The 127,147-nt window shown below is 43.7% G+C and overlaps 1 protein-coding gene across 7 annotated transcripts; it reads left to right on the forward strand.

Moving 5' to 3' along the window:
- The first annotated feature begins 42,617 nt into the window (after nt 1-42,617).
- Nucleotides 42,618-119,088, forward strand: LOC123377063 (calcium-activated potassium channel subunit beta-2). 7 transcript variants are annotated; one of them, XM_045029479.1, is made up of 7 exons: nt 42,961-42,987; nt 47,858-47,916; nt 64,394-64,454; nt 88,378-88,497; nt 102,561-102,731; nt 105,596-105,791; nt 117,055-119,088. In XM_045029479.1, exons 4-7 carry the CDS (start codon nt 88,442-88,444, stop codon nt 117,337-117,339), a joined length of 708 nt encoding a protein of 235 aa, XP_044885414.1. In that variant the 5' UTR covers nt 42,961-42,987; nt 47,858-47,916; nt 64,394-64,454; nt 88,378-88,441; the 3' UTR covers nt 117,340-119,088. The 7 variants fall into 7 exon arrangements, with proteins under 7 accessions (XP_044885412.1, XP_044885415.1, XP_044885414.1 ...); XM_045029480.1 differs by lacking the exon at nt 64,394-64,454 and having other exon boundaries at nt 42,784-42,987; XM_045029475.1 differs by lacking the exons at nt 42,961-42,987; nt 64,394-64,454 and adding an exon at nt 43,381-43,515.
- The last annotated feature ends 8,059 nt before the right edge of the window (nt 119,089-127,147 follow it).

Below are 127,147 nucleotides of genomic sequence, written 5' to 3' on the forward strand. Positions count from 1 at the left end.
AGGAGAGGTAGATACGCTGGAGGGTAGGGATAGGATACAGAGGGACCTAGACGATTGGGCCAAAAGAAATCTAATGAGGTTCAACAAGGACAAGTGTAGAGTCCTGCATTTGGGACGGAAGAATCCCATGCACTGCTACAGACTAGGGATTGAATGGCTAGACAGCAGTTCTGCAGAAAAGGACCTAGGAGTTACAGTGGACGAGAAGCTGGATATGACTTGACAGTGTGCCCTTGTTGCCAAGAAGGCTAATGAAATTTGGGGCTGTATAAGTAGGAGCATTGCCAGCAGATTGAGAGACGTGATCATTCCCCTCTATTCGACATTGGTGAGTCCTCATTTGGAGTACTGTGTCCAGTTTTGGGCCGCATATTACAAGAAGGATGTGGAAAAATTGGAAAGAGTCCAGCAGAGGGCAACAAAAATTATTAGGGGGCTGGAGCACATGACTCATGAGGAAAGGCTGAGGGAACTAGGACTGTTTAGTCTGCAGAAGAGAAGAATGAGGGGGGATTTGATAGCTGCTTTCAATTACCTGAAAGGGGGTTCCAAAGAGGATGGATCTAGACTGTTCTCAGTGGTACCAGGTAACAGAACAAGGAGCAATGGTCTCAAGTTGCAGTGGGGGAGGTTTAGGTTGGCTATTAGGAAAAACTTTTTCACCAGGAGGGAGGTGAAGCACTGGAATGGGTTACCTAGGGATGTGGTGGAATCTCCTTCCTTAGAGTTTTTTAAGGTCAGGCTTGACAAAGCCCTGGCTGGGCTGATTTAGTTGGGGATTGGTCCTGCTTTGAGCAGGGGGTTGGACTAGATGACCTCCTGAGGTCCCTTCCAACCCTGATATTCTATGATTCTAATATTCTCATTCAGATTCAGGACTTTTGTCATGGAACTAATAGGGCTAAATATGAACTGCAAGGGGAAAGAGAGTGAGGACAGCAGCAGAATCCTCAGACGGGAGGGGAACTGGGAACATATTAATATAAATATTAGACTTAGAGTTCTGGAAGCCCATTCCCATCATTAAACAGTCATGGCAGCATAGGCCGAGACATACAGGGTGAGCAGGTATTAGCAGCAACCAAATGAGATTAGCTGGAAGATGGACAGAAGCATCACAAGAACCGACATATATGTGTATCAGAGAATATCATCTCATTAAGAGCTTCTTTCTCTCTGTCCCCAAATTCTCAGACACCAGAACTGCACTGTGTTTCGAGCCCTGGCTGTTTCCTTGTGTGCTACCCTCCAACTCCTCTTCCAGGGCCACAACACATAAGAATGTTTATAGAAGAATTTCTATAGAGAAATTTGACACTAGTGAGCACCTTTGTCTCCAGGAGAAGGAAAGGGCTCCCAGCCACTTCCAAATGAATGAAGAATGATTGCATCTCCTACAGCATGGGATATCAGTCACTGATTGGCTGACATACTCTTTTAGGATTGAAAATATCCTTCTAACCCCTAATTTCATTTTGTCACTCCTGAATGTCTGGCTGCTGTGTGTTATCCTGTTGTCATTCAGAAACGTTTGGCTCAACCACAGAGGGCTGATATTTACACTGTCTGGCAATTAATACTTTGTGCTTACACAGTGCCTTCCATGAAAGGATCGAAACGTGCTTTGTTGTAAAAGCATCCAGCCTCATACAAAATACCTGCACAGCAAGTAGCAGTATCTTCATTTTGTAGATGGGGAAATTGAAGTGCAAAGAGATTAAAGTGGCTTCCACGCTGTCACAGAGGGAGCCCATGGCTGAGCCTGGAACAAAAAGAACAGCTCTCCTGATTCCCAGCTCTGCCCTTTCCTCTCTATTTATTACTCAATTTACTGATGTACTCTTGGGAGGCACTCAGGTAGTAGAGAGGTAAGCACCAGAATAAGAATATAGAGAGAGCCCTAGCTGCCACCCTGTGGTACCCACAGGAATCTGGGAAATGAAATACCCATGTATTTCAATGTCTGTACTACTTGTTAATGTGGTGGGGTGGAAAATAGCCACTATCTTTTGGTAGTTACAGGGTTCAATCCATGGTTAATACCAGTGAAACTACACTGAAGCCAAGGGGCGTGCATAGATATAACTGGAGGTCAAGTTTGCCCTTCAGAGTCAGAGTATGGTCAACCCTGGAATGCAGTCCCCTCTGATAAAGGACCTCCTTGCCCTTCACTCTGAATGTTTTTTCCTTCAGGGCTTTCTAGGGAAAGGGTAGTTACAAACTATTACTGCTGATGGTGAATCTCAGTTACAATATCTCAGATTAGGTGAAATCCCAGAAGATTCCTCTTTACATAAGGCAAGTCGAAGGAATGCACCATGTATCCAGAAAACATCCACTTCAACATAGAGGTCCCGAAAAGTCAATCCCTATGAACATCCATTCAAATCAAAACAAGTGTAGATGGAGCAATTCCTCAGGTTAATGCTTCCAAACAAATCCAGTTCCCTTGAATGCCTGGGGATTGATTTCTTAGAACTGCACTTTAACCCTTAGGTCCCTAAAGATTATTATAATCAGCCATGTGGATATAATGGGAGGGAGTGAGGTCAGATTAGTTTACCTCCCTTCTCTCTTCTCCACCGTTGGCCTACCCCTGGAATTATCCTCCCCTCCCCTCTGCTCCTTCTCCCTTCCACCTCCATCATATTTTGCTCACGTCTCCCAGCACAGCAGGCAAAGAGCCACCTTCTCCTTCTCCCTCCAGCACAAAGCTGCTTTGACTATGTGTCAGGAAGCTCCAACCCCTGGTAACTGCCACCTCTGTAAACTGCAGGTATTTTGCAGAGGGCAAGACCCACAGTATGGGGAGGTTGGACCGTGCAGGAATGGGAGGTTGCTGACAGTGGGAATGGAGAGTGGATGGGAGTGGCTCCATCTTGGAATCTTAAGCTGGCCTGTTCTGACCCTTAGCCACAGATACTCCTTCTTCCCTAACCTAATGTAGTTACCACCACCACTCAAACCAAGGCACTGGCCAGTCCCTATGGTGTCAATATGCCTCCAGGACACATCAGTATCCTAAGGGTTAAGACAGAGGCAATAAAGAAGATAGTAAAAAATTTCCAAGCCTGGACTTGATTTCCAGATGTGCAAAAAGAATAATTCCCCATCCAGATGTAGCATAGCTCTGCATATGCACCTGATTATGTCATCTGAGCCTACACAGTGTCATGGAAATAGCTTGTGGAGAGAACACAACCTCCTCCCGTGTTTATTGGATCTATCCTCATTATGCCTTTCACTGATAACATATTTTTATCACGTCTTGAAAGGGCTCTTCTGCCAGTTAGAACATCATTGTCTCGCTGATTCATTATAATTGTGGGGCAGCTTAACAGTGTAATGTTGATTATGTTGTTAATGGGTGCAAAGACACTCAGTGTACAGTTCAATAACCATTACATGAATGTCTAGTTAAAGTTTACCTCCAATGCCATCACTATCAAAGGAGAATATGGTCCAGAGAACACAGCAATGAAGAAAAATAAAGCAGCTTTACATATGGGTGTTGGGGTGGTGGTTGTTTTTTTAAAGTGACTTTACAGCCTTGACACTTTTTTCAGGTGAAATTGGAAAGTCAAATACCTCATGACGAGCAGAGAAATCACAGGAAAGGGTTCTTTCATAGTGCAGTTGACATGCAAAGCAACCTGGAGAGAGAATTGTGATCTTCCTTCACTTATATAGTGATACAGCAAACAAAGAACCCCCCAGCCGTGAAACACATTAGGGCCCCTGAAGCAGAAAACAATGTAGGTGCTGGAATGCCATTTCTGACAGTGATTTCTAACAAATATGCTCTGGTCACTCTCCTGTCAGGGCCTTTCACATTTTAGGGGTGCCCCTTCTTACTGTAACTGACAAACATCCTGGATCTTATTCTGCCTTTGGATGCATCCAGGCAACTCCCAAATGCTTCAGTGGATAGAAGTGGACCCTCTTTGGCTAATGTTTTATTCTACCTAGGGATACAAGCCTCATTTCAGTATGATCTTTGCCACTATCCTCTTTTATTTGGTACCAGGAACCTATACATTGAGATTCTTTCAGTCTGGTGATCTCCTGTTTGAAGTACGAAATGTAACTAGAAAAAGCAACAAATGAATGATGACCCTGCAAACGAGGGTTCGTTCAAGTAACAAGGCAAAGTAACACTCCATCATGTGCAGCATGATACTTGCAGTTGATCTCCCCTGTTTCTGGTCCTTAGCATCCAAGATCAGATAGGTTTGTGACACTAGTCTCATGGACCAGGGTAACTGTGTGTGGAAAAAGAATTTTACTGTCAGTAGAATTAATGGTGCTAATCTACTGATGCTAATCCACTGGTTCCACTCTTAGAAGTCTATGGGCCTGCAGTGGTAGAAAGTACACCCAGGTTGTGCAAGATGCCTGGAACTCCTGGCTGGCCAATAGCCAGCACAACACCGTATGTGGGCAGCACTGGTCAGGGGAGGGGCATAGCCATGGCATTCAGGATGCACTGAATCAGCAGGCTCCACCAGTGGGCATAGGGTTACCAGATAGCAACTGTGAAAAATCAAGACACTTTATTTTGGCGGGCCTGGGGGGGGTATTAATAATTGCCTATATAAGACAAAGCCCCTAATATCGGGATATCAGTCCTTATAACATCAGGACATCTGGTCACCCTAAGTGGGAGCCTGTGGAGCCCAGACATACGGTAAAGTTGTCCTCTTCTAGTGGAACCCCTGAGGAAGGTAAACATGCCAATATCCCTCCCCTCCCCAAGAGTGAATAGCCCTGGGGTGCAACTCCACCATCTGGCACAGGGAGGAGCAATTTTCACACACAACTGTGCACTAGTCTCATCTGCAAACTCTGCAGACTTTACTGCAGTGTCTATAGATAAGGCTGTAGTCACGATCAAGCTGGCATTCTTTGTTTTATGTATATTATGTTAGCGGTTTCACAGTAGTCAAGTCTAACATAGCTGGGCCCTGCACTATGGCTTTCCAGGCAACTAGTCCCACATTCCTAGGTGCCAAACTTTCTCTGTGATGATATCAAAATTATAACCATGGAACAGTCACAGTTTTGCCCAGGGTCAGAATTTGACTGGTCCCCCTGCAAAGGTAGAACTTGTCAGCGAGAGTAATGACATTTTGCCTAAGCATGATTTTGTGACTATTCACAGAGCAAAACACATTGGATGTTGATCACAGCTCTAGACTCTTGTCAGCTCTTTCTAGCCATTAGATTTTCTATTTGCCTGTGATTGTTCCTGGAGGGTCTGGATTGTAATCACAGGGAAGCAAATCTTTAGCTAATTGTAGAGCATTTTATAGCCATCTCAGAACAGATGCTTTTCACTTCCGAAGTGTCCTTATAATGTTTTCTACAAATGGACCCAAAGGATTCTCTAAATTTCCTGCTGAAATGAAAATCTGTGATGAAATTCCAACCACCAGTGATGAAATTCCAACCTTTTTCAGGAACAGCCTAGAAGAGGAGAGTTGGAATCATTTGTAGCCCAAACGCCTCACAGACTCCCAGTATTCCTTTGTACAAAATGCACAACTGCACTCACTTTGACCATAATGGGACTACTTATTACTGAGCGAGGCTTTGGGGATCAGATCCTTATTCAGAATAACTTTTAGCACATTAATTCTCAGAAATTCTTAACAGTCTAGTTCAAAATCTCAGAAGGAGTTTAGTTATATTATTCTTCCTAACAATTACAACATATGTGTTTATGTGTATGTGTGTATTATGTGTATATAGAGAGAGATACACACATGCATGCATATAGATACACGCATAAATATTCTGGGGTATGATTTAGGCCATAATCCTTCTAAGATTTATGAACACGCTTACTGTTGCATCAATGGGACTACTCGCATGTCTGAAATGAAGTACATGCATAAGTCTTTGCAGGATCAAGACTATAGTGGTGCAAGCATCTTGTTTAGAAACTTCCAAGCATTCTGGGGCTTCACGTTCAGATCTCATCAGGGGCTACTCAACCTTCCTTCTTCCAAGGTAGATAAACTGAGAACTATGGTAGGAGAGAGGGTTGTCTTTTGCATAAAACATTCAAAACTGAAGATCTGGTTGGACATTAAAGATCCCAATTGCAGCAGAAATTTGCATTCTCCCACAACTGCTGCTCACTGATTGGTTGTCACAATGTGGAAAGTAATGCATATTGGAAAACATAGTCCCAAGTATCCATACAAAACGATGAGGTCTAAATTAGCTGATCCCGTTCAAGAAAGAGATCCTGGAGTCATCGTGAATAGGGCTCTGCAAACATCTGCTCAATGTGCAGCAGCAGCCAAAAAAGCTAATAGAATATCAGGAACCATTAGGAAAGGGATAGATAAGAAGTTAGAAAACATCATAATGCCACTATATAAGTTAATTGTACATACACACTTTGAATACTGCATGCAATTCTGGTCACCCTCTCTCAAAAAAAGATATATTAGAGTTGGAGGAACGCAATCCCATGCTTTGGGTGTCCCCAAACTTCTGATTGCCAGAAGCTGGGACTGGGATGGACAGGGAATGGATCACTCAATAATTGCCCTGTTCTGTGTATTCTCTCTGAAACATCTGGCACTGGCCACTGTTGAAAGACAGGAAACTGGGCTAAATGGGCCATTGGTCTGACCCAGTATGGCCATTCTTACGTTCTTTTCTTCTGCTCTCCAGAGGCAGCTACACCTCAGGGGTGTTTTATGTTTATAGTGGTGAAATGATTTGGGATGAAAGGCACTGTAGAAATACAAAATATTATTAAGTAACATTCATGGTAATTGCAGACATAAGTGCCATAGGCAGGCAGTATAGTGTGCTGAAAAAAAATAAGTGTGGAGCGTATTTTAGAACACTGAGCATACTACTAAAATTGGGGGTAGGAAATAGTTTCCTATTTTCTTCCCTTTACCTTAAGGCATTTTCTTATTTATCTTTGCCATGGTGACTATCTATCTGATCTCTTCTTATGTGCCGGAAAAAACAGGTGTGTTGCATCTGATCGTACCACTGTATCTTTACCTATATTTTATGGGTTATTTCCACTTTGATTATGCTAATCTGATAAATAATATTTGAACAAGTTGTCACAGCAGAGACCAAGAGCTGTGTAATGGAGGCAGAACCCAGTGTAATAAAATATGCTGCTCTTGTATTTCAGGCATTGATTTGAAAAAAAGGATACAGTTGGTGGGCAAAGGTATGATTTTTTATGGCACCAGAGGGAAAAGTGAAGTCTGAACTTCCAGCAAAATGTTAAAGAGGCAATCTGTAAACATGTGAAATGGGGATTTTGTAAATCTCTCACATGATGCAAAATAGTGTGGAAAAATAACCAATAGAAGATTGTATTAACAGCGTCTTAATTGGCCAGAAGCCTCCTCTTAAAATACACCTCACATCATTTTAAAGAAAGAGGGACTGACTGTCTAACTGTATCTCTTTAAGCTTATTTTCCTTCCTGATACAGACGCTCCTCTGTCATTACAAAGCTAGCTATTAGAACGTTCTGTCTGAGACAAAGAAAGCTATTTTATCTTGGTGACTAATACATTAACCACCGCTTATTACAAACCTCCTCCTTGTTAACAGATTGCATTTTTATACTGCTCAAAAAAACGTTTCAGTCTGCCAGATGGGGTTATAATGGGAGTCGAGTATATTTTGCTTTTTATACGCAGGAGTCTTGCTCTTGCACAAATTAATTTTTTCAAAAAAACATCTTGGAGAGTTAAAGAGTGTCATCTTAGCAAAAAAAAAAAGGAAACTGAGAAAGCCAAGATAATGGCTCAGATATCCTCAACTACAGAGCGTTTAATTTACCATTAAGGTTTCTATAATGCAGAGCATGAACTGTAGCACAGAAGTACTCAGAATGCTGGGCAGTGCAGCTAAGGAAACAGTTTCAGAATACAAAGTGAGCTGTGCTCGTTATGGTCAGGAACACTCTCGCTGAAATGGACGCTAATAATCATAAATGGTTAAACAACTAAAGAAGCTACAGAAAATCATCGGAAGTGCAGTTTGCACCAACAAAAGCAAGGAAATTGAAGGAAATATCCTGCATCAGAATTGCAGCCCATAAGATACACAGAGACCACAAAGTTTGGGCTCTACTCCTCTGGCTTTAATAATTCTATTAAAATAAATGTAATGTCATTATACCTCGGAAACGTCGAACCTTCCTGTCCAAAAAACCTACTGCTGCAGCCCATGCAAATAGATGTGGCTTGTGCGCTTCGAAGGCCAGCAAACTAGGGCTTAGTTTGGGCTTGGGGTGAGTGTTCCAGACCTGAGGAAACCTGGGAGAGAATGGGCCACTCATAGACTCTTTTAAACCAGTCAACCAGAGTGGAAAGGCTCCTTATCCAATTGTTGGACATCTTTAAATTTTACTTCGTGGACAACCATGGTCATCATCTCCAGGGGTAGATTCAGCAATGGCTTGAGTCTGCAGCGTCCCATCGCTTGCTGTGATATTGCATAATGATGTGTATTGGAAAAGCAGCAAAGAATCCTGTGGCACCTTATAGACTAACAGATGTTTTTGCAGCATGAGCTTTCGTGGGTGAATACCCACTACATCGGATGTACTTGCATCCGAAGAAGTGGGTATTCACCCACGAAAGCTCATGCTGCAAAAACATCTGTTAGTCTATAAGGTGCCACAGGATTCTTTGCTGCTTCTACAGAACCAGACTAACACGGCTACCCCTCTGATACTTGTATTGGAAAAGATACACATTTTTACCACTAGATGCTTCAAGGACTGAAAAGGAGCTTGGAATTTCCAACGATAAAGCCAGCCAGAACTCTAAAGGAGCCAGCAAAGCCTCCCATTGTGGGTGCCACGCTTGGCTGCTGACTTGGTACACAAAACAGGCTCAGAAAGAAAAGCAGCTTCTAGAGTTGTGTGGAGAGAGAGGAAATTTCAGCTGAAAACTTGCAATTGTTCTTCTGTATTCTGGCCAGCTGTCATATATAACGCCCCAGATTCAACAAGGCAGGGACCTATGACAGAAATGTGTCATTAACATTATCCAGAGGTAATGCCGAGGCTGTGTGGAAAGCTGATATGAATTGTCCTTTCCACTAGTTACTTTCATTTCCAATGGAAACCAGGACTCCTAGTTGCCATGGAAAGTTTGCACACAGAGCCTTGAAAGACAAGACTGTCACTACAACAGCATGTTGTACTTTGAATGGGTAATGATACTGCTCCATCCTCAACAGGGCCGGTGCAAGGATGTTTCACGCCCTAGGCAAAACTTCCACCTTACCCCCCCACCCGCCGTGCCCGTGCCCTGAGGCGCCCCCTCCGCGGCAGCTCCCCCCCTCCGCCCTGAGGCGCCCCTCTTGTGGCTGCTCACCCTGCTCCACGTACGAGCACCCTGAGCATAATCTGCTTAGGCGCTGCAAGCCTGGGAGGCGGGAGAAGTGAAGCAGCCACAGAGTGCTCGAGTAGGAGGCGGGGCAGGGGTGAGCTGGGGCGGGGAGTTCCCCTGCGTGCCGCCCCCACACACACTTGCTGCAGGTGGCCCTCCCCATGCTCCCCTGCCCCAGCTCCCTCTGCCTAAATGCCGGCGGCGACTGGGGCGGCCAAAGATCCGGCCGCCGCAGTCGCTGCTGAAGAAAATGGTGCCCCCCAAATCCCAGTGCCCTAAGCAACCGCCTAGGTAGCCTAAATGGTTGCACCGGCCCTGATCCTCAACAGAGTACACAGACCCCGAGTGTCCAAATCTGGGGCTTGGTTTTATTGGTAACTCATAAACAGTAATTCAACATAAATCTCAGCCTAAGCTCATCGGTCCTGGGAGATTTCCCTGCATGACCTCCTCTGATCTATCTCCCTAGTTTCCTCTCTGTAGAACTACTCCCATCCCCTTTGTGTCCCAGAGGGCGTCAACAAGACACACTTACCACATTGACTCAGCAGAATCTCAGCAGCTTTATTTAGGTTTCTAAATATCTGTCAGAATATCCCAGCTGAAGGGCTCTGCTGCCCTGCTCTACGGATCTCTTGTTTTCCATGATGCTCTTGGAAAATGAAGTTTTGATTTTTAAAGACGACAAAACCTAAAAGGTTCAGAATCCCTCCCACCGCCAGTGTATTGCTTATGTAAACCTCTGGAAGATGGCAAGTGTGCCGTTCAACTTGTCAGACCAAACTGATTGTAAGAGAAGAGCTTAAAACTGCATTGTAAAGGAGGCATTATAAATGACCTCAGGCAAACTCAGAGGGATAGAAAGAATATGACTTTTTATATTTAAAATCAATTTTTCAGCATAAACTCAATTGTTACTTATCTTCAATAGCAAAATTAACATTCAATTAGATTTGCTAACTAATTCATGAGAATACATTTGATGTGGTAGTGAATTCTGGCAGTGTTTTGTACTCTATCATTGCAACAGCCAGGATTATGAGTAGAGCTAAGTCTCTTCGTTGTTTCCACTGTCGCACCTCGATTATTCTAGGTTTTGAAACGTCACCATCCCCAGTTGCCTAGGGCTGAAACTTAGAGGGATCAGATGCATTCAGATTTTGAGTCTAAAGCAATTTAACAATACATAGTATTTTGAGTTGCTGTTTGTTTTCTGTAGTAATGCAACATGTTCAGAGCTGTTTAAACCTTTTGTAATGACACCATGTGAAATTCCTGTTTAGTCATGGAAATGAAATGAGAGTTAAAGGAAAAACATCCTGGAGACTGTGAACATTTTGCTGAAACTCAAAGAAAGACTTCTGCGGCTTGTAGAAAGGCACAAACTTTTCCGGATTGATTTGTGGGAAGGGGGGAGGGTTGTAGTGATTCCAGATTTACATCAATATAACTATGGAAAGAATGGTTCCCTGTACCTGTAGGTTTAAGAGCTTTCTCTTTTTAATTTAATGCTTTTTACATCGTTTACAACTGTATTTTATTATACAGGAAAACCAGAAACAAATATTATATATAGTAGGTTTGGAAATCAAGAGACCTTTTTTCTGACTGAACCTCTCACTAACTGTATCTTTTTCTATTTTGTTGATTTCTCCATTTGATTTTTCACCCTATATTGCAATGGAGGTGTAATTAAAGCCATCTGGGGATTTTAAATGGCTTTTACTTAAACAGCTAGCTTTTTAGCTCAATGTAAAGTCAATTACTACAATCATGCAGGATAATGTACAGTAACTTCCTCTAACATTAATTTAACAAAAACATGTTTGGCTCAATGTGTTCTCCCCAAAGATATGTGATTTGATAAATGAGTGAGGTACATTAGAGTTCAACCAGTTGCTCTGAAAATATTAAGTGCCTGATACAGCAAAGTTCTGAGCACTCACAACTCCTACTGAGCTACTTAGCTCATGAAGCACTCAGCACCTCGCAGGATCAGACCTGTAAGCCAGTGAGCACGTATATTTAAAGCAACAAGAGAGAGGAACAATAAAGAGGAGACTATAAGGTGGCGAGGAAGGACGGTGACTCTGAGCTGCACATATACAGCACTATAGCCTTCCCACTGCCCTCAGACATTTTAGTTAGAGTTTGCATTGCATATATAAGATTCACAGCTCTTGTTAATATTTAGTACTTCTCAGTAGTCTTCTGAGTTTGCCACACACATTAACTAATTCGTGCCAACATTGATCTCCTTCCTATATATGGGAATTTCTTTGCAAGGAATAACATCAATAAAGAATAGATATTTTAAAAAATCCAGTTGCTGACCTGAGTATCGCATATAGTTACTATGATCTCAGATACGGAAGACAGTCTTTAGACTTTGCTCTGGAAATAGCTGTGGACATGTCAGAAACAGCCGGGGGGAAAAGTCATCACCACAACAAGCAAGGATCACAGATGTGAGCTCAACAAGGCCTATAGGTTTCTTGATAAAACAGTAGGCTGTGATCATGTTTAGAAGATCTATATCTGCCTGGCAATGGCTCAACAAAGAGTGACATCATTGGTAATGAATGAACTGGTGATACTAGTTTATTCACAACATTACAAAGCTTATCTCTAGACTGTAATTTGGCCCAGAGCAACAGCAACCTGGCTGTGAAAGCCAGAAAGGATGTCCGATCTGGAGCCTTTTGAAAAGAGATGGCATCTGTTCTGCGGGTTTAAAGAAAAAAAATCCTACAGCCACTACAAGACCAATGTGCTAATGCCACCTATGGAAAAACTGCTGTTTCTCAAGAAATTCAGTAATCCAGCAGGGTAAACTGGAGTATTTTGATCACGTTTCACAGTGAAAATAGGTAGCATCAATCATACAAAGGTGAGCAGTAGGGGTCAGGGAAGGCACTAGCAGAGGCCCCTCTAACAATATAAAAAGACTTGTGAATTAGTCACAGGCAGATTAACAAAAGACAGGAAAGGTTGGAGAACACTTGCGCATGATGCCAAAAACCACAAGCCATTGAATTAGATCCAGTGCTTAGCAAGCTAAGTGACTATTCATGCTATTAAGACTGAGAGTGACAGCAGTTACAAAATTTATTATAGAACATTTACTCTGGACTCAATCAAAAATTGCTCCAGTATAAACTATGTCAGCCCCGTTGACATATATTATCTTTATTAAAAAGACATCTTTGATAGCAGAATTCATTAGGTGTTATAACAATTAATATCTTTATATAAACTTGCTAATACAAATTCAGTTTAGACAGTTGCAAGGAAGCTTTGGAGAAAAATTATTATATTAAGCTGTGCAGTAATTGCCAATGGGTGTAACAAAGAGGAAGGTATAAAATGTTTATTTTTTGTTCTGCAAAGCCCATTTATAATCCATACGGTATACTACTAACTTAAGGGCTCACTCTGCCTTTGATGAATATGGTTAGCTCTCATTAGCACTAATGAGAATTACACAGGCACATTGTGGGGAGATACACCCTTCAGGCAGATGGCATTAGTTATTCATGTTTCTCTTCATCATTCACATTTTAGTTGCTGGAAATGCATGTAGATTTTCAATTTTGACATTGGAAGAAATTGACGTGAGTAACTTAACTAGCATAGACTGGAGCAGGATTCACCATGGGAGCCACTCCCCTCATTCTTTCTGGAAACAGGGTGAATTTGAATGTTAAAAGCTGAGAAGAGTCAGAGGGGTAGCCTGCTTAATAGCAGGGTTAAAGCTGAATCTCCTTGCTCAACTCTCAAGAGAAACAGATGCCAGCAGAAAACTAGCAACCAAATGAGAGATGCAGCAATGAGTTTCACCTTCATTTCCATCTGTGTGTTAGTTTGAATGAGTGAAAGGAAGACTTTGACCGCCTGTCAACCCTTCAGGGGAGCAGACCTCAAAGAACAAGGCACTGCATGTTTCTCAGCAGAACTTTATTGTAGAACTCTAGGAGAAACTGTACTTAAGGTTGGCAAAGTATTTCCACTCTCAGAACCTGTCTTTACCCACTCATAACTTTCCAATGTTGACCTTGTAAGCCGTTGCTTTCCAGGGTCAGTCTCTGATTGAAGGTGATATTTTTTTCCTGGCAAGTTTGAGCCAAAACAGTTGAGCCACAGAGTGGAGCAAATAGATTTTACTCATTATAACAAAAATCTCCTGTGACCTTGGTGACTGTTGAAAAGATCTATCTGGAAGCATCACAGCGTATTAAGTTGAAACTTGGCAGGGAGATAGTCCTCATTGAGGAAGAAGGACTAAGAGTGTTCTGGTTCAGTTCAGTATTCAGTTTTGATTTGTGCGAGCTACGAGCCTTTGAACCTGCACTGTGAGGATGGGGCAGGGCAGCGTGCAGTATTAAGCAACATGCAGCATGAAGGCAGACTTCATTGCCCTTGGGTGGGAAGTGAGGCTGGAGCCTTAGCTAATTATCTGAACAGCTTGTAAGCGTGCACCACGACAGACATGCTTTATAGTGCATGCATCTTTCCAATTCATTAAAGTGTGCACAGCACAAGGACCTGCGTTACTGAATGTGCATTTTGTATGGTACCCCAGGCCTTGCCTCAATCTCTGAACATCTGGTGTGGTAAACTCTGGCCTGATTCAAAGGAGTGCAGGAGAGAGGTTCCTTCCTGTGGATTTCATATATTGCTTGGAAAATGGAGGTGCGGACTCCTTTGGAATTCTTAGACATAGTCTGAGGATCCCCATGGGTCTGTGGACCACAGATTGAAAATCACTGTTCTATGGAAATGACAACCTTTCGCAGACTCCTTGGTCATTGTCTGAAGATCCTTAAGGGTCCGCAGACCCCAGATTGAAAGCCACTGTTATAGGCTATCACAGGTGCACAGGCTCAGGGCTTTGGAAATAGCTCTGACTCAAACCCAGGCAGGGCTCTCTTCAGTGTGACACTCCCCCAGGGCACACTTTCACTAGGATAAGCCTCCTTGGCTTCAGCGCCTCCTGGGATGGACCTTGGAGCTTTCAGAACCCCTGTTCCATGCTGTGAGCACCCCACAGTGAGTCCAACTGAATGGGACACCTGGGGGAAGGACACACCCAAAGGGGAGTCATGCACCCCCAACTTACCCAGTCAGCAGTGACTCTCAGCCAGCATTGTAAAATAGAAAGGTTTGTTAGTTGTCTGGAACACAGTGTAGGAAAGTTCTTTGTTAGTACAGGAACCAGAAAGTGACAGCTAAGTCCATCTTGGTCAGACCCAGAGCTCAGAGCCCTGGCTCTCCCCCAGAGACCCAAACTCCAGCTTCCAACAGCCCCATCCCAAGTCACACCCATTTTCCCCTCTTCCTTCCTTTGTTGTCTTTCCCGGGCAAACCAGTCACCTGGCCTCCACCTCAACTCTGTTCTCCAATTCGTGGAACCCCCGCTGGCTTCTTGCAGAGGTTAGGCCCCCCCAGTCATCAGTTGCTAGGTGACAAAGTATCCGGCCATTGTCCTGGCCCAGGCAGCCAAGCAACAGTCCAGCCTGTTTCTACAAATATTAAACCACTTTTCCTCCACTGAGGTAAACATGCAGCACATAGGGGAAACTGAGGCACACACAGTACTCGTACAAAATGTTAAGAAAATTCCCACTTCATCACATCAGGCATTCTAGTGATTTCATAGATTTTAAGGCCAGAAGGGAGATCATTATGGCAATCCAGTATGACTTCCTGGTAACAGCGACCATTGAATTTTCTGTCTTTAGCAAACAAACGAGGAAATTCTATCTACACATCTATGCCCAGAGCCTATTAAATTTGCATAACTGAGAACTCAAAAGTCAGGGAATGCCAAAGTTACGGTGGCACACAATTGTAGCGTTAGTCCCTTGTGCGTGTGCATTAAAATACAGTTTTAATGACATGGTCACATACTGTTTCTCGAACAATGCAGTGTAATATTCAGATTTCATACAGCTGTTACCCCTGTGGAGCTCACCCTAGGTCCTGAATGTGTCTGCAGGTAACTCAGGGAAAGGCTTGCTGTCCCTGAAAGAAGCAGGGGGGGGTGGGCAAAGGCAGACTCAGAGTCCAGTTGCTAGGCAACTGATAGGGACAGAGGAGACACACTAGTTTGAGTGATTGGGCCTCTGCTAGCTTAGGGGAGTTAGGTGCACCTGATGGCCACCAGCATGGCCACCTCACAGGAGCAGCCAGTGTCTGAGAGAAAGGGGGGGTTAGAGTTCAAATGACTGATAGGAAAAAAAGCTGGGAGAGTAGCACTAGCCTGATGAATAAGGAAGATCCTCAGTGAGATGCTCAGCCCTGGGAGCACTGTCAGAGGAGAGAAGCCATTTTGGCGGGTGTCCGGAGCGAGCCACTGAGAATACGTCTACATGGCAAAAAAATACCTGCAGAAGGGAGTCTCAGAGCCCAGGTCAACTGCCTCAGGCTCGTGGGGCTCATGCTATGGGACTTAAAATAGCAATGTAGATGATCCCACTCGGGCTGGAGCCTGGGTTCTGGGACTTGGCAAGCGGGGAGAATCTCAGAGCCTGAGTGGGACTGTCTACACTGTGATTTTTTAGTCCCGTAGCACGAGCTTGAGGCAGTTGACCTGGGCTCTGAGACTCACTGTTGCAGGGTTTTTAAGCAATATAGATGTACCCTGAAAGAGTAGCACCCACTGTTTGTGAGTTCGTGAGTCCCAGGCCTGTATGCAGGGTTCCCCCTGGGAACTTGCATCTCAATACATGGAAGCAATATCCCTAAACGGGTTCCTTTCCCTGTTCAAGGTGACTCACAGTTCATAGAATTTTGTTGGGCAAATACCCTCCCCAGTCAGGCTGAGTTAGTCCTTCATCTCCCCAGTAAATTACCACATGTAATTGTGTAGCTCCCCAGTTACCACATGGCAGCTAACTACTCTTGCTGCTAGTTTAGGATTGCCATGCTCAGTTGTGATTGTATCTGAGCACTAAGGTAGGAGATTAGGAGTTAGGACTTTTTAGGATAGTTATTATAATCAGTACCTGATCCCTGCATCCCTTTATGGTGAGGTGTCATCTTGAAAACAGAAGTCATCTGACGTGTATGAAGAGGATGCCTGACAACTGCAGCTGCTGAGGAGTCTGAATTCAGCTCTGAGCCTGAGGATCATTGGTGAAGTTTTGAGTGCACCATCTTTTAGTTAGTCACTCACGGGAATTATCTGTGAGACCTTTATTCCCCGAACTGTGTCCTCAAGCCACGGGGTAAGGATTTGGGAATTTTATTACCTACCGTCTATTAAACCTGTTGGAGGGACTTACCATCTTATCCCATGTGAGAGTCTTTGGGGCTGTACTGAACCGAGTCAGCCAAATTGCTTATTGCTTCTACAGAAGATATAGCTTTCTTACGTTGTCAAGGGTCCCACAGCGTACACGTACCAAAAGGACACTACATTTTATTCCTGCTGCATTCTGTCACATGAATAGGAGTTTGGGGGAAATTCATAATTATCGTCGGTGTGGGGAGGGCATCAGTAACCCTGAAAGTACTGGTTTACCCTCACAACCATGAGTGCCAACCTCAGGGTAGACTGTCAAGAAGCAGGATGCATATGCCAAGTTGGTTGTATGTTCTATAATTAGATTTCACCAACCGAGTACCAAGTGTGAACTCCTCAAACACTATAACAGCCTTAACATGGAGTCACAGACAGTCCCTTTGGGTACTCCAGTCTGTCTCACCACCTAGGCAAACCTGCCTTTGTGACAGAAGGTCCCTTACACCAAAAATCACGTCAATATTCAGGTTACTCCCAGTCCCAAAGGACCAGTCACTTACCCCAGGTAAAGTGCACCCCCGATCTCTCACCAAAGACAACAATTGTAGATAATCCTATAATAAACTAACTAAAGGTTTATTAACTAAGAAAAAGAACAAAAAATATAATTATTGACAAGGTTAAAGGAGGTAAACATTCACTCACAATTGAGATACAGTCTTAGGTTCCAAAAGGTAATAGTAGCTGCTGTAATATGCAAACTCTATATATCCTTTAGGGCTAACCCAAGTCATACAGCTTGCGGATCCCTTTGTCTTTGTCGTTTGATGTTTCACAATGGCTCATTTGGATTCAATGGGCCTTCTTCTTGTGTGCAGGACCAATACTTTACACTAATTAATGCTTCTTTCCTGGTTGGTGAGTTACAGAATTACAGAGGTTTACAGCGCAAACACTCAATATACCATAGGCTACAGATGTTATAATTGAGATCAATACATACAGTATCCTATGTAGTAAGAGGAGGCCCTAAGATATAAACCTTGGTATAAAGGCCCAGTATGAGGCCTGAGGCCTGAACTAAAGTAATGGTCAAGACTTTGCTAACATAAAGCAAAGTTAAGCTGTAAGCCAGGGGTAGGCCCTGCTCACAGAAGCTGGCATGAAAAGGGCTGATGCTGCATAAACATATATTCACCTAGCATAAACACAGCACTAGAACACACTATACTGAAACATTCCATAGATAACAGAAGGACAGGCCGACCGATCCCAATGACAGGGGCAAAAGGGTAAAATGATGGATAGAGTTGTTTTGATCGAACCAACATGTACAAGGTAGAAGGTGGCACCTTAATACGTAGAGGGGTTGTACCTTGCTACATAGAGGGGTTGCACCTCAATACGTCAGGTGTGATGTGTAACTTGTTTGTATCTGTGTATAAGAATGCATCCCAGTGTTGTCAGAGTTGTACCGGTATGGTGCTCTGCTTTCTCCTTGTTGATATCACTCGGCTGCGTGCGTGAGTTCCCTCTGTGTGCTGCCCCAGCTCTGCAGATAGCTGACACAGCAGACCCGACGAGAATCCCCAATAACCACAGAGTCCAGTAAGATGCAAAGCCACGTTGGCTAGGTTTATTGCGACCTCGGACACCCGTGCAGGGTCCCCGTAGATTACTTAGTCTACCGGGCGTACTGCGAGAGAGTGCCTCTTGGCAATGGACCCGGCTTAGTGGCGGGACTTTCCACTCCCCCTACGGCCGGACAACGACACCGCCTCAGGGATGCATTCTTATACACAGATACAAACAAGTTACACATCACACCTGACATATTGAGGTGCAATCCCTCTACGTAGCAAGGTACAACCCCTCTACGTATTAAGGTGCCGCCTTCTACCTTGTACATGTTGGTTCGATCAAAACAACTCTATCCATCATTTTACCCTTTTGCCCCTGTCATTGGGATGGGTCGGCCTGTCCTCCTGTTATCTATGGAATGTTTCAGTATAGTGTGTTCTAGTGCTGTGTTTATGCTAGGTGAATATATGTTTATGCAGCATCAGCCCTTTTCATGCCAGCTTCTGTGAGCAGGGCCTACCCCTGGCTTACAGCTTAACTTTGCTTTATGTTAGCAAAGTCTTGACCATTACTTTAGTTCAGGCTTCAGGCCTCATACTGGGCCTTTATACCAAGGTTTATATCTTAGGGCCTCCTCTTACTACATCCTACAAGCATTCATCATGACTAAACACATTTTTATCAACTAAATATCTATTTTAACAATGCTAACATACTGGTGAGTCAGACTGATTTCCAGCTACGCATGTGCTGGGGCGCTGGCATGAGCTGGAACCTGGTGTGCTTGTGTAATTCCTTGGAAATCTCCAACTATCTGGCAAGTAACTCAGAGTTACCCTGTGATTAGAATTATCCTTCTCAGCTGCCCTGGTGATCCTGTCAGGAAGGAGTGAGGGGCTGGAGGCACTGCCAAGTAAATGTATCCGGAAAGAGAATAAGGACGTTATAGCCTGCTGAGCTGGAGGCAGGATCCAGATGAACCCAGTCTCATCCATCAAAACCCATAAGGAGGAGACTGATGTTAAAAGAAATAGCCAGATGGACTGGGCACTGCTCAACATTTAAAGGTGCTCAGAGAAGGGGCAGGAGCTCTTGCTTTAATCCCTGTGCACTCTTACCTATTAATTAATTTCATGGAACTCCCTTTGTCTGGTATACACGTGCCACACTTGCAAAGGGTGTTTTGTGTCAGCCTTTAGTGCACATAGAGGAAAACAACCTGCTGCCAGCTAACAGAACTACTCCTTTAGTTCTCATGGTAGAGATCTGTGCTTTGTTGCTGAAGGTCCTGGTTTCAACCCCAGCTGGTGACCCATGGCATATGGGGTTGTTAAATACACAGAGTAGTGTGCACTTTTGATAAAATGCCCATTTTTACCTTTAATCAACTGCCTCCCAGGCCTGCACCTCAGGAGTTCCTGGCTTCCAATCTTTGTTCTAACCTCTTCTTTCTCACAGAGGACTGGATAAGTTCTGCTCGAAATTGTGGCCATATATGGAGGCCCTGGACATATAGCAGACCTGCAACTTAGACCAAGTATATTCCCTCTAGGCTTTAAAGAAATGTGTTTTTCCTGATTGATGAAGTCAAGGTGAGCCTCTTAATGCACAGTACAGAGTGACTTGAATGTGAATGCACTATCCTTAGTACCCGGTAGCCAGTTTTGCTAAACAGCATATCTAATTCTCCAGAGGATGTTAGAGCCGTAAAACTTGCAGTAAGTTCTTATTGCAATGGACAGATGCAGAAAAACACCTTACAGATGTTGACTTTCAAAAGCTGCCTGAGGAATAGAATTCCCTCCGATGGTGAGCGGGGAAAACAGAAGTATAAATGTTGGCAAGTGACATGGTGCGTTTAACTAAGACTCTAACTGGAATAAGACAAATGGGGATTGACAGACCTGTTCTTCTAACACAAAGTTTATCATTGTCTCTCTGGAAATGAGGTGTTCTTTCCTATGTAGACTTGCAAACATGAAAAGACAAGAACTGGAATCTCAATTATACAGAGTACAGCAGGACAAGGCACTATGTTTAATGTCTGCCAACGCTTCAAAACCCTCAAGACACAATTTTGACTAAAAATCTAAAATGCAAATTGAACTGTATTTTCGACAACTCAGAGGCTCAAAAAGAATAAAAGAAAAGAGTTTCCCACAATGGTTTCTGAAAGATCAGGCATGTTATTGTTAACGCTAGGTAAGAAGTGGACATTAATTAATGCTAAATTGCAAGGAAATTCCTACAGTGTAACATATTTCACCCTCGCAGCCACACCAAGGAATTCATTATGAACAAAGGAATTAAAAAATATATCAAAAGGCAAAGTTAATGATTTTCCCTTATTCAGTGTGAGCAAATATCCCACTAGACTAAACTGTGAGGATGAGCATATCTCAGTTTTTGTTGTAGGATCAGACCATAGCCCTACCAATGCCTTGTGCTGGGGATAAAAGATTTATCAGGAGATTAATAGGGACAGGCTCTGTGTCCTTGAGCAAATCACTTAAACTCTTTTCTGCTCCTTGGTTTTTCCATCTGCAAAATGGGGATAATAATACTTACCTCACAGAGACCTAGGTTGTAAGCACTTTATGACAGGGACCATCATTTTGTTCTGTGTTTGTACAGTGCCTAGCACGATAGGGTCCGGGTCCAGGGCTGAGGCTCCTAAGCACAACCACAATGCAAAAATAAATAATAAATAATAATAATTATTATTAATAAATTAATAATGTTGTGAGCAATAATTACTTATGTTAGTTAAGCACTTGGAACATGAAGCCCTAAATACTGATAGATACTAAGTAGTATAGGCAGGACTGGTAATGCATATTATAAAGATTGCCTGACACTTACCATTGTAACATCCAATTTTCTGTTGCTTATAACTTTGTCAGATTTTAACTGTTTGGGCTGAAATTTTTCATGCCAATTTTTCTGCCTCAGGATTTTTGGAAAACTTCAGCCCAAATGGTTTGACCATTGCTGAGAATGAGATTAGGGAAAAATATGTTGTTTTGCCCACGTTAAAAACAATCCTGGCAATCTTTCCTTTAAACAGCCCCCTCTCCTCCCATTGTACTTTGGAGCAGGAACTTGACGTGTGCTGGGGGTGTGCCCTTTGCCATCCCTGTGAAAATCCGCCTTTATCTGGCCCAGCTATAAGCCTTTGAAAAACACGGTTCACGCATGCTCAGTAGCCTTCTTAGATTTTATCAGCTAAAATTCCCGAAGATTTCATGTACTCTGAGAATTCTCCAGGCCAGGGCTAAGAAGGATTTTCCCTACAATTGCAGCTCTGCTGTGCTGCGGGCCATGCCAGGTCTGGGTGTCTGAACTGAGAACAGGGAGACTATCTTTCCTGTGCTCTCAGTGACCGCCCCCTGCTGGGCCCAGGCAATGTGGAGGAGGAAGCTGTGTGATTCAAATACAAGGGGACAAGAGTTGGACCTGCAGGGAGAGTAGATTGGGACAAGGACAGAGGAGGTTTGTGGGAGTGGGGGAGAGAAGGAAACTAGGACTGGGAGCTGGAGGAAGATTGGGACCAGTTAGACAAGGCGACTAGGACAGGGAGCTAGTGGTTGAGGGGAAGACTGAGATCAGATTAAGAGCCCAGGGAGACAGTGACTGGGATGATAAGCCTGAGAAGTGCAGACTGTTACTGGCTAGGTGAGGAGAATTGGACTCTGGGAGAAGGAAGCAGGGATGGGAAGAGAAAGGACTAAGATAGGGATGGGTTGGAGGAGATGGGGCAGATGGGGTCACTCTTAGGGACAGAACAGTCTATGCCCACTACAGCACACAACCTTCCAGAGCCTAAAATGGAACCCAAGATTCCCAAGTCTCATCCTTCCTTTGCTGTCAGTAAATATGTGTGAAACCATCTGGCAAAGTGTCCCATCTCCCACTAGTGCCGATCCACATAGAAGATGACGACCTGCTATTGCTATCAGTTACTGTGCTAGCTGATGTGGCAGAGGTCTGTGCAGTGGAGAAAAAGGCTCCAGATCTGCTGTTGAACCTATGGGTGTCAATATGATGTTAGAGAATTTCTAGTTTTTCAATTTTTTTTTTAAACCTAGGAAATTACACACAAAAAACTACCTTAAAAGAACATTATTAAGCTTGCAAAGTCAAGCACTCAGATGTTAAGAAATATCAGAATTAAGGTTGCCTGTGCAATCTTAATTTGTCCCCCTTATTCATTTTTTCCACAGGACCCCTGTTTATTTCAGTGCACAGAAAGGACAGGTTCCCTAAATGAGCAACTCAGGTGCCCCATACTTGTGGGGGCAGGTCTCACATGGGTTCACAACTCAATGATGGGACCAGAGCATGAAGAAATTCCCTGCCTGACCCCTGGGTCCAGTAACAGGAATGGTGGTGCTGCTCATTTGGCAGCTTTGGATCTCAAAAGCTTAAATTAAGGGCAAGCACAATTATAAGACAAGGTGAGAAAATGGTTCAACAAACAACAAAGAAACGATGAGATTGTTGTGGTGAGTTTTTGTGCAGCTGATGTCATTTTGGGGGTGCAGCTTAGATGAATTTTGAATGCTGCTTGTGTGTAATACCTTCATCCCAAACTCATGCTGATTAAACTCATTAACCACACCATGCCATCATATAGCTCTATCTCTTTCTCAGACATCAATATATGTGTGTGCTTATGTATTGACCTAGCTTCTGAGCAATCAGAAATTGTTGGATTCAGGAGTAGTTTTGTTCCTTTAGGAGAGCAATGAGTTGTGACTGACACAGGCTACTCTGTCCGAGTCTAATGGATTTAGTGTGTGTAAACACAGCTTTTGTCTCATAGATGTTACAAACTACTTTCAATCATAGCAGATCTTTGTTCAAATTTGCACATGACTGTTACTGTCACCAACAGTGGCCCAGCTGCTGTCACTCTCTGTATTTAACCTCCACCACACAGACATTAAAGGTGGAATAATCAAAAGCACTCAGTGTTGCTAACTCCATTCCCATTGAAGTCAATGATAAAACTCCCCTTGCCTTCAATGGGAGCGGGATTAGGCCAACACTGAGCACTTTTGGAAATCCTGCTATAAATCCTTTATGCCTGTTGCCCTTTTTTGACCCAAGTGACAAGTCAAAGTGTGGGGCCCTGGGGATGTTGGAGCTGGGAGTAGATATTGATGGAGTCTGGTATTTTTTTTGATGGAATCTTGTGTATTTGCAAGGAATGTACAAAGTCCTGCTTCTCCATATGCCGGATGTGACGCTCTACTCCATAATGCTTTATGGGAATATGACATAACTGGAATAGGTTTTGTGCTGCCTGTGCCATGTAACATATCTCTGTAAAGGTTATAGTCTACTATATCTATTCATCCTATTTTTACACATATATCATTTTGTACTTAAGGTTAAGAATATTGGTTGCATACTTGCTTGATTTCGTAAGCTTTGTGAGGCATTTGGTCAGCTTCTTTAGGAAGGAGTTCGCAAGGTTAAGTACCCGATCAGGAAGCACTTGGGGAACAATGCATCTTGGAATGCTCCAATCCACATAAGAAGTCTTCCTGGAGACATACAAGATACCATGTGGGCAATGGCTTCTGCCTGTAAAGACTGTGAGTCATGCATTGACATGTCTTGCCCAGGTGACTCCAGAACTCCATCTTGGAGCTGACCTTTGCATAAGAGTGAGGAGCGGGTCTCCACCCACAAGAGAAAGTCTGTTTAAACCCCTGGGAGACCCCTCCATTTGAGCTTCAGCTGGCTAAAGAGGGAGCCTCTCCACCCCCCACGATACTTGAAAGAAACTGGAACAAATGACAGTAACTACAGGGGGTGTGAGTGATTGCTGGACCCAGGCTAAAAGGAGATTAGTCCATAAAAGGAACATTCTGGAACTGGTGAGGATCTTATCTGTATTCAGTTTGATTAGACATAGGGATTTGCGCATTTTATTTTATTTTGCTTGGTGACTTACTTTGTTCTGTCTGTTACTACTTGGAAACACTTAAATCCTACTTTCTGTATTTAATAAAATTACTTTTACTTATTAATTAACTCAGAGTATGTATTAATACCTGGGGAGCAAATAACTGTGCATCTCTCTCTATCAGTGTTATAGAGGGTGAACAATTTATGAGTTTACCCTTCATAAGCTTTATACAGGGTAAAACGGATTTATTTGGGTTTAGACCCCATTGGGAGTTGGGCATCTGGGTGTTAAAGACAAGCACACTTCTGTTAGCTGCTTTCAGATAAACCTGCAGTTTGGGGGGAAGTAATTCAGGCCCTGGGTCTGTGTTGGAGCAGACAGGAGTATCTGGCTCAGCAAGACAGGGTGCTGGAGTCCTGCGCTGGCAAGGAAAACAGGAGCAGAGGTAGTCTTGGCACATCAGCTGGCAGCTCCCAGGTGGTTTTCTGTGATCCATTCTGTCACACAGGAGGAACCAAAAACAAACAGAGCAGTTTCTCAGCTTACAGTCCCAAGCCTCTAGTCAACACCAGATGCAAAACCTCACAAACAGGGTCACTCTGTGTTCACAGGCTACAGCTTGGCTTTCTTGCTTTTTGCCTCTGTCTCTCCCTCCATTCTTGCCTGTTCTCAGTTTTTGTGCGTTCTCCCTTCCGTCTCTCAGCACTACTCAGCAAAACCCCTCTGCCCACTCAATCTAAACGCCTGGGTGGGTTCAACCCTTTAGTCCTATATGTGGGGCTTGTGATTAACTAATCCTCAGAGTTATGTTATTTGAGGGGTGCATTCACCTGCAATCTTAAAGAGACCCATGAAGTCACCAATATCTGTCAGCATAACAGTGCCCATGTAGTGATGGATGTCAATCAAAATCGCATTGGTAACGGGATGGAAAAGCATCTGGGTTTGTCCTGGGTTAGGACAGCTGTGTCTCCAGTTGTTTTTCATCACAAAAGGAAGTCTATTAGGATTTCATAATCTTCCTTACACACAAGGGACCAAAACCTCAGTTTCTGTTAATCAGCACAGCTCCATGGACTTCTATGGAGCTACACTAATTTACCCCAGCTGAGGATTCGGTCCAAAGATTAGTGTCTTCCCTTAACCACTTATCATTTTCAAAGATATCCATTGCCCTTGCAAATTAACCCAACCCGACACTCAGCTAGATGTATCTGCAATGGCTGTTGACCTTTTCTGTGGGTTCCCATCTCAGATATTTATTTCAGTAAAGTTCTTTCTTTCAGATCTTTACCACTTCTGCTATTCATGCTTCCATTTGTCTTTGCAGCTTAGATTGAACATATGCCCTCACATTATTTCTGTCATCGCCTTGCATGTACCCTGTGTGTATATCCCTGAAGGTAAAATTCCATGTGACTAAAAGAAACCTATGTTGTCATGTAAATAATAACAGGTAGTTTCCCTGTCCAGAGATGATAATTAGGGGGGAATTAATGTAGCATCAGATGAATTTCCATAGTTACAATTATGCATTGAATTTAAAAAAAAAAAGATGTCATGCAGACAATCTTTATAGTCCTTATGGACAATCAGTACAAAAGAACAAAGAAAAACAATTTCAATAAAACAGTTTGCCCTAAGCAAGAAATATGCTTAATGCATCATACATGAGAAAAGATAGTTCCTTTATGTAAAATGGAATTTGACCTTGCTGCAGGAACGTTCATTACCTAACACCACAGAAACCAAACTAATGGACTTCTGAATGGTGCAAAAAAAAATATCATTCTGCTTCATGGCATTTGTTTGCTGACAGTGAGGTTTGGGAAGGGACATTTTGTGTTACTGGTTATAAAATGGATTGCAAAAGGAATTCGGTATGACCTTTAAGATGTTACAGAAAATGAAGGTAAATACTGGGAGTCAAGCCTTTGGAAATATTTATTGGCTCAGCAGAGGTAGTCCAGGAACAAAACACTCAGGGGCTTAATACAATAATAAATGCTTTATATTGATTGTATGTATGTGTATATATATATGAAAGTAAACCTATCAATTACGCATCTAGCTGTCCTTCTGCATATTCAAATGCCTAAGCTATAAATGTGCAAATTAGTAACAAGGTTTCATGAGCATTTTTGCGTGTGCAATAACTACCTGTTTGCAGATCAGTGTGCTTTTGAAGTAAATGTAATGCCAGTGAAAGGTAGTGAATTCACAACTCTGGAAACTGAAGTCCTTTCTCATTTATACAGTGAACAGAAGGAGCCTGGGCCACAGCAAAGGAAGCTTCTCCTATGCTAATGTATAAAGACTAGCTGAAATGATTCGCTTTTTTCAGTTTCCATGGCCCATTCAGTCCCTGGCTTGTCCTGCTGAGACTGCTTAAAAAAAGGTGCCAGTTGTGGTGCTGGATTTCCTGATAGGCCTGGCAACTTCTCTAGGAGATGGACTGGGACCACCAAATCTTTTTTCAGAGGCTACTGAGCAGTTTTCCGGTAGTAATGACTTTTTGTTTTTAAAGAGTTAGCAGAGTCATGCAGCTGTGGAGGGAACTCTGTCTGGAGAATGACCTCAGGACTTGTGTGCTCTTGGACCTTAATTCCTGCAAGGCACTGCACACTCTCAACTCCCATTTTCTCTGATGGGACGTGAGGATGTTCTAGCACAACGCAAGGGGTTCTTAGAACCTCACAGATGGCCTGATCCTAAGCCTATTGAATCAAGCCCAGGATCAGTAAATAGATAGCCTGGGGCTTGCAGTCAAATTCTTTGCTGGTGTTACTTGGTGCCGCTCCACTGAAGTCAACTGATCTGCACCAGCAGAGGATTTGATCCTTGGGTTTCTGAAGAAGGTAACAGAAAGGAGTTCAAGCTACCTCCATCCTGACCCCCTCCACTAGCCTATCCATGGAAAAACAGAAACAGCCTCTGAGAATTATATTTGTAGCATTTTGGAAGTAGTAGTACTGCGGGGTGGATCCTGTTCCTGAAGGGTATAAATTGATTGTAAAGGAGGTGATGAACTCACAATGATATAGAATGCAATGATCTACTCTCTCACAGCTGGAGGATCTGCTGTCAAAAATTTATATGGGGAAAGACTATAAATATGAGAAGCAACAAAGAGTCCTGTGGCACCTTATAGACTAATAGATGTATTGGAGCATAAGCTCGTCAGACGCATGTGGGTATTCACCCACGAAAGCTTATGAGTACAAGCGTCTGATGAAGTGGGTATTCACCCACGAAAGCTTATGCTCCAATACATCTGTTAGTCTATAAGGTGCCACAGGACTCTTAGTCTGGATCTGTAAAAAGCAATAAACACGGCTACCCCTCTGATACTATAAATGTGAGCTCACCCATCATGTTTTGAGCAGATGTAACTGAGTAATGGCTATAGGTAATCATGGCTCCAATGGAGTAAAAGTGTGCTCTAACAGAGTAAATATTCTTTCTGGAGTTTGTTGTTGTTGTTCTTTTTTAACAAAGATCACACATGGGAGGGTTGTAAAATACCTGTAGGTATCTAAAATGTTAAAGTTATTAGGCAAGTAGGTGCAGTAAAAGAAATATTTCTGCAAATGGAAAACCCAAGGCATCTATGCCTTCAAAATGTTATTGGCATTTTAAACCATGATAATTGCTTCATAATGGAAGCAATTTCATTGTGAATATGAACATTGTAGGCAATGTACAATGCATCAGCTGTAGCTGCTACTTTGACTTTAATAATTTCCCTGAACAAAATAAATTATCATTTCAACATACTTAAATATAATTTATGAGTAACAGATTGTATGTTTTAAAAAATGAGTTCATTTAATGGTCAAACACAGGCTCACTAAAGATATATGGTTATGTCTAGGAATGTCTACGTGTGTAAATGTATATACACTGGGCCAGATTTCAGTCTTGTTTACCTTGGTGAAGTCAATAGAATAACTTCAGTGTGAATCTGATGCAAGTGGGAATAGAATAAAGATCTGACTTCCAGAAACAGTGAAGCAATGGAAGTCAATACAGTAGTGATTAGTTCTTCTGAAAATCAGGCACTCAGTATGTATGTTGGTGTGTGTGTTTTATGGGCAGAGCTGGTAGCATCACCCATAGTTAAGATTACCCAACACTTTCTATTATAAAACCCTATTTTAAGTTGCTTATATCTTTGCCAAATTCACCATTCAGGCTGAAATTGCCCATGCTGATTGTCTGCCTCAGGCTGAACTTTCGGGGAAAGTTTCAGCAAAAATGGTGCAGCTGTTTCCAAGAACAGAATTAGGGGAAAATAAATTGTTTTGTCTGTTTTAAATTCTTACAACCATTTAATTGAATACCTCTAGCATTTCCATGCTTTGGAGCAGGGACAAGGAGACTGGGACTTGGAGCTGATGGAAGGGTGGGGGAATGGGGAGACTGGGACTTGCTAGATAAGGAGACTGGGATTGGGAGTTGGAGGAGAAACTGGATGCGGAAGATTGAGATTTCACAAGGAGCAGTGGAGGAGACTGTAACTGGCTGAGCAAGAAGACTGGGACAAGAAGTGGGGGCAGGGACTGGGAAGATGAGCTGGAAAGGGGCAGGAGACTGGATCTCACACAGGGAGCCCCTAGGAAGGAACAGGCACTGAGATGAGGAGCCAGAGAGGAGAATTCGGGAAGAGACAGGACCAGGGTGGAGGGTTGAGGGGAAGAAGGGAACAGGGGTAAAAGGGTTTGTGATCACTAGAGAACACTCCCTCCAGAACCTGAATCCAAGATTCCTGGGTCTTGCATTCCTCTTTTGTCAGCAGATATCTGTGAAACCCACTGACTACAGAATGTGTGTTTCATCTCCCTCTAGTGGCTGGTCTAACTAGAGGATGACAACCTACTACAGTTATCCATTACTCCAATAGCTCAAGTGGCAGAGGTCTGTGCTGATGAACCATGTGGGTGTCAATACAATGCCATAGGATGGAACTTCTGGGAGGGTGGTTCACTTAACATTTTTAAAAATCTAGGAGATTACACATAAAAACTAACTAGGTTAAAAGAATATTAAGGTTGTAAAGTCAAGCACCCAAAGGTTATTTTTTGTGTACAATATAGTTTACACACAATTTAAGTTTGTGTTCATGGTATATAATATGTAAGGGACAGATCCTCACTTGGTGTAAATCAGAGTAGCTCCAGTAACCTCAATGAAGCTAAATTGCTTTACATCCTCTGAGGATCTAGCCCATAATATGCAGAGATGAGCTTAAGCCACGTACTTTAGATCCAAGATCAGGTCTGGATTTTGAAGCACCACAAAGTGTGGGACTACTCAAATTCAGGGTTTCAGTTCAGCTCATTCTAGAAAGAGACCGTAGAAGTAAAATTCAGATCCAAATTTGGAGCATATTTATTTTTAAGATCGGAGGGTTCATATTTGGGAGTCTAGATCAGGCTCATCTTTAGCATGACACATTCACTGCAGTCCTTATTCAGGTATAACTCCAATTACACTGAATGGGAGTCATGCCTGACTAAGGGCTGGATAAGCCCTGTAGGAATTAATCCTATGTGTGTATGTATTTATATCTGGACCTATAACTATTCTATATACAGCCTTTAGCGCATTCATTAATATTACATTTGTAGCCATTATCACCCTTATTAGCTTGTTACAATTTCCTATACTTCCAGTTTTTCAGTGACATTGATTATCACATTAAACTTTCCTTATGCTATACGAACAGGCTAAAAATAATAAGCTTGTGTCTTCATAATACAAATGGGCCATTCTCATTTATAATATCGACAGCACGGTGGGCTCATTTTTCAATGGTAATGAAACTCTCATCTCAAGAGATCCAATTCATAAAAACACTTACACAAGCTGTGCGCATTTCCTTTTACTCCCACTGATGTTCCTTTTGGTTGAAATTAGATTTCAGATTAGACCTGAGATTGAAATAAAATGGAAGAACCTCATTGTGTGTTGTCCTGAGCAAGTGCAGGGAATCAGGTATAATTGCAGGAAACACCCCTTTCTATTGCTTAAAAAAAGCCACACAAACACACACACACACACACACAAGATTTATGACCACGTGGGCAACAGCATGAATTCATACAACTTCGCCATTTCGTTGATTTCCCCAAAAAAACAAGAAGCTGCCGGAAGAGAGATGAAGTTGTGCTTAAGCTCATTTTTATTAAAAATATTAACTTTTACCCAAAAGGACCCAGGAAAGGAAATAAGAAAGTAGAGGAACGTTTAAGTATTAACTCCCGTGTTAACAAATGAAAGGCAGCAAGGAGATTTCATTACTTATTTTGATTCTTCCCAGTGCTCATTCTAAGCCCTAACTCATATCCCAATGATTAAAATGTGAAATAAAAAATTAAATCTCCCTCCAAAATACTGCTGCAGATCTTCAGCTGGTGTAAATCAGTATAGTTCCAGGATCTAGCCTACTAATTCAACTCCCAAATAGTCTAACAAGCACTCTGCTGCACCAATGCCAATACCAGTCCCAACTCTGCCTGGTCTCTATGAGCTGTATTGAGCCGGCAAGGCCCTGGCCTGGTCAGAGCAGTGTGCTTACAGAAAGCATGCAAGCTCTGCCATTCCCAGTACACGATGCAGCCTGTTCCCCCACCACAGAGCAAACTGGCCATCTCTCCAGGCCAGAGTGAAGTAGCTACAGCGCCGCTTGCCCAGAGACACCCAGCTCTTCGGAGTGGTTTGAGCCCCAGGGAGCAGACCCTGCACTCCCCTAAACACAGAGACTGCAATTGTGCCCTCTCATTTCTTAGGGGTGGGCGGGGGTTCCTTGTGTGCTCCTCCTCCTTTATTTACCCACTCAGGGAAAGGCCATTACATGGCCACCTGCTTCCAACCTCCCTCTCCCAAAACTGTCTGAGAAGAGAGTCACTGCTGTGGGTTCAGTTATTGCTGAATAAAAGCGTTCATGCGCATGTGGTGTGGACAAGGAATGTGCATATGGCCAGGAATGAACCAAGAGCGTCGGAGCAGCCAGAAAGCGTGGGGAGCTTGTGAGCATGGGGGTACGCGCTGCTGCCAACCTGCAGATAAGGACAGTGATTGTCAAGCTCTAAACTTCCATAGAGGTCCAGAAGAGCTGTTCTATCAGATGAATCAGGAAGAGTTTGGGGCTCCTTGGGGGACCCGGAAACCTGGAGGTCTTGTCTCAGGATGGTGCATACTGTGTGACCTTCAAGGTTTTGAAGCATCTATATAACCAGGGCTGGATAAACCTGAAAATGTTCAAGTTCTGCTTCTAGCCCCAAGTTCAGTAAACCTGGCCCCAACCCAGTCATGCACTGCACTGTGATGACAGTCAAGACCTCACCACCTCTTCCTGCAAACCATCACAAGCCCAGAAGGCCAATTGCCCAGAACCAGGAGAAGGAAAGAGACTAGAAACCTCCCATTGGATCTAGCCCTCTCCTTCCACCTGGGGCTGAGGGCACAGAACGTGTTTTCAGTGGATGGGCATCCGGTTCCACTGCACCTAAACATGTGACACTTTGGGTTCCCTTTGGCAGACACCTTGACACTCATGCTGCCAGGGTAGACCAGCTCAGATTATTACTGTTTTTTTGCTCAGCCCAAGATATAAGCACCTTGCTTCTGATTTCTCTCCTCTGACCTGCTGTCAAAGTTCCTGGCCAATTGGTCATCTTTTCAGGGCGCCACCATGCTGCTTTGTGGAACAGTGAAGAGGCTGGTTTGCTGGGACAACAGAATGTTGGTCTTAGAAGCAAACGCAGAGCCAGTGCTATCCAAACGGACACCTGCCCCAGATGGTTCTATTAATAGGATATCTGTGGCTTTACTATAAGGTCTGGAAGTGACAGGTTAAAATGTGGGTGGGTGACTGGAACCCTCCTTAACTGCACATGTGCTCATGAATGAAGAGTGTTTCTAAAAGTGCCCATTGTTCTGTGGGTGCCAGGCCAGTCAGTGGCGTGTGTGTGATCCTGCTTTGGCTTTGGAGCCTTCTTCCTGTTAAATCTGCACTAAACATCTGTCCATAGCTGGACAGGAGTTCTTTTATTCTTTCCTCACGTTTCTAAATAGTGTCCGACCCCCTAGGGCAGCACAGCTGTTGGGCATGGGAGAAGAGAATGCCCACCCATTTCTAGTGCAGACACACAAAACTGGACTTGCACCCTTGGCAGTCATGTTTTTTTGACTGGTGGGTTAAATATCATTTGCTTTTCGATTCTCACCTTTCGCCCCATTGTGGGGCCGTAGCCTGAGAGGTACTCAGCTCATGGTGACGAGCCTAGAACAAATGCCTGGAGTGACAGATCAGCTAGATGTGCCAAGTTCCATCCCACTGCTTGCAGTGAGAACCAAAGGGGCTCTGTACCATTTGGGACATGGCCCATGGCAGTGATGGGTGTACTAGTCTGGTACAGTTTGAAAGGCTGTTCTAATGGGAAAATGTACACCTCACCGAGGCTATTGTTTCTTTAGCCAATTACCAGTGTAATAGCTGAAGGCCAGAGTATCTGAGCTGAGGAAGGCAGCGGTTTGCTGACTGGGCACCACCATCTTATCAGAACAATGCATTTTTCCTGCCGCCAAATGCAAGTTCTTTTACTTCGCTCAGATTGCCATTTAACATGTGCCAGAGGAAATCCGGGTGACATTGGGGAAGGTCAGTCAGACGCAGGCAGGTGTAATATCCTCCAAGCAGGCAAGTCACAATAACGGTTAGTTAAAAGAAACATAATTAGGGCCAATGTTGGCTCCCGGGGTGGGGGTGGAGGGTGAATGGGTGCCTAAGGGAGCCACAGCTACTCCCTAAGAGGGTTGGCACTCCAAGCCTTGGCACTGTTCAGCCTGCCTCCCTCTCCATCTAGGGGAAACTCTGGGAAACAACATAAATAAATCACTTGGAAAAATGAAAACCCTCCTGATTTCTCCTCTGGGCATGAAAAAGGCAGAGTCAGAAGCACACCGAGGCAAGTCATGCTCACCCCCTTTGTTCTCACTGAGATGGGGCATCAGTCCAGGAGCAGCTCCAGGCACCAGCGCACCAAGCACGTGACTGGGGCGGCAAGCCGCAGGGGGCGGCCTGCTGGGTCGCCGTGAGGGCTGCAGTCGGGCTGCCTTTGGCGGCGCACCTGCGGGAGGTCCACTGGTCCTGCGGTTCAGCGGCAATTTGGTGGTGGGGACGCCGAAGGCGCGGGACCAGCGGACCTCCCGCAGGCGCGCTGCCAAAAGCCACCTGACTGCCGTGCTTGGAGCGGCAAAATACATCGAGCCGCCCCTGCATCAGTCCCACTCATCCACTTTCCTTTCCTCTTCCTTCTCATCAGGGACTCATCTTTGCTTCTCCGGCTCCACCCAGCTCCATCGAGGGACAGAGACACAGATGTGAGGCGAATAAAGGCTTTACTTTCTTGGACCCCAAAAGACATGGTAGAGTAGGGTGAGGAAAGAAGGTGGAGGGGAGAGGGTTCCCTTTCCTTCCCCTTCAGCCCTGAAATTGTAGCCCCAGCAGCACTGTGAGCTCTGAGGATTGTTGTCCAATTCAGAAGGCATTTGGGGGATGTCTCTAGGTGTCTGTTTGAGGCTTGTGTGTCTTAATGCACCTGCACCAGCAGCAGCATCTGGCCACTCAGCCCAGACAGAGAGGAAGCAGAAGAGAGAAAAGATAATTAGCTCACCCCTATCACTTTCTCTCCCCTTCTCCTTGGCTGTGCTGGGCTGACTGGGGTTCTCCAGGCATTCAGGGAGTCCAGTCAGATCTTGATTAGCCCAACTATGATTATCCAAAGTGAGGTCATGTCCCCAACATGTATTAATTGCACTGAGAATCATCTCGATTGTCTGAACACTGAACTGATTCTGATAAATGAATGTCCATCATGCTACTTGGTAACTGAGGTCTGAGTGTACTAGGCTCCTGCCGGAGGGGATGGCACAGTTGTCTAAGCTTCCGGTTGAAATACCTAGTTTCTCTGGAACTGCGGGTCTGAAGCCCCACAGCATTGATTCAGCCCTCCCTCCTTCAAACATAGATAATTTGATCCTGTTTGTTCTGCCTGGACATTAAAAATCCCATGGCACATTTTGCAGGAATAGAGGGCCTGCCCCATGCCTTTACCCAACATGCCCACTCCTCACATCATACAATAAGCAGTGCGCTGGCCACCTACTTGATTACCGGATTCAACCCCAGAGGTGATTACAAACAGTTAACCCACCACTAGCATTCAAAGTGCTTTGGCTTCCTTTGGGATAAAAGCCATTATGGAAATGTGTCTTGTTCTTTTATGTATCTATGGGAGCAGCAGGAATCTTGGACACTATGCAGAGAAGGCATAAGAACCCACTGAGAGAAAGAGAGAGAGGCTCATGAAGAGAGACTTGAGATGTGAGCCGATTGGCACCAGCTGAGGATTCGGCCCAGAGTGTTGTTCACCTATTTTCAGAAGCTACAAAAAGTTTGTTAGAGGGCTTTTTATATGAAAGTAAAATGTGATTTTCTGCTTCTTATTTATTTATTTTAGAAAAGTGGAGTGAAAGCAGGTTTCCCAGCCTCTCACCACCTTCGAGTTGTTGGCCTCCTGGGAGGAATTAATCCCTCCCATGTCTTGTTTAACTTGGCCTCATAAAGAGCTAACCTTGCTGTTAGTTGGAAGATCTGCAGATATGATGCATTATACAAAGTGGGAGTCGTTAAGGCATAAAACATGGTATCAAAAGATCGGAGTTCTGGGTCTGATTCTGTCACAGATGCCCTCTGTAGCCCAGGACAAATCTCTTAAGCCAAAATGTTCAAAGATTCTGACTATCTGGCTACATATTTATGTTTCTAAAGTAGATTTAGGTGCTTAATTTTAGGCATCCAAATTTGAAAATGTTGGCCTTAGTGTGTGACTCAGTTTCCCTTTCTGTAAAATGGGTATAATATTTACCTAACTCAGCTTAATGTCTGCAAAGTGCTTTGAGATTTTCAGATGTAATGTCCTAGAGAAATGTAAGCCGTAGTTACCCCTGTACATTTTTCAAGCTTGGTTATTATTCTGAGTGCTAAATGGTTTTGAGTGGATTGTTAACTATAAACACACAACTATCATCAAAACAGAGAGTGTTTTAACCTCACCCTGAACTAACTTTCTCATATAACATGAGCTCTCAGAGAAAAATAGTCTTTAAAAAGCAGCATGCTTTCAACTTGAGCAACCTGAAAGCACACATAATAGCATCTTATTATGTATCTAAGGGAGAGCAGCCACTATTCTAATGACTAAAGCAGGGATCGCTAAGTAGTATCCAATAATCTGGCTGTTATTCCTAGAGTAAATTGTTGTGTTTCTGAATCTTTACAACTGGTGATCAGTCTCACACAACGCTAAACATTTGGCTTGCTAAAGTATAAACTGCTAAGCCTCTCATTAAATGCCAGTAACAGCAACACCCTTTCTTCTGAGTTTATTTACATTGCAAAGACGGTGACCACAGCAAGGGTTTCTAGCAAAAATACAATAATTTTGTGTGGGTATATTCCCCCCTGCAAATAATATGTCTTTGTTTTACAGAGTGTTTCCTCCCCTCACATACACATGCATGTAGAAAATGCACAGTATAGATATATACACATTATGCATGTGTGTCTTTCTAATGCATATGTTGTATAGTTCTTCTTTCTCCTTTCACTGTATTCTATCTTTAAATTTAGAGAGCTTTTTTATAACACGAATCATCAGAGAGGAACAGCTAGTTACCAAGGAGACTCCCTGATGAATCAGAGACTGACTGGTATAAGATCTAGACACATTGTATCTTCTTAATTCATGAGACCTTACATTTTAAACAGGGGAGAAAAGATTCTATCACAACCAACTGTGGACCATGAATTTCTCCTGCCAGTGAGGACAGTTTTTATTTTTGCCATAGAAGCAAATTAGCAAGTGCATCTTGTGTGGAATCAGTTAACAGATTTAGACGAATGGGGGAATTTCTCTGGAGCACTCTTGATTCAGAAAAACAAATACCATCCAAGGACGAAGGGCTCCAGATGGAGGCGACAGAAGAAAAGACTTAAAAGCCCCTATTTCCATACAGGAATGAACAAGAAGATGCAGTGTCAAGTGAGTACTGGAGAAGCATCTGCATATCTGCTTTGCTGCAGCCTTGGTATTTCTAAAAGTAAAGGTTGTGTCAGAAGAAAAGGTGTTTTCTTCTTATTTATCTCTGCATGCCTGGCATTGGACTGAATGGATCAGGATTCTAACTTCCGCAAAACCAGTTCAAAATCGGCTGAATGCAGAAGCTAGACTATATTCAGCATCAACAGCTTTCATCAATAATCCTAATGCGTCAATACCATTGTCCGAAGTATTGTCAATAAGCCTTGGTTTTGTTTCTGACTTGTGCACAGTTTTTCTCCAAGTACGAGGCGAAAGTGATGAATTTTGCAAAGTGACATAAAATGCACTTATCCAGTACAAACCTGAAGTTTCCTGCTGTTAATGGGAATTACCATAATGTCCATGAAACATGTGAACAGCTCAGTCAGCCGAAGATGTGCAAACAGAGCAGATGAGAAGAGGAGTTTTAAAAAACGTGGCAAAAATAAGGAGCTCTATAAAATAAAGTTTACATGTGGGCAGCTCAGCTCTTTTAGACTTACTTTATTCAACACAGGGTCTTCTCACCCCGCAACTTCTGACTGCTCATTTTAGGAAAATTACTGAACACGTCAGTATTTTTCCTTTCCACTTAAAAAAATAATAATTAAACACCCTTGGAACTGCAAGAAAAGTGAAAAACATTCCAAGACAGACATCAAGAGACAAGATTTATGGAAATCTCCCTCTTGAAAATAAGCTATTTTCTCAAAAGTGAAAACTACAGAAGTGTGTAAATTAAAGGAAAAATCTTTTTGTCAGATCCAGTTGAAATCTCCATACTGGGAACAGAGAGTCCACTGTTGCTAAGGTAACTTGATCAATCAAAAGTTGGCTTATATTGCAGGATATATTGAAATGTATGAAATAAGCAATGTATCTGAGAGTTAGACTGGCCAGCATGATGTATCTGGGAATGAAGATTAAAGAGTGTTAGAACAAATGTAGGATTTACTGTTAAGTGTGTTTTGGAAGAAGAATTCCTAGAGTGTTAACATTTGAGAAGAGGCTAATGCTAACTAGGTTGTTAGTCAGGGATTCAAGTGAAGGACATTTTATAGGCAAATAATTTCAAGTACCGTTTTATTACATAAATTACACTCTCTCATCTCACGAATGAAATTAGCTGGTGGCAGTATTTATGGGCTGAAACGAAAAGCTTAAGGTAATAATATTTTAGTAATGCAGATTGTAAGGTTTACCACCACTAAAAAAAAGATCTTATTAGAATAGATTATAGAACTCCCATTTGGAGAGAGTATTATCCAAAATATTGTAGATTGATAGTGATTGAAAACAGCATATGGAATAATGGAGTGTTATGACAAGCACTTATTGACAAAAAGCTGGTTTTGGCACCATGAGACAAAGTCAAGGAAATTCCAAGTTTTGGCTGAAAGCCCATCATTTATTCACTTCTTAACTTGATATTTTGCGTCTAGGTATGCTGAAAGACTCTGAGATCAGTGCAGGGATTATGCAGAGTGATTTGCTGCACTTCTCAGGTACATCTGGGCCAGGTAATGGTGTCAGGGCAGCAAGTTAAGAGACTTTCAGCATTTCAGTTTCATGGATATTGTGGGTTACTGGAGCTTGCTTGCTTGAGTTTTTATGTTCTTTATAATTTTTAAGGGGTGCGGCCTATGGTGAACGTTAACTCTCACTAAAGAGAGAAGACTGAGGGAGCAATAGCTAGAGACAGACTTACTACGAACAAAGCAAAAACTTCCATGCCCACATCTGCTACTAAACCTCAGTCCTATCCCGCATGAGCTTTGCTATTCCCTACTTAGCTGTGTCCTGGAGATTGGTTATTCTTCCAAATGCTTTCAATTCTTTTTTAAATGTGGATGAACATCTTGTAGGGACATAAATACCCGGTAATACCTTGCCCCTATACAGTGCTTTTAGCTGAGAATATAAAAGCACATTAGGTGAGGAAACTTTCTTTTACATATGGGGAAACTGAGGCATGGAGAGGTTTACGTGCCTTGCCTAAATTCATTCGCCTGGTCAGGGTCAGAGTTAGGTTTAGAATCCAGGTCTCTTGACTCTCAACATCATGCCTATTTATCCAGGAGGCCTGGCCTACTCATTGGCTCATTGTGACATTTAACAGGGAAAAACCCAAGTCGCCATGGCTGAAAGACTAGTATCTAAAACTGCTGTGCTTTGTGGTCTTTATATCTTAACATTATCTGAATGCTGGTTTTGCTTGTGAATTTTGGAGGGCAGAGTGGGGGTTGTGGGGTGGTTAGCAGTGGTCTAAAAATTGTTTTTTGCAGATAGTGAAAGTTGATACCACTAGAGTCTGGTCTGCTGTGTTAATTCCTAGGGTAGGGTTAATACAAATAACGGTAGGGGCGGGGGAACTGTTACGAGAATCATTTGCTAATTAAAGATTGCAGCTCCTTCTGAGCCATTGAGGTCTATCAGGTAAATGTGTGTTGTTAGGAAGTGTACTGATTCTGGAATGGCAGATTAGTATTTTTTACCTGATAGATTATTGCAGCACAACTACATAAATCCATTATGGTGTTTTGTGTAAATATAACTTTAGATCCTGTTTAAAAATGGAATTTCTGAGAAACGTGGCTATTCTGTGCTTATTTGGCTTCTGTCGCTGTGCCCTGAGTCCGGCTGCTGGAGAAACTTATGGAACAGCCATACAAATGATCTTCCAATCATATTCCCTTCAGTCCCACTGCATAATCCCACCTGTCCTGCGGGAAGGGAGTGTGACTTTTAGAGGAACTCTAATATTTGGTGGCAGTCACCTTGCCAGGCAGATGGCATTGACAGGACTTTGATAACCTTCAGAGCTTTCTTTCCTGCTCTAACAGCTGTTTAAGTGGATCTCACTAGAATTTACACCATGCTCATCACTATGGTGCCTCAGCACATTACATAACTGCATTGCTTCACCGAATAATCTGAATCCTTGTACAAAATGGTCACTCTGCACATTTCAGTTTAATAGAAATTTAACCCCAAATAAAAATCATTTGAGACTGATCAAGTGGCAGGGTCATGCCCATTAGTCCAGAGGATGCAGCATGTTGGATACCCATGCTGGCGATCTGAATTTGGGACCAAACTCATTCTCTCGCTGTTCTGGAAGGCAGCACACTCAATGCTGGGCATGGTTTGGGGGTGCAAGTCTATTCTTGAACAACCTCCTCTGGCTGACCCAGGAATTGCGTCAATGGGCTGTGGAGGGAGGCCAAAGCCAGTTCTCTTCCAGTGGAAGGATGGGTTGTTTCGACATGTGGCACCGGAGAGGAAAGGAACAAGGGAATGGGAAAGGCAACAGGATAGCCCCGGAGTCCCTACTCCCCCAAATCTGGTAAAAGTCTATTTCCTTGTATACTTTTTTAATTGGTCAAAGAGGAATTGCTCTTTCTCTGTGTGACTCTACAGGCCAAGTTCCAGGACCATGAAGAGAATCTGTGCAGCTCAGTATTAAACTTTGCCATGCAGATTTATTCTTAGAAGCCCTGACGCAACCTCCTTTTCAACAGAGTGTTGTGTGTTGCTGGAATGTTCCATGTAAAAATGCCGAGTGAATGATGTCAACATTCCATCATTTTTTTCTTATATCAACCGGTCAACTGACAGATAAATATTGTGCTTGGATCCTTCAAAATTGGGCAGGCAGGAGGGTGAGACACAAAGGACTTTCCCTCCCCTGAACTCCTGGCCAGAGGCCAGGTACAAATGAGTTCAAGGATGGCATACCTAGTGTCCCTTTGGTTGCCAGACTCCCCAAGTGGGGTGGTGAGGAGTGGGGAGGAGGCAGGGCCACCTCAGCCAGTAGAAAGGGGAGCATGGTCATGGTCATGGTCACGGTCAGGCTGCCCCTGTGCACTGGAAAGCTCACAGGGGTACCACTCACAATGTTTCTGGAGCTCCCACTGGGGCAGTACAGCTCCGCATCACCTCTCACTCAGAGCAAGTTGATTTGTGCCCTGTAGCTCGTGAATCTTCTTTACATGCAGCTAGCATTCTCTGCTATGCAGCTGCAAGCGCTGAAAGCTATTAATCAAGGGATATGAGCCACTCTTAACAACACTACTCTACCCTCAAAACTGTTAGTGGAGGCAAACTCAGTGCACCTTGCTGCTACATTGTGGATCATTATATTGACTGCCAAGTAGATTGACCCTACACTTCACTGTGCATTAAACTAAAGGAATACAGCAGAGATATTATTATAGTAAACACAAAGGTAAAAATGCATTTTTACTGGGATCTCTTTAGTCTTAGAAATCTAGAGTGAAATCCTGGCTTCATTGAAGTCGATGGCAAAACACCCATTGTCTTCCATGCATGTGAGTGTTACCCATAAAAGTGTCCATTAAATATTGCTGGGTTTAGTAATAGGTTGGTTACAAGACTGTCTCAAATACTATAAGTAGAGTGTAGATTTAATATTTGTTTGTAAACAAAACACAACATTGGGAAATAGTTCAGGTGGGAAGTGTGTGTCAGTGGAGCCACCAGAAAGTGTCTTTTAATTTCCACTGAATAATTCTCATACTTCAGTGAAAATCAAAAGTATGAAAATGTGTAATGTTCCCATCTAACAAAGCACTTTGGAATATGCTTCACTTTAAGTAGAAGAGTCATGCCATTGACTTTAATAGGACTGCTCATGCGCTTAAAGTTAAGCACATGCTTAAGTTCTATGCTGGATCATGGTCTAAACAAACACCAAAAGGATGCATCCACTTCACTCGTGCCATTTATCCCTCCTTCTCTCTTCTTACCCCAGGCAAGTTAATCCTTCCCCACCTGGCCTTAATGTTGTCCCCTTAATGTGCTTTGGATATATACGACAAGTCAATGGAGCTATGCCGATTTACCTCAGCTGAGGAGCTGCCCTGTAAGGTTTAATATTTATGAGAGTACAGAGGACTGTGCTAACTGGGCACTTAGGGTGAGGTTTAACTCTGCTCCCACTTAAGTCAATGGGAGCTTTACAGTTGACTTTAATCTGAGAAGAGTTTGGCCAACACTGAGAACTTTTGAAAATCTGACCCATAATGTTTACCAATTAATATATGTGCCGGTTTTGTTTTAGTTAAAATAGGATTTTACAACATTATTTCTTCAGATGTGTAAATTGTTCTTATAGAATCATAGAAATCTAGGCCTGGAAGGGACCATGAGAAGCTAGCAAGTCCAACCCCCTGTGCTGAGGCAGGACCTAGTAAACCTAGACCATCCCTGTCAGATGTTTGTCTAACCTATTCTTAAAAACCTCCAATGATGGGGATTCCACAACCTCCCTTGGAATCTTATTCCGGAGCTTAAATTCCCTTAGAGTTAGAAAGTTTTCTCTAATGTCTAACCTAAATCTCCCTTGCTGCAGACTAAGCCCATTACTTCTTGCCCTACCTTCAGTGGACATAGAGAACAATTGATCTCCATCCTTTTTATAAGAGCCCTTAACATATCTGAAGACTGTTATCAGGTGTGTCCCCCCCCCATCTTCTTCTTTTCTGAAGACTGAACGTGTCCATTTTTTAGCCTTTACTCATAGTTCAGGTTTTCTTAACATTTTATCATTTTTGTTGCTTTCCTCTGGATTCTTCCAAATTTGTCCACATTTTTCCTAAAGAGTGGCACCCAGAACTGTACATAGTCCTCCAGCTGAGCCCTCACCTGTCCTGAGTAGAGCAGGACAATTACCTCCTATGTCTTACATACAACAAGCCTAGTAATACACCTGAGAATGATAGTAGCCTTTTTCACAGCTGTGCCACATGGTTGACTCAAATTCAATTTGTGATCCACTATAACCCCCAGACCCTTTTCAGAAGTACTACCACCTAGCCAGTATTCCCCATTTTGTCATGCTGGCTGGTATGTAAATTATAAAGGATCAAGTGAGGAGATATAATGTGAACGGGGTGAGAATAAAGAAAGGAAAATTATATAGTATGAGAGAAGTGGCTGCATCACTTCAATCTTCACTTCCAGGTTTTCATGTTTTTGAAGTAGAAGAATTATTCTATAGAAATTATAAGATATTTTCTGGCCATTAGGTGGTCTTCATTGATACACGCTTTCCACCTTAATTATTCCCTAATGAAATTTTGGGTTTATGAATTTCCCTGTTTTTCATGAGTGCTGGAAGCTTTAATTGGGGTGGGATGTGCTGTCTGGAAAAGAGGAACCCTGCTGCTCCCAGCAGATCTCATGATTCCCTCCTCCAGATGTTAGCAGGACAAGGAAGGGATTATGGAAGGGAATACAGGTGAAAAGATCCATATGTATAAAGGTGTAAGCACTCTGCCTTTCCCTGACCCTCAAATGGCTCAGGAGATTGCAGCATTCCCTTCTATGCCCTCTCTCAACCTGCCCCATTCTATGCCTCATCTACCCCTCTATGCTCCTGCAATCCCCTTCTGTTCCCCATTCCATGCCCCACTAGTGTCCTCCCCCCACCTCCTGAAATCTCCTTCTCTTGTCCCCTAAAGCTTTCTCATTCTGAGACCAGGAAGTAAGGCTCCATGCCATCCTTCCAGGTGCCTCCTCCAGTCCATCACTCCTAATCCATGCACTTGCCCCTTACTTCCCTTTCCATACACCTTACTGGACTCCTGCACTTCCACGTACCCTCTTGGTCTCCTATCCTCCAATTCATGCATCCAGCCTCTAGTTCAGCCAAGAAGCTGGAGTCAGAATAAGGTTAGTTTATGTTTATAAATGATGCTCTCTGCATACACTTAAAAACAATTCAATGTGCATTTTAACCCTTTCCCCTTTCCTCCCAAAGGGAACTTCTCCTCCACAACATCAACAAAACCAGACAAAGTTAGTGTTTCCTGGGCAAGCTATTAGCAGTAGAATGTATTTGTAAAAGTGTATCAGAGTGGCTTGCCCCTCAAGGGCTGGCGAGCCTGGGGCTAGCCAACCTGATTACTAAAGAGGCACTCCTCGGTTGGATCAGTTAATTCCCTCTAAGGGGCAGCAGGTGACTGTAGTGAAAGAGGACGTTCAGGAAACTGCAACAACTAGAAAGGTTCCTGTGGGGAAGACTCTGGCACCAGGGGGTTTGGAAGCTGTAGGCTGTGGTTGGAAGGAGAAGGAAACTGAGGGCTGACCTCCAGCTAGCAAGAGCCTGGACTGGTGGCTTTGAATGGAGCAGATTAGAATAGAGGAAGAACTGTGTGTGACTGAAGAGCTAGGGTGGAGTATGAACTTTTGGTTTTTATGGTGAGAGACTTTCCTGGGGGAGACTCTGATAACTGATTGAACCATTTCTGTTTATTAAGGACCTTGAGGATCTTTTGATCCATTTCTGTCGTTTAACCAGCCCTGGGAGGGGGGTGCTGTTTAACCATAAGACAGACTGTGTGGAGTTCTTGAGGGGGCTCACTGAGGCAGGATGCCTGCATAGCCACCTCTGGCCACAAGGGGGTGCTCAGTAAGCAGGCACTCTACTACAGTGACCTACAGTCATGTTTTCAAAACACTTTTAACTTTAAAACTCTAACTTTTCCCAAGATTGCTATAAAATCTCTACCCTGAGGGAGTTACAACTCGCAGGTTTTCAGAAAGTTTTTTTTTTTTTTGGTTTTTTTTTTGGAGAGGCTGTGGGGGCTGACAATTAAATCTCAAATGGAAAGAAAGCTTCAACTTTAACTGTGGTGTGACTACTGCTGTTCCCTTGTCCAATCTGATTAAATGGCTTACAAAATGATTAAATTCCCCACTAAAATAGGCCTATCTTTAATCATGAAAACATGCACATCAGGATATTATCAGCTATTAGTAGACTCATACGTGTAATAATATCCCTAAGGCCAAAAGCTCTAACTCAGAAATGTTCTTGGGCCCATAAGTTAAAAAGCTTTTTGCCAAGGATTTGAAACAGCTGTGCAAATGTCAAGCCACATGACACCACTATCAGTTACTATTATACCTACTCTACAGGAGGGTAAAGTGAGGCAGAGACAGGTTGTGATTTCCCTACAATCATACAATGAGCTAGTGAAAGAGATGATAATAGAACCCAGCTGTTCTGAGTCCTAGGTCAGAACGAGTAGAAAATATTACTTCATGCCATCCTTTAGGATGGTTATAAAATGGGTACTATTTTTAAAAGGTTCTTTCTTTTTTTCAGGATTTGGTTCAAAGTATCTATCCCCTCATAATTGGGCTACCATGCTAAAAATTTAATCAACTCTAACAATAGTGAAAAGTAAAATCTCCTGATCCATAAAAAAATAACCATCCACCCCTACGAAACAAGGGCTTCAGATTTGTTGAAATGGTAAGTGCTTCAGAGCATTTGAAGCCACAACAATAGACCAGGGCACATAAGTGTGGGAGCACATCTGTATAAAGTTTGCCTGCTTCCACTGTCCAATCCTGCGAGAGGCAGAGCACCCCCCAATCGCGGATTTAAATGTATGATGATCTAGCTCTTGGAGGTACAGACAGGCCTGCTGTCATGTGTAATAAATAAGCACTTACGATTTAGGTTTGTCAGGAGGAAAGACTCGGTACTTTTGGTTAACCTGCATAATTTACAGCTTATCCTGAATCTGTTTGATGCTCTGTGACTTACAGCAGTCAGTAGTATAGTCATGCCCACTATAGCATTACATCATCTCATTTGCATAGCAAATCCTATACCTGTTATCCATGTTTATTCCTGTGACCTAAACTGTTTGGTTTCATTGTAGGCTGATGGAGCTTGAAAGATACAAGTAAATAACTGGTATCAAGATGAGGGCAGTGTATAATAAAGCATGTCTGACACAGGAAGCCACAGAGCAGGCAGAATATGAACAGACGAGCTGTCTAGCACCCAATGCACAGAATCAGATCAGATTTCAGATTATAAGGGTGTCCCAATTCCCCCCACAAAACTAGCAGCAGCAAATTCCAGCCAGGAAAACAGATCAAAATTTCTCCCCAGTGATACGTGAACACTGCTTCTACCAGCATGGCTGGCCAGTACGGCACCTCTTACACCTGGCAAAGAGGTCACCAAAAGAGCATGATTATTTGTTAGTCTTGTGGGCACTGGGTTTAAATAGCTCATCACACTCAAGTGTCTACAGCTTTCATGTGCATGCTTGTCATGAGGAATGAATATACTGGATAGTGGAGGGACGGGACAGAGGGTATTTTCACCACACTTAATGCGGTTCACTTTATGAAAATAGAAATTTCAGTTTGTTATTACAGAATGTAAGATTCTGCAGTGGATTCAAGCCACAAATAACCAGAGAGGTTACTGTGTGGGATCACTGATAAATGAAAGGCATCCTCCTTTTCATTTCAGTGGTTCCTAGTTTCCTCAGAGCCAGGAAATTGGTTTCTGTGGGTTATAGTTAATAAACACTGGTATAGAGTAATCCAGAACTCATCTAGTGATATGTCATCATATCTGCTGTGTATTAGTATGAGTAGCTGCTCTAATTCAATAAAGCTTATTAGAACACATTTGTATTCAAGTAGAGGATTAGTGGTTTGAGCATGAGTCTGAATACAACTAGACAGTGAGGTACCACCAGTGCACATTCTGATAGGCTCAGTTTCTCTCTTCAGATAAACCCAGGAGTAAACTGTTTGTTGTTGAGGGCTTTGGGGTGATGTCCTGTTACTTGTGCTAAGAGCATGGTCTAAGTTCTATGCTCCTTTTGTTCAGCGTTCCCTGGCTGCAATCTTGCACCCTAAAAAACACTACCTGCTGGAGGTTCTTTATATCATGGCTTGTGAAGCACTTTGGGGATAGATGTTTAAATGTAGAACATTATTCATTATCACTGGTGATGCTAAAAGATGAAAATATAAGCTGGTCTGGTAGGGACACGATGCATGGCTGCGGCTCCCATGCTCCCCAGCTTGACAAGGCATAGGAATGTGACAAATCCTGTGGTGGTATTGAGGCTTTCTGTGTGGCCAGTGCTTTCAGTGGCACTCATGGGCCTCACAAGGACCCACATCCAAGCCTTCTCAACTGGGGGTGAAGTCTGGGAGAGAAAATAGAGGGCTCTCAGAAGGGCCCCTCACCACCATCACTTCTTCCTTCACAATGTCTCCCAAATCTGCCCTTTCCTCCCCATCCCGCCTTGGTCACCGCGTGCCTCAGCAAATGTCCTCCTCAGGGCTGGCTCTGGCTTTTTTGCCGCCCCAAGCGCAAAAAAAAAACCAAAAAAAAAAACCAGACCTGTGGGGCAGCCGGAGCAGCAAAACAAAAAAATAAATAAATAAACCACATGCGGGGCAGCCCGAGCCAGGGTGCAAGGGGACTCCCTGAGCTGCAGATGTGCCTCGGGCAGCGGAGTGTGTGCCCTGGCTAGCACGGGGAGGAGGAAGGGGGCGGCCAGGGCTTCCTTCAGCTGGGGTGCTTGCCACGCGGCCCGTGCCGCCTGCAGACAGAGTGCGCAGCCTGCTCCCAGCAGGGCACTCCCCTCCTCTGCACCGCCGTTCCCTACAGGGCGGCCAGAGCAGCAAACCGAAAAAAAAAAAAAAGGATTGGAGGAAGCCGCCCCTAGAATCTGCCGCCCCAAGCACGAGCTTGCTTGGCTGGTGCCTGGAGCCAGCCCTGGTCCTCCTTGCTGATTGACAGGCATTTCACCCTTCCACCCGCTGCTCTCCATACAAAACACAACTGCTAAAATGATCTTTCCCATCTGCCGTTCTGACTGTTACTCTCTTCCTCTTTGAATCTGCTCACACTACTCTGACCCTGTGCATACCTCAGTTCTATCCCATCTACCCTCCTGAGCTGCAGTGGTGATGTCCTCTGGTTTCTTCATGCTGTCTGTGGTGTGGCTGGCTGGGGATTGCTCCGGCTCTCTGCCTTGCTCTGCTGAGCAGCTCTCAATTTTTCCTGCTGAATGCCTCATCTTTTTCTGATGTTCCATCACATTCCACTAGGCAAGGTCTCATTGCTAACTTTGGGTGGTCCAAATATTACCTCATTTCACCCCAAATATGTTCAACCTGTTGCACTGTCATAACTGACTATAAAAACTGGCTCTGGACCAGCATCTGGTAATATTTCAGACCTGATTTGGCTGGCTCAGCTGCAGAGAATAATTCACATCTCATAGCCTGCAGAACTGGTTTGTTTAATAATCTCCATCAGGTGAACTTACCTATCCAGAGGTCTGGGCCCTCTGGTCATATACTGACAGGTTGAAATCAGTGGCATCCTTTTCTGCACAATTCTTCTATGGTCTTACACATGTACAAAGTGCAAAGCACAATATGTTCAGTATGATGGCCTTATTCTAAAATAAAAGTGAAACAACAATACGGAACAAGAGTGCGGTCGGCATGGGGGAGCACAGCATATGTGTGTCCTCCATAGTAAACTGCAGCAACTCTGTACAAAATGGCTGCTGTGTCAATGGACAGGGACATTTAAAAATGCAGTACATAGATAAAAATGGCATAAAACTTTCAAGTTACAGTACACGTTGTTTTACACATTGACCTTGTGCTTTGCCTAATGACTGAAAATACCTCTCGTCTCATGTGCTAAATGACTTCCTGCTCCTTCCAATTCCGCCTTAAAACATGATCTTCTTGGAAGTGTTTCAACAATGAGTACTGCAAGAATTTCCCACCACTCCAAGGCTGTGCCATCACTTGGTGAGTTGTGTCTCCACTATTTATCTAGTCTAGATTGTAAGCACCTTGGATCATAGACCAAGGGCCAGATCCTCAGGTAGTATAAATCACCATAGCACCATTAATTTCAGTTTATACCAGCCAAGGATCTGCCCCATGTCTTCATTTATGGGCACTGTCAGTATTCAGTAACAATACAATTGAAGTAACTTTATTTCAGCAAATGGGAGGTAGCAGCAGGTAATGAGTTTGCAAACGAGGCTATTTCTGCTTTTCACTACACCACATTGTGCCTTAAAAATTCAAGGAGGAGCCTTAACATCTGCTGCTTGTAGTAACAACTGCAAGGGACAGCGAGCGACGATGTTCTCAATGTTTTCCTAGGGTTCCTGTTGCTAAGGAAACTACCTCCTTGATATCTGTGTTCACTACATCTGGGTCACTTGGGCTTTTGCTCTCAGAGTAAAGAATGAGTTAGTTTTTGGGGACTCATGGGGAAAGGAGAAATGATTAAAGTATATACTTAATGCACAATCTCCCTCACTCTCACACGCTATATAATAGCCATGGGACAAATTCCATTTTTAGTGATTATGAGTATTGCTAAAAGAAACCCTTGTCACCATATTACGTGCAATGCTGTACATGACTTAAATTAAGGCAAAGCTTGCCAAAAATATACCAGAGAAAATGTCCAGTGCTGCAAGGTTCTGAACACCTTATTTATATTGCAGCTGTGCTTAAAGGCCTCAGTTAGTGCTAAGTGCTGTGCAAACACATGGAAAAAACCCACAAACCCTACCCCAAAGCATTTATAATCTAATTGTCAATCTCTCACCCATGTAGAACCCCTTCTGAAGTCAGTGGGGCTCCCGGCAGGCACAGAGTGGCCATCTGCTTTGAGCTCATGGCACAGTTATCATAAGAAGTGTCAGGGAAGGAGGAGGTAAAACAAGAGTAACTATTATGAGATCACAGTTATACATACCAACGACGTGATTCTTCCAAATTATTGGTGGGTGCTTTGGACGGATGGCAAGGAGCAAAGATAGAGTTTATTTTAAAATAAAAAACCGCTGCCTTGTTTGTATTTTTACTTTTTAAAATATTCAAACCTCTGCCCTTTTCTCTGCTTTAACTATATTTGTAGGTGTGTTTGTGTGTGTAAAAGTAATAAAATAGAGACACACTTCAAAAACTCGATGAAGTCTCTAAAAATATAGAGACACATGTAGGGGTTTTGAAATATGTCTCTGTATATACACAGAGAGAGAGCGCGCACCTGCCTTCTGAAAATCAGGCCCCTTTAAGTTGTGTCCCAAGCTGGGCACCCAAAACTGAGGCACCTAAATTTTTTAGAAACATATGGGTGTGCATATGAAGGTGAGCCTATTCAGACGTGATACCCATGTGATAAATTACAAAGCTTCTCCTCTTGTGAGTTACACACCATTATGTATTGTGTCTATATCAAGCAGTAAGCTAGATGATTGTATCTTGGTCTTTCGGTTGCTTTTGGAAGTGGTGATGGATTCTGTACAGCACTATGTTCTTCTAGGCTATCGTATAAATAAAAAAAAAAGGTTATTTCACAGAGTTTGTACTTAATGCTCAGTTTGGACTATCCCCCAAAAGGCTGATTGATTCACACCTTTCTATTGGCTCCAGTGGCCTTTGGGTGAGGCCGTAATTCTACTCTTTCTTAAAGTTCAGGTTGAAATTTTGAAAAAGGCACCGGCAACTGAGACGCCTTCCAGTAACTGAGACACTATCTCCCTTGTTTTGCACTGGAAGCTCAATGAGCCTCTCATTATGGGCCAACTTTTGTTCTCTTACCCTGGTGTGAATCTGGGCTAACTCCTGGGGAACGAGTGGAGTTTCTATTGATACAAAATGAGATGATGTCAATGAGGGCAGGGTTTGACCCAAAGACATGGGATTAGAAATGCTTTGTCAATGCTTCCACACCTCCCACTAATGTATTTTCTGAGTGGATTTGGACTTCAAGGCTTGTAAGAAAATCTGGTGTCAACAAAAGAAAATATCTAATAGATGAGAAATGACCTCCATTACTTAAATCCTTAACGGTCTGCTACTGGATTGCACTGCACAGGCTGAAAATATTGGCTACCTCTTCCTACATGAACAACCCCAACTCCCCCATTAGAGGGTTTATTTTAGTTCAGTGTTTTAGGCTGCTATCCCTGTTTCGGTGTGAGGCTGAGCTGCCCATTTTCCCGTTTTGGCATCAGCAAATTTTGCATGGTGCCAGAAAAAGAAAAAACAATGAAGACCAAGGTGTCTCTGGAGTGTCTGGCAAATGGAACAAACCACCAACTGGTGCCTGCCCAGACTTCTCGGCTTGGGACTTTGTGTGTGGAACATTACTACATGTGTGTGTATTGGTTCAGAAATGCTACCCGACTCCCGACTGCTATTAGAGAGATAAGGGGTGAGTTAATATCTTTTATTGGACCAACTTCTGTTGGTGAGAGAGAGAAGCTTTCGAGCTCGAAAGCTTCTCTCTCTCACCAACAAATAAAAGATTTTACCTCACCCACCTTGCATCTCTAACATACTGGGACCAGCACAGCTACAACAACACTGCATCCTTCTGCTACGGCATTTGGGGGACTCTGGTGAGACACACTGAACAGTTTTCATTGTATGAAGCTAAATTACCGTGGGAGGATTTGGACACAGCAGCCTGACCTCTCTGCTGTGGAATTATTGAAAGCAGTCAGGGTTCACCTTCATTTCTCAATTCCTGCTTAAGCAGCCAGTCTGATTATTGCATCAATGATTTTCTGAAGCAGCTGTCTGTCTCCTTTTAAAGCTTTATCATAGAGGTTTGCAAGAATCAAAAGTAAGTATTTAACTCGGGAGATCTTGCACACTGGCTGAAGGCACCATCAGACAATCTATTGCAGGATGCCAGTTGCATGGTACTACTGTTTTACCTGATAGGTAATGATGAGTGAGTCTTGAACACAACCTTTGATGCTGTTTCTGAGTGACTTTGCATGCTGTTCCTCTGGACCACAGTGTCATGAGCATTTTGATATATATATATCTACCAATTAACTAGTTAACGATTAAATAAAAGGGAGGCCTGATTTGGACACTAAAACTTATTGAAGGCACCAATTTAACAGCTGGACCATTTTGGCATCCGTGGTTTTCCTAGTGTGAGTTTTCCCATTGATTTTCCTATCTAAATGTGAGATCCTGTCTCATTTATTCAAGTCTTACAGGCAGTAACCTATGGCAGCAAACTGTCAAAGAGGCAACAAACTATTCAGTATTGTTTGGCTAGTGACTGCAGGTGTGTAAGGCGTGAATGTTTGTCTAGATGGTAAAACCCCTAGAGCAGGCCCTGTGTGTATTTCATCATCTGCATTACAATATCACCACAGCATGTGCTGGCTTGCCAGGCAACCAAAGCCCAGAACCAATCATGGCCAGTTGAGTTTCTGAAGTAGTTTGCAAGCTGCATGTTACCATTCTCTGTACCCAGACTGACCAGCTTGGCTCCTTAAGGAATCTCATTGAGCTCGACAGTATAGCTAGCTTGAAGATGCTTCATTATAAGTAAGTCTGTCTCTCTCTCTCTCCCTCCCCCGACTACCTTACAAACCCTCAGCCTACCTTTGATCTCAAATCCTTGTACTCTAGCCAGAGTAGGGAGAACGCTGTTTCGTGAGACTTTGACAATACTTAAAGAGATTACTTCAATCTCTTAAACAAATTTCAGTCTAGTTTAAGATTAAGTACTGCCACTGAGATGTCCTCGTTCATTAAATCAGCATGATCTAACCGCACAGCTGTGGACTGGGGGCCAGAAGTCCTTAGTTTTATACTGACTCAGTTGTGTGCGATCTTGACCAAGTCACTCTAATGGCTCTCTGCCTCAGTTTACCTATCGGTCAGCCCCAATGTAAAAAACCTTTCAGATTTTCAGATGAAGGGTAATATAAGTGCAAAGTAGTGTTCAGGCTATGTACGATGTCATTTTCTTTTACAAATGTTGGCATGCTTATTGCTTTCCATGCTTGTATTTAATATTTCAGATTCATTTAATGTCTGTATGAGATTGATTGATTTTAACATAGGACTTGGGATAGTATTAAAAAAAAGCCAACTTTGTCTTTGTTCATGGCTGGTTTCAACCTTATCTAGCTTAGTGATTTTTGACTTTGCTGCCCCTGGTACAGGGACTTGTGCATTTTAGCATACTCCAGGGTTCCATTCTGGATGCAGTCGTCAATGTGCAGCTGTTAAGTGATTTCCCTGCTATGCAGTTAGTACCCAGCTTTCTATTTGTATTGTATACGTTGGTATGGCTTTCTTTGTGTCTCTCTGATGTTTCAGAAATGATTAACCCTAGAAGTGACTGTGCTTTAGCCTCCGCTATATCACTCCAGGGTTCTTTAGAGCTATGAGAAAAGTGACACTTTTTCAGAGTTTGATGTGATTTTTTTTTTCATCATTCTGTGGTGGCCCAAGGTGTAGCCCAGAAATTTTGTTTTGGATGAAAAATCCCCCAAATGGTCAGTTTTTCATCAAAAATGTTCCAAATTCAAAATTCCTCCCTTCCTTTTTATTGTAACAGGAACTGACTTCCCTCAACGTTTTTAAGATTCTCCCATTTGAACAGAACCACGTTCAAGTCCAGATGGAAATTTCATGGGGGGTTTTGTGTGAAATTGGCCCATTTTTTAAAATTCAAAATAAAAGATGAGCACCACAATTAGTGAGGATTATGCCTCCCCCCGCACCTTTCAGTTAGTGCAATTTGTTTGCCTCAGTTCTCACTATCCCCGTTCTGGTACTTGGCTTGATTAGCATCCATCTGGTACCAATGTTAAGATTATGGTACTAAACCGAAGCTTTATAATAACATCAAAAAATGGTTAAGTATGCTTCTCTGTTCCTGCCATGCTATGTTCATTATTGCTTCATTTCTGAGACTGAAAGTACAGCTGGAGGGAGAGCGATTTAAACTGTATATGTGCTAGCTCCAGCTCCCTCTTCTCCCATAGCTGCCTGCTTCCAGCCCCTCGGAGTGCTGTATTTCTGTGAGCTAATTTAAAGAGAGAATCCTTTCTAATCCGATTCATTACTTCAATCCAAATCCGAGTATGCTTTATTTTGAATCACATATGAATATTTAGCTCTTTGGGGCAGGAACTTGGTCAACCTACATATCTGTAAAGCACTTAGCACATTCCTGGGATTATAGGAGTAAATAATACAAATAATTTAATATAACGAAGTTCTTAGGGACCCATTTCATTTTAAAAAATTTTTTTGCAAAATAGAGCCAAGTGCTAACACATGAAAGTCTCACTTTAAGGTATGAGGCAGAATGGTCTAGTGTTTAGGGAATTAGCTTAGGACTGGAGAAACATGGGTTCTAGTCCCTGCTCTGAGACATACTTTCTGTATAATCTTGGGCAAGTCAGTGTCTGTCTGTCCCTTAGTTCTCCATTTATAAAATGAGGATAAAAGCACTTTCTTACTTAACAGGGATATTGTAAGGGTAAATACATTAAAGACTCCGATGTGCTTAGATACTATGTGATGGGGGAGGGCATATAAGTACCACAGATAAATAGGTATGTTTCAAAGAACAAAGAATCAATGGCTATTTAGTAATTCATATCTGAATAATAATTTACAATCATGTGGTGTTTTCTAAAGCATCCTCTTAAAATGTGCCCCAAAATTGGAATACACAAAGCGTGTGTATGGGCCAGAACCACCACTTATTTCCATGGAGCTGGGCCAATTTATACCACCTGAAGATATGACCCAGCATTCAGTTTCTCATAGGGTGACCAGATGTCCCAATTTTATAGGGAGAGTCCCAATATTTGGGGCTTTGTTTTATATAGGCGCCTATTACCCCCCCACACCCCCATCCCAATTTTTCACACTTTCTGTCTGGTCCCCCTAGTTTCTCATTCTCCCTGTAAAAGAGTCCTGTGGCACCTTATAGACTAACAGATGTATTGGAGCATGAGCTTTCGTGGGTGAATACCCACTTCGTCGGATGCATGTCATTCTCCCTGGGCACTTACTAATTTATGTGAACATAAATACAAACATAAACAGATGCAGTTGCAGGATCTCAGAGTCCTGTTGAGGTTTCTCCTTTGAAAAATTGGCTCACTATATATAGGAATCATTTCACCCACTCAGCAGTGAGATGTAGCCCATCATGTGGGTAGAACAAGGCCAGTTTAACAGCTCACGGTAACACTATATAGCAGTTCAAGACAGAAAGCGAAGATGAATTTTTTTATCCAGTTGAAACCAAACAGATAAGAGAGTTTAAGACAAAAATCCTTAGAGAAAAGAACAAATTACCATATATACTCGTTCATTAGCCCGTTCTTTTATAAGCCGACCCCCCCAAGATGGATAAGTAAAAATAGCAAAAACTGTATGACCCTTTCATAAGCCGACCCTATATTTCAGGGGTTGGAAAACTTTGGCTCCCAGCCTGTCAGGGTAAGCCGCTGGCGGGTCGGGACATTTTGTTTACCTAGAGCACCTGAAGGCATGGAGTTCCTCAGCTCCCTGTGACCACAGTTCGCTGTTCCCAGCCAATGGGAGCTGCAGGGAAGTGGCACTTCCTGCAGCTCCCATTGGCTGGGAATGGCAAACCGCGGCCGCAGGGAGCTGAGGGGCTCCATGCCTGCAGATGCTCCAGGTAAACAAAATGACAATGTATTAGATATTCAATTCAGTGATTCCATAGAGCACTGATTGGCAACCTTTGGCACGCAGCTCGCCAGGGTAAGCACCCTGGCGGGCCAGGCCGGTTTGTTTACCAGCTGCATCCTCAGGTTCAGCCAATTGCAACTCCCACTGGGCGCGGTTCGCTGCTCCAGGCCAGTGGGGGCGGCAGGAAGCAGCACAGGCCGATGGATGTGCTGGCTGCTGCTTCCCGCAGCCCCTATTGACCTGGATCAGCGAACCACGGCCAATGGGAGCCACGATCAGCCAAACCTCCAGCCGCAGCAGGTAAACAAATCAGCCTGGCCCGCCAGGGTGCTTACCCTGGCGAGCTGCATGCCAAAGATTGCCAATCCTTGCCACAGAGTTTAAAATCATCAAGTTTTGGTGTAGACCTGTTTATAAGTCAACCCCTGCTCTTTGATTTTTACCAAAAATATTCGGCTTATGAACAAGTATATACGGAAAAGTAATTTAACGGAATAGTAATGCTCTAATACTATCTCTGCAAATCTAATGCCATTTCTGCAAAAGCAGAATACTTCAACGAGTGACATACTCTTTTGGGGCCCAGTACAACATGTATTAAGTCAATGGAAAGATTCCCTCAGCTTCAATGGCAGTTGGATCAATCCCTTGAGGTTTTTGGTATGTCAGTTGCTTTTATCATAACATTATTGTTTTCACAAAATATGCCACTGTAACTTGTCATGGTGATTAAGATAATTTGTTAATTTCCAGAATGATACAGTTTCTGAATATGTACAGCATTTTAGTTCTTAAAGGCAGAATGTTGAATGCATTGCTGTATTAGTGTCATATTCACTATGTTCTGCAATATATTAAACCATAATCAATTTGGCCAAAACATTTACAAGTCTGTAGAAAGAAAATGTCATGCGTGCTTAAAGTATAAGTGATGACATGCAGTGCAGGCCACTATAAAGATGAGCTATACAGGAACCCCAGTCCCTTTATCTGAAGGGTCAGTGACCTGCAGTCTGTTTTAAACTAATTGTGTTGCCATTTCACTAATGGCCAGTTCATTGTACTCCAATCTACTTGTTTATTACACACACCTGTTTGGAATGATCAGCTTCATTACACATGTCTCTGACATTCCAGTGCCATAATCCACATGGAATTAAGTAGGTTTCTATGAATATGGAATAGATTAGGCATATAATGTTCTTTTACAGGGGGCGGCTGATAAGCACTGAACTATCTCAGTCTATCATTCCGTGCAAGTCCTAGCAATGTCTCCCAGTTAAGCATTCCGTTAACTCTTTCACTTCTTCTTTCTTACAAGGCCACACATAATCCTAATCTTTTCATTTGGCTGAACTATTATCTCTCTCTGTTCCTGGTGGCCGAGCACTGAGATTTCATGGTACCACATTTTTCACTTGGTCCAAAATTGGGTTGGAAGAAGTCAGGGCAAAGGAGGCTTTCACTGAGCAGGCTGAAAGAAACTGTCTTGTCTAAAACTAAATCTTTATTTGTAGCTACTTTAAATTCAGTGTCCATTTAGAAGGTGGCTTGTTTTACTGAAAGCAGGAATAATGAAGATCCTGATTTTGCCATCTGTAAGCCTGTTGAGTAGTACTTTATTCCATGGGGGTGCCCAGTGGCACAGATCATGGCCCCAGCATGCATCTGCGCACAACCATAGGAGAATTAAACTTTCCCACGCACATGCCTCTGTGCAGCATCCCGAGACTCTGGGGCCAAGAGCAAAGGATAAGGAGACACTGCCCACCTCCTACTCCCCTCCACTGCATAAGAGGACAAAGAGGGCAAGAGGGCAAGGAGTAGACAGAGCCTTGGTTCCACCCAAAATGTGCCAGTCATCACCTTTCTGGTAAGGGACAATTGTACATTGCTACCCCACTGGAGCAAGGAGGGGAACAGGGGAGGAATTGTTCCGAGAAGCCCCATTCCTTCCCCGTGCTACTCCTGGGGCAAATTGTATATGGGGTACTTGTGGTGGAAGGTACTTTTCAGCAAGGGTCAGGATGGCAGATTCAGGCTAAGAATCCCTACCAGATCCCCCACTTCGCTAGGATCAAGCCCCAGAACCATTCCTTTCCCCATCATAGCATGGGTACTGGCTGGTCTCCCCTTTCCTTGGAACGACCCACTATTAACACAACTCATCGTCAACTTCTGGAAAGTGTTTCTTTGTTAAACCAAAAACTTCCTTCCTACCTCTGAGCCAAGTATTTCTGCATTAAACAGGGAAAACAGAAGACTGGCAACAACCACCCCTCTCCCCTGCCCCCGCTCCCCCCGAAGGGTTGAAACTCATTTACTCTTAAGCAGGATTAAAGCCATTTTATGGATCAGACATTTTTGCTGGCCTCCTCTATTAATCAATCAGGTGCACAAGCTTTCAAGTCAAAAGCAAGCCTCTTAGGCTACTTCCTGAGAAGTTTGGATTCCAGAAGCTGTTGATCTATTGATACAGATAAGCACCATAGGGAGAGATTAGAATCAGCGCAAACTCCCAGGAGAAGATTAAAGAAAAATAATAAGAATGATAAAATAGGCCTGGGAATGGAAATGGGCAATTTGAAATTAATTGAAATGCCAACTCCAACAATAGCTGTTTATATGTCTCCAAAAAGGCAATTTTGAGAAAGAGAGACCACAAAAAAAAGCATTGATGATTCAGCGAGGGGAGAACAGGGAAATAGGCAGGTATCATCCATCTCAAAGGAGACAAGCGAGAGTGGTAGAAATGGAAGAAGAAACATGAGGCCTTTTAAAAAAATTGTTCCCTAAAGTGTTTTAGAGCAAAACAATTGGCATGAGTAACTCTCCAGGACCTGAGCACTGCTACAGAACTGAAGCCAGTTGGAAAGCCCACAGGGTCAACATGTAGCAATTTTCCGTAGTTGGACAATCTAACCCTGTGCCCATTGATGTCAATGAGGATTTTAACATGATTATAAATAGGAGCTGGATTGGGCCCCAGTGATGAAATTCACCACTGTGAAGATGACCACAGCAAGGTCTATGGCCCACTTAAATCCCACTCAAGCTCTATTTTGAGGGCTTAAGCAACACACAGCCTCTGTGCTGGCCCTTGGCAAAGGGGTGAATTGCACCCTATAGGAGAATCCTGCCTCCTGCTGCATGGAACTCAGTGGTTTGGGCTCACAACGGCTCATACAATCCCTTTTTTGGCTTTGGTTCATGCATATCTCACATCTTAGGGTTTGTACCTCATTATGTATGTATGTAAATTGCAGTAGCACGTAGAGGCCCAATCATGAATCAGGGTCCCAATGTGCCAGGAGCTGAATGCACACAATGAAAAAACAGTCCCTGCCTCAAAGAGCGTCCAGTTGTGTGAGTTTCATTTTGAGTTTTAGCTTCAAATCCAGACTTAGACCAGGTGCTACCTATTGACTTCAGGCTGTATCGTATCATACTGGGTCTAAATTTGTCTCTCACAGCAAAATTCAACCAAAACAGCCATATTTTGCTTGGTTTCAGGGGAAAACTAGATTTGTGCAAAATTGTGGGGAAATTTTCACACAACTTTCCACAAGGTTCATTTTGTCTCATTTTGAGCCCCTAGGAATGCTGAGATTTTGCAAAAAACATTGTGAAAATTACATGTCAGAGAAATATTCAAAATCATCTGTTTCTCACATTTCTGTAGTGCAAAAGTTTACATTGAAAATATTTCATGTTGCAATGTTTTAGACTGAAAGGGTGAGTCCTGTCTGTCAACAGAGAATGTCACAAGAATTTTGCGGGCAACAGCACGAAGTGTGAACTTGTCATAATATGTGAAAATGATGAAGCAATTGAGGTGCAGAGAGGTCGGTGAATTGACTTGCACAAGTTGGCAGAACTGGGAATAGAACGCTGCTCTCCTGACTCCCTGGCCAATTCTCTATCTGCTAGGGTCTGATGCTGCCTCTTCAGAGAGAGTCCCAGTTTGGCCTTCACTCACATTTTACCATATGATCCCCAAGTATAGAATTCAGACTTCCAAAGGCAATGGCCTCCCCTCTCTGTGTCTCTCACATTTGCTCTTCCAGACCTTCTCGATAGCACCTGTTCAAGGGTGCCGAGCTGTCGTTAACTGCCGTTCACGGAGGAGAATGTCATAACACTTTCACAGCTCAAATTTCTTGCAAATCTTTCACATATTTCTAATGGACACAATGCAAAGCCACCAAGTTTTGCGTGGTTTCCACTCTCAAACATCAATCGACCCAGGCTCTGATTCTACTGGGACGTGGCCCAGGTTTGCCATGTTGTTGAATCTGGACCGATTTTCAGTTTGTAACTAAAGTTTTGCACAGCTCTGTGATCCTGTCGGCTGGTGGCAACACAATGTGCAGCCCCAGAAGGGATCTAAGCCAGGTCCCTTGCTCCCAGGCTGCCAGGAGCTGCAAAAAGGCTGTGTGGCCTTTTTCATGGTTGGCAAGGAGCTGCTTGTGTATCTTACTGTGGCCTACCTCAGGTGGAGGCAATGAGTAGCACTGATGGAGTCCAGAAGGAGTCATACTCGGCCACCCTCTACCTAAAGCAGGATCTCAGCAAGGTGGGGCTTTTGAAGGAAGAAGGGAGTGTAGATAAGGGGGAACGTGGCAATGAACTACATGGCTCACAAGGGAGAGGACTGAAAGAGAAGGGACCGTCAGTTATGGAGTCTTAATGTAGCTAGATCCATCCCCGTTGCTTCTATGCACACTGATTTTTGCATTTAAATAATGTGAATCCCTGTATAACAGCCAAATATCCGCAGTAGTATTAAGACCCCGGGACAGTTGTTCAGCTGGGGTAAATCCGCATAACACTATTGAAATCCGCAATGTTATGCCATCTAACCCTGCTGAAGATCTGGGTCACATGGTCTAGTGGAAAATCCTAGCAGAAGTGGTCAGCATGGTGAGGGGAGGGAAAGAAAGCAGCAGGCAGGTGGGAAAGGAGAGGAAGATGAGTTAGAGAAGAAGGAAACGGAGGGCCAAAGAGGAGGAAGAAGCACCATTTTTGACCAATCTCCGTAAGCACGATCAGTCCATAAAGATCAGCCTGGAGCATTTGGCCCAATAGAGGCACATTGTTTCCTCCTAGCATTTGTATTTTACTTTTACCTCTTGCCACAATGGAAATTCAAGTCCCACATTCAGTCAAAGCTGAGCATTTTGTCGCTTTTCCAGTCAACTGCCTGAGCCAGATGTTTAAAATTTATAACCCGTAGCTCTGTGAGTACCGGATATGTAAGTAAATGAAAAATCAACCTTTTGCACTATGTCCCAGAGAAGTTTTTTTTCCTTTGGCCTGCTGAAGCAGTTGGCTATCAGAATATGCAGCTTTCAAAAGTGATCTGCTACCGACAATGTTATAGCTGCAATATTCATTTTCCAATAGCTATCGGAGAGCGCTGTTCTGTCAAGCCAGTTTGCTATTGCAAAATTCTGTATTTGCAGAGTGGGTCTGTGGCTTGCTACCAAATAGGTTTGCCAACCTTTTGTTACCTCTTTTTTGATGTTGTGAAGAGAAAATCTTATTTAATCTGGAAGTTGAATAGCTGCAGAAGAATGGGAATGATCAGTCCAGCACATTAACTTTTCTCTGTACCTCTAAGAATCTTGTGTCATTCCTTGAAAACCCCTTTATTCCCTGGCACTACTATAATCACAACACTTCAAGTGAACAGGGAGCAGACAGCACTACCTTTGAAGCTTGTTAATGCCACACCTGAATTGATGGAAAAATCAGCATTGGGTGATGGAAAATGCTCTTCTACCCAGGGGCTCTGCAGTATTCTCAGTCATATAGGACTAAGGAGCAAACACTATTATTAGAGGCCGTGTGATCCAATGACCTGGGTTCTAGTCCTGGCTTTGCTACTGATCTGTTGCATGACCCTAGGCAAGTTATTTCACCTCTATCCCACCTCATCTGTGACTGACCCTGCCTTAACAGGAAAGAGGAGGTCTGTGCCCAGAAAGTCCACTCCATGTGGATCCTGGGGTATGATATTGGCCCATTACGTTCATGTGCACAGAGGAATAGCTTGACTTGCTGTTAAAGTAAAGCCACCTCGGGAGTAGAACGCAGCTGCTATTGTAACAGTGCCAAAGGAACCATGCCACAGGGGTCAAAGATGAGACATGTGAAATGCAATTAAAAGTAGAGGTGCAAGTTGACCGGGAGACTGGGGCTAACATGGAAAATATGGGACTTCTGGAAAATAGCATGGGATCACAAGTAGTTAGGACCCTAGTTATTTATATTCTATCTGCAAAATGGCATCTGCAGTAGCACCATGCCCTGTAGCACCTTGCTAAGGCAATGATTCAGCCAAGATTCAGCAGAGAGTACAGCTACCATGAGACCACTATTATTCCTGCAGCTTATATAGTTTCACTATGTTCTGAGGTTTCCCATTTAAAAAAAAACTGACCAGGCCCAAACTTTCATAGTTTGGAAAATCTGACAAGATTACAGTCAAAAGTGGTATTTAAAGGCCTAATCTAAAACCCATTGAAGTCAATGGAAGTCAATTCACTCCAGTGGGCATTAGATCAGACCCTGAACTGCTAAATTAAATGTCATCACACTTTACACATCTGTCAATTTCAGCTTTGCTTATTTGAATGTGAAGATGACACTATAGCTCTGACTTGAACAGCTGAATGATGACTATTTATGCAGCACCATACTGATGCATAGGTGTGAGCTGAATTCTGTTTATTGCACAGGACCTTGCCTTCTCATTAATACAAAAAGTAGCATTTACTTGCTTTACTATGTACATTTCTTCAAAGCAATGGCATTGGAGGATCTGGCTGGATTATGAAATCTATTTTTCAGGGAAGTAGGGAGCGCATCAAAGAAATGTCTTTATTATAAAATTTCTGATCTTCCCCCTTTAATCCAGAGGGTTATTTTAATGGCCTTTTAAAAGAGACTCAGTTATTCCCATGCTTGTTTAAACCCCAGCAGCTCTTAATGACTGCACTGGCACCTTCTAGTAAGGGCAGAACAATAGTTAGCTTCCGAGTTTAGCCAACAAGCCATTAATGACTAGCGGAGACATGTCTGCTTTAATGGAAGTTTTATGGGCATTTTCCCCTCTCTTAGGAGAAGTAAACAGAGCAAAGGTTTGAAATTTTCTTTTCTTTATCTCTCTGGCAAAAGATCATATTGTTCCCATGGACGTGCTCACGATAGTTTACAGCCACAGGCAGGTGTAAAGCTAAGGAGCCTTCATGAGGCAGAGCTTACAGCATTAGCTGGTTTTGCCACAGCTAACGACAGCGAAAGTACAGTAAGCCTCAGCTTAGACATATTTTATTATCCCAGATACTTCGGTACATGGATGCAAAGTGCTCTGAAAAGGCAGAATGTGAGGGTAAATACCAAACGGCTACACTAAGGGTTACGGGCCTGATTCTTCCTGCTTTAGGCTCTGCACTCAGTTTTTGTACCAGTGTAACTGTCAATTAGGAATGTGATTTCTTACCAATATAGTTATCCTGTATGACCTCTAGTGCAGACACAGTTCTACCATTATACTAGTGCCTTGTACAGCTTGCATAGCTTATTGCCTTTCCAGTATGGGAATAGCTATACCAATAATGTACATTGATATAGATATAGCTTTGTCCCCAGCAGGGGGTATACTGGTATAGTTAAAGTGATACACCCTTTCTAGCGTCGGCAACACCCTTGCACAGGGGTGAATTTCATCCAAATTGACTAAGAGCAGAGACAAGCCCTTTTGAAAGGAGCACTCAGGTGGCGTACAGGCCTCGTGCTATCTTTCTGCACAGGGGCTAATTTCATCCTTTGAATATTACCTTAAAAGCAATGGGGCTGCTCATGGCATATGGTACTGTTCACTCTATGCAGCACTGAAGTCCCACTCATGCCCTCTTTTGAGGCCTTCAGCGCTGCATAGGCCCTGTGTTGACCCTCCACACAGGGACAAATTTCACCCAAGGCGAGGAAGGTTGGGCTGGCATAATCAGGCTCTTGGTTAGCATGGGAGAGGTGTTCTGATATACCAAACGGGTTGTGCTTTCTTTTCCCGGTGATTTATTGTAAAATTATTCATAATCATTTTATTACATGAAGTACGTACCAGCAGCTGAATTGCCTTTACTCGGGAGTTGGGTGCGTTTTGTTGATGTGATTCTTTAGCCAAGTGTAATGCCATTAAATGATTGGATTTTACTGTATATATTGACATGGTGTCACAGACAATTTTCATTCCCCCCTATTATGCTTATAAATAAAAGCATCTGCCATAATTAGAAAATATGAACATGTTAAAACCTCCATTAATTTCCCCCTATTAATCTAAGAGCTGGGCAGATGTTTATTAATACCTTTTTACATTACATTCATCAACTGGTGCCTAGAGTAAAAAGGTTGAGCTGCGATACTGCACCTGAGTTAAACAAGAAAGGATCTGGCTGAATCCAGGTTTCTGTTTAATGCAAGGAGGAATTTTGGTTTTCAGTCTAAGTGCTCCTTAAAATGTTACCTCTCCTGGCCCAGCATGTGCAAAGATCTGCAGCTGGCCCTTCCTTTATGTGAAGGTCAAAATTCAACATGGACTTGCTATACCCATTGAAATCAATCCTGGTTTTAAATGTTAACAAGGTTAGAAGAAAGGGCATTTCCTTCCACATCGTGCCAGCCTTGAGGTCTGTTTTTAGAATCTTTCTCCAGAAATCAGCTTCAGATTTTGGGAACTTTTCTCAGTTTAATTAATAGAAATTAAAAAATAGCCACACAGTTGTAGTCCAAATGCTAAAATCTCCAAAGGATCTACAATAAAAAAGGGTAAAAATGAGTATTTTGGTCTGTCACTTCATGGTTCTATGGCAGAACCAAACCCAAGTGTTTCTGTTCTATTCTATATTGGTTCTTACACCACACTCATCCCCATAATATCTGAGTCCTTCCAGTAGTGCAGTGTTTCTCAAACTGGGGCCGATCGCGGCTCCCACTGGACACAGTTCACTTCTCCAGGCCAATGGGATCTTCTGGAAGTGGCGGCCAGTACGTCCCTTGGCCCGCGTCACTTCCAGCAGCCCCCATTGGCCTGGAGCGGTGAACAGCAGCCAGTGGGAGCCGCGATCAGCCGAACCTGCGGACGGGGCAGGTAAACAAACCGGCCCGGCCCGCCAGGGGCTTTCCCTACACAAGCGGCGGACCCAGTTTGAGAAACACTGTAGTAGTGCATTAAGTAATGTGACTTCACATCTCTTCCATATTGTTTGTTCTCTCATCCTCCCGCTCCGACCCCAGGGTAGAAGCATATGTAGTGGCGTGTCTTGGTTTGGTAGGGCTGTAGGTTTTCTGTGTGTTAGAGAAAGCAAGGTCAAAGAAATGTACTTTCACTTAGAGTGAAAGGTGGTGAGTGCCACTGAAAATCAGCTTGCGTGCTGCCTTTGGCACATGTGCCATAGGTTGCCTTCCCCGATGTAGACTAACACCTTTAAATACTTTGAGTTACTTATATTGTACCCTGCGAGGAGCCTTGGATACAACAGGACCTGCATAAATGATCTAAAAGATGCTAGCTATTGTCTTAACTAACTTTAAGAGGGCTTTTCAATCAGGTTAAGCTAACTCAATTGAATGAGCACAATTGCAGAAAAGAACCATTTGGCCTATCAAGACGGGGTCTGAAGAATAGCAACATTTCTAGTAAATCTGTCTTCTCCTTCTATTTGGTTTTTTTGGTGGGGAAAATGGTGATCTCTCCCAGGAGCAGCTTTGCAATGAAAGAACTGTAATGTGTGTGTATCCCGGTGGAAGTAACCTTCAAGGTCAGTGTTGAAAAACAGCATCACTTGGGTTTGATTTGAACGTTCCCTGTGTGATTACCAGAGCTCAAGGGAGTATTAGAGAGGCATGGGGAAGGGAGGAAGGTTGCATACAGAGAGCAGGAAGGTAAAAAATTAAGAGGAGACTGTTACACTTCCCTAAAATATACAGCAGGCAAAATTAACTCACTTTTCTCTGCATCCTAATGTCCATCTCCTCATTACTAAATTCATCGTAGAAGCTTTTTGTTGTTGGAGAAAAAGATGGATGAGCGCCTGCCGGGGGGAATACTGGGAGTGTGGAGTAAAAGATTAAAAAGGATGGACAGCATTTGTCAGATGAAGTTTCTCTGAACCAGTTCCAGTTGGAACTCGAGAGGAGGCCCAGGCTCTCACAGTATTGCATGTTCTGTGGCAGTAGATGTGAGTTTCTGCAGCTCTGAGTTGGTCGTAATTTCCCACATAACATTTGGCAGGTTTGGATGGTGAACTTTTCCCTTGATCCTGATCATTCCTGTCATTCCACAACTGTTGGATGGCAGCTGGCCTATGCGATGTTTCAGGACCCAGAAAGCAAACTATTCTGATTCCCCCCTACACACACACACACACACCCCTCTCACTCTCTGTTTCTCAGTCTGAAGGGCCATGGAATATTCAGAGCAGCAGACACATACACAAGACACATTGCTTCAAACGCTGTGTGAGTCAGTGGGAATAATGAGCACGATAAAACCCTGCAAACACATGAAGCCTTGGGCATCAGTGGTGCAATCCTGCAGCCTTAGAATAAAGCCATCAGAATACTGAGATGATCAAGTCCAATGAGAGGCCAGGTGGCTCTCCAACTTGGAAGTGCCCCATACAATAAGCAGTAAAGGGACATTTATCTGTGTGTCATTCCTTGACATTGGGTACTCATTGCCTATAGCAGATTAACTAGCTGCCTGCTTTGTGAGTTCCCCATAGTTCTCCAACATTCAGCACCCAAGAAGAAAGAGTGGCAAATGCAGGTGCCATTTGGTGCTGGCCAATAAATCATCACCACTTTCATAACCTTGTATATGTGGGAGGGATGGACAAAGCTTGTCCCATGTTTGGCCAGGGAAGGGTTAAAGTCCTATTCCAGACCAAGAAGTTAACAGGTGTCTTTCCTCAGCAGAGGCACTATAAATAATGATATATGGAGATATACCTATCTCATAGAGCTGGAAGTGACCCTGAAAGGTCATCAAGTTCAGCCTCCTGCCTTCACTAGCAGGACCAAGTACTGATTTTGCCCCAGCTCCCTAAGTGGCCCCCTCAACGATTAAACTCACAGCCCTGGGTTTAGCAGGCCAATGCTCAAACTACTGAACTAGCCCTCCCCCCGGAACTATTGCAGATCCTTGCAGCCAAGAGGAGTAAATAGCCTATTCACAAACCCTGGTGGGAGGGCAGATGAGGTGCGGAAGGACTGTAGCAAACTCCAGTATAAGGGCAGAAGGTCTATATGCACTTTCTAGCAAGAGGGCTATGGAAGCCTGAGGCTAAAGCATAGATGGGAGGGAATTTCCAGAGCAAATAATGGAATTTAACTGGTATATTTACAAACCAGGGGAGATTCTAACGTTAGTTGTGTGGAATGTGAGTCTCCTGCTTCTGGGGTGTCTGAGACAGAGGCGTGCACCTGATGAGGGACCCAGATAACTGCATCCTGTAACAGACCTGAACCAACCTCTAACATACACCCATCTGTTTCATATTATGCTTAGATCATTTGGTTGTAATGGCAGTCCTGGGGATGATTTTTAGGTAACCAATCACCACATATATGTCCACTGAACAGCTACTGATTCAGTAAAATATTTTGCCCCACTTTATACCAAGCCGCAAACAGATGGCAAACTTTTCCCTTCAGATTTGCCTCTCCTCAGATAGGAACAGAATTTACTTGTCCACACTAAACAGGGGCACAGTGTAGAATCTTGATGTATTTCCAAATACAGGCTGCACTACATGACCACACACTAGTGGGGAGCAGTGTGACCTAGTGGATAGAGCACTGAACTCGTACTCAGAAGACCTGGGTGCTAGTCCCAGCTTGGCCTCTGGCCTGCTGAGTGACTTTGGGCAAGTCATTTCCCTGGTCTGTGCCTCTGTTTCCCTATCTATAAAAGGGGGCGAATGACACTGACCTCCTTTGTAAAGCACTTTGCAAGCTCCTGATGAAAAGTTCTAGGTACGAACCAGATGTTATTACTGTATGACTATGATTGTTATGGTAGGGACAAATTCTGTGGTGCTGTGGAGCCTGTGCAGGTCTCTTGACGTTAGGGATAGTGCTGCGTATAAGGAATTTGGATGGGATTTAGAAGATCTGGGTTTGCCACAGACTTCCTGTGTAATAATGGACAATCATGCTAATCTTGCTATGCCTCAATTCCCCCTCTGTTACATGGGAACAATGAGGTGCTCAAATATTGTAAACAACTGAAGCAACATTAAGTTTAACCCATTATGATCAAAATTTTCACCACTGCGTGTTCCTGCTCCTCCAACCCACATCCCCAAACAGGCTGGTGTGGAAGTGGCTAGGCAGGATCATCAAGAACATGTCACAGATGCATTAACATGGTACAATTTTTCATAATTCTTCACTGAGCGGCTGTCATACGCATAGTCCCCTAGCCCTTGGTATCACTGGTTTGCAGCACTGTGTTGGCAAAGCCAATAACTCAAACTGCTTTCAATAGTACACTTGACTAAGACACGCTCACCATGCCACTGATATTGGGGAGTGTCTGGTATTGTGTATCCTGTCATTCCACTCAGTTCCTAGCAAGCACCTAAAGAGTTAATGGCTTTGTACTAGCGCAAGTGTTCTCCAAGTAGGATGACCAGTCGGGCCAGTCCCGATTTTGGGTTCTTTTTCTTACAAAGGCTCCTATTACTCCCCACCCCCAGTCCCGATTTTTCACATTTGCTGTCTGGTCACCCTATCTCCAAGCATGTCCTGTATGGCAACAAATTAAATGTCTATCTCTTTGGTGCTGCCTCATTGAGACAGGGCAGGGCTGAGGGAGAGGTTGTTTTATGTTTGCAGCTCTTACAAAACAGAATGAGCCATAAAGGGAAAAAGCTCAAACTACTACAGCGTTTGTGTGTCCTGGTCAGTCTCAGTGTATCAGGATTAATGCAGAGTGCATGCAACAAGCACATCGCCTCCACTTTTACTTGTAGGAACTACATCGCTCCCATTATCAGGAGTGATAAATGCAGGGGAGAGACAGGAAGGAAGAGCCAGGTCATTCAGTGATCATGTCCCATAGCTTCTTCTCACACTCAGTACAGCCAGGGAATTCTAGAGATGCACATTTATAGTGTGGCAGTTCCCAGCACACACCGGTCAGAGGCCGTGAGAGATCCAGCTGCCTCCTAATTGATGAGGTCTGTGGACTCAGGCCCCCCAACAAGTAACTCTTTTGAGTCTAAGGTCTGATCACTGGACGATATTGTGGTCAGGTGTAACTCTTTCACATCAGAGCTTTGCTCTTTGGATAATATTATTCACGCCCGGATCTTCTCCTTTCCTCGATGGAAAGGAAATTTCTGCTGGGCATTTTGCACTTGAACTTCACTACCTGGACATGTCTTCCATGAGCTACTGGAAAATAATCTGCTAAAAAAGGAATAGGTGTTACATGTCCAATCTGGCATCCAGAGCATCATGATGAGTTTCTACTGCAACCAGTTTTGCTGCCACAGGTTCCTTAAGGCATTCTTGCCCAGCCCTATTTAAAAGGGGCCCATTTCAGTGTGCCCTGAGGGAAGTGAAGCATGAAAGTCCTGGTATCACTGACAGAAGTTTTGCCTCCAGTTCCCCATCTGCTGTGCTGAATGTTAACTTCTAATATTGGCACTTTAGCTGAAATGATGAATCGGGGCTCCAAATCAAACAACATATTAGTCAGATCCTTGGTCAGTGCCAGACCTTGGGCTGAAAGGATTTGGCACAGACATTCTTGATTCAGGAGAGTGAAAAGACCGAATAAAATCACATTGTTACATTTTGCTGATCTAGGGGAAATGCAAGCATAGAACACTACTAAATAATGGGTCAGAAACAGAACCATTTAATCCTAGTCTTTGTCGGATTTGGGGGCTGGAATGAAATGGGACCTGGTTAGGAATCACCTCCGGAGTTTTGCAAAACCCAAGCCACCCCCAAATTTTGCCCATCTTCACGGGCTTCTGCAAACCTCCTTCTTGAAATTCATATCTAGAAACAGCCTAAAATAACGTAGAAGGCAAGAAAATAATCTGGAAAGAGGATTAATAGTGTAGTGCATGGCTTTAACTAGTGTCCATGCAACTCATGGTGGTTGGAAATGTCCATTTATCTCAGCTAAACGAAGGCTGAACCTTTCGATTCTAATCCAAGGAATCATGATTAGGGGAAAAAATCTACCTCCTTATATAAAAAAAATAAATAAACCACCACTGTCCAACAGTAATAGTACTGCAGCATCATTCTTACAAACTGTATGCTTGCTGTAATTAATAAAGATTACAGCCACAGGAGAAATTAAAGCCGCTGTGCCAGCTCCTAGCATTGTTGGCATTTCTGTATTGGGGTAGTTAGCCTGAAACTGTTGTGCTTTTTGGGGTTTTTTTTTGTTTGTTTGTTTGTTTTGCTGAATCTTTACATTTCTAAGAACCCTGCTAAAACAGCAAGTGTTTTGTTCTCATTGCTTCTGTCGCCTGGTATGGAAGGGAGATGCACATTGTGGTCTCTCAAGGAGACTTGACTTTTGTTCTTTCTTGTTATTGGCTTTTCTGAATCTGTGCTAACATTGGTTTTGGCCTAAAAGTCTGCTATGAAAACATAATGTATCCAAGTTTTGTCTCAGCAGCCGACAGGAAGCTCCATTTGGTAAATTATGAAAAAGTTTTTTCAGGGTACTATCATTTGACCCAAACATTCACATTCTCTGTAAAAAAAAAAAAAAACTGCAATAAATATATATGGAAAAAATATCTCTGGTGCCTTTCTAGGGCAGCTTTTTAAGCCATAAGACTGTGTTTTGGACATTGACCTAGCAGCTGGTGAATTTCAAATAGCAAAGTTCTGCATGTGGACAGGAGGTAGGATGGAATGAGAAGAGGCCACCCCTGAGAAGTGCTCTTCTGTGAAATGTGCTGTATTATAACCTGGAGGAAAGATGGTCTTGTGGTTCTAGCAGTGGACTGGGATTTAGGAGATTAAGGTTCAAGTTCTGCCTCTGCTACCAACTCCCTATGTGACCTTGGACATCTCACTTTGTCTTTCTGTGCCTCCATGCCCTATCTGTAAGGTGGGAGTAATAATACTTCCTTTTTATCTCTCTAGTCTATTTAGATTTTAAGTTCTCTGGAGCAGGGGCTCTCTCTTAGTAGGTGTACATACAGCCCCTAGTACAATGCTATAATTGGTTTGGTCTTGCAAGCATGGTTGGGACTGGGTTATGGGATCTTTACTCCAACCCTGGACTTTACAGGCAGTAGCACGAGTCTATAACATGTTCGTAACACACAGTGGCCCCATAAGCAAGACAAAACTGTGTTCTAATACAATGCCCCAACAAGGCTTTCACTGTAATTATTTTATTAAACTAGAACTACCAGAGGGAATGGTGGCTTTCTTCCAAAGTACTATCTGCACCTTTTATGCACACAATTTAACGAAGTGGAAAAAAAGGAAGCCAGAGGCAAGTTCAATCCTCTTGTGCCCTGATCCCACTGGCTGTTCATGAATGAATGATTACTCCAGATCAGGCCTATCCACTGTCTGCCAGCCAGGACTGTGTCTCTGTTGCAAGATAATATCATTAAAATCCACCCATTTCTTAGTTCCTATGGTGACAACTAATTTCCGCTCAAAAGTCCTTGTTGGATTCCAGAAGAGGGACTATTCATAGCTTGTATTTGCGTACATCCCTGCTGAATGCAGAATTGTATCATTCTGTGGCAGGGACAAAGAGGAGACTGATTGCTGATGGAATTGTGACAGCCATTGAGCACACAAAACAAGATGGCACTTGCATAGTTCCTTTCATCCAAGGATCTTAGAGCATCTTCCAAACATCAATTAATTGTTCCTCACCATAGCCCAGTGTGTTGAGAAAGTGCTACATGTTCAATTTTACAGATGAGGAAGCTGAACATAAGCATGGCATCACTGGGTCAAACCAATGGTCCATCTAGCCCAATATCCTGTCTTCTGACAGTGGCCAATGACAGGTGCTTCAGAGGAAATGAATAGAAGAGGGAATCATCGAGTTATCCATCCCCTTTCATCCATGCCCAGTTTCTGGTAATCAGAGACTAGAAACACCAGAGCATGAGGTTGCATCCCTAACCATCTTGTCTAATAGCCATTGAGGGATCTATCCTCCATGAATTTACCTAGTTCTTTTTTTTTCTTTATTTTTTTTTTAACCTTGTTATAGTTTTGGCCTTCACAACATCCCCAGGCAATGAGTTCCACAAGTTGACTGTGCATTATATGAAGAAGTACTTCCTTTTGTATGCTTTAAACCTGCTGCTTATTAATTTCAGGGGGTGACCTCTCATTCTTGTGTTATGTTTAGGAGTAAATAACAATTCCCTATTCGTTTTCTCCACACCAGTCATGGTTTTCTAGACCTCTGTCATATCCCCATTGTAGTTGTCTCTTTTCTAAGCTGAAAAGTCCAGTCTTGTTAATCTTTCCTCAAACAGAAGCTGTTCCATACCCTTAATCATATTTGTTTCCCTTCTTTGTACCTTTTCCAATTCTAATATATCTTTTTTGGAGATGGGATGACCAGAACTGCACGCAGTATTCAAGGTTTGGGTTTATCGTGGATTTATATAGTGGCATTGATATTTTCTGTCTTTTTATCTATTCCTTTCCTAATGCTTCCTAACATTCTATTAGCTTTTTTGACTGCAGCTGCACATTGAGCGGATGTTTTTCAAAGAATTATCCACAATGACTCTCAGATCTCTTTCTTGAGTGCTAACAGCTAATTTAGACTCCATCATTTTGTATGTATAGCTGGGATTATGTTTTCCAGTGTGCATTACTTTGCGTTTATCAACATTGAATTTCATCTGCCATTTTGTTACCCAGTCACCCCGTTTTGTGCGATCCCTTTGTAACTCGTAGCTGATGCAAAGAGAGGGTAAGTGACTTGCCTGAAGTCACACACCAAGCCAGTGGCAGAGCTAAGAATAAAGTCCAGGCTCCCTGTTCCCTGCTCTGATCATTCAGTAGATCACAGGTTTTATGGACCTCTGGCAGTTACTCAACAGAAAGATAAGTTGCCTGCAGTGATAATATGTCTTTAAACGAAACTTAAAGTAAGAACTCCCCCTGCTTACTAGGAAGGTGGTGCAGTCTGATCTATGACACCAAAGCTCTGGGTTCTATTCCCAATTCTGCCTCTGGGTAACATTGGCCAAGATACTTCAGCTTGTTGTGTCTGAATTTTCCCCATCTATATAATGGGAATACTGGTCTCCTTTGTAAATAGTTTTGAGATCACCTGATAAAATGTGCTATTGAAGAGCTATTTATTATTAGTCATGTCTAACTGTGTCCCCCCCAAAAAATCAACAGATATCTGGCACTATAGGTGTTTGTCAGCTATGTATTTTGAGCTCCTCATGCAATTTACTGACCAGCTAAAACTGAACTGCTGTATTTCTCTGAGCAGAAATGAAACCCAACGACAACAAAATTAAAAGACTAAAAAAAGGCAGGCCTGAGGCAACACAGAGTTGTATTTATTTTTTAATTCCATCTCCTATAGCATCCATGATGAATGGGGGTGACAAAAGGAACCTAACTGAATTAAAGTTTCAGTATGGCCAACTTAGACTGTAGCTCTTTCCATTCACGAACAGCACATCTGGGCTGTAATTGCCTGCTTGCTTATCTGCACGTCTCTTTTTAAAGCTAATTCAAATGCTGGACTCAGAAATAACTAATTCCACAGTGTTCAGTCCCCACTGTGCGGTAGTTTTAGCATCGCTTCTGCCTTTGCTTTGCTCCAGCTGCTGTCCTCTGTGGCACAGGGACTGAAACAGAGGAGATAAGATATGATTGGCCCCCTGAAGGAATTAGATGGGTGCAGTGGGAGAAGGAGCTGTTTCTGCCATGTCTGCCCCTGCTGTTTGCTCTTTTCCTTTGGGGGATGTTTTGCTGCTGTTTATCTCCTTCCTTCCACTGCTTCCCTGGTGTATCTCTGCTCCTCCTTTGTCATTTCCACTGGGGGGAGGGGCCCTCTTTTTTTTCCTATAAAATCCTCTCCCTCACACACATCACATCACAAATTCTCCTCCTGACTCCCACCCACAAACCCAGCCACCATCAGGTTTTTAATCTTAGTTTTCCCCGGGTGACACGTGCCGTCGGGTGACATTTCAAAGCCAGGTCTTGCTCAGTTAAAGCAAATGTCCATTCTACTTTCACAAGGCACATCCCTTAGAAATGCGGGAAGCTAAGAGCTATAGAAATACACAGGGCCAAAGCCTGCTCCGGCTGAAGTCAAGGGCAGAACTCTCGCCGACTTCATTAGGGGCCAGGATTTGCCGCACGTCCTTTTAACTTTATCCTGGGTCCCAAAGCAGCAGTGAGCTCTCCCCACAATTCTCTGACTTGGGTAAACAGCACTTCCCCTGGGTCCCCTGCTCCTTGGCTGGTATTGTCAAAACACCGTTGGCTTCCCCCCATGTTTCAGTCTATTTTAACCACTTAACCTAGTCCAAGGGTAATTATGCCATTGTTTCTACCTTCTCAATCAGAGCACAGGCTTTCCAGAGAGGCAGGATGGTCCAGTGGTTAGGTCCCTAGCCTAGGACTTGTCAGCAGTGTGTTCAAGTCCCTGCTCTGCCACAGGCTTCCTGTGTGATCATGGGCAAATCACATGGCCTCAGTTCCCCATTTGTGAAAGGGGGATAATAGTACTTGCTGCTCAGTTGTGAGGATAAATGCATGAAAGTTTGAGTGGCTCAGATACTTACAGTAAGGGGGGAGCAGAGAGAGATCTAACTGCACATTCCTGTGTATAGTAATGAGCTAACCATTTATACGGTCAAAAAGAATCTCCTTTTAGCATATCAGTTCAGAGTTACACAGTATAGACAGAAAAATCATGGAGCAGGTCCTCAAGGAATCAAGTCTGATGCACTTAGAGGAGAGGAAAGTGATCAAGAACAGTCAGCATGGATTCACCAAGGGCAAGTCATGCCTGACTAACCTAATTGCCTTCTATGATGAGATAACTGGCTCCGTGGATGAGCGGAAAGCAGTGGACATGTTATTCCTTGACTTTAGCAAAGCTTTTGATACAGTCTCCCACAGTATTCTTGCCAGCAAGTTAAAGAAGTATGGGCTGGATGAATGGACTATAAGGTGGATAGAAAGCTGGCTAGATCATCGGGTTCAACAGGTAGTGATCAATGGCTCCATGTCTAGTTGGCAGCCGATATCAAGCAGAGTGCCCCAAGGGTCGGTCCTGGGGCTGGTTTTGTTCAATATCTTCATTAATGATCTGGAGGATGGTGTGGACTGCACCCTCAGCAAGTTTGTGGGTGACACTTAGCTGGGAGGAGTGGTAGATATGCTGGAGGGATAGGATTCAGAGGGACCTAGACAAATTAGAGGATGAGGTTCAACAAGGACAAGTGCAGAGTCCTGCACTTAGGACGGAAGAATCCTATGCAGGGCCAGCTCCAGAGCCCAGCGGGGCAAGCACCCGCCTGGGGCGGCCCTTTCCCGGGGGGGCGGCAGGCTGGGCCGGCGGACCTGCCGCAGTCATGCCTGCGGGAGGTCCACCGGAGCCCCGGGAGCAGCGGACCTGCCGCAGGCATGACTGCGGAGGGGACGCTCGGCCCGCGGCTCCAGTGGACCTGCCGCAGGCATGACTGCGGACGGTTCGCTGGTCCCGCGGCTCAGCTGGACCTCCCGCAGGCATGCCTGCGGCAGCTCAACCGGAGCCGCCGGACCAGCGAACCACCCACAGCTGCGGGGAGGTCCAGCCGAGCCACGCGACCAGCGGACCTTCCGCAGTCATGCCCGCGGGAGGACCGCTGCTCCCGCGGCTCCGGGGCGCCTCCCGGGCATGACTGCTTGGGGCGGCCAAATTTGTAGAGCCGCCCCTGATCCTATGCATTGCTACAGACTAGGGACCGAGTGGCTAGGCAGCAGTTCTGCAGAAAAGGACCTAGGGGTTACAGTGGACGAGAAGCTGGATATGATTCGACAGTGTGCTCTTGTTGCCAAGAAGGCTAATGGCATTTTGGGCTGTATAAGTAGGGGCATTGCCAGCAGATCAAGGGACATGATCATTCCCCTCTATTCGGCATTGGTGTAGCCTCATCTGGAATACTGTGTCCAGTTTTGGGCCCCACACTACAAGAAGGATGTGAAAAAATTGGAAAGAGTCCAGCAGAGGGCAACAAAAATTATTAGGGGGCTGGAGCACATGACTTATGAGGAGAGACTGAGGGAACTGGGATTGTTTAGTCTGCAGAAGAGAAGAATGAGGGGGGATTTGATAGCTGCTTTCAGCTGCTGAAAGGGGGATCCAAAGAGGATGGGTCTAGACTGTTCTCAGTGGTACCAGATGACAGAACAAGGAGTAACGGTCTCAAGTTGCAGTGGGGGAGGTTTAGGTTGGCTATTAGGAAAACCTTTTTCACTAGGAGGGTGGTGAAGCGCTGGAATGGGTTACCTAGGGAGGTGGTGGAATCTCCTTCCTTAGAGGTTTTTAAGGTCAGGCTTGACAAAGCCCTGGCTGGGATGATTTAGTTGGGGATTGGTCCTGCTTTGAGCAGGGGGTTGAACTAGTTGACCTCCTGAGGTCCCTTCAAACCCTAATATTCTACAATTCTAAGAGCTCAGCTCCAACGTAGGCACCTAAATAAAGGCCAGATTTTCAACAGTGCGCAGCTCCCAGCAGCTCCCATTGTGACACTCATTAACCTATGTTCACAAGTAATCCACTCCCAAAGTGCACCCAACTCTTTTGAAAATCTGGTGCCTAAACAGAAGCTGAGTTCTTCTGAAATCTGGCCAATTATATGCCCAGGAAAGCAAGGCTAAGGAGGAGGAGAAGGGTTTTTTGGCATTGAGAAGTAGGATGAAGACTCCAGCTCAAGCTCTATGCTGGAAGCAAACGACCACCAGTCTATGTTCTGGTTTAAGATGGAAATGGAGGGCTAATGCCAGAGAGAAGCGCAGTTTTTATTTTTCCTGTCCTATGTTCCCTCCTTTCCATGCAGCTCCTGTTTACATGTGACAATGCTGCTTGTGCTGGTAAGATTCAAACGGGGACTGTGTGACTCAAACAGTTAGACATGAACTTCCACAATTGTTGCCTTCAACATCCTCCCTCCTTAATGTAGTGTCCTGAGATTCCAAACCTTAAACTTCTCCACTCAAGTCCCAGTGGGGATCTGTGTGCTATGAAGACAGTGGAAACTCATGTCTTCTGGCCTTTTGCTGCTGCCATTGCTGCTGCTGGACACGCCACACAAACCTGGACCATCTTACATATAGTCCCTGCCCTCCCCAGCACCCTGGGAGCATTTGAAATGATGAATATAGTGTTTGTCCAACATGTCATTTCTTACGTAAATGCAAATGCGTTTACAATTGACAGGGCACAGAAAGCTTTAAAATGTTTACTGAGTTTTGACAGGCAGAGGTGACAATTATCCCCGGCTGTTCCCCAGGGACAACAATCCCCGTTGACTGCAGTGCGTCAAGAGATGTGATTGCCACGTGCTGGGACTGCAAACTCATCATCATCAGATGATGAGGAGAATAATAAAGGCCAGATTTTGTTCATTCAGTCATCTCAAGGTGCCATACAAATGGCCCCCACAAGTACAGAGGGGGAATATTATCTCCATTCTACTGAGGAATAAACTGAGGCCTGGAGACATTCAATGACTGGCTAGAGGTCACTCAGCAAGTCAGTGGGTATGTCTATACCGTATTCACAGTGTGTGATGGCAGCTTGTGTAGACATAACCAAGCTAACTTGAATATAATTAGCTCAGGTATTGGAGTAGTGAAGCTGTGGCAGAATGTACTTCCGCATGGGCTAGCCACATGAGCAATTACGTAGGGTCCTGGGAAGGCTTGTACGAACCATACTGAAGCACTTGCTGCTGTGGCTTTACTGTTCCAGTACCTGAAATACCTCAGCCAAGTCAACTGGAGCTGCAGTCACATCCCATGATTACAGCACAGACATACCCAGATGGGAAGCCAAGGATCGAACCCAGGATTGCTCAGCTCCTAGTCACAGGTAGTAACCACTGCACAGTGGTAGTTGATTCAAGAACTCACTATCACTGATCTAAGAAGTAATAGTGACCAGTATAACTCAGTTCAGCATCCTCAGGCGAGGGATCATACTAAAAACTAGCAAGTGACACTAACATTCTGGGCCATGTCTGAGGGATATATACACAAATGAGGAAGCTGGTCCAAAAAGCCCTCAAGTTAAAAGTGAGGAATTTAAATTCTGTACACTCAGTACAGAGGCTTTTAAACAGAGTCACCGTTAAGCATGTTTCCCTCAACAAAAGAGGGAGCAGGAAGGCAAAAAGTTACAAAGCAGAGTTAAATGGCAAGACTCAAGAGATTATTCAGATGTCTCTTCTCCTCTCCCACCCCCTCCATCCGTCTTCCCCGCACAACATGGAAATCCAGCATTACAGAAGGAGCACAAACTCGATAGGTAAAAAGTGAGATGGGAACTGGGAGGTTAAGAGAACTTAGGTGTGGGGAAAGTGACATGTAGCCTATAGGTTGAGTGCAGGCCTGCAGCACAGAGGTATAAATGTGTCACCCTTTCTGCATAGGTCTGTTTTATTCTTGCAAACACTAGGAGAAATATTAATAATGAAATACTCTGAGGAAAAAAATCATAAGCAGTAACCTCAAGTCAAGACATTTTGCCTTTTTAAAAAACAAAATCCTCTTGTTTTCTGTAGCTAGCTAACTCCACTCTCACGATGGTGACCCCTCATGCCGTGTGAACCCCACATTTCAAATGGAGGGTGACTTTGACTCTGTGGAATTCCCCATTTGGGATTTGGGAACTACACCTTAGGAAGGTGCAGGAGGAGGGCAGAGAACAGGCAGAAGTCATAGGGCAGCAACATCCTCCATCAACCTTCTTAAGCTCTTCTCAGAGGCAGCATTAGCTTACCAAGAGCACCCATCTTTCTCCTCCACAATGCTGCCCGCCTCCCACACTTTAGAGGTGGCATTTACAGAGTCTAATGACTGACAGGAACGCTTGCTAGCATGGCACTTGTTGGTGCCACTGGTCATGGGACGTGCTAGAGAGGAAACCCCAGCTACTTCAACAAAAGGACAGATCAGACAGCTGAAAAATGTATAGGTATCTGTGAGGGGAATTCTGCATAGAAGTAAGCCATAAGATCTCCTACAAGCATATACCAATGGAGTTCTGTATACCATCATTTGCCACTTGCTTTAATCAGCATTCAGCATTGTGGCTCAAAAATTTGCAGATAACTAAGAGCTGTTTATGTAGGCCATTGTCTTGCACTGAGGTCTGTTGTTCCTATTCTGTACCATTTGGTTGTTCTACAGTAAATGCCAGCACTGAAGTAGAGTCTCGCCGTTTGATACTGCCTGCGCCTCTGCACGATTTAGTGTGGCTGCTACCGGGGCGTTAAATGTTCCCTAAGTGGTAGCTGTCTTCCACTAATGCAGATGCATTTCCTTTAGCTAGTTGCTTTATAGCTGTTCTTCTTAGATCACGCTGGCTTTACTTCTGTTCCTCTGCATCCCTGATTTGCAGTAGTATTTATTTTCGGTTATGGCCTCAAGTAGAACCAGCTCTGCAAATGTTGGCATTTGTGTAAAGACCTGCAGGAAGAGCAGGTATTTTGACTCATGTAACTTGGGGGGGATTTTCCAAGAAATACCATCTCCTGAAGCCTTTCTTCCTCTGTGAACACTCTCAGTGAACACTCCGCTGGTTTTATATGCTCACAGACTGGATATTTGTTCTTGCTGCTCTCGTATACAATGCAATAGTTTCTCTATTACAGTACTTTAGAACAGTGCTTCTCAAAGCCGGTCCACCGCTTGTTCAGGGAAAGCCCCTGGCGGTCCGGGCCAGTTTGTTTACCTGCTGCGTCCGTAGGTTCAGCCGATCGTGGCTCCCACTGGCCGCGGTTTGCCACTCCAGGCCAATGGGGGCTGCAGGAAGTGATGCGGCCAAGGGATGTGCTGGCTGCCCTTCCTGCAGCCCCCATTGGCCTGGAGCGGCAAACCACAGCCAGTGGGAGCCGCGATCGGACGAACCTGCGGACGCAGCAGGTAAACAAACTGGCCTGGACCGCCAGGGGCTTTCCCTGAACAAGCAGTGGTGCAACTATGAGAAGCACTGCTTTAGAATGCTTTGCATACAGGTGAGTCTGATCCTGCCATCCTTATGTAAGGCCAACAGACCCCGGTCATCAGCGGGTGGGATCAAACCTGGGACCTCTGGAGCTTAGTGCCTGAGCCTCTACTGCATGAGCTAAAAGCCCCTGGCTGTTAGCTAAGGCAGTAGAGAAGACTCGTTTTATCTCCCTCTCTAAGTGGTCTCAGTGCCACTAGATGGGACAGAGCACCACACCCAGGAGTTGTGTGGGTTACACTCACACAGGCAAAACTGCCACTGACTCAAGGAAGAAGATCAGTCTTGTGTTTAAGGACCAGGACTGGGAGTCAGAAAATGTGAGCTCCATTCTCAGCTTTGTTATTGACCTGCTGTGTGGCCTTAGAATCATTAATGCTAGGCTTAGAAAACTCCTTTTGGGCCATCCCTTGAATCAGGCAGGCAAGATCTTAATTAACAGTAATTCCACCACTTTGTTTGGGAGATGGTTCCACACTCTAGCAAACCTCATAGCTAAGAAACATTTCCTGATATTCAGTCTATATTTTCCTCTAAAATTTATCCCATTATTACTCTTATTTATAACCCATCCTAAACAATCTTCCTCCCTGCCTGGTGTCTCAGAACTAAGCACAGCCACAAGTGAACGTCGCTGTCTCTTCAATTAATACACCTCAAAGCTTGTGTTTGTGGGAGGGTGGGATTTGACTCCTGGTTCTAGGTTCTTGCTCTATCTCTGGGTACCTGTGGCTAAGAACACTGCAAAAACCAACTGCTGAGTCTCTAGGAATACTGAATACCTCACATCACTTAATAGTAATAATTCTGTCCAAGTAGTAAGTGGTATTGATGGTCTCTTCAACTGGAAGGATCATGATTGAGGTGCAGAGTGAAGGGTGGGGAGGAGTAGAGGGCTAGTGGGGAATCCTCAAGGCTTGAGGGACAGAGAAGACTCCCCTTGGGAGGAAAATGACTTGTTCAGTTGGGAAATATTAGGACTGTGCATCCAAATACTTCATAACCTGGATAATGAAGGAAATGGCCATATTCAGGCAAACCCAAACAGTTCAGTGATTATATCTTTATGCGGATGCATGGTTTTCACAGGCCTGTTAATACCTCAAGGAGCCATTTATGGTGTCAAATTAACACAAGTGCTGATATTTTTGCAGATCTCCCACTATCTAAGATATGAAATGCCATAAGGAGAATTTATCTCATTATTTTGGTGCGATAAATGGCCCACTGAGGCCTCAGAAGAGCCTATTGTTGTCAGAAACCTGAACACAGGCAAACCTCAGACAAACATCAGCCTCTCATGCCTTCCTAAAACATTATCCACACTGTCCTTCTCGGGCTCTATACAAAGGTGAAGAATTAGAAGTAATGGGCATTAGAAGCCCATCCAGATACTTAAATCTAACCTTGAGAAGCAATGTGGCATGAATATAGTGCCCTGTGTAATATGCCAGTGAGTTATCTAATGATTTTTCAGGGCTGCTCCCTAGAATTACAGTGGGAAGGGCACTGGCCTTGCAGCAACAAAATGATTCTTAGGAATACTCAAGCAGTGGGATTGTTCTTCATAAACTGTTTGTGGAGGAGGGAGGAAGAGTCAGAGTTCTCCGAATCTTGTTGGACTCCTTGTCACCTTCCCAGTGTATCCCATATGCTAAGGAGACCCTTGTGACCTTGAGTCCATGCAAATACGCACACAAATAGCATTTTGGGGCCACATTCTCCATGATGTCAGTGAAGCCAAGAAGAGGGAAAACAAAAGTACCTTTTTTTGGCTGCCTGATCCTTAAGCCCTCCAGACACCAGGTCAGTCCCCAATATAAATCAGAGCAGTCATCAGCTACCATTCCCTCTCCTACACTTAGCATAATGACGCTCACTGCTCAGGTGCAACAGAGATGGTAATTGGTGTGAGGGCTGGATGAACGGGTTTAAATCCATTCAGAACAGCTTCCAATCTTCATTGTAGTTATAGCTTGAAGCGTGAGCAGGGTTTCTAGTGAGAAATGAGCCTGTGTGATTCTCCAGGAAGTAATAGGATCTCCTAAGATCACTGAGTCTGTCTCCATTGCAGTCCCATATGGAGGACAGGACAGAGCACATGTTAAACTGACACCACACTACGTTTATTCTTAGCCAAGAGGCTTAGAAGAAGCCGTGGCAATTCTGAAAGGAACTGAATGGAACGTTAGTTGGGTTTAAACATTTGAAAAATGTGTTAAGAAACTGAATCCCTCCCCCACCTTTCTGTCTTTTACCACATCCCGTTGAACTCTCTCATCCTCACTCAGTGGCCTCTCCTACCTCTCTGATCTCATTTCCTCCTTCTTCCTTTCACTCCCTGTATTCCCTCTCTCTTTACTGTTTCCTTCCACTCCAGCTCCCATTCTCAGCTTGAAACATTTTCCCCCATCCATTCTACCAAACACGTTCTTTCTCCCACCTCAAACCCTGTTCTCCCAGGAATCTTTCGTACCTTGTTCTCCTTCCTATCTCTTCCCCTGAACTGTGCTACCACATCTTTTCTTGTCTTTGGCTGTCTCATATTAAACTCTTTTTGCCAGATCATCAAAAGCACCATTAAATTTACAGCACTGTACCTGTTATTATTGGTTGTAATGATGCCATGCGTGCTGTTGAATTGATTTGCGCTGTAGTGGGAGTGTATTTCCAGTTACTGTCACGGTAAATGGCAGAAGTGTTAGGACTTAATCCTGCCCCATTAAAGTCCATGGGAGTTTTGCCATTGACTTCAGCAGGAGCGGGGCCTTAGTGCATAAATGCTATCATGACCTGATTACAATGTATATCCATTTCCCTCTAATGGATTCATTCAGAGCTGCTTGGCTATGTGTCACAGACCCTATACTGCTGAGAAAGATTCTCCTTTCGCTGTGCTTCTGAGGTAGGAAGATCTAAGTTCCATCCCCGACGCTAGCTGGAAGTGCCAAAGGACTATTGTATGCAGCGTAGTGGCAACAATGAAGTTCTAGGCAGCTACTGATGTTTCACTCTATATTTATACCAAGGGTGTAAAAATATGAGCTGAAATTATTTTCTATTTCTGAAGTATGTTGGTACCTGTGCAGAAACTGGAGATAGAAACTGCTGAATTCAACATAATATTTCCCTTGAAGTGTGAGTATATAATAATTACAGCCCTGTGACATCACAACTGTGAGGATAATACCCACAGTGTGTGTGTAATTGCTGTATTGCCTCTCCCATGTTCAGCAGTAGCCAAATCTCCCATGGATAGTTTGCTGCATCCCTAGGACAACAAACACATCTGAAAGATGTGAACTAAAAAGTTAATGTTCTTGATACTAAGCACTTGATAGAAAGCAAACATTGCTCATCCGTGCTGTTTCCTCTTTCTAGAGGAGCTAATGACAGCACAGAGCAACGTTGTTTCATAGTCAAATTTGCAGTAAGATACTTTATTTACATAGCTGCAGACCAAAATTGAAACCATTTCTCTGAAACATTTTCTCCACAGCTAACTACAGAGCAGAGGCCCAGTTCTTCCACCCTTACTCATGTTAAGCAGTACCTTATTACTAGAGCTGAGCTAATAATTAATTTTTTTCACTTCAGTGGCCAAAAAAACATAATTGTTTCATTTCAAATTGAAATTGATTTTTTTCCGTTTGTTTGTTTGTTTGTTTGTTTCTCTCATCAAATGAAAAACCAAAAAAAAAATTTGTTCAGGTTGAATGAACCATTTGCACATAATTTTGAAATGACATTTTCTAAATGTCATGTTGATTCAAAGCAAAATGTTTCAAAAATGGTGAAACAAACCATTAAGATTTCTGATTCCCCTCCCGCCCCCATTTTTTTTTTGGCTGAAACTTAAATCAACCCAAATTCATGAATAGTTTTGGTGACTCTCAAAATGCATTTTTTTTTGGCACCTCTCAAAATGCATTTTTTGGCAAAATTGCTATTTGCCAAAAAACATTTTGCCCAGATCTACTTATGCCACAGTAGTGCCATTGAAAGCAGCAGGACTGCTCCTGGAGAATACTGCTATTCATTCTGAGTGAAGGTATCAAAGTCTACCCCTAAGAAAATGCAGCACAGGAAAGGGAGTAAATGTAACACATACTTGAAAACACTAGTGGGAGTTGGACTCCATTTTAATGCTGTTGATGGATTGCTTACTTCGGTACACCTTGAGCTCCCCCAAATCCTGCCCTGGAACAGTGGTGATTTAAATAAAATGGAACCCTGATCCCAAGGACCAGTTGGATTTTGCAAGAACCAAAACACGGCCTCCCTTTCCAATCTCCATATTAATCCTATTGAAATAGGAACATAAGAATTGCCATACTGGATCAGACCAAAGTCCTTCTAATCCTGTCTCTGAGAGTAGCCAGCACCAAGTACTTCAGAGAAAGGTACAAGATACTGCTTCAGTAGGCAAATGCTGGATAATCTTCCCCACAGGAAAGTCTCTCCTAACTCCTGATAATCAGAGATTGTTTTAAGACATGATCTTGAGGGTTTATATCCATTTCAAAACTCTTTTTCTTTTTAGTAGATACTATTTTATAAATTTGGAGATGGCTGTCATTCATATAAATGTCCAGTCCCTCTCTGAATCTTGCTAAATTCTAAGCCTCCATAGCATCATTTGGCAATGAGTTCCACAGTCTCATTATGTGTTGTGTGAAAAAGTATTTCCTTTTATCAGTGGGGCTGCTCCAATACTATAGGGAAATTATTTTGCAGCTTTGGGTGATAAGGACTGGGATTCACAGTCCAATCTGGGGGAGGGGGGAGAACAAACGTATTGTCTAACCAAACCACTGAACCAGCATATATTAACTTAGTTTCAGATTCCGCCATGTGAAATGTTTCTTTTCCCCTAAAGGCCCTCAGAAGAAGGATCGTGGAGATTTCACATTCCATTGTTCCTGGGAAAGGATTATAACTTATAGGTGACCCTTACAGCTAAAGAAAACACTGAACCAAGTCACTTACATCTGACCTTTAGAGTGGCTGCTGTGATGTCATTACTGTTACAATTTTACACAAGATTAGGCATGTAATTATCTGTTAAATAGTGAAGGGTGGCTTGGATTGCCCAGCTAATGAAGCAGGCAGCATTAATGATATCACATATGGGTAGCTCCAAGGCACTGGCATTCTGAAACATTCTGAAATCCTTTAAACTTTTCCAGAGAAAAAGACCTCTCCTTCCTTGCCATACACCCTTCTGTGCACTGCAGCCACCCCCCTCCACTTTGAAGGCTGCCATCACAAAGCCTTCACTCTGACTAAGTGAGTCAGGAGATGTCTAGCTCCTGTGGTGATGCTGCTACTGTTCATCCTACCGGAGAAGGACTGTATAACGAATGCAGGCAGCATGAGCTGTATATCACCTCAACTGTATGCTCAGCTGTGTTTAGTTTAGAGCAAAGTCTGTGATAACCAAGCTCCTCCAGGTCTCCCAATGACTATGGCAGTGGTTTAGGCTATATCAGCACAGCGTCCAGTAGGTCCAGCTGCGTCACTCAGCTGCCCTATTACAGTACTTTTAGTTTTAGCCGTTCACACACCATGTGTAACTTTACCTTTCTGTAAGTGACACCAATAGGAGTGATAGGACTGTGTGTGAACAGAACCTTAGAGGCCTTCCTCCTGAAGATTTCAATAAGTCCTCACGACTGCTTCATATGAACAGACTGAGTAGACTGATGTGCAGAGGGCCAGGCCTCAGTTTATAAACGTGGACACTAAATATGGTACTGGATGCCACGATTTTCTGTTTGCTAGCTGATGTCCCCAATGTTAGAGGCCATTTTAGTCAACCTGAGTGTCACAGGGCTTGTCCACACTTAAAACGCTACAGCAGCACAGCCGCACCGTTTTAGTGCATCAGTGTAGACACTACCTACACCAATGGGAGGGGTTCCCCATCAGCGTAGGTAATCCACCTCCCAGAGAGGCAGTAGCTCTACACAGGGACTTAGGTCAGCTTAACAACACCACTGAGGGGTGTGGATTTGTCACACCCCTGAGCGATGTATTTATGTTGACCTAATTTTCTAATGTAGACCATGCCTTACCCATGGCTGCACAGTGAGTCAGTAGTAGAGCCAAGAATAGGACCCAGGAGTCCTGTATCCCAAGTTCTCTACTCTGATGGCCAGGGGCACTGGGACAATGTGTACAATGGGGGTGCTGAGAGCCATTGAACCAAACTGTAAACCCTGTATATAATGGAAACCACTTCAAGCCAGAGGGTGAAGTAGCACACCCAGCATCTCTAGTTCCAGCACTTATGCTGACCGCTTGAAAACTCTCCTTAATGGGTCATCATATTGATTAGATGCTGGTAGCTACTATTTTGACCTCCAAGCCATAGTTATTTTAGTCACAACTTCCTTTTCTTATACATTGTTCCTCTAATACTTGACTATGGTTTTTTGCTCAGGTGAAAAGGAAAGAAAAGACTGTTTAGGTGTTCAGATACCACAGTGACAAGCGTCAGGGGTTAAAGTAAGGAGACTGGGAGAACACATCTTCCTTAATTCTTCCTTGCTCGTTTAAGCAGTGCTCTTCCTCCTCTTTGGCTGGTGCAAAAAGGTCCCCTTCCTGCCTAATCTGTGTCCACCCGTGAGTGTGATACAAAGACTTAGATTATTGATTTATTTTGTGGTAGCGCCAAGGAGCCCAGTGATGGACCATGATCCTAGTGTGCCAGGCACTGTACAAACGCAGAACAAAAAGATGGTCCCTGCTCCAGAGTCACAGATGGATTTTATTCATTTCAGTGTGATTTTGAGGGTGCTCAGTGCTAACAATGGGGCACGGAGCACTTGCCAAAAGGCCAACTCACTGGTACATTGTAGCTTTTTATGGTGTCACCCAAGGCCTAAATAGGCAGAATGTTTTGGTGGTGGTTTTTAGAGAAGGGCCTCCTTCTCTCTAAATTTCAAGCCTCCTTCCCACTCCTCTGCAAAGTTTGGGGTGAAAAGACCCAGGATTTTTGTTTGTCCCATTCCTGAGACGGGGTCCAGCTGTGAAATTCTGATCCAAATCCAGATTTGGATTCCAGCCCTCTCACGCTCCAAGCTGAATTTCAGCTCAGATCCAGCTCTGTTTTTTTTCCCTCCAAATTCATCTCAGTCAGTTCTGAGCATTCACCCAGGTTCACAGCTAGGCAAGTACATGAATCAGCCCTTTGTGTGACTTTGTAGATGGTGGCGTGACAGCATTTTTTTTACACAAACAGCACTCTGGAATGCATGTGCACCCTCACTGGAAACCACAAACAACTGAGTTTATTTCTCAGTGAGCTAGGGAATGGCCACTGAAATACAAAAAGGTTCTACATTAAGACACTTAGAATCCAGACTATTTCATTTTTATTATTAAGTCCTGCTCCATAGTGCGATAAATGCACACACTGCTTTACAAATCATAGAATGAGATATGGCCTCTGCCCAAAGGGACTTCACAATCGAGGGCCTGATCTGGTGAGATGCTGAGCATCATTAAGTCACCTGTTTGTAAGGATAAGCATTCAGAACCAATTGAGATATAGTTAGGCTGGGAAGGATTAGCTTTTTATCGGTAAATGTTAGTAAACACTGATTTTACCATATGCACACAAAGCAACAAAAAAAATTTCAGTTGATAAATAAAATAGGCAAAATAAGAAAAAATCTTCTAGAGAACTTATTAGGGATTGATTTAAGGGTATTTACTTTGTATACTTTGACAGGTGAGGTTGACAATTTATGCTTTAACAGTTAAAAACTCTTTGAATCTCAACATCTACTGTCATTAAATAATTGTCTGACAACCCCCGCCCCACAATCCCACAACTGTGAAAATTTAAATCAATAAAAAAAATGCTTAAAAATAAACATCCATCAAAATTATAAAGAAGTAAATTGGATCCTGGCAAACCTCGGTATAGATGAATTAAAAAAGAGAGAAGTGAGTCCAAACCAAATCCCTAGATCAAAACTCCTTTACATTTCTCCCCTCTTTAAATCTTAAGCTCTGAAAATGAAATGCTACTGGTATCATGCCCTGCCACAGAAAAAAGAAAGCCCTGTGCAGCAGTTGTGTTCAGGGAGTGTTTAGGGAAATCACTGATTAGAAGGCAGTAGGAAGAAGCTATGGCAGGAGGAGGACAGAGAGCCTGCTTGGCAGACATGAAGTGGGAGGTTGTGCCAGGCTGGCGGTGGGTTGGGGGTATGAAAGAAAGCACAAATCTTAGAGTGGGAGCATTTGCTGAAGGGAGTGTAGATTAAGGGGACAGTAGGAGGAAATTAATTGGAGCCCATTTAAAAAACAAAGTCTTGTTCTGCTTCTAAGACAACCATAACTCTATCAGCTAAGCAGGTTTGGAACAATAAATCCTTTTAAAGCCTGTAGTGATATCAGATACACTTCCAAAAGAATAAATAGCTCCAGGTGCTGCAACTCTGTCTTTACTCAGGCAAGGTACCCACTGAGAGTTTTGACTGATTTAGGGTTGCAGGACTGAAATCTGTTAGTCTTTAAGGTGCCACCAGACTCCTTGTTGTTTTTGTGGATACAGCCTAACACAGCTACTCCCTGATACTTGTAACAGATACATAACCTCTTAATTAACATACATCATGTTGACATGCTGGGGAAAAGGTATAATGCTGGCAGAGACTCTCACCAGAAAGATCAGCCTGTGGATGGTCTTCGCCTGATCTTATTGATCATGTTTATTACATTAGTGCCTAAGAGCCAGCTAAGAATCCTGGCGATCAAAGAGTTAATCCATTATATGAGCAATAGAAAAAGGAAAACAAACTGTCCTCAACATTTATTCTGCATGCATCAATGGAGCACCTCGTCAAGTTGCTATGATTCTCTCAAGCCGCGCCAATCAGAATGCCAGCTGGGAGAGGGACTGTAACTGCAGTTAGATTTAACTACGAGTTTGGTGACAGATCAATGCATTCTGAATACACCATGGGCTCACGTAATTATTTAAAACCTATAGCTGCTTCGAACAAATGTATCAAGAGGTCTTGGGCCAGGGAGGAAAGCAGGCAAAAGTGATGGGAACAGCAAAAGATTCCAGCCTATTGTTTAGCCAGCGCTTGGAGTTCACTCCAAGGTGAAGTTTTCATTTTCCAGAGTGTGTGATCCAACAGCAAAGCAAGCGTTTGTCCAGGCAGTAAAGCACAGGCAAGGAAACGATATCTTATCTCTGATGTGAGCCAGTGCTAGCAAAACAAATGAAAGAGAGAGAAAAAAGTAGAAGATAAAGCTCCTGGAAGGGAACAGAGAGGGCATCTCTGTTACTTTACATATCGCCTCGAATAATCAGAAGGTCCACCTCCTCGGACCAGAGCCCACTGAGCACTGCCAAGTGGATAGGAATCCAGGCCCGGGAACTTAGCATGATGGACACAACATGGCCAAATGAATACTGACAGAGACTATTCCTCTCCTTCTAGGTCCTTCCGTCATCCCTCCAAGACCTCCACAGTAAGGAAAGGCACCACTGGGCAATCCTCTAAGATGTTTATTTGGACCAGTGGCCGGACCTCCACATCTTACAGACATGACGAGAAAAGGTAAACTGCAATGGCACTTACTGTGTTCTGTGGTTTTTAAACTGGGGTCTCTCTGAAGCGCCAGACCCTGGCCTTCCCAAGGTGGTTGTGAAGTGGGAGGAGGGAAGGATGCAGGAGGCCATTGCCCCCAAGTGTTCCCCTGCCAGAGACTTCTAGGATAGAACTGCTTGATAAATGGAGGGGGTTTCTGGTGCAGCACCCCCAAAAGGGGTCTGATCAGACATGCTGGAGGTGTGTTTAAGGTCCTTCTTGCCCCACCCCCACCCCCACCCCCATCACTAGCACTTGGAGTTCAGTTCTAAGACTGGCACGCCCTGAACCTTTTTACGGATGTGCTAGTCACCACACATGAGCACAACCCCACCGCCACCACCAAGGCTAGAAACGACATTCTGTTTTCTGCAAGCAGCGTGCTTCCAGCTACCATTGCTTGAGCAACACTCTCCCCCAACACTTTGGCTGTCCAGCCCAGAATGCCACCCTAAATAAATTCCATGCATCTCACTGATACGATGCACATGCTGAAATTAGAGAGTTGTCATAGACGGTGTGCGTGTGTGTGTGTGTGTGTGTGTGTGTGTGTGTGTGTGTGTGTGTGTGTAAATAGAGAGGACGTTCAGTACAGTATTAGATTTTTGTTTTGTAATTTTGACAGATAACAGTGTTAATTTTTAAGCATTTTTTCAATTTTTGTTTCCAATTTAAATGTTCACAGTTGTGTAAAATTATGGGTTTCAAGCATTTTTTCAGTTTTTATCAATTTAAATTTTCACAGAAATTATGGGGGGTGGTCAGACAATAATTTTGTAATGGCAATAGCTGAGATTCAAAAAAGTAAAGCTTTATAACCATGAATACACAGATTGTCAACATCACGTCAAAATATACAAAATAAATATCCTGAAATCAAACTGTAATAAGTTCTCAAGCAGAATTTTTCTTACTTGCCTATCTGTAAATTTAAATAGAAATATTTGTGTCAGTTGTGCGTGTGCAGCAAAATCAATGTTTGCCGACATTTACCGATACAACTCTAATCCTTCCAAGCCTATATGTATTGCACAATCACTTTGGGCATGAGAGTGAGCTAATTATTATGAAAAGGCCAGCTCACCTGAGTGGTGCTGGTGGAGGGGATTGGTTGAAGGAGACAAAGGAATAGCGCAAGTTACTAGAGTTCCGTCAGCAGCTGGGAATGACATACAAGAGAATGAAAGGGAAGGAGGGGAGAGGTTTAAAGTCCATAGATAAAGGCAGTGCTCAGTTGGGAATGAAAGAAGTTAAATAGCACTGATGAGAGAACAATTGTCTGTAGTGCCCAGCCTCATCCCTCCAAAACCTCTCCTGTTTGTAGTGAGATTTGCCAGGCGACCTGTCTCGCTGCCACTCAGATGCATTTCCCTTTTTTCCTCTTCCTTTTTTCTCTCTCCTCCATCCCCCTTGCACTGGCTGTTAAATGTAATCACACAAAATCAGCCCATGCTGAAGCAAAAACAAAGGTAAATGCATCCACAACCCCAGTGGGTTCTACTGGGATATTACTGTGGCTGGCCGACCTCTGCTATGGAAAATGTACGTGTGGGGTAAGGTACTCAACCTGCACCAAACCTACTGAGCTCTCATTTTGGTGCTTAAGTGGGAGCAGAGCTCTTCTGAAAATCTGCCCCCATGTGGATCCTATGCCGTTTTGAAAATCTGGTCCTATATAGCTGTATTTTTGTAAAATATTTAGGGGGAGATTTTCAAAGGCAAAGAGGCCAGTATTGCACCCAGTTCCTATTGACTACCAGTGGGATTATGGCATTTTCAAAGGCACTTCCCTTTGTGCCTTTGAAAATGTCCCCCTTATATGCTTATTGGTCTGAAAAAATACATTCTTCTGTATTTATACCCAGAACTGGAAAGGGCTGTTCAAGGTTAGCCTTGTTATAGACATTTACAGGAGATCTGATTTAATGAGCCCCACACAACTCCCACGGGCTCCCACTGATGTTGTCAGTGCTCAGCACTTTTGACAATCAGACCCTTCGTACCATGCTGCAAAGAGACACAAACAGTCAATTCTTTCCGGCACTAGGTAGTTATTCAGCAGTCAATGCCACCTGCATCCAGGGTCGGATATACGCTGTAACACAGCAGCACAGATGATCCAGGAGTCTGAGGGAGTGAGACACTGTCTACAGTATGCCTTGATTACATTCATTATGTTCTGCTTCATAAGGAAACAGCAGCAATATGGGCCCAATGCTATTTCTATTCAGTTCAATGGGCAGGGTGACCAGATGTCCCATTTGCAAGCACGACTACAGGTGTCTTGACTTTTTTTTTAAAAAACAGGCAAATTTTCCCATATTTTCTATCTCTCCCCCTGCCCCCATCAGTACTGGTGGGTCCTGCTGATGGCCGGATCCCTGCTCGCCAGCTGCCCACCCACCAGCGGTGAGTGGGGGGGGGGATCCAGTGGCCATGATGGGGGTGGGGGTGCAAGGCTGGTGGCGGGGCAAAGCTGGTCACTCCCCCTGCTGGTCCATCAGCACAGCCCTCGCTGCGTGCCGGCTCTTGGCCAGCAGGACCCTGCCCCCCATCCCGTTTCTGGACGGCACTGGCTGTGCACTGTGAGCTGCGGTGGCTGGTGACTGCAGGCAGGCGCCAGGTGTCAGCCAGTTACGTGTCGCATAGGGTGCACACCCATCAGCCCTTTACGTGCTCCCCCTCTCGCTATCTTCTCCCTGCTTTGCCCCTTCACACACACCTCAGCCCCACAGTTCCTCCATATCCCTCTCCCACAGTGGGGCAAGTCCGGCTCCCAGCGCTGTGCAGAGAACCAGCCCCTGGTTGGAGTGCTCAGCTCACCAACAGCCTGGCCGGCAGGTTCCTTCGTAGAATCATAGAATATTAGGGTTGGAAGAGACCTCAGGAGCTCATCTAGTCCAATCTCCTGCTCAAAGCAGGACCAACGCCAGCTAAATCATCCCAGCCAGGGCTCTGTCAAGCTGGACCTTAAAAACCTCTAAGGATGGGCCGGCACCCCGGGAAAGCCCAAGATCCTCTGGTCCAGGGAACCGGCCTGGAGGAGCCAAGCCCTGCATGTGCCAAAGCCCCGCACAGCACTAGCACGGTGAAGCATCTCTGCCCCTCAGCTAAGCTCTAGAGTGGTGGAAGGGGGAAGCGATTTCCAGCCTGGTCATGCCCCAAACCTGCAGGCTCCACAGCAGCCCCCGGGGCAGGGACTTAGCACCCTGTTCTCCCACCCACTCTGGTTCCTTCTCCCAGGATGCACGGGGCTGCTCCGTCCTCTAGGCACCCTCCCCTGCTGAGCCACCTCTCTGGCTGGGTTTGCTGAAGCCTCTGCAATCAGGTTCCCTGGGCCCTGGTGCACAATGCATCCTTAGGGCGTAACCCCTTCTGTAGCCAGGGGACAGAAGGCAGCTGGGTTATGTCAGTGGCCAGCAGCTGCCTGGAGGTGTTATCTGCCTTGCTACATGGTGTGGGCAGGAAGGGACAAGCTGCTTCCAACTGTGGGGAGGTGGGGCAAGGGGGGGAGAGAGATGAGCTGTGCAAAGACATGGGCCAGGTCAGTCACCCCCGTGTGTGAGAGAGGTGTAGGGGAGAGTGTGTGTGTGTCACCTCTCCCCGTGTGAACCCTAAGCCTTAAAGATAAGAAAGTAAATGAAAAGAATCCCACTACGCAGTATTTCTTTTTCACAGGGGCTCAGTCACCTTGATGTTAATCTGAATGTTTGTGCTGCATAGTTCTGATTGATTGTCATTGAACTCTCTTGAATACGAGTAATTTTACCAGGTGCCCTGTATTTAGCATAGGGAAATATGTTCACCCTATCAATGGGAGTTTTGCCATTGGCTTCAGTGGGAGCAGTTAATGGCCTTCTGTGATCAGCTTCTGCCATTACACATAGGACAGTACCCTTCCTATCTCTCGTTGCACTGGCAACACTGTAATTACCATTGCTGCTTTTGACACAACGGATCTGGGTTAATTTCCCAGTCATCTCTGTACACCCATATCTAAGGTGCTGTTAGAGCCATGAAAGTAATAAATGATATTCTGTGAGAGTGAATGGGACGGAATAGAAAACCGAAATCAAAGCATCTCAACTATGGTCTCAGAAATACAAAAGGAGAGGAGTTAATGGAGTGCTGGCAGGAGGAACTCTATGCTTTGCAGCGATTTTAGTGCATACCAGGTCACCTGCAAAATCATCATCTCAAATAAGGAGTGAATTATAGAGGAAACAACCCCCCAAAATGATCCCGTCATAGGAATTTGTTTTTCAGGCATCATACAGGGAGATTATGGGATGGAGCAATAAGATGCTCGCATAACAAAACCCCACAACCACAGACTTTTGAGGGGGCATATCTTCAAAAATAAGCACCTAACGCTCTGATCCTGCAAACATTTTTATGCACTTGAGCAACTTTACCCAGGAGTAGGCTACTCTCATGTAAAGTTACTCACAGGTATAAGTATTTGAAGGATTAAGGCCTGAAACGGCACATAATGCATGCTCATTTAGATGTTGTTGATGTTGTTTTCAAATGTCACCCTTTGAATTTTGGGAGCCCTAAAGAAGGCTGTTTAAGCCCTCGCTCATTTCTCAATTGTCTTCTATTATTTTTAGCCCAAGTTCCTTTGCTTGGCAAACCTGAGGAATGTCTTTTTGAGGGGGTTTATGTGACCTTGTTTGGCCTGATCTAAAGCCCATTGAATTCAATGGGAGCATTCTGTAGATTTCAGTGGGCTTTGGATTAGGCCCCCAGATGAGTTTGCTTGTGTTGCTGAGCATTTAGCACCGGGAACCTCGCTGGTGTTATGGAGGTTTGGGTTGACCTCTATATTCAAGGATTTCAGGTATTAAAGACGCCTGGCATGAGGTAATTTGAATGATATCTGCATAACAACTGTGATGTCAGAGAACTGAATTGGGATTCAAAGTCATTTAGAATAATACAAGCACGTGTGTATTCCCATCTGACATCGGAATGACCAGGCTGTCAGATTAGGAAGTCTCAGAATTAACTATCAGAGGGGTAGCCATGTTAGTCTGGATCTGTAAAAGCAGCAAAGAGTCCTGTGGCACCTTATAGACTAACAGACGTATTGGAGCATGAGCTTTCGTGGGTGAATACCCACTTCGTCGGATGCATGTCATTCATCCCTCTAGAACACCATGCTATTCCTTTTTAAAAGGTATAATATGAACCCCTCTCTAATGTATGTGACAAATTCAGCATATGCACAGGAGCACTGATACGACCACACCCTCAAGTCAGAAGACCAGACCCCTCAGACCTTAGTGTGTAGAAGGGTGCATTTGGCAGGTCCCCTCCTATCCAGGGGCAGCTCCAGGCACCAGCACGCCAAGCGCGTGCTTGGGGCGGCAAGCCACTGGGGGCGCTCTGCTGGTCGCCGCGAGGGCGGCAGTCAGGCTGCCTTCGGCGGCTTGCCTGCGGAGAGTCCGCTGGTCCCGCGGCTTCAGCGGCCCTCCCGCAGGCGTGCCTGCGGAGGGTCCACTGGTCCCGTGGCTTCGGCAGACCAACTGCAGACAAGCCGCCAAAGGCAGCCTGCCTGCTGTGCTTGGGGTGGCAAAATGCCTAGAGCCGCCCCTGCTCCTATCACTGAGGCTGGTGCTAAGAGGATGTAGTGTCCTTTGTGATGGAGAAAGAACAGTTCTTGACTGTAATGAATATAAATAGGATTCTTTATTCAAGCCACTAGATTCCGACAGACCCTGAAGATCTCCTTGTCTCTCTAGTTCCCAGACTGCCAAAACATAGCCTGTGCTGCCTAGTTTCATTGCATAGGGTCTCCCTAAGCTCTTGCCTGGACTCAGATATCATATAAGGAACTGCTAATTACACTGCAGAGATATTGGGAATTGAGAGGAAGAGATTCCCTCTGCTCTACCCCCATCCTACACAACACAGCCATGTGTAATTTTCCTCTCGTAGCAGTCACATCAGAGTGTGCAGTCATCCGAGCTGCATCAGATGAGAGCCATTTGATAGGAGAACCTGGGGATTTATCAAGGGGAAATGGCAACTCAGAAACAGTAGGAGGAGCAAAGACCTTTTGTCCACCTGGGCTCATTTACACTAAATTCTTTTGTACACGAGGAGAGAGAGGACCTGGGAGAACCCATGCTCTCATGTCTAGGACTTTAAAAAAAACAATTAGACATATGGGGAGTTATCACATGAGCTCAGTTATTAGAGTGAATCATCAAGATGTACTGGCCGGGATGCACTGATCTGTGACTCCATTTATACACACCGCAGTAGTGAGTTCATTGTGTCCATGCAGCAACAGGACAGCGCTGGCCTTACCATGAGGCGAACTGAGGTGGACGCCCCAGGTGCCAGACTGTGGGGGGATGCCACTAGGACCCAGAGTGTAGAAAATTGTGTCTGTTGATGGTGCATATGTATTCTCTCTGCTCTAGATGCACAGAGATGGTGGAGTGCTGTGCTGGAGGAAGGAGGGCACAAGAGACATAACAGGCAGGCAGGAGAAAAGGTGAGAGGGAATAAGAGAAAGCAGCAGGAGCTGCAGGGAGAGAGAGGAGGAGGAGCCTCTTATGTACCTCTCTAGCACCCCCAGGAGCCTGGACTGATTAACACCAGCTTCTCAGGGAGCTTCCTGTTTCCTGCTGCTTCCCTGAACTCACTTGAGAAGAACACGCAGTCAACTGAAGTAGTAGGAGCCAGTTAGGCCCTTAAGACACTTCCCTCACTCAGGCCCTGCAACCAGCCTGCTTATTTGTCCCCTTCAATTGAGTGTTGAGAGCCACTATAGCTGGCACAGAACAGCAGTCATGAGTGAAAGAAGAAAACGCCCCTCTGGGGCAGCATTCAGAAAAAGAAAGAAAGCAAAGGAAGCTTTTCTATCTAAGCAGGAAGGAGCTCTCCTTAGATACATAGACACAAGTGTTCATGGTGAGCCTTCCGGCCCCAATGAGGATGTGAGTGGTGAGGAGATGCCTGATCTTCCAGTTAGTCAGAGTGCAGGTGACCTGGCAGCTACTGCAGCATCCATATCTCCATCTCAAAAGGATGTAACCATACACATTCCTGAAGAAAAGTGTAGATCAGAGAAGAGTGTAGTGGAGGCGCAAGAAACAGCTGCTGCTGAGTTTAGTTCCTTAAGTCTAGATGATCCAGGACTGTGGACCCACTTGAGCAGTAGCCTGAGGGACTTCCTTGTAGTGCATGGGCCACAGCAAGTGAAAAATTTCATGTTCCCCAAAGACAATGAATATAAAAGTTTCCATCCGACACATTACTGGTGTGAAATCCCCAATGGTGACAAAGTGGAGAGGCCATGGCTTATGTACTCAAAAACCCAGAATGCTGCATACTGTGTTTGTTGCAACCTCTTCCAGTCTAATGTTCCAGCCACATTGGGTTCTAGAGGAACAAAGGACTGGAAAAATCTGGCTAGAAATCTGGCATGCCATGAGAAGGCAGCAAATCACCAGAGAGCATTCCATTGGTTGAAAGAGCTTGAGATGAGACTATGGTTAAAGGCCACCATAGATGATCAGCATCAAGAGAAGATTGCATCAGAGTCTCTTTACTGGCAAAATGTTCTGAAAAGGTTCATTGCCATTGTGAGAATGCTTGCTACCCAAAACCTAGCACTGCATGGCACTTCAGATCAGCTGTCTGTGCCAAGCAATGGAAACGTCCTTAAAATGGTGGAGCTGATGGCTGAGTTTGATGCTGTACTCCAGGAGCATCTAAGAAGAGTCACCACCTAAGAAATGTACACACACCACTTAGGGTGACCAGAGAGCAAATTTGAAATATCGGGACAGGGAGTGGGGGTAATAGGAGCCTATATAAGAAAAAGACCCCAAAATTGGGACTGTCCTTATAAAATCAGGACATCTGGTCACCCTAACACCACTAGCTTGGAAAAACAATTCAAAATGAGATCATACAGTTAGTGGCAACAAAAGTCAAACAGACGATTGTGGCAAATCTGAAGTCAGCAAGATATTACTCTGTTATTCTGGATTGCACACCTGACATCAGCCATATGGAACAAATGACTTTAATGGTGCATTTTGTAAAAACAACAGAACCTAGTGAAAATGTCCCTGCAATGGTGACTGTCAGAGAGCATTTTCTAGAATGTATTGACATTGATGATACTACAGGAGCTGGTATGACAAATGTGCTTCTTAAAAAGTTGGAAGATACGGGAATTGCGATAGCTGACATGAGAGGTCATGGCTACAATAATGGTGCCAACATGAGAGGAAAGAACAGAGGAGTGCAGACATGGATCCGAGAATTAAACTCTCGAGCTTTTTTTGTCCCATGCAGTTCTCATTCATTAAACTTGGTGGACAGTGATGCAGCATCAGCTTCTAGTGAGGCTGCTGAATTTTTTCATGTAACTCAAAGCATCTATATATTTTTCTCTGCATCAATTCATTGATGGCAAATTTTGAAGCAACATAGAATCATAGACTTTAAGTTCAGAAGGGACCATTATGATCATCTAGTCTGACCTCCTGCACAATGCAGGCCACAGAATCTCACCCACCCACTCCTGTATCAAACCTGTGTCTGAGCCTTTGATGTCCTCAAATCATGGTTTAAAGATTTTAAGATGCAGAGAATCTTCCAGCAAGTGACCTGTGCCCCACGCTGCAGAGGAAGGTGAAAAACCCTCAGGGCCTCTGTCAATCTGCCCTGGAGGAAAATTCCTTCCCAATCCCAAATATGGCAATCAGCCAAACCCTGAGCATGTGGGCAAGACTCATGAGTCAGACACCCAGGAAAGAATTCTCTGTAGTGACTCAGATCCCACCCCATCTAACATCCCATCACAGACCATTGGGCATATTTACCTGCTAATAATCAAAGATCAATTAATTGCCAAAATTAGGCTATCCCATTATACCATCCCCTCCATAAACTTATCAAGTTTAGTCTTGAAGCCAGATATGTCTTTTGCTCACACTACTCCCCTTGGAAGGCTGTTCCAGAACTTCACTCCTCTGATGGTTAGAAACCTTCATCTAATTTCAAGTCTAAACTTCCTGATGGCCAGTTGATATCCATTTGTTCTTGTGTCCACATTGGTACTGAGCTTAAATAATTCCTCTCCCTCCCTGGTATTTATTCCTCTGATATATTTGTAGTGAGCAATCATATCTCCCCTCAGCCTTCTTTTGGTTAGGCTAAACAAGCCAAGCTCTTTGAGTCTCCTTTCATAAGATAGGTTTTCCATTCCTCGGATCATCCTAGTAGCCCTTCTCTGTACCTGTTCCAGTTTGAATTCATCCTTCTTAAACATGGGAGACCAGAACTTTACACAGTATTCCAGATGAGGTCTCACCAGTGCCTTGTATAACGGTACTAACAACTCCTTATCTCTACTGGAAATACCTCGCCTAATGCATCCCAAGACCGAATTAGCTTTTTTCTCGGCCATATCACATTGGCGGCTCATAGTCATCCTGTGATCAACCAATACTCCGAGGTCCTTCTCCTCCTTTGTTACTTCCAACAGATGCGTCCCCAGCTTATAACAATAATTCTTGTTATTAATCCCTAAATGCATGACCTTGCACTTTTCACTATTAAATTTCATCCTATTACTATTACTCCAGTTTACATCTGGGAACATCCTCTCTGACACTGAAACCACTGAGTGCCACACGATAGGAAAGTCAAGTGGAGGCGATAAAGCCTATCAAACACCAAGTTGGGAAGATAGATGATGCCATAGATGTCATTATGGAGGATAATGCTATGACAAAAACCGTTTGTGGGAGAACAGTGACAGAGGGAAATGGAATCACCAGAAACATATATAACTTCAAATTTCTGTGTGGCTTAGTGTTGTGGCATGACATACTGTTTGAAATAAATGTTGTAGGCAAGAGACTCCAAGGTGTTGACCTTGATATATCTGGAGCAATGGAACAACTGGATAAAGCAAAGTCATACCTACAGTCTTACCGGTCAGATGAAGGATTTCAAAATGTTCTGAAGAGTGCACAGATGTTGACAGAGGAACTTCACACTGAAGCTATTTTTCCACCCATTCAAGAATACAAGAGTCACCAAAGAAGACGACATTTTGATTACAAAGCACGGGATAATCTCATAAGAGACCCCAAACAACAATTCAAAGTTGAATTCTTTAACCAGGTGCTAGATTGTGCAATACAGTCAGTTGAAGAACATTTCATGCAGCTTAAGGAACACAGCAGTATATTTGGGATGTTGTATGATATTCCAAAACTCCTCACTATATCTGAAGAAGACCTGCACCAGCCATGCAGGGCACTAGAGACAGTATTGACACATGATGACATGCGCTATATTGATGCAAGTGATTTAGGTGATGAACTGAAAGCCCTTTCAAGATACATTTCAGCAGGATCAACTCCAAAGGTTGTTCTGGAATATATGTGCACAAATAAGATGACCATCCTCTTTACAAATGCTTTCGTTGCTGTGCATACTACTAACACTTCCTGTAACAGTTGCCAGAGGAGAACGCAGCTTCTCCAAGCTGAAGTTTATAAAAACACATCTACGCTCCACAATGACACAGGAGAGGCTGGTCAGCCTTGCAACCGTCTCAATAGAGCATGAGCTGGCCCAGACTGTGGACCTTCAGAAAGCAGTTCAAATCTTTGCAACCAAGAAGGCACGGAAAGCACCACTTTGATTACTCAAACAGATAAAAATGCCAGTGTTTACTGTGCAGAGAAGAAAAGTTACATTTGCTGTTCAGGCATTTGAAAGTTAAGTGTTATTAAAAAATTTTGAACAAGGCACTTTAAGTTGTTAGTTCTCCTTTATTGGAGTAGGTAGGAGAGCAGTACCATGAGAGGAGTAGAACAGGAAGAAGGCAGAATTGAGACCTTTCAAAGTTTTGGCCCAAGCGAGGGGGCATGGGGGCATCATTTGAGCTCTCCGCCTCAGTTGCCAAAATGTTGTGGGCCGGCCCTGCAACAGGAACAGAAATCAGCTGCCTAAGAATAGCTCTCTATCAGTGTAGTGAGAGCAGCTCCTCCACTGTGCTAATAGGTCACATCTGACAAATCCCACACAGCAGAGAGGCACCTATTACACACATGCCCAAGCCAGTCCATCACAAAGCCACATGCTACAGAGTGGATTTTAGTAGGATTGTCCACTGTGTTGACCTGAAGGACAGTTTCCCCATAAAATAACTTTGCTATTCCGGCTGAAATGAGGGAGTGGTGCTTCTGCTGGAGGCAGGACATGCTGCTTATGGGTTAGATTGTGATTTGGACTACACACCTACACAGGGGAGTCAGATGGGGGTAAGATCTCCCATTACCCCACTGCGCAGGCTACCCAGGCATCAAGTGAGGGTTCACAGATGTAAACAGGTGCTACATACCATCTGACTGCTTCCACTGCAAAAGGTGGGCAGGGAATGTAGGGAGTGCACAGAGTTGTGGCTCCACCCCCTCCTACTCTTTCTGGTTGGTGCAGGGAGAGCATCAGAATTTTCTGCTGGTATCGACCAGCAGCAAGTTCCCCCACTAACCCCCTGGAGCAAGGGGGAAGTAGGGGAGGAATTGTGACTTAGTGCTGTATCTCCTGGAGGTGCTGTGTGAGATGGGGCATCTGACACACCACCACAGTCTCAGATCCGTGCCTCAAGTTACCCAGACTCACTTACAGCAGCATTTCAGGGGATGAAGACATCACATAAAATGCATCAAATTCCATCTTTTTTAGGGCTTTTCATCAGCAATGGCAACAGAAAAATAGTTGTCAGTGCTCCTGGCATGACCTCATCAGCAGATGTTTATTCTCTGTGGCCCTGGGGTCTTGAAAACATAACTGGAAGACTTTCCCCACACACTGCTCAGTTTTCCAGTCACCTTGTAGGTAGATTGTTTCTACAACATACCTTATAGGCCATCTTTTTACCTTTCATTGCACACTTCTTGGCTACAGGCCACATGGGAAACATTTGTAACTATTTTCAATTAGCTGTTTGTTTTTAAATCGTCCATTTAAATCACTTTTATGTTCTGGTGACATTACAGACTGATTGCACTGTGTCTGGTTTACGTCTGCAGACTGACATAAGTCATGCTGTGTGATTGGCTAATGTTCTGGAACTGTATGACTATGGGTACCTTATTGCCTGCTTTCATTTGGAAGCAATGCATATCTTAATAGCAGCTATCAGAGTTAAATACATTTTGATAAATAATAAAAGGAGTGTAACATTTGACTATTATTTTACATCAGTTCTTTGAAGGCAACAGCATCCAATAAAATCACAAAAGATTCCCCACAACACCACAGAAAATCTCAATAGGCTGAATTACTGTTTAGTTTCCAATGAAGGAAATAGTTGCAAGTCTTTAAAGAACCAGGTTTTATAGAGAAACCCTGGAAATCTAAGGAAGTAAATTAGAAGTAAACTCATAAACTTGGGAAAGAAAATTGTTATCTGGAGAAGGTAATGACTGGAAACGCCCTCCCCAAAAATAGTTGGTATGTCAGTAGTAATAGAAGAAACTTTAGAGATGGGGTGAAATCCTAGCCCTGTTGAAGTCAATGGCAAAACACCCATTGATCTCTGTGGAATCAGAATTTCACCCGTTGTATTTTAGGTATGTTGAAATGTTTGAGAGTTTCTAGCAAGATCTGGGCAAAACTTTTGCTACAAAACACCAAACCGCATGCGCCTTTTCTGGTTTTGGTTCTCACTATAAACTCAAACTCAGTTTAGATTCATCAAAAGTATTGCAAAGGTTTGGGAATCTGTGGTCAAAATTATTGTCCTGTTTCTAGTGGACGTGGGGGTCCCATTTATGATTTTTCCATCAAAACCATTCTTTTTTAAATGACTGCAGTATTATCCCTATATAACGCTGTTGGAAATTGCTGTGTTTGATCTATTAATGTAGATTACATGCTACTGGGTTTTTTTAATAAGAACAAGTGAAACTTGATAGTTTCAGCTTAGATGAGTTGCAGGTTTGTTAGAGCCCAAAATAATGCTCATTCTGATACTGCTCACCTGCCATTTTGCAGACAGTAGAAGACGAACTACTTCCGGGTGGTACTACTATGGCCATTTTATGGTGATGCCAGGGCTCAAAGGTATGCGGCTTACATGCATCGGGTGCTGCCTGGAAGAGTCAAAAGAATCTGAACAAAAAACACAGAAGCTTATGATCAGCTTCAGGTCTGTAAGTACATTTTAAACCCACAAAGTTTGAGTGTGTTTAAAATGTACTCAAGTACATCCCTCCCCTGTCACTGTGTCCCTGTGACCTTTGAATCATCAAAGGCCTGGAGATGAAAGGACATAGGAAGTGAAAAGGACTCTCTCAGCTGGAGGGGAGAATAGTTTGTATTTTTCTTAATTACAGGGGGAAAGTAGCTTTGGTGGATAATTTTCAGATAGGGTATTAATTGTAATGCATAAGATGTATTCCCATGAGTTACATTTTAAAAATAGAAAATAAAGGCATGATCCAAAGACCATGGAAGTCAGTGGAAAGACTTCCATTGTTGTCCATGTGCTTTGAATCAGACTCCTCTACTAATCCATAGGCAAATGAGAAAGAATGTGTTATGAGGTCCCCTCAGACATTTTGGGTGGATATTGTCTTCTGGCCTGGCTACTATAATGAACTTAGGCCTGAAGAAAACACCCAGTAAAATGCCTAATAATGTTCAGGGAATGGGGCAAGAGTTGGAGTTAATAGGTCAAAATTCAACTGTGGAGTAACTCCATTGGAGTCGATGATACATCAGAGATGGATTTACTGAGCTGGCCCAAGTGTCTAAATGTTTATTTTGGCAATACAAGGATTTTACCTTTTCAGGAATGACTGTAAAATATTTTGGAAGTGAATTAATTCCCTGCCAGGTCAGAATGAATCCACTGAAAAGGACATCTGAGGAACCCTTCTCTCCCATGAGATGGAAGTGGTGGTGGAACTACCCACCCTTTAGAGGGTTCACTGATTAAATATGAACTTCACATAAGAATGTATTATTTTCAACCTCAGAAATATTTACCAAAAAATCAGGGATCACGATCTACTGGACAAAAGGAAAACAGTCACAGCTCTGAAAGCAGGAGAAGATCGGGCCATACTCCTAGGACTGACTATGATGGTGTGCTCCATTATGATGTACTTCCTCCTGGGAATTACGCTGCTGCGGTCATACATGCAGAGGTACATTTATTATGGTTACACTGTTCCTGGAATGTCCGGCTCAGCTGATTTCATTTCCCTCCCTGCTTTGAACTTTTAATGATTTCTCTTCTCCTCATGCTGCCCTTTGATCAGGATGGCCTGATTCTCCTCTAACTTACACCAATATAAATCAGGAATAACTCCACTGCAGACAAGTGAGTTGTACTGGTAAGCAAGAGCAGAATCAGAGCTACGGTATCTGACAAAACACAGATCACCAGTTTTAGATTTGTCACTGTTTAATTAGAGTGGGAGGAGAATGAACAGTTTTGGATTCTGAAAACACCTTCTCCCTCACAATATAGATTTTGTGTAATATCTTTAACAGCTGGTCTGTGGCCTCCTGGAGTCCATAAACTATGGAGTGGCTATCGCTGTAAAACAGAGCCCCAGTCTAATTCAGCAGGGAGCAGCAGTAATATTCAGTGGCCCAGAGAAACAATACCCTTTCAAATGAAAAATGGAAGTTTAATTTGGAAAAAGGATCATGCTATTTTATAGCATTTAGTTCTCATGTAAGCTAATTCCTTCATTTTAACAAGTGAAATCCTGCTGAAATATAGTAATTTGCTAGAAGTGCGACATCATCTTTCATAGTTATTATACTGCACTTAATTTTTCTAATGTCCTTCCACAGCTTCCCTTCTTAGCTAAGGACCAGAACGTTTGCCCTCTGATTCACCAGCTGTGCTTCAGAGTCACTTTCAAGCATGAGCCCTACTTAGACTCCATCCTAGGCTTGTGATGGTGTTGTCAGTAATTCTTTTCTATTCTGATCCATGAAGACATGGGAACAAATAATGTGCCATTCTGGATTGGATCATTAGTCCATCAAGCCCAATATCCTGCCTCTGGCAGTGGCCAATACCCGATTCTGCAGAGAAAGCAAGGGAAACTTCCATTGTGTAATGCTGTACCTTAGGAAACTATCCCTTCCTGACTTCTGCAATGCTTGGGATGGGCACTGATGCATGAGGATTAGTTGCCCTGCATCTTATTCCCAGGCATAACATTATTCATCCCTTTTTAAATCCAGACAAATCTTAAACTTTAGAGACAGAGATCAAGCCTGTTTAAACATCCAAGAGTGTTTACATTTCAAAATCACTCTCTCTCCCAGACCTGCTTAGCAATATAATTGTCAATTATGGAGGCTGTTAATGTCAACATTGCTTTTTTGGAAAGATCAGTTATGTTATGAGCTATAGGACGTATTGTCCAAGGATATCAAAACACTTTGAAGATATTAATTAACTAAGCCTCAAAACTCTGCTGTGAGATAGGTGCTATTATAACCCTTTATACATGGGTAAAATAAGGTACAGAGAAATAAAAGTGAAGGAGCCAGGAATAGATCCCAAGAGTCTCTGTCATTTCTCCTGCAATAGCCGTTAGGCCACAGAGAACAATTCCCCACCACCAAAATACATCTTGCCCTGATGGGCAAAAATCCTACACTTTTTTTCATAATCATTAACAGAATTATCATGCCATAATTGAACTTTAATTATCAACCATTTTTAATACATGGAACTTACAACTATAATTGTTACCAGAGCAAGATACTTGGTAAGAGAATTATCCAGGAGATCATCTAAATCACTTAACATATAATCTTGTCACACTTTTAGTTAATTCAGATTAACTTTCATGAGTATCCCTGTGTAGACAAACCCTGATTCATACTTGGTCCACAGCTTGCAGAGGTTGGGAATACTTTGCTATAGCAGGAAGAAGGGTTGACATGCTCCGGAAGGAGCTATGTCCCAGTCCTTCTGTGGCACCAAGATAGGACAGCCTTTGCAATGTAAGCACAAAAGGCGCCAGAACATCTTGGGGCTCCCAGAGGGGTTCGGAGGAAGACCAGTGGGAGAGGGAGACCCCCTCTGGACATTAATGGAATTTCCTGAATAGCTGTCAGTTGTGACATTCCAGTGACCTTTGTCCCTAAGAAGAACCTAGTCATAGATTGTATTTTCTTATTTCCATCTCAGTAGAAATAAGGTTCATGATGCAGTACCTATCTGGAGGGTTCAAATGGATACATTGCTCCCTTTTAGGCTCTTATGTACCCAAGATAGCCCAGAAATTCTCCAGAATGATTTCTCAAAGTGATTTATCTTCTTCAAAACCTAGTGAGACCTGTACCAGAAGAAAAAGTATTCTGACAAGTAGCATTCCATATGGTGGTGGAGGGCCATATGGTACGATGTGTCTATGTAACTGTGAAGGTATTTTCTAAGTACTTCACCTTTAAGAGTGAATTGGTCCTCCTACTCTGCCTTCAGAAACCCACTCTCAGATTTAATTCAAGATGACATTAATGAGTGAGCCATGCAGACCATGGTCTCTCCCAAGCATGTTTTATATTTGATCTTAGCTTTCTTTGTTCCCTTTAATCTCAAATGTTCTCCAAACAAAAAGTTCCTGTCTGCTTTTTGTCTATGGAAGAACATAACACGTGCCCAGGCCCCGTCAGTGTGGTGCTCTGTCTCCCTCTAGTGGTGGCTAGGCCAACTAGAGGTTGATTAATCTGCTAGAGCCTTGGTTAAGAGACCAGGTTAAATCCCTACTGCCAACCACCCACTCACGTGTGTTGCCATTTCATGCATGTGTAGCCACTATATTTGTATTCCTTCACATGCTACAGAATAATTATCCATTCTATGATGGATGAGCTGTACTGAGAATGTAAGTCCACCCTGTAAGCAACAGTATCATGAAAGAGCTTCTCCCCTAAAGACTTACAGTATCATATTCCCTGAAGGTAACGCCCGGCTCTGTTTGCTACTTTGCTGCCCGTTTTTGCTGTGATTTGTCTAACCTGTCTCTTTTCTACATAGTGTTTGGACAGAAGAGGCTCAGTGCACACTCCTCAATGCATCGATCACAGAAGCATTTAACTGCTCATTTAGCTGCGGTCCAGACTGCTGGAAAATCTCTCAGTACCCCTGTCTGCAGGTGTACGTTAACTTAACTTCTTCTGGGCAAAAGCTCCTACTTTACCACACTGAAGAGACGATGAAAATTAATTCTGAGGTAGGAACATGGAACAAATTCCATCTCAAATGGATTTCTAGAGGGCTGTTCATTTTCTATGTTAAAGTAACACGGCTTCCAGCCCCTGCCTTATGTCTCCCAGTAGATCTGTATTCCTCCTTCGTAAATGTTCAGCAGAAGCAGCAGAATCAGCTGTTAGCTGAACTCTTTTGTTGAATTGCTGTGGGTGGATTGTGCCTCATTCTGCACAAACATTCCCTCCTAACCCTCTTGTGATGGAGCCAAGTATGCAGACACGGTGCTAGAAACCCCAGAGAGGAGTGACGGGGTAGAGTAGAATCAGTACAGAGGATGGGGTATGTAGGGTCTCTCATGGTAGAGAACAGATTGTAATGATTATAGAGGATTTTTTACTGAGGCTCCTGGATACAGACAGACCCTATGGTTCTCCCTGGCAACTTAAGATATGTCTACACTGCGTTTTGAAGTCCGTGGGAGCAAGCCTCCCATGCCAGCTTGATAGATCTTTGAAGTTGCAGTTCAGTCTCTGAAGCTTGGGGCCAGGGAGGTGGGCTTCAAAGATCTGTCTACACAGCTATGTTTAGAGTCTTAGTGTGACCACTGCTTGCTGTCGAACCAGGTTCAGAGGCTCGCTCCCACAGGCTCCAAAATGAAGTATAGACAAAAGGTTAGTGTCACCATGCAGGGTCTCCCCAAATCCTGGCCTGGAGTGAATAGTTATGGAGTGGGTTGATGACTGCCAGAGGGACTACATGTTACACCCTGTTAGAAAGGTATAGCACATACCACTGTTGTGTGTCTCTCCTGCAGAGTTTGGACCTGCTGGAGGCAAAGTGCCTCCTGGGAGATGTTGCTGGTCTGCTGTCAGTTCTCCCCTTCTTCTGCCAATGCGGGCAGTGACTTAGAGACACAATCTCACCCTGAGTGTCTGTCAGATTGATATTCTAAGTGAGCTGTGCACAAGTCAATGCACCTTTTTCGTATGGTTGTGCTTTATACTATAACACCTCTAGCAAAGTAAATACAGCATCCATGGCAGTGAGAATAGAAGTGGCCTTCTCAATGTGGAGCTAAGTCTAGCCAGCATGGCAACAGAGGTAGGTGATGGCTCTATATCTGACAGAAGATATGTCTCCATCTTGGACATGGCAGCCAAATTCTTCTCTCTCTCTTACACCGCTGCAGCCCAGTTGAGGTCAGGAGAGTGTAACCCATGGACAAAGGAGAGCAATTTGGTCCCCTGTGTGCCATGAAGATGCTGAAAGTTTAGTGAAGGGATATTGTCATGATAAAAATAACAGCCCAGATTCTCAGCTGGTGTAAACATAGCTCCATTTACTCACCTGTTTTACTAATACCTGAAATTATTTCAAAATCCGGAACAAACAATTTTTCTCTGCACCACTATAATCCAGAGTAAACTTAATACAGCAGGACTGAGCCAGATCAAATATCTTCAGGAGACTATAACGAATGTCTCCCTGAGATTACAAGTGCATTTGTGCTGGTGACTCATTACTATGTGTATCAGGGCTTGTTAATTTTCATGATTGTGGAGAGAGACTATCTGCAGATGGGTGTTTGTATTCTTTTATGTAGCAGGGCATTGAGGTCAGAGCTTTAGGAGCTGCCTTTCATCTTGGCATCCACAATTATTTGCACAAATTATTGCAAGCCCAATTTTGCACCTGCAGTTACCTGAGGATGCAGTTAAAATCATCCCGGGACCCTCCACTACACCCCAGATTATATGCACCTGGACACAATAACAGAGGCCCAGTTCAAAGTAAGCTGCAAATACATCCCGTTCAGTTACACCAGGCTGAATTTGACCCATTGTGTTTCTATTTAAGGTAGCAGCTCAGCTGACCAAATTACCTTCATGTGATTACCTTCAAGATGAAGTGATATTGAAATTAGTCAAAGCATTTAATGGTTTCACAAGGCCAGTTATTCAGTTGGATAATTTGCTCTTGTAGCTGGGATACTAGTTCCTATGAAATCAAATTGTAAAATAAAGGATTATGCCCCAGCCTTCTTTCTGTTGTAATGTTCAGCAGCTTCCAATTCTCTATCCAGTATTACTTTAGAAATATGGTTCTTGGGGATCAGTTTAGCCAGTAAACAGCAGAGACATGGTTTGCTGGTGATGTATAAGCAAATTCCAGTGAAATCCATGCTGTATTTTGATTACAGCAACTCAAATAAATGTTGGTCCTACAATGCATATAAACGAATCAAAGGATTCTGTATACATTTCCAAACTCTGCTGTTTGAAGATTTTTGTTTGTCTAAATCTATTCTTACATTCTCCCAAACACAGCCTCCCCTTAATCTAATGTAGGCACAGTTAATACTTCCCAAGCCCAAGGTTGTTTTACAGGTTAAACTTTGCTCTCAGGAGGAATCCTGTGGTTTTTTCTGATATGCTGGTGGTTCTGTGATCTGAATCCAAATGGGATTTGGTCCTCAATAGCAATGTCTATAAAATACCTGATTTCTTGAACCTTGATGGAATTAACATAGACTCCAAGTTTCAGCACACTCAAATCAGCACAACAAATCTCTGCTCCCAAGCTAGCAGTCCGCTCCTCATCACAGCTCTGTGGCTACATTATTTGGGCCACAACCAAGGCACACACCCACCCCTGCTGTGCTGACAGCTGTGCGGTCATAGCAGTTACAGTTGAGGTCAGGGTCGCACTGACGCATCCTGTTAGTATAAAACTGTGACTCTTATCTAGTGATCAGTAACCACTTCATTTTCTTCTCTCCTTTGTCATCAGTCTGTGCTGGGAAGCAAAAAACATTGGTCCCAGACAACAATGAAGTACAAAAACAAGAGTCTGGTCCTGTAGTGGCCAGACTGGTACATTTAGGAAAGTCTGGGTCATTATGGTAGAGAGATGCACTATAGGGAGGGGTGTCTGGGTCACAAGACACAATGCTAGGCTACAACCACAGGCCACAGTAGACGTGCTGGCCATGTCTGCACTGCGGGGGCTATGCCAGCATTGCCCTGTAGTGAAGATGCAGCCTACTTTGATAGAAGGGGTTTTTCCTCCAGATCATTAATGAAGATATTGAACAAAACTGGCCCCAGGACCAACTCTTGGGGCACTCTGCTTGATACCAGCTGCCAACTAGACATGAAGCCACTGATCACTAACCGTTGAGCCCGATTATCTAGCCAGCTTTCTATCCACCTTATAGTTCAGCCCATACTTTAACTTTCTGGCAAGAATACAGTGGGAGATCATATCAAAAGCTTTGCTAAAGTCAAGGAATAACACGGCCACTGCTTTCCCCTCATCCACAGAGCCAGTTATCTCGTCATAGAAGGCAAGTAGGTTAGTCATGCATGACTTGCCCTTTGTGAATCCATGCTGACAGTTCCTGATCACTTTCCTCTCCTCTAAGTGCTTCAAAATTGATTCCTTGAGGACCTGCTCCATGATTTTTCCAGGGACTGAGGTGAATCTGACTGGCCTGTAGTTCCCCAGATCCTCCTCCTTCCATTTTTTAAAGATGGGCACTACATTAGCCTTTTTCCAGTCATCTGGGACCTCCCCTGATCGCCAAGAGTTTTCAAAGATAATGGCCAATGGCTCTGCAATCACATCCGCCAACTACTTTAGCACCCTCGGATGCAGCGCATCTGGTCCCATGGATTTGTGCTCGTCCAGCTTTTCTAAATAGTCCTGAACCACTTCTTTCTCCACAGGGGGCTAGTCACCTCCTCTCCATGCTGTGCTGCCCAGTGCAGTAGTCTGGGAACTATCCTTGTTCGTGAAGACAGAGGCAAAAAAAGCATTGAGTACATTAGCTTTTTCCACATCCTCTGTCACTAGGTTACCTCCCCCATTCAGTAAGGGGCCCACACTTTCCTTGACCACCTTCTTGTTGCCAACATACCTGTAGAAGCCCTTCTTGTTACTCTTAACATCCCTTGATAGCTGCAACTCCAAGTGTGATTTGGCCTTCCTGTTTTCACTCCTGCATGCCTGAGCAATATTTTTATACTCCTCTCTGGTTATTTGTTCAATCTTCCACTTTTTGTAAGCTACTTTTCTCTGTTTAAGATCAGCAAGGATTTCACTGTTAAGCCAAGCTGGTCGCCGGCCATATTTACTATTCTTTCTACACATCAGGATGGTTTGTTCTGCAACCTCAGTAAGGATTCTTTAAAATACAGCTGCTTTCCTGGACTCCTTTCCCCCTCATGTTATTCTCCATGGGGATCCTGCCCATCAGCTCGCTGAGGGAGTCAAAGTCTGCTTTTCTGAAGTCCAGGGTCCGTATTCTGCTGCTATCCTTTCTTCCTTGTGTCAGAATCCTGAACTCGACCATCCCATGGTCACTGCCTCCCAGGTTCCCATCCACTTTTGTTTCCCCTACTAATTCTTCCCTGTTTGTGAGCAGCAGGTCAAGAAGAGCTCTGCCCCTAGTTGGTTCCTCCAGCACTTGCACCAGGACATTGTCCCCTACACTTTCCAAAAACTTCCTAGATTGTCTGTGCACTGCTATATAGTGGCATTATGGTATTTTCTGTCTTATTATCTATCACTTTCCTAATGCTTCCTAACATTGTTAGCTTTTTTGACTGCCACTGCACATTGAGCAGATGTTTTCAGAGAACTATCAATTATCCAAGATCTCTTTCTTGAGTGGTAACAGCTAATTCAGAGCCCATAATTTTGTATATATAGTTGGGATTATATTTTCCAATGTGCATCGCTCTGCATTTATCAACACTGAATTTCATCTGCCATTTTGTTGCTCAATCATTCAGTTTTGTAAGATTCCTTTGTAACTTCTCACAATCTCCTTTGGCCTTAACTGTCTTGAGTAGTTTTGTGTCATCTGCAGACTTTGCCACCTCAGTGTTTACCCCTTTTTCCAGATCATTAATGAATATGTTGAACAGCACTGGTCCTAGTACAGATCCTTGGGGGCCCCTGCTATTTACCGTACCTCTCTCCACTGTGAAAACTGACCATTTATTCCTACCCTTTGTTTCCTATCTTTTAACCAGTTACTGATCCATGAGAGAACCTCCCCTCTTATTCCATGACAGCTTACTTTGCTTAAGAGACTTTGGTGAGGGACTTTGTCAGAGGCTTTCCTGAAAGTTCCAATACACTATATGAACTGGATCACCCTTGCCCATATGTTTGTCGACCTCTCAAACAATTCATAAAGATCGATGAGGTATAATGTCCATTTACAAAAGTTGTGTTGACTCTCCCCCTAGAGCAGGCATAGAAGCCACTTCCTTCTCCCATGTAGTGCTGGAAGAAACCTGCATTAAGTAATATTAATAGTTAGCATTGCATCCCTTGGATTCCAAAGCATCATTATCCCCACGTTACAGCTGGAGAAGTTAAGTGACTTGCCCAAGGTCACACAGGAAATCAATGCTAAAGCCCAGTTTTCTGATTCCCAGACTGATGCCCTCTATATTGGAGCACACAACCTTCTCAGTGTTGGTCTTGGGTGCTGTTTGGCCCAGTGAAGAGCCTTTCTCTTATGAACCACCAGGGCTAGAAGACCCTGCTGTACACTCCCGGGAAGCTGGCATGACCAGCTTTCCATTGGCAAACAGCATTAATTTCCATCACTGTGGTTTAAGGCATCTCATAATTTTAACTGGATACTGGTCCCTCAGACTAGGAAAAATACAAGCCAACGTGCTTTCAGGATCCCAAGCATCCTAAGCCAGTTCATCCCATGTGCAATATTCCTCGTGTTTCTGATACTAGTTTTGGTTCCGAAATGAAAGGGGCATGCCCCTCTCTTGTTATCTCTAATTCCTTATGTACCCTTCTCACCTTGTTTTTCCTCTGTGTTTATAACCTCATCTGCAGACACCTAGCAAGCAATAACATATACTGCTGCTGTGAGAGGCAGGCTAGGAATAGCTGATGGAAATTCCCCGCTGCTAGACCTAACAAGCTGCCATCCATTCAACAGGTTGGAGAGGGGCCTCATGCACAGGAGAGAGGAAGGGTGCATGAGAGTGCTTGATTTTCTATGCGCCAACAGGGTGCTGGTGGTCAGTTTCCTTCCACATCATCATATTGCTAAGATCTACCTCCACTACTCACCCACACAAAAAAGCACGCAGCTGCCTCCCTGATTCCAAACATTACCGACAACACTCTGAAAAGAGCTGCACTTACGTTCCAGGTCAACACAAGTGACCTTCCAAAGGTCAGCCTAAACCTGCATAATCTTTCCAGCTCACTGCACACCCCCACCACAGTCTCTCACACACACACACGCCCACACTGCAGTGTCTGCAGCCACGCTCTCTGCTTCTCTCACTAGCTCCGACTGAGGAAAATGCACTTTGATTTTAAATAATGATTACTCTATAAGACTCACTATCTAAAATAGCTGGCTTCCCGAAAGATTAAGGGAAGGAGTAGATGCAATTTATATTGAGATATCTAATGCACCCCTGTCGGTTTCTGATCAGAATCAACAGGAAGTAAATGGGTGTCGATTGAGCTATTTTAATCTCCCCAGAAGTGCACACAAGATTTTTCATTCCTCTCCCTGTGCATATTTTATTTCTAGCCTTTTAAGACTATTGCCTAGCCCCTTGTCAATCCTACAACCATAGCAGCTTCGCTGCGCCACTCTCTTCTCAACTGTCAGCTGCTAGCAGCCTCTGGGGAAAGTAAATAGGATCAGCAGTCTCTTCTATTCAAACTACTGAGTCATTCTGTTATGTCTTGGAAGTGTTGCAGTACTTCAAGGAGTTGGAAAGGCCTATTCTGATCTCTCTCTACATCAGTTTAATTCTTTTTCTCCACTGGGGTTATTCCTGATTTATATCCACAGAGCATAAGTGATGCCAGGAATAGACACTATGTATCAGTAATCACTCTTATACCACACTGTAATCAAAGCCTCCAAGCCCAGAACAAACCATTGTGACTGTCTAGTTCAGTAGTCCCCTTCGCAATGCCTGCGGCGCTGGGGGCATCTTAATGCGCCCGCGGCCTGGCCCCCGGGAGAACACCCGCCAAAATGCCGCCGAATTTCAGCGGCATTTCAGTGGGGACACCTCTCAATGACTACGCTTGTCGCCAACAAGTGATGTCATCGAGAGGCGTCGCTCCCGAATTTCGGTGGCGATGCCTCTCGATGACGCCGCTTGTCGACGGCAAGCAGCGTCATCGAGAGGCGTCACCGCCGAAATGCCGCCGAAATTCAGCGGCATTTCGGCGGGTGCTCCACCGCCACAGTGGTCCTTTGTCTGGCGCCTGCCAGACGAAAAGTTTGGGGACCACTGGTCTAGTTGGACCTCCTGTATAACAGAGGCCATAGAACTTCCCAAAAATGTTTCCTAGGAATAATTCAAGAAAGAAAAGTCCAAATTGAACCAGCTGCAGAAAAGGATGATCAGAAGAATGGCAAGCTAAACTTATGAGAAAATTTTGCCCATGGAGGGTTCAGTGGTAGAGCTGGGATTCTAACTCAAATCTGCCATTCCCTTGTCTTACACATCCTTCCCTTCTCCCTGATTTCCACTTCATTCTGCATGTGAACACATTAGAAACACCACAAGGACCACTTTTCTCATGCTCCTTAAATGCAGATATGCAAATATTTAAAATAAATGGGCGGAAAGGTCAAAGCAAACTGTTTTTTGAATTTGGAACAAGAGATATAGCTATTTTGGCTCTATTTCAAATGAAGATCAAAAGATTAGGAGAGTTCTCTTATTTTCCCTGCCAATTTTCTTATGCCTCCCTGGAATACATCCAGCTACCCAGAGACCCAAACATTGGATATTTTTAATATCTGCGCATTTCTAATATTACATGTGATTGACATTAAGGAGGTACGATACAAGTGTTATACAGTCCATAGATTTAATTATAAGATATGGTGATAAATAACATGAAGACCAGACCATATAAGGCACTCAAACACTTCTCATTCACAAGAGCTCTGCAATACCTCATTGCCAGCGCCTACCTTGCCCCTTTAGTAGGTTAGTGACCTTGGACAGGTGGACTAGGAGGGTTGCTTCCTAGCCACTGATCTGTCCAGAACATGGAATCCTATGCATAATTGCCAGCAGCAAACGACAACATAGGCAGCTGCATTGTTCTACAGCTCTGACTATCAGCTAGCAAGATGAATCAATGCCACAGTTTAAAGCTTAACACACACTGATGGTTTAGGAATCTGCCATTGAATCAGGGATTGTAAACCACCCAAGTACTCAGAACCTGAGATAATGGGTAATGTAAACTATCCTGCCACTCTGAACTTGGGATAACGGGCACTGCAAACCACACGGGTATTTAGAACTTGGGATAACAGGCCTTCTAAGCCACCCTGGCACTTAGCACCTAGGATAACAGGCATCAATGACTTGTACAGCATATATAGGACCCTGGCACAGATAAAATCCTTCCTACTACAAGGACCCAGGGATGAATGGTATAGGATATCTAGCTATCCTTGCACTTGTTCTTGGCAGGCTTGGTATTTGAAAATCATCTTGCCATGAATAGCCTAGGCTGGATTGGTATGTCTACTGTTCCTGGTATCAAAAGACTTACAAGAGTTGGAGGCCTGGTGTTGTAATTCATCTGAATACTAATAGTCTGGGTTTACTGGACTATATAAGCACCTAGGCATTACTGAAGCAAAAAGCAAACAAAGCTAAGCCCCCTACCCTCTCATTCCCTTCCATAACCAAAATCCAGTCCAGCCAATTCAATTCACAGTTATTCCCAGGCTGAGCGTTTATACACTGTCTATGACCAACACTGGATGGAAACTAAGAGCTAGATTATGGCCCGTGCTGTCTGGCTATTTGGGGCCTCTGAGCTGTTTCCCTTGACCTTGGATCCAGAAGTCTGTAGTCAAGTGGGCACTATTGCCCAGATCCTCCCAATGGGAGATAGGCCCAGATCCTCACAGGTGTTTAGGAGCCTCTGTGCCTGCTATTTCTTGCCCTGAGCAAGCGGATGGGGAGTGGCTGAAGACGGGTAGAGAATGGGCAGAACCTTGTTTAATCTCATCCTCTCTTCCCCGCAGCTCAGAAGTAGTAAACTGTTACCTGAGAACAAAGGCCATAGCAGGGAAGGAATTGTGACTCTCTGGGGCATTATTACATCCTAGAGATTTTCCAGGTGTGTGGGGCAGCTATATACCACCCCTCCCACAGGGCAAATTGGAAAAGAACAATTGAGTCCTAACTAACGACACAGAATTGGCCCATGATTAGAGAGACTGATAACATTAAACAGGCTAAATATGTACCATATGGCTTGGCTGCATTTGCAGCTAGAGGGAGGACATGCTACCACAACACTGGAAGGCTATAACCACCAAGCATGCAAAGGAATTACTGAGAGCAATATAAAGGGATTACAGTATTGCCAACCTCAAATATTCAAAAATCATGAGTCGGGCCCCTAAAAACATCAGACTGGTTTAAAAATCATGAGATTTTAAATAGTAATTAATGTGGGGTTCTCTTTATTTCCCATCTGCTTTTTGAGCCTTTAAGCTGCACTTGGGTGATACCTTCAAGCTTTTCTCCACAACCAGAAGCTTACACCTCTACCTCGATATAACGCTGTCCTTGGGAGCTCAAAAATCTTACAGCGTTATAGGTGAAACCGTGTTATAGTGAACTTGCTTTGCTCCACCGGAGTGTACAGCCCCAAATTCGTGTTATATCGGGTGGCGTTATATCGAGGTAGCGGTGTACTTTCCAAAAAATGAAAGCTGAGATGCTCACCTAATCACAGGGATCCAGCACAGGGACTTTAAGAACAAAACCAGAATATCGAGACTCGTAATAAAATCACAAGAGCTGGAAACGCTGGGGTTACAATTGCCACTTGAAGCAATGGGATATAAAGGAAAACTCAGGCTGACCCGGATGAAACATTTCTTTACAGTGCAGTCTATCAGGCTGTGATCTATTAGGTTCTACTGGGAAGTTGGAGAAACCTCATGGCGGGCAAAGAACTAGAGAATATGCTGGAGGGAACAATCCTTCTCTAGCAGGAAGATGGATGAGATGCGACCTCTCTGGTCTTTTCCACCTCTAATTTCTATTGCTCTATGAAATATTCATAAAAGAAGTGCTGACATGCTGTACCCTTAATGCTGCAGTCTGCTAATGCCATCCAGCATCTCTGCTGCACTGGAAATCAGATTCTCAGCTAATAAACTCGCCAATGAATCAATCAAATCCTGTTACAAGGTTAATCTATGGATTGTTATTAGGGCAGCGGGTTTGTCGCAGTATGTTATGAAAAGTCATGGCATAGTCATAAAAGAGAGCAGGAGAAGTTTATGAAATTTATATATTTTAAAAAATCAAAAGTCACAGGTCACATTATTTTAATCAAAATGTCTTTTTCCTTTGCAAATCTCACTTGATAAAATTAAATTAATAACCAAAAACCTCTGATAGCTGTTCTTCCAGTGCAGGCAGATTCAGCCATGCAGCAGTGCTGAGAGGGGTCTGAGAGAGAGAGAGAGACCTACCCACAGACCAAATCAATCACGGAACCCAGGCTCACCCTGTGGCCATGTGACGAACCACTGGCCCTAATTACGGGACACATTCTGCATGGATGTGCAAGAAGGAAATGTACAAGGAATTTCTGCCTGTTCCCAGTTTGGGCTCATGTAGAGGGTTTGGCCACTATCTCACTGGGGAATGTAATACCTGCTTGCTCCATTCTAGGGCTTCCTCCTCCCCTGGGGCTAAGTATCTGTAAGAGGGTAGCAGGGGCGGCTCTAAGATTTGCGCCGCCCCAAGCAGGGCGGCACGCCGCGGGGGGCGCTCTGGTGGTCGCCGGTCCCGCAGCTCCGGTGGACCTCCTGCAGACATGCCTGCGGATGCTCCACCAGAGCCGCGGGACCAGCGGATCCTCCGCAGGCACATCTGCAGGAGGTCCACCGGAGCCGCCTGCCGCCCTCCCACAGGACGCCGCCCCAAGCGCGCGCTTGGCGCACTGGGGTCTGGAGCTGGCCCTGGAGGGTAGGGTGAGGATTACTCCATTAATATTTGTACAGACCTTTGAGTTCCTCAAATGGAAACTGCTATAAAAGTTTAAAGTATTGTTCCTCGTATAATTATGACCATGACTATGACTATTTTATTATTCTTACTATTGGTTTACTTGTTCTGTGGTCTTATGAAAGGGACAGTCTGCTGGAGATTTTCCTGTTTGTCATCCAAAATAGTATTTGGTTAGAGACATTTCTTTTCCTTTTAATTTCTTCCCAGTGTTCCTACATCCCCAAGTGTGGCAAGAACTACGAAGAGTCCATGTCACTTGTGAGTGTTGTAATGGAAAATTTCAGGAAGTACCAGCGCTTCTCGTGCTTTTACGACCCAGAAGGCATTCAGAAGAATGTGATATTAACCAAACTTTACAGTTCCAACGTGCTGTTCCACTCACTTTTCTGGCCAACATGCATGATGATTGGTGGGGTTGCCATCGTTGCCATGGTAAAGCTGACTCAGTACCTCTCCCTCCTCTGTGAGAGAATCCAAAGGATCAACAGATAAAAGCAGAAACTTCTCTGAGATGTATTTCAGCTAAAATACTGTTTTTTCATTCTTCACCAAAGAACCTTAAGTTTGTAACGTGCAAGTCTGTTAAGTTCCTTACTATATTCTTATAAGTAGAGCAATAATGCAAAAGCTGTTCTATATGCAAACATGATGTTATTATTATGCAGACAACAGGAAAAAATACTGTTTGTGTTGGTTGTCTATCTGATCTCATTTTATGCTGGAACTAGTACTTCTTTCTTTTCTACAGCCAAAATAGGGCTCGGTGTGACCATTTGCCAAGCTTTGTCAATGAACACATCAACATTTCAGTGTAACATTCTGGGGGAAATTCACCCCTGTGCAGAGGGCTAGCAAAAGGCCTCAGAATCATTTATGTCCCATTTAATCCTCAGGGCATGCAACGGATGGCTTTGGAGGGAATGAGGGCAACAAAAGTATAGAACCACTGTCTTTTTAGGGTAAGAGGGTATAGAATGGATGCATATACAATTGACAGCTCAAGTGGGACTTGCATGTTGCTTGTGCTGGCTCTCCCTGGCAAGGGGAAAATTTCACCCTTTGGTGTTTTAGGTCTTTTGTAAAACACCTTGGAGATGGATATTTGCAATATGTTTTCCTCACATCACATCATCTACAGAAGCTACAGCCAAAAACAAAGAAAATTCAACCAGTTTCATTTTCTACTCCAAGCTGAGCCCTATTGCTGGAGATGGGACCAGACACCTTATGTAAAGGTTTATTACGCATTTGTCTTGTATTTGCTACCATATCGCTGTAAAGAAAAACAAAAACACAATCAGCTATTTTTTCATTTTTTACTTCCAACTATTTTAACTTTTTTTACTTGATTATATAGAGATATAAAAAGAAAAAGCTATATTATATCTAATTGTGTATTGTAACTTGATTGTTATTTTTTTTTTCCTTTTGACTAACTGGAAAGTGAGCAGTATAACTCCTGTATTTATCACATTCAAAGCCTGGAAAAGACCATAACATCAAGGAGCAGCAACGTGGGATCTTATCCAATATTCACACTGACATTTCAATCAGATGGAGGTCTCTCTTGCTGTGACATTTGGATTGAAAAAAATCTCCTCCACTTCGCTAGGTGTATTAATTGAATTGTTATACAATAATCATAATATTTCTGGAAATTATGATTGTTATGCAGTGCTGGCTGAAGTGACTTGCATTCTAAAATGTCCAGGTGTAATATGAGGTATTGGAAAAATTGAGATTCAAACCAATATGTAGTCCTAGCTGTCATGTATGTTCCATGGGGGCTTTACCAATATAATTCCACGCACACTATGTGCACATCTTTGGCATAATTTATTTTCCATGTTGTTATACTCTACAGACAATCTCAACATTTTTTACCTTGCTCCTAAACTGAAGGACAAATTTGAGGCAGCCTCTCTGATTACCCCATGAACTTACTATAGAATATTTATAGGAAATTATTTACAGGTACATTCAAAAGAAGGAGATTCCACCTCTTTTTTTTCTTTTTTGCCAAAAAGATAGCAGAAGGAGAAAATCCAGAGTCTTCTGTCTAGCTCATCCATATATAAGTACCTTCTTCCATGATGTAGTATTGAAAACTTTAAGGTGTTACAAGATTTTACAAATTGTACAAGTGTAGTCGGAGCTGTAAAAATAAGTTCACAGCAGTGGATTTAACCTGCAATCTTGTAATCCATGGTATGATTTTTCTTAGGCAAATAAATTCTTGGGGGCGGGGAGAGTGTGATCAGGGCTCCAAAAATGTGTAATAAAAATATTAAATCAAATCTTCAGGATTTCAATACCTTTTCCATTCAGAACTGGTTTGTTTCAACAACTTTTTTTTTTTTTAAGATTCTGTTGCCATAAAACCAGGATTGCCAACCCTCTGTAACATGAGAGGGAGTTTGTAAAAATTACTTTGTAAAAGCTATCTATCTACCTATTTTAGGGTTTTGTACAGCCTTTCACCATGGTATCTGAGCAACTTCCACATTATTTAGATTGACAGTGGAGAAGCCCCTAGTGGATTTCAAGAAGTCGCCATTTAAATTCAAAAGAACTCACTACCCACATTATTTTCTACATGGCCAGAAAATCTGATTGATGCCTTATTTTCTCCACCTGGAGAGTTCCAACATCGAATGGATGGAGGTAGACGTCTGTAGAAGAGAAGAATCCTAATGCTCTGGTGCAAAGGGATTAATCAAGATTAAGGGCAGCTGGGGGAACGTTTCTGCTGGTACATTGCCTAGCTTTTACTAAAGATACCCTAAGAGAGGGCAAAAATGTGCCCCCAAAGTGGAGGAGGAAAATCCTCAGAGTTACAATGAGAATTTTTTAAGCAGGAAAACCACAAGAAGAGCTATCGAGAGCTCTATTGCATCTGAATTACAGGCGCTGCCACAGGTAAGAGCCAGTTATGCCCAATAATATCACAACAGATGGAGGAAGAGTGAACACAACTACTAATCCAAGTAAGTGTAAGAGCATTAGTTGGAGGCAGAAGACTCTGCAGGGCAAGCAGAGATTCCTCCAGTTACAGAAGATGCTGAAGGAGAGCTGAGGCACTTGCTTGGCCCAGACTGGTAGGAAGTCCTTTGCAGTTCATTTTCAAAGCAGGTTGGGAGGTGGTATGGTCAAGGACTGAGCCCAAAGTTGGAAGTCAAGAAATCCTGAGCTCTGCTTCTGGTTCTCCCACTGACCTGTGTGACCTTGAACAAGTCATTTCACCTCTCTGCTGCAGTTTCCTCATCAAATAGGGATAATATTTGCTGAACCTACCTTACGGGGATGGTGCAAGGATTCATTGACTAGTATTTGTGCAGTAGTTTAAATATATAAAGGATTACACAGTGTAAGTGCTAATGATTATTATTAAAGCATATCAGAAGAGGGTCCAAAAACAAAGGAGGTAGCCAGGCTTGGACCACCCCTGTGGCATTTAGCAAAGGCCTCCTGGCAGGTGTCTAAAATGCAGCATGTCATGGGAGACTTGCATTTTCATTCATCTGAAAGTTGATGCTTGCTCCACAAGTAAAGGAGGCTGGTTTGTGTTCAATTTTGCTATCCTAAATTGCCCCTTTTCTTATATAAAAACCTCAGTCTTCAGCAGAACTACATACACCAAAGGAAGAACTCAGCACTCTCCACTGAAATTGTTCCAAATCAAACATTCTGCCCAACGCTATCTAGCAAATAGCTGTAATAACAGAGAGGATTCTTCAGGAAATTACTGACACAAACGTTGGCCATTTACATGATGATTTACGTGGCCGGCAATAAAGTAGCTCTTTAGTTCCATGTGTGACATTTCAGGGGCAGTGATTGTGGCACTTTGTTTCTAGTGACAGGAAGCTGATTACGCTTGACATTTACTCATCAAATGCACTTTTCAACATGTTGTGCCATAAACATTTTTACCAGCGTTCCTGTGGGTGAAACATCTTGACGCTGTTGCAGCCTATAATCATTTTGTTGACATTAACAGACAGATCTGTGGGATAGCAAAATAACTTGAGTAATTGGATGGAGTGAGGTAAAACAATAATTTAAAAGGAATTATCAGTCTGATCACTGGCACAGCTAGCCCCCTACTGAAGTATCAGCATTTCAAATACAGTTTAGGCAACTCCTGCTGCCCCAGAGAGATTAATTTCAGTCAGAATATTTGCCTGAGCTATTTCTTTCTCTACCTCATTTTCTCCTCATTTTACCCCCTCTTGCTCATTTCCCATGAACAGGAACTGAGATCACTGGGGGCAGATCAGTTGGAGCAGAATGTCCCCATTGACCTTCTACACAGCTTCATCAACATCATCTAGTGGGAAGAGGAGACAACTGGGATTCACAGGTTCTGTTCCTGGCTCTTCCACTGACCATGACCAAGTCAATTAACCCCATTGTGCCCCAGTTTGACTGCCTCTGAGGCACGTGGTGAACATTTAATGCTCATAAGGTACCTGAGATCCTCTACTGGAAGGATGCTATTGCTATATAAAAACAAAGGTCCATATTTACAAATATATTTTGATGCTGTAAGATATAGGTAGGTGCTGATTGGAATTCACAAAAGCGTCTATGCTACAGAGTTAGGTCAGTAGTGCTCCCTTAGCCCTACATAGTCCTTACTCTTTGGATTTCTGCTTAAAAAGAGACTGATGATTATTTAAGAACATAAGAACGGCCATACTGGGTCAGACCAAAGGTCCATCTAGCCCAGTATCCCTGCTCATCCTGCCTATCCTCCATTAATTTATCTAGTTCTTTTTTGAACCCTATTATATTCTTGGCCTTCACAACATCCTCTGGCAAGGAGTTCCACAGCTTGACTTGCGTTGTGTGAAAAAAAATACTTCCTTTTGTTTGGTTTAAACCTGCTGCCTATTAATTTCATTTGGTGGCCCCTGGTTCTTGTGTTACAGATTATGTTGACCTAATTCTGTAAGCGTCTACACTAAAATGTTGCTCCCACCCACGTAACTCACCCACTTACTAACTCCATCTCCATGAGAGGCATAGCACTTAGGTCAATGTAGTTAGTTTGATACAATGTCAGTGTAGACCCTTCATTGCTTACACCAACTGTCTCTCTGCCTTTCAGAAGCCATCCCACAATGCCCTACACTGACAGATAAATCAGCGCAAGCACTCCTGGTGAGGACGTGCACTGCTGACCCAAGAAGTGTAGTGTGGACATGCAAAAGTGATTTAATTATTGCGGTAACTTAGGTTGACATAACTTAGGTAACTCGACATAACTTCAGTTGACATAATTTTGTAGTGTAGATGTACCTTAAGTGAGTTTGGCACCTAATTCCCATTGAGTTTCAATGGTTTTGATTAGGTTATTTATTTAAGGTATAACTTCCTTGCTATAACACCCAACCTTCCAACTATGCTGCGAACCTTTCCACAGTATTTTGCCAGTAAACAGCAGGTTTACTAGAGTGTTACAAGCCACCACAGTAGAACACTAGAGTATTTATTAATAAGGAGCAAGACAAAGTCAGACGCTGTCTGAATGACTTTTTACCTTGAAAATGTCCCAGGGTTTCAGGGGGTGGGTGTTTGGGGTGGGTAAGAAAGGTAGCGATCAGGCCCTTGGAAGTATACCCCAGCGGGTGACAAATGTGAGGAAATGAAGTAGAACAATTCCAAAATCTCAGGGAAGGAATGGCAATTAAAACCCAAAGCACAAGTGCTGGAAGGCAGCATGGATCTTTGTCTGGAAGGCAAGAGACCTGCATTCTGTTCCCAGGTCTGCCACTGACCTGCTGTAATCTTGAGCAGGTCACTTGGCCTCTGTTTCCTCTCCCATCCTTTGTCCATCTTGTCTATTTAGGTTGTAAGTTTCTCAGAGCAGGGACTAGGGTGACCAGACAGCAAATGTGAAAAATCGGGACAGTGGGTGGGGGGTAATAGGAGCCTTTATAAGAAAAAGACCCAAAAATCGGGACTGTCCCTATAAAATCGGGACATCTGGTCACCCTGCCAGGGACTATCTCTTAATGTGTGTTTTTACATTGCCCAGCACAACAGTGCCCTGATCTTGGTTGCACCCTCTATGCGCTACTGTAATAAAAATAGTAGTAACAATGAGCTAGACAAAGTCCTTCTCCTCTGGCTTCCTATTTCCCAGGCTGCATTGTAAGAAGGGTGGCCTCATCCCCTGGAAATAACTACACACACACACACACCAGTATGGGGGCCATGTATAAAATATTCACTCTGATACCCACTGAGGGTTCTCAGAACAAATACATAATAGTCACTAGCTAATAAAGGCGTCTATCTGAACCAGACAACTTTGATTTACACCCTGTGCAAACCCATTGGTTTCAACCAGGTTGCACAAGGATGCAGGTTTTGGCCCGCTGGCTGGTAGAGCTAACCAAGCCCCACCAATACAATTCCAATTGCCCGTTAATACTGTATTTTTGTGAGGGTGCCAGCAGCAGTCCCCAAAAGCGGAGATAAGCTGTAAAGTCAACTGAAAAAATACCCGCCCTGCTGAAAAACAGTAAGGACTATGCCAAACGTGTCCAAGGTTATGGTAACAACACAGACCTGAACAGGCATTTCCTTTAGCAACTCTAGAGGTAGCTAGCCACCAGCCAGAGTCCTAGCCTCTGCTACCCAGTGTGGTAAGCAAACAGCCAGAGTCAACTCTGCAAACATACGAACATTTCCTAAGTCTTTCCATAAACAAAAGACACATTTATGAAACAGCAGACCATGTACAGTACATTGTTATACTAAAACCTAAGTACTGTGCCTATGGTTCTCAGGGCATGTCTACACAAGGGTTCACGGGGCTCCAGCTGTGGGGCTACAAAATTACAGTGCAGACATTCAGGCTCAGGCTGGAGCTCTGAGGTCCTCCACCCCCACCTGCCAGGTTCCCAGAACCCTGCTCCAGCCTGAGCCCAAAAATCTACACTTAAATTTTATAGCCCCTGCAGCCTGAGTCAGCTGACACAGGCCAGCAGCAGGTAGTGTAGAAATTACCTTTCAGTGGGAGGTACTACCCCTGGCTTCAGTGCAACCAGGACAGTGCTCTTAATAATAAAAATAATCCCTAGTTCTTGAATAGCGCGTTTCATCAATAGATCTCAAAGTATGAAGGAGATAAGCATCACTATCCCCATTTTGCAGATGGGAAAACTGAGGCAAAGAGAGGCGAAGTGACTTGCCCCAGGTCATGCAGAAGGCTAGTGGCAGAGCATGTAATTGACCCTTAATGGTGGTCCTAGTGTATTATACACTATGCTATACCAAGATGGCGCAGCTGTCCCTGGGGAATAGGGATTCCTAATGATTTTAATATTTGGGCTGAGCCAGTATGGCAAATCCTAAACTCCTATGTGTTTTTCTATAGGACCATGCATCTGAGGGTCACAAAATATTTTGCAAACATGAATTAATCAAGCTTTACAACCCACCTGTGAAATAGGGGAGCATTAACTGTGCCCCGAAGACCCACGGCGGGGGGGTCCTTCTGCCCTGGGACCCACTGTCGAAGTCCTGGGTCTTCGGCGGCAATTCAGCGGTGGGGGCCCCTGGCCGCCAAAGACCCCAGACCCCCTGAATCTTCTGGGTGGCCCTGTCCAATGCACAATGCACAGAGGAAGACCAATCAAATGTAAGAGGCAGGTGAGAAAAGCCATGTTTAGGCTGTAGCTTCATCCAAACACACTTTTTGCTCTGGTATAACTATTGTGGTTCGGGTGTGATTCTTTTTACCAATGTAATTCTACTGGTACAATCCCTAGGGTGGTCACAGCTATACCGGTATAAAGGTGCCTTCTACTTGTATAGTTTATTCCCCTTTTCATAGGGGAATACCTATGCCACCAAAAAGCACGTTTATAGTAATATCATCGCATCCACACTAGGAAGACCATACCAGTGTAGTTAAAACAATACAATTTTTGCATGTGGACAAGCCTAAGAATCTGAGTGCAGCGATGTCTCTTCTCCATTAGCTTCCCCATTGCTTCCCCGTTTGCCACATACATGGGGCAAAACACACTTCTGTATCCCATGGAAACCCCAAGAGAACGTTGCCAGTGCTGCATTGAGGAGCCGGTGATCAACACTTCAGAGAGCATCACTGACTGTTATTATTTGTATCACAGGAGCACGTCTGAGGTTCAAAAGAGACAGAACTAGAACCAGGGGCAGGATGTGTGATGCCTCCACTCTGCTACCCATTACTCATGGTAGGGCTGCATGAGTTACCTCAGACACACAGTGAAGATAAACACCACAGGAAGAACTACTATGGAAGGCCAGACTGACAGCTTCCATCATGGCCTTTGATTGGGATAAGTATTGGTATCACCCAGGCAGTGTCTATGCAATGAAGTGGGCTTCCCTGTCAACTGTAGCGAGGATCTGTCTCTTGGCTTGCTCTTGGACGCCTGACCCCCGTTTGGACTCTTGGCTTCCAGCCTTGAACTCTGACTCCAGCCCCTGGCGTTGATACCAGGGCTCTGACTCCAGCTCTGCCCTCTGGCTTCAGTACTTGGACTCCAACACTGGCTTTGACTCCTGGTTTTGGTACTTGGGGGCTGACTGTAGGCTTTGGGGCTTGAACTCTGGCTATGGATCCTGGCTTTGCCCCTTGAATCCTGGTTCTGTTCCTGGCTTTGGTACTAGGGCCATGATGCCTAAGCCAGGGTCATGACCGCACCTCCAGGCTCTAACACAGATTAAGGCCGTACTGTGTTAGGTGCTGTACCAACACATAGTAAAAGACCATCCCTGCCCTGAAAACTGTACAATCTAACTAGACAAGAATGATTAAAGGAAGTAGAAAGGACATTATGTATTGTTTGTATTATAGAGGCACCTACAACGGATCCGGACCCCATTGTGCTAGGTGCTGTACAAACACAGAACAAAAAGACAGTCCCCGCCCCAAAGACCTTACAGTCTAAGTATCAGCTCCATTTTACAGCTAAGGGATTCAGTCACAGTGAGATTAAATGATTTTCCCTAGATCACAATTGTGGCAAAGCTGGGAATTGAATCTAGTTCTCCTGCTTCCCATTCCACTGCTGTAACTGCAAGACCATCCTTTTTTTAACACTGATCTCCTGCTACAGGCTCCAGCAGCAAAGGACTGAACTATTTGCCTGGTTAGGTTCTGGTGTTTGAAAGAGACACACAGCATCAGCTGATAGTTATGCTTCCATTTGTGCTAATTTTCTTAGAAATTTATTTGCTACTTTTTGGAAACATCCAAACAACCATCTCCTCAATATTAAACAGAAGTCCCAGAGTTTCTATATCCTTAATGCCTTGCTCCTCATGATAACAAGCCATTCCTTACTCCACTAAATCACCAGTACAGTGCTAAATACGCCAATATGTGCACATAGCAGGGTGTGCATTGATTAAAAGCAAACAAAGCAAAACAGGAAATGTTCTCTCTCTGCCTCTTTTCAGGCAGCTCAGTTTTGACAGTTCTCCACCCATTGAGGGCCCTTCTCTGAATGGTTCTTCAGCCAGGATCTGAGGCTGCTGAATTGTAAAACAAAACTAATTTCAGGGGGAAAGCCTCTCTAGAATGAATAAAGAGAACCATTTATTTTAAGGAGGTAAATGTGGCCAATTTCATTTGCAGCTTGTTTAAGATTTATCAGATTTCTCTGAATGCTGAGTAATGTATGACATTCAGGCGCCTTCTTTATAAGTTTATATACTTTTTATGTTACGTTTTCCCATTCTCATATGCAGAGCTGGCAGCTACATGTATAATTTTGATGTGTCCCACACTTTTATGTAACTTTTTTTTCTCACCCTAAGGGTTGTGGGACCGAGGGGTTAGCCCACCTGTCCCATGGCACAGCCCTTTAAGATTTTGGGAGGTCTGAGGTATGCCAGGACTAGGAAATAGGAGCTATTGGAAGAGAGGAAGAGGTCCTGGGAATAGGTAGTGTTTTTGGAAGCAAAACCCATTACTGTCTCTTTAAGGGCCCAGGACCAGAACCCTTGCGGTGTCCCCCTCTCTCCCAGCCAGCTGGGATAAGTTTTGGGAACAGGATCAGCATATAGGCCACTTTTTCTGGCATAGCAGGGGACCGGGACCAGGAGCAGGAGAAGGCTGCCTGTTGAACAATCCAAACTAGAGGACTACTTGGGGGAAAGAGGGCAGCTGAAGGTGAAGCTACTAGAGCCCTACAGCTGGGCTAAATTACAACCCCCGCTCCAAGGAGGAGAGCTGGGGGTGGGGGTGTTCTGTCTTGAGGCCAGAGAGAGAGAGAGACTGCCTGCAGTATGA

This window comes from Mauremys mutica, chromosome 9 (assembly GCF_020497125.1).
Source record: "Mauremys mutica isolate MM-2020 ecotype Southern chromosome 9, ASM2049712v1, whole genome shotgun sequence".
NCBI lineage: Eukaryota > Metazoa > Chordata > Testudines > Geoemydidae > Mauremys > Mauremys mutica.

Coding starts and splice junctions, on each gene's coding strand:
- LOC123377063 (XM_045029473.1), top strand. CDS start 43,439: ATGGAGCAGATTAGAATAGAGGAAGAACTGTGTGTGACTGAAGAGCTA. Junction 88,498..102,560: donor TACAGACATGACGAGAAAAG/GTAAACTGCAAT, acceptor TTTCAACCTCAG/AAATATTTACCAAAAAATCA. Junction 105,792..117,054: donor CGATGAAAATTAATTCTGAG/GTAGGAACATGG, acceptor ATTTCTTCCCAG/TGTTCCTACATCCCCAAGTG.